This window comes from Pelmatolapia mariae, linkage group LG10_11, assembly GCF_036321145.2.
Source record: "Pelmatolapia mariae isolate MD_Pm_ZW linkage group LG10_11, Pm_UMD_F_2, whole genome shotgun sequence".
NCBI lineage: Eukaryota > Metazoa > Chordata > Actinopteri > Cichliformes > Cichlidae > Pelmatolapia > Pelmatolapia mariae.
This window is the reverse complement of record NC_086236.1, coordinates 43,029,753-43,169,815: the sequence shown is the minus strand read 5'-3', so window position 1 is coordinate 43,169,815 and position 140,063 is coordinate 43,029,753. Positions and strand designations below refer to the sequence as shown.

Sequence of the window (140,063 nt, the reverse complement as noted above, 5' to 3'; positions counted from 1 at the left end):
TACACTTATTTCAAATTCTATTTTCTTTCTTCTAGAGCAGCTTTGCCTGATTTAAAGTTGAAAATAATCCTTATTTATCTTATATTTGGCTTTGGTGCGGCCCCTCAGTTAAGCCGCCGTCTGACAATGGATTGACAAAGGATTGGCTCCCTACCCCTTACAAATGAAAGGTTGGGACAGCAGGTGGATTAGATTTCTATGCTTACAGCCAGATCAATGATCCTGAGATGATCATTTAAAGGATGTCCTCTGAAGAGTAGAAAAAAACTGCTTAGAGACTGACCTTCTAGCTCACAGTTCTTCATACATACACTGAACATTTCAAACTTTAGCTAAGTGTAATATAAGCAAAAGATGACAAAAAAAGCATAATAGTTTCCCTTTAATGGAATATTGCTTTGTCTGTGTATCTTTGTAATTCAGTCTGAACTGGAATTGGTGCAGAGCCATTGTATTCCCTCTGAAGATATCATCTACAGTGGTGTTTGCAAACAAGTTTCCCAGATTAAATATGCTGCTAAAAATGGCATTGACCTCCTGGTGTGTGATAATGAAGCAGAGCTGCGCAAGATTTCTCGCTGCCACCCCAATGCCAAGTAAGTTTTCGATAAGCATCAGTCCAAGTGCCAGTGAATATGTTAAGCAACTGACCTTGTTATCAGTCCATAGTGTAACCAACAGATAATTACTATCTACCGTCATTCTGATAAGAAATCAAGCTGCAAAACTGTTTGGTTCTTTGTAGTTTACTGCTCTGGTTTTACATTATAGATTCATCTGGATTGATGGTTTTCCCCAAAAAAGTAACCAAGTTATCTGTTTCCTCTGTGATAATTTAGGCTGCTGCTACAGGTGTCAACGGAAGCATCAAACCCGGACGATGACATGAGCATGACATTTGGCTGCTCGCTCAAGGACTGCAGGCATCTGCTGGAGAGTGCTAAGGAGCTGGGTGTGCAGGTAGTTGGGGTCAGGTAAGGACTACAGGAAGGAAATGAAGAGAAATGCAAATCTAGGTTTTGTACTTAGACCACTGCAAGGATGGCACAGTTCTCTTGAACAAATTATTTAGTCAGTTTGTCTGCAAAATGAAATTTAAACGTTAAGTTGCCAGTTTGATCACCGACTACCTCTTTTACTCCTCAGGTCTCACATTTCCAGCTCCTGTGACGATGACCAGGTGTATGTTCATGCCATCTCCGATGCCCGTTGTGTCTTTGATATGGGGGTATGTGGTGTTAAATTATGCATTTTATTTGCAGTCAGCTCTATGACTGTTATTTGCATTTCTGTTGAATCCAATTTTATGTTTTAGATGCTCCATAAACACAAGGTACTTTGTATAGACCCAAGTTATTAACAATTTTCTGTCTGCTTCAGGAGGAAATTGGCTTCAGCATGAAAATCTTGGACATTGGAGGCGGATTCAGCGGCTCTGAGGCCCAGCTGGAACTGGTCAGTGCATTTCTATCTGATACTGTTAAAGACAAGCTTTGTAGCCTTAGTCTTAAATGTTGAGAATATTCTAATATAGATTCATGTTTTACCTGCTCACTGTGAAGCTGGATTTAAACTACTTTTCAGAGGCATGTGGGGGAAAAAAGAAGGAATATCTTAATGTTAATTGTAACAGCTTCTGTCATCTCTTTTGCAGATTAATAGTGCAGTCATGTCTATGGTGGACCTATACTTCCCTCCATCTTCAGGGGTTTCCATCATTGCTGAGCCTGGTAACTTCTTCGTGTCCTCTGCTTTCACACTGGCTGTCAATGTCATCTCCAAGGAGATGGTGGCACGTGATCCCCAGGACCAGGATCATGGTTAGTGGCAAAATACTCACTTAGGAATGGTAATGGTTGTGAAGGACATACTCTGTAAAAACTGCATTCCAGCAGTAACTCAAGCAGTACACAATGCATTTTCATGCAGAAACCAGTGTTGTACAGCATGAAAAGTATTATTATACTGGGAATTAGCATTGCAGCTATGAGTCAAACAGTAAAATGAAATTCAGAAACTTTTCTACCCTCTTCTGAACAGATCTGTCTCCCAATGAAGAGCCAGCGTTCCAGTACACTATGAACGAAGGAGTGTATGGATCGTTTGCCAGCAAACTCTCTGAAAGACTGATATCTGCCCCATCTGTTCACAAGGTGAGTCTCAAAGATTCTCAATGGGTCAGTATACACTTACTGGACACTTTAATAGTTACACCTTGGCAGTACCAGGTTGGACTACTTTTATCTACAAAACTGTTGCATAGATTTAACAAGGTGCTTGAAATATCTGCAAGACTTTTTGGGCCATACTGACAAGATCGCAGCAAGCAGTTTCTGTAGATCTGTTGGCTACAAATTCATAATGCAAATCTGTTCCACCACAAAGGTCCTCTGTTGGATGGATGGAAAGCGAGGCGGACGCATCCATCCAGCCAGCCAACAAAGGACCTTTACCTAACAAAGGGCCCGTTTGAGTGTGTAACCACAACACAGAATACTTTCTCTATAATTCTCAATGTGTATATGCATTTTGTTATTATTAAATTAGGAACAACACCTTAATCAGCTACTGCCCACACATATACACACTGTAAAATGACTAAAATAATCACCTTTATTGCCTTATTAGCAGAACACTTCCCTGGATGTACCGGTGTTCAGCAGCAGCTTGTGGGGTCCCTCTGGAGATGATCTGGACCAGGTAGTGGAGCACTGTCTTTTACCTGAGCTCAACATTGGAGACTGGCTCATGTTCACACATGCTGGCTCCTACAGTCTGGGTCAACCACTGTGCTCCTCCACTGACTCACCACCACCCCCTGTGTACTACGTCATCTCCTCTAGAGACTGGTAAGTTTGGCAGTGATGGAGAAAATCTTTCCTGTTAAAGAATGTGGAGGTTATGGTCCTTGATTCCTGTTTATTTTCATTCACCAGGTTTGAGATGCAGGACACTGGTGTTACCAACGAGGCTACGCTTAAGAACTTCTCCCTGGTCCCGTACTTCCTCAATTCCTGCCAAACAGAGGCTGCACTGTCTGTCCCAGCTTAGGAAACATCTGACTGGGACCAGAAGTCTTTTCACTTTTCTCCTATGTTTCTGCTGCTAGCTTCCTTTGGTTCACATTCCACTGGGGTCAACTCTCCCAGTAGTGCTTGAAATTGCCTGGACCAGACCATATTCATCTCACAGACCCCAGTGCACAGCGCTTCTATGTGGTCAGCCCTGGAAACCCTAAGTAGGTGTTAATTAGTATGCAACAAAATGGATGAGTCCAGAAAAGACAGTTTGGGGACTCCTCTTGAACTACAGTTTACACCCCTACATTAGACATATAATACTTTTAAATGATTATATTTGACAGATATTATTATTCATATCTCCTTTGCTGTTGTCAGTCTTGTATATTATGTGTATCCCTGATTGAAGCAGTGTATTTAAAAAAAGAAACACTTCTGAGATTATATAGAAAGTTTTGCCAAAAGATTTGTATTTCTGATTTTAAGTTGTGTAGTTTTTTTGTGTGCGCGCAAAGGCTAGAATCCATTATTACATTTAAAAAGTGGCATCTTCATATTAGAGAGCTTGCAGCATATCTTTGCTGTACATACAAAATGTTTGGTGTCACCGTGGCGTCAGTTTCTGAAAATTATTTGAAAGCTAAAAGGTCAGTGTCCTTAAATAAGCTGGTGTTTGCGTGCTTTTCCAAAGTGCTGAGCGTCTTGCTCCCAAGACTGGCAGGTGAGTGCTCTGCTACCCGACAGCCAAGCAGGTTTTATTAGACAGCATGTGCTGCAGATGGGACACAGGAAGTGCTGGTGGATAATGAATCGGCTTACACTGAAAATTACATTGTTTCTTTACAAAAAATGATTTAAAAGACTACTGCAAGTTCTATTTCTATTCATATAGTTTGAAATATTCTTCCAACATCTGTGTTGAAAGAATATTGCAGTATTTCCTGACACCAAGTATACTTGCATTGTGTGTATCATATCTGTGAAACTGTCATAAATCTGTCTTAAGGCATGATAAATTATCAGGCAGTTGCCTGCTTTTAACATGTAGCTGTGCTTGTCTAAATGAAGAGTAATAAACACCCCACTGACTGGACTGTAAATCCCAGTGTGTATGTCTTATCAGAAATGCACAAATGTTGGAAATTGTAACTTCCTGCGGCTCTATGCATAGATAGAATTGGTACCCCTCTGTTAGTTTCACAGCCTGATAATTTTATACAGTTATCATGTGATGAGCTGAAGGGGAATACATTTTCAGGTATCAGAAGCATGTGGGAACCACAGAAAAGATTTTAAATTACAACTCTTTAAAAAAAAATAATCTAGACAAATATGTTTAGGTTTATTAAGGAATTCTGTGTTTTGTGCAAGAAAATGTGCAAAAATATTTTAAACTGATTGTCATGGCACAAAGGAACAACATTTAACATTTTTTGGTCAAATATCACTGACAAAAAAGTAAACTTAGTAACATTTAAATACATAACTACTCCGCTTATCCTAATGCAGTAGTTAAATGTAAACACTTTCATTACCTCGTTTATATTCAATTAGAATGATTACAGAACAGCAGTATAGCAAAGTTTAACAGTGTTGCACAATAGCCCTTTCATAAGGTGACGTAAAAAACATCTACAGTCTTCTGTGCACTGAGACTGAGTCAGTCTCAACAGCGTAGCGCATCTCATTTGGTTTCACAGTGGGGTTTGTTTTTTGTTTTGTTTTTTTATTGTTGCTGAAGAAGATACTGCATGCAGGGAGGTCAGCAGCGTCCCCTCATCGCTGCCAGGTGTCTTCGGGCATGCTTGGCAAGGTGGTCGCTACGCATGAAGCGGCTGAGGCACATTGGGCAGGCAAACTTTTTTTCTCCCGTGTGGGTTCGGCGATGCCGGGACAGCTCATCGGAGCGAGCGAAACGCCTCTCGCAGCCCTCCCACTTGCATTTATAGGGTTTCTCACCTGTTGGATAGTGGAGGCAAGAGTAAGGACTTTTCTAAACATACTCCAATGGGTAAAACATTTGCTATCATGACTAGAAGATCACACTTGTGCCATTTGCTTAAAAACTGCCATAGCATTAAAATACATATGCGTTATATTAACATTTAATTCATTTATCTCTTACCTGTGTGCGTCCTCATGTGGGCCTTGAGATGAGAGCTCTTGAAGTAAGTCTTGTTGCAGTTCTCACGGGGACAAACGTGATTGCGTGCACGGGCCACCTCTGGCTGCTGTGGGACACGCCTTTGCTCCAATAAGGTGCGATGAGGCGCCGGGGCAATGGCAGCGAACTTTGTTCCACCATTGGTCACCGGCGCTGGTTGAATGTAGACAGGAGGAACAGGCGGCTGAGGGACAAGGAGCATGACGGGACCCTTTGCCACCTGACCCCCTACAAGGAAGACCTGAGCAGAAGAAGCCATTTGTCCTTCTTGTTTGTGCTGCAGCTGCAGTGGCGTGTGCACCATGGTGATTGCTGGCAGTAGGTGTTGCTGCTGACTGTACGAGTTTGTGACAGCGTTCTGTACAACAGTGGCCGAAGAAGAGACAGGAACAATGTGGCAGTAGACAGGCACAGGCGAGACCAGAGCGTCTGCAGCTGGGACAGACTGAGGCGTATTTTTATTTTCATCTAAGCCTAAAAGGCTTCCTGGGTTCTCTCTGGACTGGACAACATTTGGGGACGTCTCAGTGTAAGCTTGTGTTGTAACAGTCTCCTCAGAGTCTCTGCTATTCAGCTCATCTTTACAGTTCACATCAGTTTTAGAGTCCAGCATGTGAACCCGAACAACCTCCTCCTCCTCCTTTGAGGCACGATTAAGGTTGGAGGAGCAGTGGAGGCCATCTGCAGTGTGACGGATCACACTGGTGCACTGGAAGCTCTGCTGAGCAGCGTGTTTGTGCAGAGATGTCGCTTCTGTAGGTTGGTGAGGCTTCAGAGCTGGACCTGGACAGGCCGTCACAAAGTGGGGCGGGCTGCATGGTGGTGTCATGCACTGAGAAGAAAAGTCACATTATCAAAGTCAGTAATAAAGTTTCTCTTCTGTCCTAATACATCTACATTTACTAGAATCACGCAGTTACATAGAAACCATTTCATCCTAAACAAGGATCCCTTACAAACAGAGAGTCCTGCAGCACAGCAGAACTGGTGGTGACCTGGTCGTCCTCTGAGGAGTCTGAGGAGGGAGACAGAGGTCTGTAGTGCCTCACCCTGAAGTTTCGTGACTTCCAGTGCTTAGTCATGGACATCAGAGCCCGCACAGCTTCCATGTCACCTGCACCCATGTCAGTTGGCTGGGATTCACCCTGGACGTCTGAGATGTCACAGTGGTGCTCCTCAGACTTCATAGTGCAACTCTGGCAAAGACCAAATTAACTGTCATTTAAATTGATAACATTTCACGCAACGTAATCCAACAATGATAGCCTTCACTAAAAATAAATGAATAAATCACATACGATCAAATTTACACTATGACCATTATCTCAGGGCCTTAAAGATTTTGCTATTTGTCGCCATTTACAGAATACGTGAAGCAGCATGAGAGATAAGCATGATCAGCTGCTGCTCATCAGCGCGGTTGCCCTTTCACCTACTTTGCTGGGGGACAAAAGCAGCATGTGTGGTGGTTACAAAACAGACACACAACACCTACTGTAAGAACTCCTCCCTGCCCAGGCCCGGATCACCACACACAAGCTGCACCCACCATCATACTCCTCAATAACTATTGATGAAGCCCACCAACCAGACTGACTGATTAGCTGCTGACAACCACTTTATCAACGTGTTTCTACACGAACATTAAACACGTAAGAAGAAAAGAAAATACCATGCTAAACCGTAAATATGACAAATATGACGAAGCTAACATTTACTTACATATATGTATGAGTGGGTCAAGTGTTCAGGAAACAGGTTTAATCCCTAGATGCGCGTCCACAAGTCTCGTGCGAACAACTTAAGACCAGGCAAGTATGTTTCCTAGTTTCCTCCACAGCCTCGTTTCCATTCATCGTTTCAAATGCGGTGGGGGGAACAGATGGGCGTGGCCCGAAGCCGCGCCCAATGGGACGCAAAGGTGTGTTTTAGGGTAGACCAATGGTGCGGGGGCACCGTGCGTGATCAGGGGCTGAAGGCACCGTGGAGACTGCGTGGTACACAACAGCAAGGGAGTGTGAGAAAAACCCCCACCCCCCAACCCACACACCCACCTTGCAAATAACTGGCGTTTTTAATGAGTAACTTTGCCCTGACGAGCAGACGCTCACCATCTGTCTTGACTAATCATCACTATGACACTTGGAGTGAAGACAGTGAGAAAAGATGCTCATTATCAGATAGCAACAGGTAGGTAATTAATATAGCACTTGTAACTATTTAACAATCTTCAGATAAATGTATCTAAATGAAGCTACTGTTTAATTAAAGTAGAGAGGCAGGGCCATGGATAAAGGGGGAACCTGTGGTGGAAATATCTCCTTATATTATATCTTCTTGATTCATCCATTAGTGGAAATTATGTGGACAAGTACTTCAGACCCTCCCCACCCCCTTTTTGTATAATATCCCCCCCATCCGCTTCACAGTAATTTGCCCCATTGCCTGCAATTAACTAATCCTCCTTTACTTTTCAAAAGTGAAATAACACCAAATAATTGTTTTCTTTCTACTATTATTCATTACCATTAATCTCATTCAGAGTTGCAACCAGACTACATTTTGTTAGTGCCAATGTTTTGTGTGTAAATCTCGTCCCCCACTTTGTTGCAAGGCAGCTGTGTTTGAATCATTTCACCTGACAGGAAGAAGGTTCAGATAATTTGGTGCTTAAAGCAACAACAATACATTTAACATATTTAAAGATACTAAATACTACCAGTGAATGATGTGAATAGGCTACATCTCTTGAGTCATTTTTTGTTTTTTATTTCTTCTCAAAATCTCCCCCAATATAGATATATATTAAAGTGACTGGTGTTTAAATTAGCAGACCCTTGTCTTTTGTGGGAGGAAAGAGGTCAGCCAACAGGAGATGGCCTCAGCCAGCCCTCTGGATTAGGTAAGTGTCAGCTGTCTAGACCTTCCTGCACAGCACAGAGAACCGGGACAAAAGGCTGGTTGTAGACACACAATGGGGAAATACACACACAGACACACAGCCCATTTGACTGTGTCTGGCATTGTTGGGATGTTCCTCAAAAGCATATTTGCTGGAACAGAATAAAAGTGTGACCATGCAATGCATAAAAATTTCATTTGTAACTTTATCAAGCTCCCTGAAACTCGCATTCAGTGTCTCAGAACTAATAAAAAATATCAATTAAGTATTTTCTGATCAGTAATCCAACTTATAGTGCATTGCAACTGGCCAATCCGCAGCTCATAAATCTACATGAATCATGTTTGCATGTTGAGTTTATTGCAAACAATTTAAAGATGAAAGATGGGGGGAAAAATAATGAAGACTCCTGTTGTACACAGGGATCTTCATTATATTAGAAATGTATGATAAATGTGGTACTCTCTAAGGTGGGTGTACTTTGTGACTGACAAGCAGCTGCTGCATGAGCATGCAGTTTAATTCCACCTCATCCTTGGTTTGCAAAACAGCTCAGTTTAAGTGAGAGGTTATGGCATAAAAGAGGATCCTGTGGCATGTTGCTGGTCTTTGACCAATCATAGAATAGCTCTTAAGAGCAGAGCCTCACAACATGTGTATACAGTTGTGCAATGTGTTACAACCAGTGCTTCATTCATGTTATGACCTGACCCCTAGATGGCAAGTAACAAATGGATAACTGGAGCTTGTTAGCAGGGGTGATTTCCACTTCGACTAGATTACCAAGGACTTGGGGTTCTCTTTAGCTGTTTCAGAAATGGATGTGTTGCTATGTCCAGAAAGAGACTACTCACTACATCTCTTTATTCACCAGCCATATACAATATATTGCCTTGTAAGCTGTGCAGAAATCTATGATTTGATGTAGGTTGTGCACACAGTTTGTGCAAAGTCCTTCACCGCTCAGCACCCTTCTTGAAATCTTTAATGGGCAGTTATTCTGAACCATTATAAAGTGAACTTGAATTTTAATGGTCGCTGGTCAAACCAGGTGAAAACCGCTTAAAATAGTTTGAAGACTGTGCCCCAAATAAAGCACCATCTTATCTCTGCTGGTGTGGGATTTTCCTCATAGATTACATTTCAGGACTGGCTGAATGCTCTTTCTCTCTTTTTATATAGTTTTTTTTGGTTTGTGCGGGCGAGTGCATGTTAAGAGGTAGAGCTACATTCTGTCCTTCCCTAGTCCTGCAGAGATATGCTTCTGCCAGCACTAAGAGAAGTTATTTTAAACTCATACTCTTCAGCTATTGATCATGTTACCCCAGTCAGTAAAACATGGGCTGAAGTGATTGTGGGCTGACTGACAGCAGCTTGTCTGGGTTCACTGATGAAAACAGTCTAGTTTTAAGGTGTAACAACTGGAAAACCTCTGATTATGCCGAGTAGGATATCTTGTCTCTGGTGTCTCTGTGTGCAATAAAACTTTATTCATTGAGTTAAATTTGCAGCCTAAAATGTGCACACTTTCTAAATCCTCAAACCTGCTAACCTTTCTCTGATGATAATGCAGTTTTCTGGCCCTGACTCTTTGTACCCATATTTAAGAACTCCAGGGGTCATTTAATAACCCAGCACCCTCCTACCTAAAAATAGCTCTGGTTTGTTTGTCTACACCCTTAAAAAAGGGTACAGGGTGTTTTTTTGGAGCAATGGCCTTGGTTTCAATAACCTCTGTGTTGAATTCAGTAAACACAGATAAAAGTTACGCTCTTCTCTCATCTGGTTGGTTGATGTGGTGCATACAAACTTGAAGAAGAGCGTATGATCGAATAATCTAGTGAAAATTTGCTCACTTACATATGCACTATTTCCCCTTATTTTAATAACATGGTTTAAATGTTTGCGAAATCAACAGTCATTCTTCACAGACGCTCGTCTAACACATAGGCCAGTGTAAGACTTGTGTGACTCGCGTCTTTTTATTTATGTTACAACTAACATTTTATGAAACATTTGCTCGGTCGAGCTGCAGGACTGCAGGCCAGGGCAGGACAACATCCATGTGGGTCATTTTGAGTCAGATGGTTGCATTTCTCTTTGCTGGAGCTGAGTGGAAACTTGTGCTGCACTTTGCAGATAAAAGAGGAACCTGACTTGGGGCAGAAGTGCAAACTCTTATTTTCAGTTCCAGCTTTGAAGGGCGACTCTCCATGGGTTATTATCAGAATGCATAAATATCCTGAAAAAACTCTGCAGCATTTGTGTGTTGGCAAATAATCAGAAGAGCAGCGCAGGAAGGACAGCTGTCATTACTACAACTGTCTCACATTATTATCAAAGGTAAACCATGCCACCTACTGGTGAGATAAACTGCAGCTTTTGGGGAATTGTACATGTATAACCAAAATATTAGTTGGAAATCATTGTTTTGCATAGGCTGTTTTCATTTATTTATTTGTCTTTTAACAATGCAATTTTTGGGGGAGGGGACAGGAAACACAAAATCTATATTTCAGGAAATTGGAAAATTCTAATCTTATCATTTGCACCATGCACTGAGCAGAGGTTCATTCACCCCTCCTCTCCCAAATGGCCATCTCTTGACTATAGCTCCTCTGCTCACATCCAGGACATGCATGGGTCAAGAATTAAGCTCTGCTTAAACTAGAGTTTCCTTTTGACAATGTTACAAAACGGTAACCTTGTGCTTAAATTAGAGTCTTCTACTTTTTCTATCTTTCAAACAACAGAAAATTATTTCCTTAACTCAACAGGGCTTAAATAGAATGGGAATACCGCACTAACACAGTTTTCCATGGGAGGGAGATCAGCTGTGCACAGACTCCCAGTGGTCTTCCATTTATAGAGCTCAGGTTTTAGGCGGTTCAGTTTGAAATATAAACCAGTGTAAGAATAGCAGCAATGATCTGAGGGTCATGATTTTTTTTCACTTTTTTTTTAACATCTGTTTCATCTCTGCTGCCACAAGGACAGATACGAGTATTGTGGTATGAGGAGAAGAAAAGTGGAGTTCCTGCTTTATACACTCAAAAATAAAATATGCCCAAAATGCTGACTTTAATTTGATATAATGTAAATCTTACAAGTAATTTTGTTACATAAGAGCAATGTACAAATGATAATAGTACAATGACATTTACTTGATTGGTGTACATTCAGTTTATACCAAGTGTATTTTTCTTAATTATTAGATATTTTTTTGAAAATAAACATTTGATTTTATATATTTCAGTTGCATTTTAATCAACATTATTGCTATTAATGAATGCATTTTTAATGTATATTTACTTTTACTTTATTATATAACAGACATTCCCCTGTAGTGAGATGGGTATTCTTATTAATTTTACTTAGATACTACTTAAATAAATACATACTAACTTATTTACTTACATTTGTCAGTTAATGAGCTCTTCATCTTTATTTTTAATTGAGTTCTTTCTTTTTTTAATTTAGGAGCTGTCTTGTTTTATGATCTTGCCCAGAATTAGGGATGAATAAAGTACATCTGATCTTTTATTACAAATAATGTTCATTATATGACAAAATAATGGATTAATAGTAAGTGTTGGTTGGTTTTTTGTTGGGGTTTTTTTTTTGGGATATTTAGGTGTTATATAGCAAAAAACTGAAAAACCAAACACAGGATTAAATATACCTATTTCCAAATGGATTGAGAGTATAATCTGATTTTGTTTTTATCCCTGAGCAGAATTTATGAAGATAGTTTTGCATCTCAATATAATAATTATTCTTATTTTTAATTTAGTCATAATTGTACTTTAGTCATAACAGATTTATACTTTGCTATTATAAATCAAAATGCGTAATCTTTTTAAGAGGCCCCAAATAACCCAACAAGAATCCCCATGGGGCCATATTGCAAGTACTTTTGAGTAATAATTAATTACTTATATAAAAAATTATAATTTTATTTTCAGATTTTGATGTTGCTCTTACTTTATCTGCAACAAAAAATATTTGGTTTACCAACTGACGCTAAATTAACTGGACAAATCACAATTTTAAACATTTTTCAGAAACATCAGCAGCCTGCAAAATTACTCTGACAACTGTATGGTGGTTGGATGTATTGGGAGTACAGAGCAGTAGTGGACGGTTTTGTGGAGTGGTCTGGGAGGAATCATCTGCTTCCGAGAGATGGTGATCGAGTTTAGAAGGAAGAGGACAGCCACACAACCCAATCCTGGGACAAGACGTTGATGTGGTGCCAGGGTGCAAGTATCTGGGGATCCACATAAACAACAGACTGAATTGGAAGACCAATAAAGAGGCCATATACAAAAGGGGATGATGAGGCTCTGTTTTCTTTCAGTGTCCACAGCAAATTGTTCGAGATATCAGTCTGTACTGGCAAGTGCAGTGTACTTTGGTGTGGTCGGCTGAAGGAGTAGCATCAGAGGTGGTGATGCTACCTCTGATGGTAGCATCACCACTGAATAAAATGCAGACTGAATAAAATGATTAGAGAGGCTGGCTCTTTTGAAACTGTGGTGGTGAGGAGATCACTGAACAAACTATTATCAGTCTTAGGTAATCCTTGACTGCAGCACTTAACTAGACAGGAAGCAGAGGGGCTTCAAGGAGCTGATTCAGATACACACCTATTACAGAAATGGGAAATCTTTCATACCTCATGCTATCACTCTATATAATACAGTTTATCTGTCTAGCAGAATGACATCTGATATTATTATTATTAGTATTATTATTATTTTGTTGTTTTTTCATCATCCTTTCATTTGATTTAACACAAGGATGGAATTTTGCAAGTAGGGGCAAAGTATAATTGTCATTAATTTCTTCATTAATATTTTATTATTCATAAATATTGTTTTGCAAAAGCAAATGCAAACAACATACAAGCAAAGAATGCAATGCAGTTACTAGTTACAGACACGCACAGACGTATACATAGGCCTGCATAACCACACGTGTTCACAGGGAGAAAATAGCCACATTACAGTGGACGGTAGCAAAGAATTCAAGTTGGGTAGCTTAAACGCTAAAGCTAATAGTGCTAGCTGTGAAACATTATTATAACAACAGCAGTCCAGTCCATCGTGTTAGCATTTTAGGCTGACATTAATACATTTCTTACCACTAATTAGTTACCGTGTTATGCATTGTACATACCTTTTTTAACTGAATGGCTTTAGAAAGAATATTTTATCTATTATTAAACATTTTGACTTGGAAGCAGACAATAAAGCTAGATTATAATGACGCAATTTTTAATAGAAAAAACTATACCGCTTGTAACTGCACAAAAGGCACAAATTTGTGCTGCTTCTTTTTCGTTGATACTCTATTTTAAAACCTATTGTCTCATCTTTTTCTATTCTATTGTTCCAGCTTTTAAAGAGGTAACCTCGCAAAATTTAACCCTTTCTTTGACCTTCATAGTGCTTTAGTGAACATATGAACACCTCGACTGCCTAACAGACAAAACAGACTAAGATGCAATAGGTGAACTGGATTAGAACAAAGCCTTCGGAGTGTGGGAGTGCAACGCTTGGCTTTTTGTTACAGATGTCTTTCTTCTCGAGGCCAGCCCCATCCAATTTTTTTATTTCCTGTTTGTGCTAGAGGTCCAACCAGCGGAGCGAGTGCATGTGCACTAATCAACACACACAGAAGAAGCTGGTTAGAGTTAAGATGGCGGCATGTGGGTGAGGAGGCTGGGATCTAACTCGAGCTTTTTCGCCCTTAAAAGATTCCTATGAATCCTCATATATACAGTAATCGAAAGAGTACCCATTTCCACACGTCTCGGTGTGATTTTGGATTGGCCCAATGACATCTATACACTTCGTGGTTCACCCGTTGCCCGGGACCGAGGATCAGCTCAATGACAGGTATTTTGTTGCGGCCCGTGGAAGAAGAAGACTTGAAATCAATATTTATGTGCGGGCAGCATTGCTTAGTATTCGAGGTAGTATTTGTGCTCGATGTTGACATTGTCATGTGAATATGTTCGGGTTTAAATTATTTAAATGACCCCCCCACCCGGGGGGTAAAACGAGGCCCGGCATTTTGAGGGATCCTTGTTAGCTTGCTGCTACCTAAACAGAGTCATTTGCTAACATGCTAACCTGTTAACTGGCTTTCAGTCGAATAGCTAACGCTAGCTGTCGGTTTCCTTGGTTCTCTGGATGGATTGGCTCTTAGTCAAAGTTGCGCGGTTGGGGGATGGGGTAAAGAGAGGGTATTAAAGGTCGTAAAACACAGTTTAGTAAAAAATTTAAATCTTTTTTGTGTACAGTTACCATATACGCTCTTTGACAAGTGTCATTGTTTGCTTTGCGAGCGTCTTGTTGATTTACCGTGATCTATGCAGCGGCTAACGTCAGCTTACCGATAGCTAGCTGCTAATGCTAGCAAGCTAGTTAATTCGCTACCACGCTCTTAAGAAAGCCAAATATTTGCATTTCAGGGCCTTTGTGGAAGGCTCTTCTTTTTCTTGACACTTCATTAAGCATTTAATTACTAACATAATTTGAAATTATGTCACCGCTCGTCTGCTTTTAGCATTGCGCACTGAGATAAATATCTAAAATATGCAGCGAAGTACTGTTAGCACCATCGCATTCAAATTAATCTTGTTAATGACTTTAATAAGGTGGCAAACCAAGGCTTTTAAAGTTTACGGTCTGTGCTGGATTCTAAATTGCCCTGAGTGCTCACACGCGACATTTTAAGTCTTCTCACTGTTGCCTTAATACAATGTGGCACTGCACAGTGTATTTGGCCACATACTACATTGTTGCTTGGAACAAAGTGCTGGTATGCATCACTCTGACTTTATGGATTTTTAGTTCTAGACTGAAGCGGTCGCTTATCGGTGGGTTTAGCGAGGGTGTCCAGGAGATTGTTTACGACCCTTTTTTTTGGCAGAACATGCGATTTATGATAAAACTATTTATAACACCCATTGAGACTTAACTGATTAATGAGCTGCTCTACTTAAAGACAAAGAGGTCAAGAAGTCAAAGTGTTTTTAGAATGACCTTGAGATTAAATACTGGTTATGGGCACGGGAGGATTTAAACACCCTCTGTTGGTTGATGTACGGTCCAAATCTGCGGGGATCAGCTTTGGTCTGATTGACAGGAAAGCGCAGTCTGCTCTTGATGGTCAGAAACACCGTTGAAACATCTTGATTGTATGGACTATTCCTTCCTTAAAAGAGGTCAGGCTTTTTCGATCCCCAGGCATGCATGTCATTGCATGCTGCTGTCACCATGTGGTGCTATGCCCCCCACCCCCACACACCCCCTTGCTCACTCACTCTCTCTCGTCTCCATGAACTTGCAGTTGTCAAAGCAGTTAAGTGCTTCTATCTGACATAAAAAGGCTTAGTCCAGCTTGCCTAGCATGAATATCTGGTCAGATTTCTTTGTTTGACCTGAGGTTTGCTTACACACATTCATTTAGGACAGTGAAATGGCAAATGGCATTCCCCTGTAGTGAGATGGATATTTTATGTGGTTTTTTTTTTTTCTGCTGCGGTGAAACAGTTTTAAATGGCTCATTGAAGGGAATAGACTTGTCTGTGCTAGGGTACTATCATTTGTTTGATGGGAAGGGTAGTGAATGGCTGACCTGGATGCTTTGTGAGTCATTTTCTCTTACTTTTTTGCAGTGTTAGGAGTGAAGCATGAGCTTTTAATATGTTCTGTGTGTGACGAGAATTCTGCCTGTTCTGTTGTTATGTCCCAGTGGTTTAGAGGCATTGGATGTAATTTAAAAATATTTCCTGTTTACATTCTAACTTGCATTTGATTGCTTTCTAAAGGGTGGAATTAGATTGCATATTTACTGGCATTTTCTGACATTCTGCATAGGCTGTGCATCTATTTTAGTATACAATTCTTTTTTTTGTATGTCTAAGTAGTGAGATTTGTATGATTTTGTATGTTTGGCCCTGACAGTAACATGTATATTGTGATGCTTTTTTTGTTTTTCTCACATCTTGGAGTTTGCATCTTGAGTTAGGTCACTCATCACATCACCAGTGATCTTTTGCACTTAAGAGTTCAGGAAACTGTGCAATCCAGACCTCGTGTGTGCTGAAGCATGATTGGATAACTGCATTTCCTTGAGTGTGTGAGGTGCAAATGGGTTTCATGACATGGGAAACTTCCTCATAAAAGAGACTGATAGTCTAAATTAAGTATGGAAGTTGATGTCTAATTTCTTTCTTTCTTTTTCTGTGCTGATTTTCAGTGGACTGCAGCAGCACAGAGTTAGGCCGCCTATTTCAGAAAGTTATAAAACAGAGTATTAAAAGTTTACAGCAATCCTTGAATGTTTTTTTTTTTTTAACCAATTAAAACGATTATTTTGGACTGGCAAGACAGACAACTGCTTTTCATTGTGTCAGTGGAAGATTTTTATTTTATTTTTTATTGTCAGGTGGTTCTGGGGAAAAAATCAGTATCTGTTTTCTATTTGGACCATTTCAGTTTCTCGTTGACACCATGTAGGGCTAAGCATGTGATATTTTCATACCATCCTCACATTGTTCTTACTAGAGTTGCAGATAGAAGATTCAGTTGCCTGCAGACAGCTGGATGGTGGTCATGACTCATCTTAAATGTCAATATAGGCAATCTTACAGCACATTTGTCAGGATTGTCAAGTGGAAAAGGGACCAAAATAGTTTGCTTTACACTTGGGGGCAACTCACAGCAAAGCTTGAAAGAGCTGTTATAATTTCTTTTATATTTTCTTTAAACTGCTTTGTGTCTATTTGATAAAAGGCATGAAGCAGTGAAAATCAATGAAGTGTAATTTTTTTTCCACATTGCCAGTAATGGTGGGTTGCGGATTCATAACCTTTGAACTATATAGTACATTAAAAACTGACTGAGGCTCAGTTTTCCAGGCGTGGATTAAGCTTAGTCCCAGACCATAAACTTATTTTTTAATGAAGGTTATTGAATTTTCTTTTAGCCTGGGACTAGACTTAAACCATGTCTGGGAACTTGCTGAAAGGTATTTCAAATGCATACTACAACTCTGGCTTGTGCCTCTGACTGATATCTTCCTATGGATCGTCCTTCTTAGAGGAAACTTTGAGCCTAACAAAGAGCCTTTTAGCTACAGTTAAACAAAAATCAACATAACTATAAGAGAGAGTTTTTACCAGTTTGTAACCATTCATTAATTTAAGTATAATATACATTTTATTCTCAAATAGTGAGAAATTTAAAAGGTAACACTGAGTCATTGCATTGACTCTACACACTCCAACAGGCTCATGATGCTTGCTGCGCAAACATCATCACATACAAGTTCCCACAGATGTTTCGTCAGTGCTGATCAAGAACATTTATTTTTTTGTGTGTGTTATTAGCAACCTATTGTATGTCATTGTTTTTAAAAGCAAAACATTATCAAGTGTTTAACATTGTCATCTTTTATCTTTGGCTTCTTTCTTGTCTTGCTATAAGGTAGAAAATAGGTTTTGTTTTCCTAGTTCCTAATTGAATTCAATTGAATTGAATTAACAAGTTGTCCTGAGATCATTATGATCATTCAGATAAACTGAAAAGATGCATATATGTTAAAGCCTTCTGAAATACACCTATATTCTTTGCGCTTTTAAAAATGTTTTACAGTAATTTGTATGCAAGTTAAAAGGGCTTGTATATAAACAGTAACTCATGTTACAGCATTTCTCTCAGTATGCTTTTTTGACTCCCACACAGGAACCTGTATTGAGGTCTTAAATTGGTCTGGGTGATATGTTAATGTAGTTTGTTTTTGTTTTGTTTTTTTCTCAGACTCCGTGAAGTCTCAGAGAAGCTCAACAAGTATAGCTATAATAGGTGAGTGTATATCTGCGTTGTATTTTAGGTGGTTTTATTCAGTGTGATCACTTATTGTAAACATTATTTTGCTTGCTGTCCTGTGTTGGGTCACTTTTTTCTTTTTCCTTTAATGCAGTCATCCACACCTTAGTCTGCTGGAGCAGGCCACCCTAAAACAGTGTGTTGTCGGTCCAAACCATGCCGGATTTCTCCTTGAGGTAATGCTATAAGTCATTAAATCAAACAGCTGCTGATCTGCTGCCAGGTCACAGTTATCAGATGCCCTCTGACTTTGCTGTACAACATGAGATAATATGCTTCAATAGATGTAGATATGGACTAGGTTTTTTTTTTAAAAAAATATGTTGTTAATATTCATCATAATTCTGCAGTTGGTGCAGCTCAGTTTGAACAGTGTAGTGAAGAGTCATTAGTTAGTTGACCTCAGTTTGTATATTGCAAGTGGGTGAAAGATGCTCAGCTGAAGTGTTGAGTGTGTTTATTCATGTCAAGCTGATGCCACATTATAATGATGTTGAACTATAGATTGCACTGTACATCACCATGGTGATAAATGAGTTGGTATGGTGTAGTTAACATGCTAATTAACTATCTTAGAAAAATAGTTTAAAGAAAAGACTGTATTTTACTCAGTTTTGTTTTTTTTTCCTAATGTAATAAATTAATGTAAATGTATTTGTTTTCCCTTTTTGATTAATGTAATACATTAAAGTCACTGTTGCGACTCTTTCAGGATGGACGTGTATGCAGAATCAGCTTTGCTGTCCAGCCGGATCGCCTGGAGCTCAGCAAGCCGGATGGCAGCGATGGGTGAGAGACTTGTTTATGATGGGATCTGTCCCAGGAAACCTTTTTAGCTTTTAGCTTTGGCACTGAATTGGAAAACAGATTGCTTGTGGAGACGTCTCATTCAAGATGCAGTGAATATGCTCAGGCTCATGGATCTTGGTTGCTGTAATTTGAATTCTAGTCAATACTTATGCCCTTTTTGGCGAGTATAACACATTTGGACATGGTTTCATTTCTAGCATATTACTGTGGTATTGTCTGTTTCAACAAAGATTAGCTCCAAAGTCTTAAATCTATAGCTGTAAACATGTATTTCTATACATTATCTTACCTAAACTGCTGTTTGAATATCAGATGCTCTTGTTTTAGTTTAATTCAAATCAAATCTTCTCAGTATAGCTCTGTCTTAGGAATTTTTTTTTGTACCTCGAATATAAAAAGAAAAAGCTTTTTTTTTCTTGACACCAATAGACTAAAAACATAGCAGCCCTAAAATTGTTTTGTAAGTTTCTGAAAGCCAGTTCCCTTTTTGGCTGAGCAAGTGTGTGCCATTTGCCACAACTCTTTTTTTGTTTGTATGTTTCTATAAAAATACCTTTTCACTAGCTGCTTTGTTTCTCGTTGGCTATGAACATGAATTTTGGTGAGTGTCTCATTGATAGTTGTTGATGTCCTGCCAGCAGAACAACATCCAACAGTGATTTCATATACTAGCTGTTCAATATGCATGCGAGTCGGGCTGTAAGAGACTTAGGAGCCCTCTGCTCCAGATTTTGCTGTAGAGCATATGTTTCGTTCCCTGCCACAGACTCGCAGAACAACAGGACATGGCTTAGCTATTCATTTGGCACTATTGTGGGTTGTTGGGAAGCCCGACGAAAAGAGCCTTGACAAGTTGTCTTTGGGAAGTTTGTCAGCATACTCAACAAACACATTTGTGTGGTTTTGAATTGTAATGGATTGTGTCAGTTTGTTGACTGGTGGATTGAATTTGTTGTTTGCTTTTATTATATCTGAATCATTTGACTTTCCTTTTCTGTATTCCATTTCCTTCTGTAACAGTGTAGTAATACCTGATTATGTTATTTTGTTAAAAGGGGTTTTTTTTCATTCAAAAGACAAATTATACAAATGTACAACATATCACTTAGGAATATTGCAGCAAACTACTTTTGTTTACTCATACAACATTACATTATTCAATTATTAGGAGAAAGCACTCGCAGCCCCAAAACCCAAGAACTTTTAAAAATGGAAAGTCTTGATGGAGGAATGAGTTGCAGCCAATTCTGATTCCCAAGGGTGTTGCCATGCTAGTCTCCAAAATACCCCCTCCTGTTTCATAGTTTAATGATAAAATGAATCCTGAACCAAGGGGTGTAAATTAACTAATACCTGGGGTAAATTTACTTTGTTAACCCAGGTTATAAAGGTTAAAAAAAAAAAAGAGAGAGAGAGAGGATTTTTTTTGGTTTGTTTGTTTTTTTAGTCCTTTTGGGACATCTGTAGGTTTGTAACTGATCTCCCATCTTTTGTTTCCAGTTCAAAGTTGAGCAGTGGTTCAGGGACAGGAAGGAGCTCCAGGCCAGGCAGGACCAGTGATCCACCCTGGTTCCTGTCTGGTTCTGACACACTGGGCAGACTGGCAGGCAACACCCTTGGGTAAGTTCTGGCAGGGCTGACAGAGTCGAATGGTCCTGTGAAAGCTCAGTGTATAGAGCTTTAACAGTGGCTCAGCAGTGAGTTAGTGGTGTTTTCCTTGCTTTTTTTTCACTGCCACACATTCTGGTGAGAACTTTTTAGGGTGTTGTAAAATGTAAATAAATGTATCCCCAGCGGACGCATCAAAAAGCATCAGCTTTTTTATCCCTGTGGTTTTCTTACTGCTTTTCATATTGGTGACCACTGGAGAACCACTTGCTACTACAAAATATTGTTGTTGTAAGACCTTAATACAATTCAATGCCTGGGAAAAATGGTTCGAACATCCCAAATAAACAAATGTATTACTTCCTCTTGGAGTAAATTAATCTGTGTATATGCTATTATTCTACAGTGAAACTTTTTTCTTTCACTTTGCCTGATTGCATGAGGAAAAGGGGCACCAGTTTAATCAGACTTTTTTTCTTCTTTTTTTTTAAGTCTTGCTGATTCCATCTCAGTGTGGACTAGCCCGTCTCTGCTGTCACAAAGACCAAATTCCTTTGTAATCAGATGTGTGCGTGTTTGTAGTCAAGTGGTGTGTTTTTGGCAGTTGTGTCTGATTGTGGCTTTAAACTGTATGTAACAGGAGTCGCTGGAGCTCTGGTGTAAATGGAGGCAGTGGTGGAGGTGGAAGTGGAGGAGGAGCAGGAGGAGGTGGAGCAGGAGGTGGAAGCAGTGGAGGAGGCGGCGGAGGAGGCGGAGGCACATCGGGTAGGTCGTCAACAGCAGCTCGCGACTCCCGTCGACAGACCAGGGTCATCCGTACAGGAAGAGACCGAGGCTCAGGACTTCTAAGTAGCCAGCCTCAGCCTGTCATACCTGCTTCTGTCATCCCCGAAGAACTCATTACTCAGGTACAGCACGCTCAGCCTTTATACAGACCCTTCCTCTTAAGAATGTTTTTGTAGCCTCTTTTAATCCTGTCTTTACAGTAATTAACAGTGATATTCATGAGAAATGTTTTTTACTTTTGTGTCCCTGTACATTCCCCAGGCCCAGGTAGTTCTTCAAGGGAAATCCAGGAGTGTGATCATTAGGGAGCTCCAGAGAACCAACCTAGATGTCAACCTCGCCGTAAATAACCTGCTGAGCCGGGATGATGAAGATGGAGATGATGGCGATGACACTGCCAGCGAGTCTTACCTCCCTGGAGGTTTGTCACACAAATAGCAAATGGCTCATATGTAATGATGTTGTTTTGTGAAATGACTACTCTTTAACACTGAAACAGTTTACTTTTAATTTGAGTGCAGCACATTAAGATATAAGTAGGCTTTTGGCAAAAAGTTTTCTGATCATTGTAAATTGAAATTGTTTTACCATAATCATAAAAAAAGATTTGAGGGGTTTTATGATTTTGTCTTAAAATTTGAAATTTTATGTGTGCTTCCCTTGTACAGAGGATCTGATGTCCCTGTTGGATGCAGATATCCATTCAGCCCATCCCAGCGTCATCATTGATGCTGATGCCATGTTCTCTGAGGACATTAGCTACTTTGGCTATCCCTCTTTTAGACGCTCGTCACTGTCTCGCCTGGGATCCTCCAGAGGTAACTCAACAACTCTCTTCTGACTAGTGATGGGAAGGCAGGGTATTCTAAAGGCTTTGGTGGCAGCACTGGTGATGGCTTTTGTTCATCTGGGGATGGCTTTATAAGGGAATACTACTGAAAAGCTGGAAATCAAGGCGACTGTGGGTGTAATGCCAATTACTACACTTACAGTTAACCACTGTTCAGGTGTTTCTGTAAAGCTTGTGAAAGCGAAATGGTTCTCGTGGTCTACTGTGTACGTTTCCCTTTAGTTTGTTTAGCTGAGTTTATATTATGAATGTTTGGTGTTTTATGCTGCATGGCTGTAGTACATACTGTGAGCTCTCTGAGAAAGGCCCGCTAGGCCCACCTGTCCTAACAAGGACCCTTCAAGGGTCTATTTAAAACCCTCCCTAGCCCACTTTTAGCCCATATGCATGCTTTCTTTCTGTCTATCCACTTCCTCTTCTGTCTCGCATTTTAATGAGCGTGCAATGTGACTCACCACAGTATAATTTAGATTCCCACTCAATCTCAAGTATTTAAATTGATTGATTTTTCATTATAGTGATTCTAAAGAATCTATCTTTCTCTCTCTATTCTTAAAACTATGTTGACGGGTCTTTCCCAGAGAGTGGCTTACTTCTATCCCACTGGTGTGACCTTATTGCATACCAGTTCTCCTTCTTCCCTTAGAGCGTGACTCAGAGCTGTTGCGTGAACGTGAGTCTGTATTGAGGTTACGTGAGCGTCGGTGGCTCGACGGGGCCTCTTTTGACACGGAGCGCGGTTCCACCAGCCGTGAGGGGGAACCAAGTCTTGACAAGAAGAGTATCCCTGTGCAGAGCCCCGTTTCCCTGGGAGAGGAGCTCCAGTGGTGGCCTGACAAGGTAAGAAAAGTACAGAAGATGGTTCAGAGATTGTTTTTTTTAAAACAAACAAACAAAAAGGAAGTCACGTCATTATTGCAAGGCAAGTGGAGATTTCACCTGTTTCCTTTGTTCGTCTGGTGTCTGTGCATCATGATTGGAGTTGAGTTGGATTGAAGTTTTCCTTGACCCTACATTTGCTGAGATCTTCAATTTCCTTTCTAGGATGGTGTGAAGTTTGTGAGCATTGGAGCGATGTTCTCAGAGCTGGTAGCTGTGAGCTCCAAAGGAGAGCTGTATCAGTGGAAGTGGAGTGAATCCGAACCCTACAGGAATCCACAGGTGATGAATTCAACCTGTGTTACTGGAAGAAAAACTAAAATCTAGTGAAATAAGATATATATGTATCTTTTATTGTAGCAACAGCTTATATCACTAACTTCCTGGCATTTGTCACATCAGAATCCTGCTATTCATCACCCACGTATATCCTTCCTGGGGCTGGCTAATGAGAAGATTACCTTACTGTCTGCCAATAGCATCAGGGCCACTGTAGCTACAGAGACCAACAAGGTAGGTTTTTAATTGCTCTTCTTTACATAAGAACAAGGTTGTTTGTGCAGCCTTGAGACGATTATTGCTGTGTTTTGGGGTTTTTTTTTGTTTGTTTGTTTTTTTTTAAATTGTTCACGAACTATTCTAACAATCGACATTTATTTAATCACCTGTTCATTAGCTGATGTTTGTATGGATGTCATGCAGGTGGCAACCTGGGTGGACGAAACACTGAGCACCGTAGCCTCAAAGCTGGAGCACAGTGCACAGGCTTTCCCTGAGCTGCAGGGGGAACGCATGGTGTCGCTGCATTGCTGTGCGCTCTACACATGTGCACAGCTGGAGAATAGCCTCTACTGGTGGTGAGAAGAAAATGTTGTTTTTCTGTGAAGTTACATTGATTTCTAGTTGTTTACGGGAAATGGCAACATTGGCTTGAAAGGGTCCCATAACATTGTCGTACCACTCAGTTTGTCTTACGAGCCAGGACTGTTCATTACGAGCAGAACAATAGGTTAAGTCAAGAATTGTCCGAGTTAGTTGTAGCACTTACTGTCTACGTGCCATAACATTACTAAGTGCTACCAGTGATGCATGTATTATTATTTTTTCCAGCTTTTGTGTCTGAATTGTAAAATTGTACACCTTGTGTTCCCTGTTCATATAGTTTGATTGAAATGAATTTTTCTGTGCTAACCCCCCCACCCCACAAAAAAAGAAAAAGCTAAAGAGATATTTTTAAATTGTCAAAAGATCCTGAAAATTTGTACTTCAACTGCAGTAACCTCTGTCTTATGGCAAAACACACAGTGGAGACAAACAGTTTGGTAATCTTTGCATTGTACCAAAGATTACCAAGTGATGTCACAGTCGGCATGAGAGCATTGTATATTGTATCATAGGAAAAGTGTAGATGTCAGTGAAGTGTTTTGCTTTTTGTTTTTGTTTTAAGTTTACTGCTTCTATCTCTCTGCAGGGGTGTTGTGCCTTTCAGTCAAAGGAAGAAGATGCTTGAAAAGGCCAGAGCCAAGAACAAAAAGCCAAAATCCAGTGCTGGCATCTCCTCAATACCCAACATCACTGTGGGAACACAGGTAGGAAGAAACTTGTTTTGGTTTTTTATTGTTTGTATGTTGTTGTTTTGGGTCAGCTTTTTTGTTTTGAGGAGATTTTATTTCTTCATTATTATTATTTTGTGGGAAAATGGGGACCAAGTTCATCCTCAGTTAATTTGCCATCTCAAAGTTTACTCTAGCTTTAGCTCTGGAATTACCTTGCTTTCTGACTTGTATGTAAGCCTTATAAATATTACAAATAAGAATATTTAAAAAATGCTAAAATGAGTAACGAAATATACTTGGGTAGCTTGTCGAATTAAAGTATGTAATAAACACTGGGCACCGATCAATTCACGAGTTTCTTTTTCCTTAGGTGTGTTTGAGAAACAATCCCCTTTACCATGCCGGTGCAGTGGCCTTTTCTGTCAGTGCTGGAATTCCCAAAGTGGGTGTCCTCTTGGAGTCTGTCTGGAACATGAACGACAGCTGCAGGTTCCAGCTGCGCTCACCAGAGAGCCTGAAGAACATGGAGAAGACCACTAAGACCCAGGAAATCAAGTCAGTTTCATTTTTATTTAGCAGAAAGCTTTTACATGTTTGGATGTGAATAGTGTTTCAGCAGATGGTTTGTTATGTATCTGTGAAGACGTCGTTGGTAACTGCCTGGAAAAGGACACATACTTAATTCAGTAAGCCATGATGGGTCTACCATATGCTAGTTTTGAAAGTTACCAAGCAGGTAGTCACGGTAGCTGTGCAGTAAGCTCATCATTAGACAATTCTTGGCATCTTTCTAAGCAAAATTTGCTATTTAAATTAAATGAAGTCAAATTGGGGGAGAAAGGACTTGGTAGGTGATTGGATCAATTATATCTTATATACTGTTGCACCTGAAAGTATGCTCTTGGTGCAGCTTTGTTAGCCAGTAGTTTGTCAGGATAGTAATAGACCTGAATTAACTGCCAGCCACAGGTGTGTAGCTTGAAGCCTGGCAAGATGGATTCTATCTTGATCATAAGATTTTCATTCTGTGTCAATAGAAATAAGTGAAATACACATGTCGTTGCAGAGGGTAGTATGCTCAGAAAAACAGCAGGAAAATGAATCCATTTGTCTTGGTCTCCTCTCATAGGACTGAAAGCAAGCCAGAGCTGGTGAAGACTGAAATGGGTCCTCCTCCCTCCCCAGCATCTACTTGCAGTGATACCTCTTCCATTGCTAGCAGTGCCTCTCTGCCCTACAGTATGTAATCTTGTCTCATACTATCTCTCTCTTTAACTATTTGCTGTATCAACAACATCCAAGGCTTGACTTTCCTATCTCCCAGGCACAGAACCAATTTCTTCCCCTCTCTGTGCTCTCATTAGTCCCTTTGACTTTGAAACAGATGGTGCACACGGTTTTATCAGCAACTTCTTTTCCCCCCGCCTGTTTTCCTGTGAAGGAAACGTGGCCAACTCACACTATATACTGTGGCATATCTGATTGCCTTCTTACAACCACTTATCACATGAACCATGTGGCAAACTGTCAGTTTTAATTACTTTTCATAAGTACACACTAAAGCTTTACCTTTTTTTTTTTTGTTTGTTTTTCTTTTCTTTTTTACTGTGCAGTCCTATTTTGAAGTATTTTTCTGAGCTGTTTATAGTTCCTTAATGTAAATGATATACAATGATAAAACGACTAAAATTAAATGTGCTGTCCTGCTTGTAGAGCGAAGACGCTCTACACCAGCTCCTAAAGAGGAAGAAAAGGTCAATGAGGAGCAGTGGCCTCTTAGAGAGGTAGTCTTTGTGGAAGATGTTAAAAATGTTCCTGTGGGAAAGGTAAGTGCATCTGAAGCAAATATTTGAATACAGAGAAGGTCAAACTTTGATATTTTTTTTTTTTACTCTTGCTTGTCATTAACTGCATCTCAGTTTAACAATTTATTACTTTTATTTATGCCATAGGTGCTTAAAGTTGATGGCGCGTATGTTGCTGTCAAGTTTCCTGGGACATCAAGCAGCATGAGCAACCAGAGCACTGCCGCTCCCACTGATTCAGACCCGTCATCACTGTTGCAGGACTGTAGGCTCCTCAGAATAGATGAGCTACAGGTATTAACTGATTCAACACAGCTTGTTTTCATTCCAGTAAATGAAACTTAATTTCAGTCATTGAGTTATGTATCTGACTGATAATCTACAGATATTTTGGTTCACTGACTTTGTCATCTCCGTCTGCTTGACAGGTGGTTAAAACTGGTGGCACTCCAAAAGTTCCAGACTGTTTTCAGCGAACACCTAAAAAGCTCTGTATCCCAGAAAAGGCTGAGATTCTGGCTGTAAATGTTGACTCCAAAGGTGAGTTTTTTCTGAAGGTCAGCCTTCTATAGAGTTCTTTATCTGCAATATCTCCTGACCTTAATCATCTCGTCATCTTCTAGGAGTCCACGCAGTGCTGAAAACTGGTAACTGGGTAAGGTACTGTATCTTTGACCTGGCCACAGGCAAAGCTGAGCAGGAGAATAACTTCCCTACTAGTAACCTGGCTTTCCTCGGGCAGAATGAGCGCAATGTGGCTATCTTTACTGCAGGACAGGTGAGACAGGCTATTGAGGACCAGCATGTTTTCTCAGGTTTTCACTACACATTGTACAAATATTTACCCAATGCTCCACTTAAAATGTTTAATATTTAATTTTTATCAAGGAGTCTCCCATCATCCTCCGAGATGGAAATGGCACAATCTACCCAATGGCCAAAGACTGCATGGGTGGAATTCGAGATCCTGATTGGTTGGACCTGCCACCTATAAACAGCCTGGGAATGGGGGTGCACTCTCTGGCCAATCTCCCTTCTAACTCCACCATTAAAAAGAAAGCTGCTATTATTATTATGGCTATCGAGGTAAACGCAACCTTTATTAATTCATTCATAGAAAACAAAAAAAATTAAAGCTTCAAGCAGCGATGAGACGCCCATCGGACCCCGGCGTACTTCAGAGCATGCTGCGGTCAAGCTTTGCTGAACGTTTCCAATTGTCACTCTGATGTATGTCATTCATTATGTGTGAATGAGAGGAAATCTAATTTTCATGACGAATGGTCGAATCACAGACACCACCTGCAACCAAAGCTCAAAAGCGCTGCAATTTAATATGGCCCAGTTCTGTAGTTTAGATGGACACAATATAAAGTTGATCTGATAAAATCCCTAGGAGGAGTTTGCAAAATTACAACGCCTGGAAATTGCAAAATTGCCATTTTAAATTCAAAATGGTGGACTTCCTGTTGGGTTTGGGTCATGGGGTCCCATTTACCTTTTTTTCTCCATTTTGGCATTTTACACGTGTTTACCAAATTTTGTTTTAAAATACTCAGATTTTCACCAAACCTGACTTGTGTGCAAAATGTCATGAGTTTTTGAGTATGTTAAATCCCTCAAAAAGCCTGAATAAACTTTAGTGCTCGGGCGCTAATAACATTAACATGTACTTGACCAAGTAGAACAAGTCAATGTGATCAGTGTTGCTCTGTGCCCATGCTCTCCTCCTTTATAGAAGACCAGAATGCTATGTAGATTATAACAAGTACTCACACAAGTTATTTCACTTTCAGAAGCAGACGCTAATGCAGCATGTGCTGCGCTGCGACTATGAGGCGTGTCGGCAGTACCTGGTCAACCTTGAGCAGGCCTTCCTGTTAGATCAGGGCAGCCAAGCCCTCGGAGCACTTTTGGGTCATCGATGTGATGGAAACCGCAACATCCTCCATGCTGCCGTCTCAGTCTGCTTCCCCGTTAGTAACAAGGAGACCAAAGAAGAGGAAGGTAAGCGGGTGTGTGTGGTTGTGGACTGTGTGGACAAAAAAGTCTTTTAGGATCGATCAGATTCTCCCCTGCCAATTTGGAACTGTTAGAAATACAATAGCAATGTGACTTTTCACTTGAACTCTCACATTAATATCAATAATAGGGACTTTAAGTAGTAAAAATAGAAATGGAGTTGGAAATGCCCGAAAAGTCATGGCAATACTTTACCTCAAAAGAATGAATGGCCACACCTGCCATTTGCAGTGATTTACTTTGGAGCCTTTTATGTTCTTTGGAAGTAGCCTGCAAATGTCCAGAAATATTCCTCTGCCATCTGCTGTGACCATCTTTCAACCTCAGTTAATGTAGTAGAATGGGAAAAGTGAGGCTGATAGGAAATTAAAAACTTGCCAGATGTAAAGACTTTAAACCCTGTGGTGACTGTTAAAACGATATGTAACATGTAATCCAACATGCAAGTGCATGCAGTTTCCATGCATAAAAAAACATGCTGTATGTTCATGAACGATCCTCAATCATGCAGTTTCTATATACAAATACACAGAGTAAGGAACAGTAATTTTTTAATGAAGCAAGTATTTTAATCCATCAACATATAGATGTTATGAATCTTAAAAGTGTCATCAAGACTGAACCAGTCATCTAGGAGGATACGTTAATGCTGCTAATGATGATGCAATCTGTGAAAATCAGATTTGTATTTGGCATTTGAACACTGCCGTAGTATTCCAGTAATGGCAAAATGTTGTTTCCTTGTCATAATTTGCAAGTTCTAGTTGAAGCTTTCCTCTAACTGAGTTGCCTTTGCCGATCACATGTGTATATATTTAAAAAAGGTGCGATTTTGATGGTAGTTTGTTTCCACACCGTTTTAGCTCAGCTTGGAATCGTCTCACTTTAATTGCTGCTTTCAGCTAATTCCTTTCCACGCTCAGTGACCATGTTATTTCATTTCAGAAGCTGAAAGGTCAGAGAGGAACACATTTGCAGAGCGTCTGTCTGCTGTGGAGGCGATTGCCAATGCCATCTCTGTGGTCTCAAGCAATAGCTCTGGAAATAGGACCGGCTCCTCCAGCAGCAGAGGGTAAATGAGCTCCACAGAATGTATAACAAAAAATGCCCTACAGCAAAGAAATGTTTTGGCTGTCCATTTTGGCAGTACTACTGAAACAGGATCTAAGTTATTGACTCGTTTGTCTTTGGGGGGATTGTCACTAGCCTTCGTCTTAGGGAGATGATGCGGAGGTCTTTAAGAGCAGCAGGTCTTGGTCGACATGAATCTGGCCCGTCATCCAGTGACCATCAGGATCCTGTGTCCCCACCCATTGCTCCACCAAGTTGGGTTCCTGACCCTCCACCCATGGACCCTGGTGAGTGCATCTGAAAAAAATGGTAGAGTTAGATTATTTTTATGTGGTGTTTAAAGTGAACAAAGAAAAAGAAATTAAATGCATCTTTATTTCTGACACAACCATTCTCCAGCAACACATCGAATTTGATATTTTTTTCTAATGTAATGTAAAACACACAGTGGTAGCCATTTGTAGAATATTGCAGAAGTTATTTTGCTGTTTAATTTACAGTCATCACCTTTGAGATTTCCAAATAAATAGATTTCTGACTCATTGTGTGGGCGTTTTTTATTATTTTAGCAAATATGGAGTTCTTGATTGTCTTTTCACTTGTACTTGTAGAAATCCACCCAGACCAGTGCAATGTCTTTTTTTGTTTTACTATAGTTGTTAATCAGTGAGGTAGTTTTGCACCACCTTACTGGAAAGTGGAGCCTTAAAATTTAAGTGCCCTCCCTTCCCTTTATAGAATTACAATAACAACTGTCTTTTGATTTGCATAATCCTGATTTTATTAAAAATACAAACTGTGTTTGTTTTTCATGAAAAGATGGAGACATCGACTTCATTTTAGCACCAGCTGTGGGTTCACTCACCACTGCTTCCACTGGTAGCAGCCAGGGACCAAGCACCTCCACAATACCAGGTGCATACCTTCTTTATCACGTGCCTCTTTTCCACTAAAGCAATTTGGTAAATTTAAAAAGAAAACCTTTTGACACTTGGAGAACCAAGTCTTTGCCAGAAATTCTGGTGTAGCAGTGGAGCCAACACTTTGGTAACTTAGAAACCTATAACGGGGATCAAGTGACATTGTGACCACCTAACAAAAAAGGACGGCACAAGAGTAGCATCCGCCTAATTCAAACCAGAAGAACGATTGTATCAATGAGAACTATAAATATAAATAAATCATATAAATGAATTGCCAGCTCTATGCTTAAATCTTGTAACGCCTACTGACTAACTGTATGTGTTTTCCATATGAGCAGGGCCGTCCACTGAGCCTTCTGTGGTGGAGTCTAAAGACAGGAAGGCCAATGCCCACCTTATCCTTAAGCTGATGTGTGACAGCGTTGTTCTGAGGCCACACTTACGGGAGCTGCTCTCTGCAAAGTAAGAGTCTTTATTACTGCATTAAAATTGACTGAAAATCTGCTTATTTCTCCCCTGCTATCGTTTGCTCAGGTGCTCTCCTGAAAGTGCTCATGCATATTGTTGCCTTTGTTTGACAGGGATGCCCGAGGAATGACCCCGTTCATGCTAGCTGTCAGTGGGAGAGCTTATCCAGCAGCTATCACCGTGCTTGAGGCTGCACAGAAAATGGCCAAGGGTGAGTTAACAAGCTGGCTGAGAACTGGTTCGCTGGAAACTTTTGTGTTAAAGTGTCTAAATTCAAGAACATGTATTGCATTAACATCTTCACACAAAGCGAACGGAGCAGGCATGGAGACATTTGCACTAATATTATGTTACCAACCAGCTGCCATCTCTGAACAGTTTCTGGGAAAGCAGCAGACTTTTTAGTACATCTGATATCATTTTAAGTGGTTAGGTAATAGCTGGAACATTGGAGGTTATCCATGAGTTATGTGAATCCTGACCTATTTTGGTGCCCTGCTTCCAGCAGCTAACTGAAGTGTTATAAGTGGCATTCCCGTGTTTCCATGGTTTTTCGTTGTTCCCCAAATGTCTTGAACACAGTTGGTGACTTGGGTATGACAGAGAAGGAGGATGCTGATTCGGTGTTCATGGAAATGATTTGCCCCTCGGGTACAAACCCAGATGATTCTCCCCTGTATGTTCTCTGCTGCAACGACACTTGCAGTTTTACATGGACTGGAGCTGAGCACATTAACCAGGTCAGCCTGTGACAATCCCATTACACTAAAATGTACTTGCTAGAAGAAGTGTTGTGTGTCTGGAAAGTAAGCGGTCTACTTTTAGAATGGCCAAACTCTTTTGCGAATATATTTCTATAGATGTTGACATTTTTCATGACACTTGCGTTGTATTTAGGATATCTTTGAGTGTCGAACATGTGGCTTGCTGGAGTCCCTCTGCTGTTGCACTGAATGTGCAAGGGTGTGTCACAAAGGACATGACTGCAAGTAAGTCCTAGTTTTCAGTGTGGCCTTTTTCACTCCTTGCTAATGCTCGTCTCTCTTACCATTGTTACCAGCTCTTGAAACTAAGTCACTAGACTTTGTATATCCCCTTTCCCAGGTTGAAAAGGACTTCACCTACAGCATACTGTGACTGTTGGGAGAAATGCAAGTGTAAAACGCTCATAGCTGGTCAGAAGGCAGCTCGCCTGGATCTGTTGTACAGGCTACTCACCACCACAAACCTGGTTACAACACCAAACAGCAGGTGAGGCTTCTGTGAACTCTGCCCCAGGCTTTAATTTGTCTAGTTCATATAGAAGTGCTTCTTGTTCTTTATAGGTAGCAAATGAATTTAGAATTTAACTTGCTACTCTGCTAAAGATCCATTGTGTTATGTAAGTGAGCAGAGGTGGTAGGTCTGTCTGACTTGTTTCTATCTGCAGGGGAGAGCATATATTACTGTTCCTGGTGCAGACTGTTGCCAGGCAGAGTGTTGAGCACTGTCAGTACAGACCACCGCGCATCAGAGAAGATAGGAACCGCAAGGCTGCTAATGCAGAAGGTTGGTTCAAGAACTTTGTCTCATTTACCCACCTTTTTAACTTTAGGTCCACGCTAATTAGAGATTTTACAAGAGTTCATTTGAAAGCAGAACACAGATCCTGAGAGAAAGCTGTTGTGTTTTTGTTTCAGACTCTGACATGCCAGACCATGATCTAGAACCTCCCCGCTTTGCTCAGCTGGCTCTGGAGAGAGTCCTGCAGGATTGGAATGCCCTAAAGTCAATGATCATGTTTGGTTCTCAGGAGAATAAAGACCCGTAAGTATCAGAAGCATTGGAGTTTGATAATGCATTTTTTTTCCTGAACAAGTCTGATCCACCAGTTTCTCCTGATCCACTGATTGACTTTTCAGACCCGATTTTAAATGGTGTGTTATAATCCAAATCAAATATTCAATCAACTATAACTGTGATGTAGTAATTTGTGTAGCTTGTATCTCAATCCTGTATTTCTTGTTTCCCAGACTTAGTGCCAGCAGCAGAATTGCTCACCTCCTACCTGAAGAGCAGGTCTACTTGAATCAGCAGAGTGGCACCATTCGCCTTGACTGTTTTACTCACTGCCTCATTGTCAAGTGTGCTCCTGACATCACTGTAAGTCCAGTTAGTCTTCCATTTCCAGTGCACACAGTGTAAAATTCAGATTCAGTGTAAATAAGTAACCCTGGTAACATATTTTATTTAGGATTGGTCACTCTGTAACTTACTGACTTGTATTCATGCATGACAATCCTCATCGGGTGTTTTATCTCCCCGCTGTATTAGTTCATAGATACGTTACTGGGTACTCTGGTAAAGGAGCTGCAGAACAAGTACACACCCGGTCGGAGAGAGGAGGCTATCAACGTCACCAGAAGGTTTTTGCGCTCTGTGGCCCGAGTTTTTGTCATCCTCAGTGTGGAGATGGCGTCATCAAAAAAGAAAAAGTAAGAACACAATTTGAAGAACACTTTTCTTTTTTTTCTTTTTAAAGAATTCTCTTGTCTACATTAATCTGTTTAATTTACAATTCTGCTTTGAATCCATGACCATCAAGCAGCTGTTACCAGCATTTATACCTGTGTGGGTTCGATTTTGCAGGTAGCAGCATGTTGGGTTACGCTTTAGGATTTCAGAAGGGTTTTCTGTCGTGGATTTAACACTGAAGTAATCTACTGTAAAAAGCTGGGGATGAAGTTGCAATTAAAAGTCCCTGCTTTCTTTTATGACAGTTTTAGTGTCATCATTGACCTAGTGGTCAAGAATTGGATAATCGACTTTAAGGTTTTTGAGAACAGCTCAGTTTTAGACTAATGTGAATGTCTGTGTTAAATTTATGTAGAGCCACCAATGGCCTATACAAGTAGCCAATGATATTGCCAGCATTTATAGTTGTGCTAATTGCTCTGCATTGTCATGGCCAACACATCTCTTGTAAGTGGACTTTCTCCCTTTGAGATGATTCATTCTCTTCCAGTTCCAGTCCAACGGTACCAATCACAGATGTTGCGGGTTGCGTCGATGCAACATCTAGTTACATTTCTAGAGAGGTGCACATCAGGTTTCAGCACAAATTATGGTGTAGGGTTTCTAAATGGTTTCCACGTGAGACTAAACTACAGCGAAGACTTAACACAGAAGCATAAATCCCACTTAAGGTTATACCAGAACAAATGAAAAGAACGGCCCAAGGCTAAAGCTTGTTTATAATTTGCTGACATACTTGATACCAGTTAGACAAGATTTTCTAATGTAATACAACCATTTCTCAATTCTTCTCTATTTCTCCTCACACAGCAATTTCATCCCTCAGCCCATTGGGAAATGTCGGCGTGTTTTCCAGGCTCTGCTGCCCTATGCTGTGGAGGAGCTGTGTAATGTAGCAGAGTCACTAATTGTCCCAGTGCGAATGGGTATTGCAAGACCGACCGCTCCTTTCACTTTGGCCAGCACCAGCATTGATGCTGTTCAGGGCAGCGAGGAGCTTTTCTCTGTTGAACCGCTGCCACCACGACCCTCACCTGACCAGTCCAGCAGGTTAGTTGGTTTTCTTGACTTTGTCTCATTGCAAGTGGAGTGATAAAGTAGTTTGTAAAACGTACTTAAATTATGGATAATTAGAATCCACTCTCCTTTTTTTTTCTTATTTATTTAATTTAATGAGCTTGTGTTTAACAATTCCAGCTCCAGCCAGACAGCTGCCTCTTATATCATCAGGAACCCTCAGCCCCGGCGCAGCAGCCAGTCTCAGCCTGTCAGAGGAAGAGATGAGGAGCAGGATGACATTGTATCAGCAGATGTGGAAGAGGTGGGGAGCCTCATTATTAAATCATTAGGGCCATAATGAATTCTGGATGTGCATGTGTGCACTGCATGTTGGTTACTGTTTCTGAGGCTAAAGCCCACAATCTTACCCTATTCATATTTGTATTTTTTTTTCTATCTTCCTGTTACTGTAGAATTTCAGGTCTGTCTTGCCACAAAGTTTTTTTTTATTGGACAATCTGTTGTGTGTCTAACAGGTTGAAGTTGTAGAGGGTGTAGCTGGGGAGGAAGACCATCACGACGACCAGGAAGAGCAGGGAGAGGAAAATGCTGAAGCAGAAGGCCAGCACGATGAGCACGATGAGGATGGTAAGATATAGTTGGAGTTTTTCATCTTTATGAATCAAAGTCAGATGAGTTTAGGATGGGGTCATGTCTGTTTTTTAGGAAGTGACATGGAGTTGGACCTGTTGGCAGCAGCTGAAACGGAGAGCGACAGCGAAAGCAACCACAGCAATCAGGACAACGCCAGCGGTCGCAGGAGTGTTGTTACAGCAGCTACTGCTGGTTCTGAAGCAGGTTAGTCAACTGCTTTTATGTAAACCATCACCCTTTACCTAATACCTTAATTGCATTCAAAAAAACTGAAAATCTCAATGTTTTATGACCCCCCCCCCCCTTTTTTTTTTTAAACTGTCACTCCCTTTGACTGAAATCGTAACCATTTTTGTGTTGAATCGGTCTAATTTGGTCTAATCGCTTGCAAAAATAAATTTTGTTTACATTGTAAATCAGTCAGAGTCACAATGCTCGACAGTCAGCGTTGTGGATTGTGGGGATTTTATATTTGGAGAGATAATGATACAGCAGAGAAGGAAAAGTGGTCCCTGGCTGAATACCAAATGTATTTCATTTGCAGGCAGTAGGGTGTCCTTGGCATTTCCTATTTTTGGTATGAGCTCCTCTTTACTTTAATGCATATACAGATATCAGGGCAAGAGTGAATTTGCAAAGTGCATACACAGTTTCCTGCTGAGAGTTCCTTCAGTTCGTCCCCTTCTCACATTTCTCTGTTTTTGTCTGCCATTTTTAACTAATGCCTCATCACAAGTGTAGCTTTGTTGGTCTTTTATCCAAATAACACACTAATCAACTTGTAGCTTTTCCAAATGGTGTGGGTTTTTTTCCTGCTTGGTCATCTAAAGAGTGTATTTGCTACTAACGATGATGTTAAACTTTCTTGTAGATTATTCTGTCAAGTGAGAGGTTGATGTTCTTTCTCTTTGAATATATATATTATTTTTTTTTAACTTGAAAATATTTAGAAAATGAAACCATATATTATTTAGCACAAGCTGAACACCAGAGTGTCCAGTTTTGTTCTCACTCGGTGTTTCAGTGTGTCCAGTTTCGTATTAGTGGTGTTTTGCCTTGTAGTGGTGTGATTCACTAACCCGCACTCCTGCTTGGATAAGTCTGATGTGAAAGCGAAAGACTGGTAGGTCAAATTGAATACTAGAACATTAAACTGGTCTTCTTTATTTTTTTTCTTCATCCCTACTTTACAGGTGCCAGCAGTGTCCCTGCCTTCTTTTCAGAGGATGACTCTCAGTCCAATGACTCCAGTGACTCAGACAGTAGCAGCAGCCAAAGTGACGATGTTGACCAGGAGACGTTTCTGCTGGATGAGCCTCTGGAAAGGACAACTAATGCGTCACATGCTAACAGTGCAGCTCAGGCTCCTCGCTCCATGCAGTGGGCTGTGAGAAACACCCCCAGCCAAAGGGCACCAGGAAGCGCTCCCTCCAGCACCTCAACACCAGCCGGTCAGCAAATGTCCACCTGCTTCTGCAGTTTTCATTGAAAATTTAAAATGTCTCAGAACTAACATTTCCCCCCCTCCACAGCAAGCTCCACAGGCCTGATATATATTGACCCCACTAACCTGCGGCGCTCAAGTGCAATCAGCTCTAGTGCCGCTGCAGCGGCGGCAGCTTTGGAGGCCAGCAACTCCAGCAGCTACCTGACGTCTGCCAGCAGTCTTGCCCGCGCCTACAGCATTGTCATCAGGCAGATCTCAGACCTCATGAGTCTGATTCCCAAATATAACCATCTTGTCTACTCCCAGTATCCTGCTGCTGTCAAGCTCACCTACCAGGATGCCGTAAACCTGCAGGTATAATGGCTTGGAGTCTTTTAAGATCTGCATTATGTGTTTTCAGCAGGAGTTCATGTTGATTAGTCTCTACTATTAACAGTGCAATGCTAAGAGCAATAGTTTACATCCTGTCGCATAACTATAGAATATTCAACCCTACCACAAATACTATTTAGTGCTTTTTAAAAGGAATGCGAAACAAAATTTGGAATCAAGCCGATTATGTGAGCAAAGAGTGAAATGTTTGTTGTGTGAACCAGAACTATGTAGAAGAAAAGTTAATTCCCACCTGGAACTGGATGGTGTCCATCATGGATTCCACTGAGGCTCAGCTGCGATACGGCTCAGCCCTGTCATCTGCTGGAGATCCCGGTCACCCCAGTCACCCGCTCCATGCCTCCCAGCACTCAGCTCGTAGGGAGCGCATGACTGCTCGAGAGGAGGCCAGCCTCCGCACTCTGGAAGGACGCAGGTAAACTTTTTCACTTAATGCGGTCAATCAATTAATTTAACTCTATTTTTGTTAACTTACTCTTACATGATGCAAACAAATGATTGCTTCCCACACTTAATTTAGTATTTGTTTTAGGAGGGCAGCCACACTGCTAACGGCTCGTCAAGGCATGATGTCTGCACGTGGTGACTTCCTGAACTACGCCCTGTCACTGATGCGCTCCCACAATGATGAGCACTCTGATGTGCTTCCGGTGCTGGACGTGTGCTCGCTGAAGCATGTGGCTTACGTTTTCCAGGCTCTTATCTACTGGATTAAAGCCATGAATCAGCAGACCACCCTGGACACGCCACAGATGGATAGAAAGAGGTAAATGGTGAAAAATAGAAGAAAATGCCAATTCAGGATTTACACAGAGGCTGCATACTTGTCAATTATGTTTATTAAATCATAAGACAGTAAATGTTTTAATATTTAACTAGAAAGTGCATTTTCTGAAGAAACTGCAGTGTGAATGCTTGAATCTGAATGTATGCACTGAAATGAATTAATTGCTGAATTTTAAGTTAAAAATATTGAATGAGATGAAAAATACAGAAATTATAACCTGAAAACAAAAGTGCTGAACTGCTAAAAGCTGACAATTACAGAGAAGTTGGAAAATAGCTGAAAAGTTTTTAAATAAAAATTAGAAAAACCTAAGAAATAAGAAAAGAAAATTTGGAGTCAAAAAACATCTGAATGAATATCAAAACTTCATATTCTTTGAATAACTGAATGAGTAAAATGTGATCCCTCCACTTGAATCCATACAATGTTAAAAGTTTGTGACTATCAGCTTTGAAACACACGGTGCTGAAAAGAGAACATCGAGGTCTTCGTTTTGAGGGTAAAATGATGGCTGTAGAGCAAACACTGTGGACACAGCAGCAGTTGAAAGTGTTTAAGATGAATCTTGGCACAGTGAGAGAGAGAGAGCTGGTTAAGCAGGCAGGTGTGAGCCTGGTTGCTATAGTGACTGCAGCCAATGGCTCCATACACACACACAGACATGCACCTCACTTTTGCTGCTTAAAATGAACAGAAAAGTCAGGCCGAAACAAATCGTTCCCAAATGAAAAGTACAAGTCGTATTGACAAAATTCTTTCACCGTGAGCGACAGCAATGTCTAGTCTACCTAATTCTCGGTTTTCATGCCTGTGGAGTTTATTATATGGACGTGGTGACAGTGTAAAGACACCATGCTCTTCTGATTTTCAAACGAACCTTCTGAGCCATTTTAACATTAGAGTCTATGGAAGAGTTGGAGGGAGTAGGCTGCGCATTGGTGACATTTATGAAAGAACCACAACACCTATTACAATAGTAAACACATTGGATGAAAGAGGACAGCGATGGCTACGTTTTGAGGGTAAAATGATGGCTGTAGAGCGAACGCTGCGGACACAGCAGCAGTTTTAAAAAATATTTTAAGATTAATTTTCGACCTGCTTCCACTCTGGCAGTTGAGCTGTCTCACTCTAGCAGCAACATTCCGTCCCATACACAACCATTATAAACTCTGAAACGGGTGAAAAAACATCATGAAACTTAAACTGGAACTGAAGAAAAAGTATAATAGATATTGAAAAGATAAATAAGAGTTGAATAGTTGAATGTCTTGTCTTCGTTTTAAGGTAAAATGATGGCTGTAGAGCAAACACTGTTGACACAGCAGCAGTTGAAAGAGAACAGTGAGAGACAGAGCTCGTTAGGCAGGCAGGTGTGAGCCTGGTTGCTATAGTGACTGCACCCAACGGCTCCATACACATGCACACAGACATGCACCTCACTTTTGCTGCTTAAAATGAACAGAAAAGTTAGGCCAAAATAAATCATTCCCAAATGAAAAGTACATGTCCTATTGACGAAATTCTTTCACCGTGAGCGGCAACAATGTCCAGTCTACCTAATTCTCAGTTTTCATGCCTGTGGAGTTCATTATATGGACGTGGTGACAGTGGAAAGACACCATGCTCTTCTGATTTTCAAACGAACCTTCTGAGCCATTTTAACATTAGAGTCTATGGAGGAGTTGGAGGGAGGAGGCTGTGCATTGGTGACATTTATGAAAGAACCATAACACCTAGTACAATAGTAAACACATTGGATGAAAGAGGACAGCGATGGCTACGTTTTGAGGGTAAAATCATACCTGTAGAGCAAACGCCGCGGACACAGCAGCAGTTTTAAAAATTATTTTAAGATTAATTTTTTCGCTCCTCTCACTGTGGCAGTTGAGCTGTCTCACTCTAGCCCCAACATTCCGTCCCATACACACCCATTATAAACTCTGAAACGGGCGAAAAAACATCATGAAACTTAAACTGGAACTGAAGAAAAAGTATAATAGATATTGAAAAGATAAATACAAGTTGAATAGTTGAATGTCTTGTCTTCGTTTCAAAGTTTGAATGGTGGCTCTATGTCAACGTATGTGGAAGTAGATACAGTTTGTAAATGAGTAAGTTGAATGAGGATTTGAAGGGTCTCCCCATTGAAATACATGGGAAATTTTTGTTGAAAAAAGTTGAATAATTTTAAAAATATAAATGTTATAAATGAGAAAAGTAGAAGCAGTCATGTCCAAAAGAAGAGGAATCTAACGGTGTTTGAATGGTTTTTCTAAGTTGAACGGTTTTGAAGGAGATAGATGCCAAAAAACGTACGGAATATGATATAATAATAATAATAAAGATTAGAAGAACAATACTGTGAATGCTTTTACAAGCATTCACACTAATTAAACAGTTCACAGGATCCACACTAAAAGAGACTAGCTTCAGTGTGACTTTCAGTAACTTGTAGCAAAATCAGCTGAAATAAACCTAAGTGATGCTAATTAGCTAGGTTATGGACACAGCATGTGCTGCGCTGACCACTAACTAGAGCGAAGGACCCAAATTTTGTGTTGCACTGGCTGCTCCGCTCTGCTTACACGTAATGTTTTGCAGCCACTCTACGTGTATTAGATGCACCTGCTCCCTGTCATTTCAAAACATGCACATCTCTGACTTTGTATCCCCTCTGAGAGTTTGTGTTGTATAATGTTCAATTGTTTAATAAAAAAAATGTATCGCACATTCATAAAGAAGAAAGCTTTTAATTATCCCGACTAGTGAAGATTGTGTTGTTTCCACAACATTGCGTTCCTCCTGTGGTCCACACAACCGTTGAATGGCTTAAGGGATCTGGAGGTCCCTGTATACGCATGTAAGCTTGTGTCAAAAGTTCACCGAACTTGGACACGCACAGAATGTTTTCCCTCATCGTGTGGTTGAACTTAGTGCAGCTGTAGGCTTTGTTTCTATTGGTCGCACGATTGCTCAGCGCAGCAGGAATCCATTGGACGCAAGCAATAGAAATCAAAGGGTTTCAGAGCACAGCGCGTGCGTGCCACGTCCTATGTGAAAGCTTATCTAAAGCAACTGCTGTTAGGAGCAAAAAATACAGTTCATTCAAACAACAGGGTGGTAATTACATTTGTTTTATGGGCCTTCAGAATAAATGTGAGTCTAACACGATGTTTATCTTCCGTAACTTTCACTTGTAGGAATCGAGAGATTTTGGAGCTTGGGTTGGACAATGAAGATTCTGAGCATGAGAATGATGAGGACACCAATCAGAGTAAGGAAAAAAAAATAAAACGACTAAATGACAACTAAACTATAGTCAGTGCATAATAAATATCAAAGAACTACATAGTTGTAAGATCTGCTGTGTTTCTTTTTCACTTCAGGTTCAACACTGCAGGACAAGGATGAGGACCCAGTTCCAGCTGAGACGGGTCAGAACCACCCTTTCTTCCGTCGCTCTGACTCGATGACTTTCCTGGGCTGCATCCCACCAAATCCCTTCGATGTTCCTCTGGCTGAGGCCATCCCTCTGGCAGACCAGCCCCACCTCCTGCAGGTTAGATTTGCTGCTGATGTTAAACATTCCCCAACCTCCTTACGTGTCATTCTAAGTATTCTTTATGAGTCATCTCAGCTTTGTGACATTATATTTTTATTCATCTTGTTTTCTGTGCAAACTCCTTCAAGTATCACTACATGCCAGAGATATTTGGCAGCAAAGAAAATGACAGCGCTATTTAGAGAATGTAAAACACTTGAACTGTTACATTTAGCTGTCTTTACATTATAGAATGGCAAGTCAGCCTTTGTGATTTTAACTACATTTTACTTCTTCTTCAACAGCCTAATGCCAGAAAGGAAGATCTGTTTGGTCGTCCCTCTCAGGGCCTGTACTCTTCCTCTTACATGGCAACCAAAGGCCTGGCTGAGGCAACCATGGACAGGAACTGCCTGGAGGTAAACATGGGCTCCTCTCTACCCTCCCCCTCTCAGGTATACCACTCCTCTTCACCATGCTATCACGCTGGTAGTTGTTCTAATATCCATGCATAACAAATCTCCCTGAAATAATAAAGTACTGCAGCATTTTCCAGTAAAAATAACTTGACTATTAAGGATTCATTATATCTTCGTGCTATTTGATTTATGAAAGGACGGGTACGTTGGGTCGTGTTCTTGTGTTCATACGAGTGTGGATATTGGAGCACAGTTTGTATTCGGTGTCCCATTTCCATTCTGTTGTGGCCACACTGCCATCATCTTTAGAAGTTCACTTGTTCACGTTACTAAACGACACTTCTGACTCCTGCTCAAACAGATCCTGCCCACTAAGATGTCTTACTCAGCTAACCTGAAGAATGTGATGAGCATGGAGACAGGCCAGCGGAGCACCGAGAACCAGTCGCTGGCAGAGCAGGAGCTGGAGGCTTCCAAACCTGGCCCATCACCCCACGACCTTGCTGCCCAGCTAAAGAGCAGCCTGCTTGCTGAGATTGGCCTCACTGAGAGTGATGGCCCTCCTCTCCCATCGTTCAGGTAACCAGTCATTGCATTTAGTGGGGCTGATTTTTGCAGAGAGAACTGACCTTGATCTCAGCAACTTGATATGAAATGGTGTCTCCTATAGATGTTTGTCGTCCCATTAATTAAGCCTCTGTACTTGCATTAATTAGAACCTTCATTATTAGCATATGTAACACCTTCCTGTTTCCCAGTGAGAATGGTTGCTGTGAAAACTGTCTGTTGCTCTCAAACACAGAAAATGTAATTATAGATAAAGAGTTTATGAAGATGAGGATAAAAGTTTAAAATAGTGTTTATTGTGTCCTCTGTCCAGACCTCACTGCAGTTTCATGGGGATGATGATCTCACACGACATGCTGCTGGGCCGCTGGCGTCTGTCACTGGAGCTTTTTGGTCGTGTCTTCATGGAGGATGTTGGAGCTGAGCCTGGATCGGTAAAAAATTATTTTTAACATGCCTTCAACATATACTTCAATACTTAAATGGAGCTCGTCCCTGTACGTTTTTGTACTTGATGGCTTCTTAAATGAAATGCTGCTCAGAGTACAATCAGCTTGTGTGAGGCGATGAGCCATGAGTAGATGGGACTAGTCGATGACTTTTAAACCAGAATGAATCATACAGACTTTGAAATTAAAACACTCCTCTGCTACTATAGCATATGAAACTTAATGTAGCTTTAACTGACCGTGTTGTTGTTCCCTCATTTTTTTGAACCAGATCCTCACAGAGCTTGGCGGCTTTGAGGTGAAGGAATCCAAGTTCCGTCGAGAGATGGAGAAGTTGAGGAACCTGCAGTCCCGTGACCTGGCGCTGGAAGTGGACCGTGATCGAGACCAGCTAATACAACAGACTATGCGCCAGCTAAACACACACTTTGGCAGGCGTTGTACAACCACACCCATGGCGGTACACCGGGTGAAAGTGACTTTCAAAGATGAGCCTGGAGAGGGCAGCGGCGTGGCCCGCAGCTTCTACACAGCCATCGCTCTGGCCCTCCTTTCCAATGAAAAGCTGCCCAACCTGGACTGTGTTCAGAGCGTCAGCAAGGGCATGCAGGCCAGCAGTACGTGTCATCACGATTACAATTCAAGTATGACAATACATAGAAACTACTGCATACTGCATATTATGACATTTGTGTTCATTATTACAATAAATGTTTGCTTTTTGTTTTTGTGATGATGGAAGAAATCATTAAAGTAGCAACAACATAAGATACTTGACAAAAAATATTTTCAACACAAATGAACTTGCCCTGGTCGATTTGTTTGTGCAGATCTAATGCAGCGTCTCAGGAACAGAGACCGGGAGAGGGAGAGGAGAAGTGGTGGGCTTCGAGCAGGATCTCGGAGAGACCGAGACAGGTAAACTCTATTTGGTAGCCTATATGACCTTTCTTTATATTTAGAGAAAATGTCTGCTAACCTGTTTGTATGTTAACAGAGACTCTAGGAGGCAGCTGTCCATAGACACCAGGCCTTTCAGGCCGTCATCAGAGGGAAACCCCAGTGATGAGCCTGACCCTCTGCCTGCACACAGACAAGCCCTGGGCGAAAGGCTCTATCCACGAGTCCATGCAATGCAGCCGGTAATAAACCATCAGCATATCTGTTTGTTTTCTTTCATTAAGACAGGGTAACATCTCTGATAACTAATGATCAGTTTTGAGGTTCTGTTTACAAGTTTACACACCAAGAGATGGAATCCCACACATTTTAGACAACCACACTTCCTCCATCACTTCAGTGTTTAGTGTTTAAATTCTTTTTAGGTACAATAGTTGCAATGTGTTGAACTTGAGTGATCCATAATGTTTTGCTTCCTTGTCTGCATTTATTATTTTTCCTTGATCATACTGAGGGGAGTTGTGTTTGTGTCTTTAGGCTTTCGCCAGTAAAATCACCGGCATGTTGCTGGAGCTGTCTCCTGCCCAGCTGTTGCTGCTGCTAGCTAGCGAGGATTCTTTGAGAGCCAGAGTAGAAGAGGCCATGGAGCTACTCATTGCACATGGAAGGTAAGACAAATCACCAACACCACGGGTGCCTCTGGCAATAAAGTGCTCATTTAGCTGACAAAAAAAGTACCTGTTAATGAATATACATCCATTAAGAACAGTATTTTTTCCATATTCATACTCGGTGCCATTTAGCAAACTAACTATATTCTGTTTATCTTTCCCAGGGAAAATGGAGCTGACAGTATTCTGGACCTCGGTCTCCCAGAGGCTCCAGAGAAATCACAAGTGAACAAAATATATAACCTGTTTCCATTATTTGTTAACTAGTTTCTTCTTTGCTAAAATACGGCTAAAACATTTTTAGAAAAGTGTGCTAAACCACGACACACACTACAATGACTTTGACACTTAACAGAAACACTTGCACAACACAGATCATCCTAATACTAAGTTGTTATAAACACTGCCCCCCTCCTCTGTTCAATCATTTTTAGCAGCAGGAGAACCGCAAACGTCACGGTTCAACACGCAGTGTGGTTGACATGGAGCTGGACGACCCAGATGACGGTGACGACAACGCTCCTCTCTTCTACCAGCCTGGCAAACGAGGCTTCTACTCCCCTAGACCCGGCAAAAATACAGAGGCCAGACTCAACTGCTTCCGTAATATTGGAAGGTAATAATAAAAAATCAAAGATTTACATGATGTTTAGTTGGATAAAAATGAAATTCAAGAAGGAAAATGTTTTGTGAAATCAGTTGTGTCCTTAGCAGGAGTATGAAACTATGTATTTCTCTGTGCAGAATACTGGGCTTATGTCTGCTGCAGAATGAACTCTGTCCAATCACACTGAACAGACATGTCATCAAGGTGCTGCTTGGTAGGAAAGTAAGTAGAAAATATGCCTCTTAAAAAAAATGCACCTGCTGCATAATGCTTGGTTCTTAAATAATTCAATTGCTAATTATTCTTTTACTGCAGGTGAACTGGCACGACTTTGCGTTCTTTGACCCGGTTATGTATGAGAGCCTGCGGCAGCTGATCCGCCATTCACAGGCTGGTGAAGCCGAAGCAGTGTTTGCTGCCATGGATTTGGCTTTCGCCATTGATCTCTGCAAAGAGGAAGGAGCTGGACAGGTAATGGACTTGGCTGTCTAAGTGTCAAACTTGAGCAGTATCAGATGTCACTTGTCCTGTTAAGATGGAAAAATAGCGCTGGCAAATGTGTATGTGATGCAAGGTGCAAAACGCGACAACACATCTGAAAATTCTCTTCAAGTTAAATTAACTAATGTACAGGTGGTGACTTAAGTGAAGCTTATATCTCATTCTGCCTTGTTCAGGTTGAGCTCCTGTCTGGAGGGGTCAACATGCCAGTAACTCCCCTCAATGTTTACGAATATGTGAGGAGGTACGCAGAGCACAGAATGCTGGTGGTTGCTGAGCAGCCGCTTCATGTAAGTATAAACGGCAATTTTACTGAACCTTAAATTGTGTGAATGCAGATCAATGCTTTGTCATTTATCAAAATGTGTATTCACACCGGCTGTCTTTCATAGGCAATGAGGAAGGGCTTGCTCGATGTACTGCCCAAGAACGCCTTAGAGGACTTGACAGCTGAAGACTTCAGGCTGCTGGTCAACGGCTGTGGAGAGGTCAATGTCCAGATGCTTATTAGCTTCACCTCCTTCAACGATGAGTCTGGTATGTTGATCTGTCTACATCGCTTTATGTCCATCTTAATCAGTAAAGGATTTACTATTGTACATTTGACTGTCATATACTGACTCAAGACTTATTCATTCAACAGGGGAAAATGCAGACAAACTTCTCCAGTTTAAACGGTGGTTTTGGTCCATAGTGGAGAAGATGAGCATGACTGAGAGACAAGATCTGGTAAGTCTGCTCCCGTCATAATTAGGAATTCTTTCTTTTTCCATACCTTGGCTGTGGGTATCTGCTGATACAGGGTACTGATCAGACACCAGTCTTAAATTAAAAAGCCTCGGTGTACAAGTACTTGGTTTCCTGTATATCAGACACGGGATTAAAAAAGTCGTTTGTGTACTCCTCAGGTGTACTTCTGGACCTCCAGCCCATCTTTGCCAGCCAGCGAGGAGGGCTTCCAGCCGATGCCTTCCATCACGATCCGGCCTCCAGACGACCAGCACCTCCCCACAGCCAACACCTGCATCTCCCGTCTCTACGTGCCACTCTACTCTTCAAAACAGATACTCAAACAGAAACTCCTGCTAGCCATTAAGACCAAGAATTTTGGTTTTGTGTAGAAGTTCAACAAAGAAGAGTTTAAAAAAGGAAAAGAAGAAAAACATGTTTACTGTTGTGTAATATTTACCTAGCTCCATTTTTGTAGATTTATTTTTTGTCTAAACGATTTTATGAAATTCGACATACTGTCGCCATCTCCCCGGGCGGTAATATGTTTGTGTTGTGAACACAAACAGCTTGTTATTTTTATTTCAATTTTTATTGTTTATTTTTCTTTTGTGTTAATGAAGAAGAGGTATACGGTCCAGAACATTCCTGCATTGGCACTGTAAAATGTAAAGCCCACAGCTCTGCTCTATTGGCTTAAACCTTTGCTTCCCAGGAATTTGGCTTGACAGAAAGCTGTCTGCCGAAAACCCAGCCAAAGATGACAGCAGTAGAAATATTTAAGACACACTGTGACTATAAGTTTTTTTGTTTTGTTTTGTTCTTTTCCTTCCCTAGAAACGTACTATCACTGACAGTTCACTGCTGCCTTTGTGGAAAGTCATTTTTTCTTGTACAGGGGGAGTAGGGAATTTCAAAATAAACTTGGATGCAAATACATTGTCATTGTTTGTGTGTGGTCTCTAGTTATGCTACTACTTATTTCAATAGATTACCAGGTAATACATTTTATTAGTAGTAGTTAATAAATTGATGAGCTTACAAACCAAGGGGTGTACACAATAAGTATAGGAATATAAAGAGTAAATAACACCAGCAAAAAATCTAATGTTCCAGTAATGATACTTCCATACTAATCCACATGCCAGAAAACCAAAAAAGAATGTAAAATGCAGTGTTGTAAAAACACAAGAAATTTTACCACATGCGTTATAATGTTGAATTATTGAACTTGGCATGCTCTTCTCAGGGCTTTGACCTGAGAAGAGCAAACACAAAGTGTCAAAGTTTAAAAAAAGTGTATATTCCAGAAGTGTCCAATTCCAGGTCTCAAGGGCCTGTGTCCTGTAGGTTTTAGACGTGTCCTGGATCCAACACAGCTGAATTACCGGCTAAATTACCTCCTCAACATGTCTTGAAGTTCTCCAGAGGCCTGGTAATGAACTAATCATTTGACTCAGGTGTGTTGACCCAGGGTGATATCTAAAACTTGCAGGACACCGGCCCTTGAGGACTGGAGTTGGACACCCCTGTTGAATTGCATTCAACAATGCATGCAGTGTAAAATTCAGCTCAAAAATGTCAGGAATTGGCTTCTAAGAGATCTGTCTCAGAATGGTAGAACTCTGAAAACCAAGGAATTTGCAAGCTTATTAGAATTTTTGATATCAGGAAATTCTTCAACTACGTGAGATGCCTGTAATTCCAAAACGGTTAGCAACTGACACACTAAGTATTGACCTATGTTATTTAAAGGGAGTTACCTCTACAGGCTAAGTCAATTACATTTTTGCTCTTTTCCAGCTTAATATTTAGATTGATTCTCCAACTCTATACAAACAGCTTTGCATCATTCACAGCTCAAAATAATCAAACATTTTCAAAACATGTGGCTCACAGGGATTACTTGCACATACATTGTAATCTTTATGTGACTTCATGTGATTAAGTTAATCTCACAAAAACGGTGTGGGCCCTCATGTCCTGAGATATCAGTCATCCTGAGAGAGACCGCTCCCATCCCAAACAACAAAGAATTATAAAGTCAAATTTTGGAAATGGAAATGCAATTTAAAGTCAAGATCAAGATGGATTAAAGCAGGGGTGGGGGAACTCCAGGCCTCAAAGGCTGCTGTCCTGCAGGTTTTAGACGTGTCCTTGATCCGACACAGCTGATTTAAATGGTTAAATTACCTCCTCATCATGTCTTGAAGTTCTCCAGAGGCCTGGTAATGAACTAATCATTTGATTCGGGTGTGTTGACCCAGGGTGATATCTAAAACCTGCAGGACACCTGCCCTTGAGGCCTGGAGTTTCCCACCCATGGATTAAAAAATATATACAGAAAAATCGTAGAAAATCCTTGTAGTGTTCTTCCTTTTTCTTAGAATACGCTCCTGTCCAGCTCAAAGACTGTGACAAGGTATGAATAGAATAGAATAGAATAAAATAGAATAGAATTCAAATGTATTTTCATTGCACATGTCACAAATACAAGGCAACAAAATGCAGTTTGCATCCATCCAAAAAGTGCTTGTAAGACAAGCTTGTAAGACAACAGGAGGGATAAAGGATTAATTTACTTACAAAAATGTCATTAAAGGAATGTGCAGTTATCTACAACATAATAACATAACATACTCCAGTTCAACCAGGCAGTGAGTCTGAATGTGAGCGACTTCAGGTTCAGGTGCAGCTAATCCAGCTACTTACCCTCCAGTCAGCTCCTGTGGGACAAAAACCAAAAACACTTCCTCAGTCACTGGTTTTACTTAGCCTCTTTACCATCAGGTGGATGAATCTGCTCCTGGCCTCTGTGAACTCATTTGTTGGAGCCAGCAGTGGAGCTCTCAATCTCAACCACTATGTATTTGTCCAGCTGCACAGAGCTACAGAATGGTGTGTTAATACCTGTAATACATACCAGTTTATACTAATTTAATATAATATAATATATAGCTATACTAATATAATAAATGGGAATTATTTTTTTCTATGAGTGTGTCATGAAATTCATCATCATTCCAGCAAGTTTTACATTCGATGCAATATGTTTATATAGGTTCTCAGTCATCCAGGTCATGGTAGACTAAGGGGCAGTACTTCTTTAATTTTTTTGAAGACATTTCACCTGTCATCCGAAAAGCTTCAGTTCTGAAACCAAATAGTGGAGTCACTTGGCTCATGTGAAAAAAATGTGCGGGTCATTAGCAGCAGCAGATGTTTCGGGTGAAACCACTGTGGGACCTTGCGTCGCCTTATCATGTGACCTATTGAGATCACCTGATGCAAGATGTGAGTGGGGGTTGAGGCACCTGGGAACGGACCTCAAAACTGCATTGTAGGTGGCAGGCAGTTGATGTGCTATCTACCCCCCTCTGTTCAAAGATAAAACCTTTAAACAAAGGTTAACTTATTTTTGTTTAACATTTTTTCCTCTATTACTTTGTTGTTGTTGTTGTTTTCATTAAAATTTTTGTCCTTTTGATAACCTTTGTGCAGGGGGGTGGGGCAGGTCTGTGTTAAAGGCGTACTGGAAACATTTTTGAATCAAGAATTTTGACCAATCAGCATGGAGAAAGTTGTAGCCCTGCCTATTTCAACGGACCTGCAATAACCCGTTTTTTTTTTAAATTTTATTTATTCCAATGATTTTATGTGCGGAAAAAAATAAAAATAAAAAACTCGTGAGCTGTTAATTTGACCAGAGACTTTTAGGTATCAACATCAGGATCTGTCATTTGTAGGACCAAGGCAACGAAAATATGATACAAAAGTGTATGGAAATAATACACCATCCACACAGTACGTGTGTGCAAATCTGTACTTGAAATAAAAAAAACTATCAAAACAATTCAAGTTCAAAATGTATTTTTTGATAAATAATCTAAGACAGCTATAACACGTAGCTGTAATTCACAACCCGGAAACTCAGGTTTACGACTGTCGTGAAGGCAGCGTGTCTCTCTTCCAGTCAGAACGGAGCCATATGAGGTGAACCTGCTTTACTCGCGCTCACACTGGACTCATTGTGGTGGTCAGCTAACGGTAGCAAATTATCTTATGATGATATCAGTTAGCTGAATTTGTTTAGCCACCGCAGCGCTTACAACATTTCGCTAGCTTGCTTGGCTGATCGGCTTGGCTGATGTTGCTGGCGGATGAATTCGTTTTTTTTCATAATGTCGAAATCGTTCCGTTATTTTTAGCTAGCACTGCATGCTAGCGCAGCTAATAGTGGTAAGCAAAGCGTGACTAATCGGTCTGTTAGAAACAGGAGGAATGGAGCAGTGGCAGGACGCGGCCTCTCGGCAGGTCAGCCTGCTTACAGATCGTGTGAATGAACTGTTGTCCAGAGGTCTGGAGCTACTGCGCTCCGAACTCGGCGTGGATTTGGGGCTGAAGCCGGAGCTCATTACGCCATGGATGATCCTTTTGCTGGCAGGTACTGGGCTGCTGCTGCTGGTCGCTCTGTGGGCCTCAGTCTGTCGGGGTCTTTTCAAGAAGCGCCCTGTTATGAGCCATGCGGACGACGGAATTGAACTAAAGCGAACTGTCGGTAAACCTGTCAAATCCGAGGAACCGAAGAAAAAGAAGAAGAAGGCGGAAAAGGCACGTAAAATGAAGTCTGTTTTATTTCCAGCTTTTCCCTATACCGCTAGCAGGGCTAGCTGTCAGGCTAACGCCACGGTGACAACTAAATCTCATGTCATGGCTAAAACAAGCTTCAGGCTAGTGTTCTGTCCGGCTATGCCGTTAATGGTTGGCGTTTTATGCATAAGTAACAACGGTATAACTTGTAGTGACACTCATAATTTTTGAATGACCTTTCCAGAAATCTCAGCCAAACGGGAGAGCTATCGCTGAGCCACAGGAAGAAGCCATAGCGTCGGAAGAGATAGTGCCACATCACCAACCGCCCCCACCAGAAGTCAAGCCGGAGAAGGTTGCTGAGGTAATTTAAAATCGTGCCAGAATCACACTCTGTTAGGACTCAAACCAATTAATTTTTCTATTTTAATCTATCTACGATAATGCTTGTCTTTTGTAGCATTTCCTATCATTCACGTTACTACTTTGACGTCTTCACTGAATGTAGTCAAGGAAGAAAAAAAAAGAACATTTTCGCCCTTTCACTCTTTAATGACGCAACCGGCCACGGGTGTTGGGTTACAGTCTTCAGCTGTCATATGCAGCACAAATGCGGAGATGTCGCTGTCTTATCACAGCACATAGTGTTATCTTCTAAAGACCACAATATAAGTATTGGTGTATTGGTGACCCGGGAGGTTCTGCAGTCAGACGTGGAATCACGCAGGAGAAAAAGTAGTGCTCACGAAAAGTACATGTAGAAGATTTAGGTACAGTGGATGTAGTTTCACTTATAAATAGACGAGGCTTGAGCCTGCTGTGCAGCATGGTTCATTCAGCATGTGGTGGCGTCCCCCCTCCTTGATGAATCATATGTTCTGCATACTATCTACATCTTTCTGATTCTGTAAACTGTCATATAGCTGTGTGTGTTTATGTCTTTGTCAAATATACTGGCTTTTGTTTGCAACTTTATGTCCGCTCTTTGTTTTCCAGGCGAAGAAGTCAAAGAAAAAGGCCAAACAGGCTGTGAAGGAGACCAAGACAGTGACTACAGATGGCAAAGAACCAGAAGAAGGTAAAATGTTCTGAGTCCTGTCATCATTTAGCTGTTTTCAAAGTGATAATCTGGTATTATCTGTGGTATTTGACTGTGGCTGTTTTTAGTTTGTTTAGCTGACCTCATAAGGAAGACATACCCAGTGACCTGACCAATGAACCACAAAGGGAATAATTAACAGCGTGGGTTTAGTTACATGCAATCAGTTCCTGACAGAGAACACGATCTGTTTGAGGTTATTAGTAAAATTCGCTTAGCCTCAAGTCTACATCCAGTCCTTTGCCCTGTTTAATCTGTACCATTTTTTCCCCCTCACTAATCCTGTAATGAACTCCTGCAGTATTTTGTGACAAATTCTACGCTGAACTTAGTGCTACTTTTCAGGCACATGGGAAACCAAGGTCAGCAACAAGGAGAAACGGGAGCAGCGCAAGAAGGATAAGAGTTCCAGCGATGGCTCAGCCAGCCCCGGTGGAGGGGGAACACCTGTGAGTGTTCCCACAGAGCAGCCCAAGGCCTCCACAGCCCCTGCACCTACCAACCAGAAGAAGAAAAAAGGTGGCTTTTTAAGTGTCCTTTCTGCATTTGAAGAGTTCTTTTTAAAGAACTTCACCCAAGATCCTGTAGACAATTGCACAAATGTTGTTTCTGTATACATTGTTGTTGCCTTTCGTTGGTCTCTCGTGGCCAAAACAGTCTATGAATACAGGCATTATGGGAATTGCTTTGAGTCTCGAGTGAGCTTTCTCTGAATTGTTTTTGCAGTGTTTTTTCTTGACCTTGCTCTTTGTTCTCAGGAGAATCCACAAAAGTGAAGCCTGAGAAGGTGGAGGCTGTTGTCTCTAAAGGTAATTATCAGTATGAAATTGAGAAAGACAACACACATTGATATTAGTACGTACTAGAAGTAAATTACAGCAAAGTCTGGGTTGATGTGCCGTTAGCCTGTCAAGTGGAATCAAATGTTTCTCTCTTGGTATTAGTTAACAGCAACAATGCGGTGGAGGTGTCCTCTGCTGTACCTGATGTGCCGGTAAAGATTCTTGCTCAAACTTTTGCTCCCAAGACTGCCTCCTGTACCACCAGCAGGGAACCACCACTGTGGAAGACGGGGATCGATGGTACTTCTAAACTCTTCATTGTTGATCTTGACTTCTGTTAAGCATAGTGCTTTAAAATAATTATTACAATTAACTGGCTCATTTAAAAAGTCACACATCTACAAAATATCCCTCATGGTGTATTCAGATCAAAAACAAAGCAAAGTTTTCACATGGTGCAGGTGCATACAAAGCAGATGCAAAGACAAGTGTGAAAACATTTCATCTTTAGCAAACGATCTATAAATCGTTGAGTTTGAGACAGAACAAAGAAAGTGTAGGGCTTAGAGAAAAGGCTGGGAATTTGTAGAACTTCTTGTAAGTTCTGAAGATGTTGTTTGAACCTGATTCCAGTCTTTCTCCTTTTGGCTCCTCCTATATTGGGTTTTCCAAAAAACAATTAATTCTTCATTATTGTCCTGAACACATCTTTAGATTTGTTGTGTTTGGGAGGAAAAAAAAACTATAAGTGTAATAGAGCTTCATATTAAAAATGGCTTACTGAATATTAACTCACCATCAGTACCAACGGTACCAACTAGTCTGTTAGGGCACATTAGTCCTCATTCATAAAGTGCTTTACAAATCAGAACATTACAGCTACCAGGTGGATTTTTCCCGTTTGAGTGTAGCTGGTCAAACAACGCAGAGCCACTTACTGCTAAAGAGACAGAGTGAAAGTGGACAATATATCCTTGGTTTTGTAACATAAAACTCATTGTTGCAGCCAGGGAAAGCACAAAAGTGAACCCAGTCCTTATTTTCCCCTGAGTTATCGATTTTGTCACTAGTTAGCCAACATAAGCTAATGTAAGTCTATTAGCAACAACCAACCAACAACATGACATCACGTTCTGTACTAACAGAAGATAGTGCTATACATGTTTTTAAAAATTTACGCACAGACAGCGTTACATCTGTTAGTTTTTGATAGGTTTTTGTCAAAAGTTTGACAGTAAAACTCTCTATTGAATTATTTTTTTAATTACTTTAAATATACAGCTGCTAAAAAAGGCCCCATTCAGACAATTTAGAATCCCCAAGGTCAATGTTTTGAACAGTGATGACACAACTTCTGTGAAATGTGTCTTTCAGAGGCGTGGACTGTGAGTAAAAGGGGAATGCCAACAACCCAGGTAAATCTGATGTCTTTACCGAGTCTGGGAATTGGTAGTGCCGGTAAGTATACACTGCAGCAAAACTGAGACCTGCCACTAGATGGCACTGTTTGTCTTGCGCAGATTTGGTTGTATTAACGTGGTAATTGTTGTCTCCGTAGAGCCCAAGCCTCTGAACGACCTGCCGTGGATCAGTCAGCCCAGACTAGATGATGAGTGGTCTGGACTCAGTAAGTGCCATTTACTGGTTTTCTTTCACCGCACTGTTTAATTTTGATGTTGCTTGATGTCATCTCTGTTGTGGTATTCCTTCGTGTTTATGTCTCGTGACGCCCTTTTTGTCTCTCAGACGGTGGTTCTGTGGACACCAGTTCTGACTGGAACGCCCCCTCTGAAGCATGGGGCAACTATGAAGAGCCCACCCTCGAGCCTCCTCCAGCACAGGAGCAGCCCCTCCCTGAGCCAGCCAAGGTTAATCTGTTGATCGGAGTGGCAGTAAGTGTGGCCAAGCTCTGGACAAAAATAAGCATTATAGAAGTTTTAAAAATAACAACCCATTAATTAATGAGTCATCAGGGCTTAGACTCAATGAGCTGTCCTCGTTCTTTCTTTTGACTGTGACCCTGCAGCTCAGTGGCTCAACACAGTAGACTGAATAGACAACATAGTTTATCATATTATGGCGGCTGTTTGAAACCAGTATGTGGATGTGTACAGATCATATAGACTTCAAAGGCTTTTCTCATAGCGGACATTTTTCTACAGTATGACAAACACAGGTGTAATAAATGTTGCGGTGAATAGCAGTTTACTTAAATGTTGATACGATGTCATGTGCTACTGTGCCTTGCTTCTGCCAACAGACAGTGGAAAAGTAAGGAATTACCAAAGCATTCCCATTTGCTCTAGAATTTCTAATATAGTGTCTGTTCCTGCGTTTTAAGTCATGTTTTATCCTCATGGGTTCACAGGAGGATGGTGACGATGAGAAGGATAAGGGAGAGACCACTGCTGATGGAGCGGCTAAAACTAAAAAGAAGAAAAAGAAAAAGAAGAAGGCTGCTGAGGAGGGAGGAACAGCTGGTCAGGTAACAGCTTGTGAGCAAATGCACCGCTGAGTGTAGTAACCTTAAAAGGTGTAAAACAAAGAGTGGTGAGATGTTCGTTCTCCTGGATATTTTTTGTCTAAATTCCACTTGTTTGTTTGTTGGCTCAGGAGCCGGAGAAGGAAACGGCACCTGCAGCCTCAGTGAAGAAGCAGCCACCTGTTCAGGAGAACGCTGGTGCCGTCCAGCCTGTCAAAGCAGCTGTCGAGGTCAGTGGGCTGACGGGCAAGAGGGAATCAAAGATAATCTTGAAAAACGCGGCTATTCTGTTCTCTGACCCGTAGCCTTGCAGCTGTTTCTTTTTCGCTCTTAATTTGCTGTTTTTCCTTTCCTAACAGGTGAGAGCAGAGCGTCCAGTGAAAGACAACATATCCCAGAAATCCCCTGTCACACAAGTGCCACTGAAGCCAAATGAAGGAGAACCAACTGCCAAGCAGAACAACCTTCCTGCTCCGACACAACAAAGTAAGCGCTAAACACTGTCAGATGTGACACCATAACCTTGTGCATGCTGGTACTGAGGCATTTGGTGCAGCTAAATATGACTTTCCCAGTTGTCTAGTTGTTAACTCTGATTTACTTGTATTGGAGTATCAGATGCACATAAGCTGCATGTTTTGAAGCATTTACAGTTTCAGGTTCTGAGCAGTTTGGCAGCATGCTATTAATGTAAAGCAAATTAATATAAAGCAAAATGAATCTCCTTCACTAGGAAATCTGTATCCAAATCCAGATGTGGGTCTTAAAGCTTTTCTCCTGTACTTTAGTCTAAACCTTTTTTTTTTTTTTTTTTTTTTTTTTTTAATGTTACTTTTTTTAAAAACAAAAATCAAGCAGATCAGTTGCTGAAGTTGGGAAAACTATTGGTGTCCAGTGTCTCCAGTAATTATAACATTGAAAAATGAGTACAATCACATTTTCTATTAACTTGTTACTCAAGTATCCGTTCATGTGACAATGCTGAAGTGTGTGTTTCAAAGTTAAGCTTGTTAATAATCTTAAGAAAATTAATCTGCAACAATTTTGATCATTTGCTCTTGATACTGTATGCATTGATCAAGCTCTTTAAATCTGTGCTCAGCTCATTTCTATTACCCACACCATCTTTTTCTGGGAATGATGGGTTAAAATTTTGTCAGTGGAAGTCAAACTCTTTTTCTCACCAGTGAATCAAACAGATGTGGGGTTATCCTCATTGAAATAGATGTTTAAAGGTGTTCCTACCTTTGTGTGTTTCCACAGAAAAACCTGAGGAGAGCCAAGTGCCCAAACCAGCAAAGAAGAAGAAGGCGAGGAGAGAGACATGAGACAGAGTCCACTCTGCAGGCCTCTGTATGCAAGAGACTTGATACTCTGTTTATGCAACACCTTTGGTGGCAGGAACTCTGAACAAAGATCTTCTCGATGGACTCTACCTTGAAAACGTGTGGAAACCGAAACAACTTTTATACACATCCACGTGTCAGCAGGCGCATCGTTGAAAACTGAAACTAGATGCAGTGCAATCTAATGTAATGCGGTGTTGATGATTTTTAAGTATGCATTTGATACTGATTGTGTCTTCTAATTCCACTGAATCCAATAACTGAAGGAGCTGTATTGTAGTAATTAGACGTGTAGAAAATACTGATCATGTTTAGAAGTGTGTTATCGTGGTGGCTATCGAACGCAGAATTACTGTGTAGAGAATGCAAACGGTTGCATCAGGTTACACGACACTAGGCCTTCGCTTTGCTGTCTTTTTTTTTTTTTTTTCTTTTCTTAAATTGCTCTGATGTTTGTAAGCTGTGTTGGTATGGCACCGGTGAAAAGAGCAGGAAGATCAAATGTTTGTGTCAGCGGTTTGGGCTCGACGGCACGTAAACATTTGTGACATGAAATGAGCTGTGAGCATTGTGAGACCATGGAAAAGGGACTCATGAGCTGCACTGTATTTTTATTTTACTTAATTTTTTTTTCCATGTGATTTTTGAACACTTCATGGACACACTCTCCATCTGGTCTGTCCCCTGTCTGTTGTTGTACTGCAGTGTGTCGAGACAACCGTTTCCTTGCCGTGTTTACTGTCTGTGACTGCTCTTAGGAGCGCAGCCGCGTGGGAGCCTCTGATCGTACACGTGTCATGGCAGTGTCATCAACCTCCTCATGACTTTCCACCAGTGAGTGATTCCGAAGTCTTCAGAACCTTTTGTAACACCTGTTTGTAACAAAAGAAAAGCTTAAGCCATATGTAAAAAGACTAAATAAAGGCCAGTTTTTCTACATTTGGGCTTCTTCATAGCACAGTGTGGATTGTCCTGTCACTCTGAGAAACCAGTGTTACTGCTGCTGAGCTGCCAGGTTGATGCCTCAGGCCTGCAAGCTCACCTTTAGAAGATTCACTTTATGTGGAAGTGGGAAAATAAAAGTGGACTTGCAAGGATCAAAAGTAGCCAAGTTTCTCCTTAATGCATAAGGTAATGGTGCTTTTTAAAGACGCGACCAGTAACTTCCAGATTAAAGTACTTATTTTAAGCTCCGGCTGTATAACTTTCTGGAAATGACGGGTTACATCATCGGATTTGATCCTATCTAATCTGTCACACGCTCCAGTGTTTATCATCCTCAGGACGAGTAAATGCGTCCTTCTGCAGCGGATCGGCAAAGCTGATCAGGCTGTAACCGGAAGCATCGGGATCTTTTTTTTTTTTTTCAAAATAGTAGCATGCTCAAGTTGTCATTCGGGTAGTGTGCAGAAAAGAGGAGGAAAAAGTTTTAAATGATTGATTTCACAAGCACACGTTAGCCTGCCATTTGATGACTTTGACAAATTGAATTTGGTCTGCTTGGTTTGATTACTCATCAAACTAATCTTACTAATCTGGAACTATTTATTTGCTCCTTATGTCATCGCTATCATTACAAAATGTACATCAAATCACATCCATGTTAAAATATGTGACACACATGTTGGGCGGGACAGAGTTTGTCTTCCTTTAAAATAATGTAAATGTCTCACACTGGCTTAACGCAATGAAGAACAATGAATTGAAATTACTGAATCAGTAGATTAAGGAAAATAAATGGTGATGCATTTGCTAAATACATCAGTATATGCTTTATTGCTGTAATAAAGCAATAAATATTCACCTTAAAGAGCACAGTGAGACCGCTGGTGTTTAATTTTGAAAAAACGGAAGGCGTGATTTTAACCGTGACGCGGGCTTGTCGCCTTCTGGTCCGCTAAGCTGCTCACCGTGATAAGTACCGGACGGGTCAGGGGCAGTCAGAGCCTGTTCGTCAACTCTTGCTCGGTGAAGACGTCGATAGGACAGCGGGGACTCTTCCTTCACACACACCGACACCGTTTGTAAATGCCTGCAGACACACAAAAGATGATGATGACGGCCTCTCCGTGGGACCGCTGGTACTCCACGCGCTGCTGCCTGTGTTGCCATGTCCGCACGGGAACCATCATCCTGGGGGTCTGGTACATGGTGAGCATCGCCTAACTCTGTCACTCACTGCATGCGTGTAGATTTCAAGAAACAGCAGAGCCAGAGACAACATGATATGAGCACAGGATTTAAGAATATATAATCTGCCATTTAAAATCATTTCACGTCAGACTTGATCTGTACTTGCCTTTTTGATATTTATATAGCTGGAATCAAAATATAAAGATGACATTGTTTTAAGTTACTTTATCCAAACTTTTTTTAACACTTAATTTAAGAAATTACTTATAGTATAGAGACTTTAATCAAGTATTTTAAAACTGATGAATGAAGCAATTCTGTCTTTTCTGTGTTGTGGCACTAAGCTCTTGTGGAGCATGTCTGTGAATTAATGCTGGTGTAGTTGAGTATATCAGACTGACTAAACCAAACACCACATGTGGAAAAAGCTTCTCTCTGCTCCCTATGAATAAATGAGCAGTGGGCCTCTTCAGGTAGCAGGTTTTTGTGTCAGGCTGCCAATTGACTGTGGAGAATTTTCCATTACACTCACCTGATCAATGGGGATGTATGAGTCACCTGAATAATGAGAGGTGCTGGCCAGAGCAAAACAAAGACTTCTACTGTAGGTACTTCATTTAACATAGCTGCACTGTCTCCACGCCAAGACCTAAGAATTTAGGATGGTTACTGGCTGCAGTCTGTGATGATAAAAAGTTAGGTAATGTAAAGAGCACTAACAGACACTGCTCTGCAGATTATTAATTATGTGTGGTATGTCAGGTGACAGATGAAGAGGTTTACATTTCTGGTGCACCATCTGTGCATACTGTTGCCTTCATCTGTCCATATGTTCTCTGTCCCTAAGCTCATCAATGCTGTGGTGTTACTCATCCTGCTCACTGCCCTCAGCGATCCTGAGCAGTACCACTTGACCAGTGCAGAGTTGGCTAATGACCTGGATGTCATGGATGATGCCAGTAAGTAGTGTTTTGCAGTAAATGTATCATAAGTTGTCTCTAAGAGTTATGAAGTAGATTATTGTTAGGAATTTTTACATTCATGTATCTTTTTGTATACGGGGGTTAAATCTTGCTGGAGATTTGCTAGAAAACCCAGTGGGCTCTGTGGTGTTTCTCTTCCACCCAAATCTAAATCTAGACTGTGATGGATGACTTAAACTCTTGCGTGTAGGTAGATTCGTCATGTAACTAATGGAATAATTTACTGTGTTATTATAAGGACCTCAGACATAGTCTAAAGTGACAGTCTTCAATCAATCAATCAATCAATCAATCAAGGCTTTATTCGTCACATGCAGGGGGGTCCTGCAGTGAAATGGGACCCCCCCCGACCTTACATAGACACACAGACATCACATGGGGATACAGTCGGAGATTGGTAGCATTGGAGAGAAAAACATTGAAATGTACATTACAATGGGAAAGTACAAGAGGGAAAAAAAGAGACCCCTTCTCATGCTGTGCTTCCATGGTAGGACAGCACGAGAACAGGAAACAAAAAAACTCCTCTGCACAAAAAAAGCACATAAATGTGACACAACATTGGGAAGACATAACAAGCCACACGGTAGGGTGATGGGGTAAGGAGCAATGTGAAGCAACCCAGCAGCCGCCTCGCACAGCGCTATCTTATCCAGCGTGGCACGTAGACCCGCCGTGTTCCCCCACAGGAAACAAGCATCGAAGGCGTTTGGAAAGGGAGGGGGATAAGTGTGTGGTTTTCGGTGTAAGTGTATGTGTGTGCGTGTCCATAGTTCAGCGGAGACAGTGTCCTTCGCCCTGCCAGGCTAAGTAAACAGTCTGCCAGCCAACCCAGGTGGCCTTAGAATGGGGAGGAACAATGTCAACACAGGCGTTATCTCGGATTGTTTTGATCGGCTCCAGTCTTGAGCCCGCAGCTGGCGCCGGAGGGGTAGCCGTATTAAGATGGCGATTTCTTTCCAACAGCTCATGAGAATTTCGAGCTGTATTGTTTTAGCACTCCGACACTGATCTCTCCATCTCCCGTTGGATAGCTGTCAGTTTCTCCATGATGTTGTTAACCTTCAATTCCGTGGTCTTGTCAATCTTCATTTCTGTATAAGTAAAAACACCCAAAGCCACAGCCTCGCAAAACCCAATGTCCATCTGTGCAGAGCATTTGAAAAGCCTTCTTAACACACCAGGTGCATGCTGGAACAGTCTGACCAGGGGTGACTCACAGCACATGGTGCTGGTAGTCTCTGATTGGGAACGACTATTGTCCCAGTTCCAGAGGATGAGCGTTGTCCTGTGACCCATTAGTACATGCTGGACCAGCCGGTGCCACTGCAGTTTTACAATCACATGCATAGAATGTTCAGATTTCTGAGGTTTATAAGTATCAGTTCATTCAGTAACATATCTATTTTTTGTTTTAATCTTTTCTTAGTAAAATAATTCTCCCCTGAGAAAAACAACATCATTATCCTTAGGGCTTTGACTTGAAAGTGTAACTGAAAGAGCTCCAAGTCTAATTCAATTCATGAGGTAAAGCAAGGGGGTGGGATTCATTGAGCAATGAACAGTGTTTTACAGTTCTAATTATAAAATAATTTAGCTAATTTTCAGTGATGAAGGAATAAATTGTTTAATTTCCCAACAATCTTTTGTGCCAAGCTAGATGAGAAGAAAGCTACTGGTTCCATTTGTTTTTTTTTTATACAACAAAATATCATTATATTCTGAAATTACTCTTAATAACAAATATAATAGCTTGTGTAAAATGTATAATAGCTTAAGGATTCACCACCAAATAGCAAGAAGGGAAGGTTAGCAACAAGCCTGTGAACATAATGGAGAATTTAGCTGTTGCCAGATATTTTACTCATTAGCTGGTAAAATAAAACAAAAAAGGGTGAACATCACCGGGCGGCCACAATTGTTTCTGCTGCCCCAGATGGCAGAAAATCATCTGGCACATTTAAAAGTTTTTTATACTGGTATTTTGCCATTTACCTGAATTAGATTCTGGGAATAAAGTGTCACACTTCTGAGTCGTCTTTTTTCTTTTTTTAAACCACAAATGTGATTCATCCTGCGACTCAGAGCTGTGAAACACTGATTGTCAGGTCATTATTAAAAGAATATGGAAAATAATGGGTCAGGCAGGAAAAAAAAGTGGCGTTTCATTGAAGTGACTATTATTTCCCCGTAGTGCCACTTTTATTTTAAGGTTGCTCGGCCCTGCGCTTATGTAACAGAATGATTAGTTCTGTTCTGTTGAGTTGATTTCAGGTCAGGCTGACACGATGTGTATCCCAGAGCAGAGGTTAAATCCTTTTCTAGTTGACAGATGCAGCATGCCATTGTTTTCTTCTGCTCTCCATTTGTGGTCCCTTGATGACACGATGTTCTAAACATTTTCATAAATGTAATTCAGGATTGATTGCGCCACAGCCAATGTGACTACAGCCTGAATTAAATAGAAAGCAAAGATCTGTATAGCTTTTTTGAATTTCTACCTTTTCTCCTGTTGCTTCAGACATGTGCATCGCCTCAGCGATCTCTCTGCTGATGATACTTATCTGTGGGATGGCAACATATGGTGCCTACAAGGTAAAAAAAACATTTATTTTACTCTCATAATTGTATTTCACGTGTTGCTGGTTCCCCACTTTGCCTGCTGTTTCCCCGTTGATTCTCTGCTCTTTGAGAAATAAGCCATTCTGTCCCAAATATCTAACGTTAAGGTCTTTATTTCAGTTACGTCCTGCCTGGATCATCCCTTTTATCTGCTACCAAATATTTGACTTTGCCCTTAACACCTTGGTGGCTGTTAGCATCGTAGTTTACCCAAACACCATTCAGGATTACCTGCAGCAACTGGTGAGAAACATCTGATATATGTATATATTTATTTTACTTATCATTTATAATTTGACATGAAATGAAAACATCACTGCTGTCTTTCTGATTCCTCCTCAGCCTGAGAACTTTCCCTACAAAGAGGAAGTTGCTGCTCTCAGTAACGTGTGCTTGGTCGTCATCGTGTTGCTCTTCATCGGCTGTATTCTCGGCTTTAAGGTAAAGTTTTCTGTGCCCAGTTTACATATTTGTCTCATATGCTTAGCAGCACTTAGAAATGTTTCCTGGTCTGCTGACAATATTATGCAACCTTGTTACACAGGCTGTTGCCTTTTTACGTAACCCTCTGTTCACATGTGGCTCTGTGATGTGACTGAAGTGAGGTGGAAATTGATTAGCTTTCACTGGTTCTAGGTAAAGTAGAGCCCAGGAATGAATCTTGAAAGCGTGCTGTGGATAAAACCTCGCTCCAAAAAAGCCGAGATGCTGTGTAAAAACTCAGAATGCGATGATTTGCAAACCTTCAAAACAACTTATCAAATGTTGACACTTTAGACATTTTATATTGTTTTGACTGTGCTCATTTTCAGTGTCTGGACACCTTTTTGTTTTACACCACTCTGTAAGTGTTTCCCACTCCTCCTTGTTGTGGGATTTGAGATGCTCAACAGTTTGGAGCCTCCTTTGTTGTATTTTGTGCCAAATGTTTTCAGTGAGTAATGTGTCTGGACCAGTGGCGGCTCCTGAAAAAAATCTCAGGGGGGGCAATTTTTATGATATCGACTAAAATGACCCATTTAATGAGTACATCAAACAACACAATTTTAATTTAAATTTAAAATGAACAACCATATTCTGGCCATTTGTATAGATTTGTAAAAATGAACATGAACAGATTTTTTTTTTTTTTTTGAATGAATGAAAAATAACTATTGAAAACAACAACTGTAAACTGATTGGGGGGGTGGGCTAAAGAGAGAAAGAGAGAGGGATGGAGAAAGAGAGTAAATATGGTTAAGGGTTCTTATTTGTACAAGAACTTTGCTGGTCTGTCTTTCTGAGTGGCAAATTTCTCGATGACCCTGGTGTTGAAATCAGGAAGTTCTTGTGTGAGTTTTTTCTCTATGGACAGCATAGCCAGAGCGTTGAGCCGATCCTGAGCCATATTGTTTCTCAGGAAAGTTTTTATCCTCTTTAAAGTAGAGAAACACCTCTCCGATTCTGATGTTGTCATTGGTGTGGTGATGAGGATGTTAAGAAGACTTACAGTTTCGGTGAATGTGTCTTGAAGGTTGTTTTCCATCAGAACCTGATAGAGCGCCAGCGCACCACTACAACTCTGAAACTCCTCGTTGTCGTAGATCAGGGACAGTTCTGTTTTAAGTCTGGCTTTGTCCAATGAGGGATAGGCTTCCACTGTGGTTTGTAGTGCTGCATCTGGAAAATTTTTGCTGTGTTGTTGGAACAAGTCTCCTTGCAACAGAGTGGCGCTGACAAGGTGCTTGGTGAAAGAAAACCTCTCCTTGGCATGGCTCATAATGGTGTCGCACACCTATCCAATAATATATAATTGGTAAGAGTTAGATTCAGTGGTAAGACTTTGGCACATGTCTCATGTTAATCATTATTCTGAAAAAAAAAATCTGTCCATAACAAAACAAAACAGTCATGACCACTATATCAAATGACATCTGACAGCATCGTCATTAGATTTTATCTGATGATCCGATTTAAATCAGACCAAGCAGCTAGTGCTTACCTCCAGTGCCAAATGGTGTTGCCTGTCTTCCCCCAATGTTCTCCGTCTCTTTGTGGGTGGGTCTTGAACAGGTCCCCTGTACTCCTCATCCACAACCAGATTAGGAAGTGCCTCCCTGATCCAATACATAAGTTTCATTAATGGCTTCTGAAAACTGAATAGGGATATATTAACCAAACACAAACCAAACAAAGGTTGTGTTCTAATTACCGGGAATTACCGGATTTAATTAATAACCGGACCTGGTTTAATGGCTGGGGGAAAACCAGTGCAAGTAAATAAAGGCCCTGGCCATAATTTCAGGAAATAGCCTATGGTATAGGCTACATCAAATCATTACTGGGAATATACTTCATCAAATATACTTAATCAAATATTTTTCATAAAATTACTTCAAAGGCTGATATAAATCAAAATTATCTGAATTCCATTAAACATTTAAGTCACAGAACACAGAATATATGCAGAGAATTTGATAGAATCTATGCATAGATAATTAACATTTATTCTAGGTTACATATTTATGCTTTTATGCCTACCTGATAGCCTGCATGCGGCTGATGAATGTCTGGGTGATCCCTGCGATGGTGACAGAATCGATGTTTCTCTTCTGTAGGTGGTTATACAGCATGTCTACATGTGGCATTATCTTGTGAAACAAGGCCAGGAAAAAACAGAAAGCTTCGTCTTCCAGCATTCTCACGAAACCACCGGCATCTCTCTTTGTAGGGGCATCAAATCCTTCACTGTTACGGATGGTCTGAAAACACCTCACCAGATCGTCTTTATGTTCATACACTGTATTCACAGCACGACTGTTGAAGTTCCAACGGGTTGCCGATGCACTTGGAAGTCGGTGCGCCACCACCTCGTCAAGCACTGCAGTCCTCTTGCTCGATTTAGTAAAAAAAGAAGCGAATCCTGCTATGTCGGAAAAAAAGTGACTGATTTGAGGGATGTGGGAGGTTGCTTGTTGCATTACCAGGTTTAACTGATGGGCATAACAATGTACGTAGTGAGCGTTAGCATAAATGTCCTGTATCTTACGCTGCACTCCTCCAGTGGTACCCCTCATTACAGCGGCCCCATCGTAGGCCTGGGCGATCAACTTTCTCTCTTGTCCCTGGGGGAGGATGAAGCGCAGCCTCTCCGATAAGGCACTGGCTATTGCATCTGCACAAGCATTGGGTAGCTTGATGAATTCAAAAAAACGCTCTTGAATACGGTTTCGTTGGTCAATGTATCTTAGCACCATGACTAACTGACAGTGTGTAGAAATGTCAGTGGTTTCATCAGCTTGAATGGCTAAAAACTTCGCTGCCTTTACTTCTTCCACGATCCTTTCTCTCAGAACTGCCAACATGCAATCCAGGATCTCGTTCTGGACTGTTTTCGAGGTGCCTTTAAATACAGTAGCATTTTCAAGGTGTTGCCTCAAGTCGTGATCAATTGATGCCATCAAGTCGACTAAACCTCTAAAAATCCCTGGATTGTCTGAGGAATCACTTTCATCATGTCCCCGCATTGCTAGCTCAAAAGCACCACAAAACTTAATACAATCGATGATTTTAGATAAAATATGACGGTTTTTATCTACCTCTTCGTTGTGCCTTCTTAAAGCAATCCGATGTCCATCATCTAGCTGCGCCGCTATGCTAGTTTTCCCTAGCACAGCTAGCTTTACACTGTTGTCCATATGAACTCGTGAGCTTTCATGTTTCTTGATTCGTTCGGAGAGGTGCTTTAAGTCGGTTTGTCCAGATTGTGTCCACGTCAAATCACACTTGTCACTTTTGAACAGTATGCACGGGAAACAAAAAAGTGCATTAGCTGTTCCACAGCCTGTCAGCCACGACTTGCGCTGGAACCAACTCCGACAAAAAGTCCTGTTGTATGCTTTTGACTTCTCCTTCGTTGCCTGGGTTAGTTGAATTTCGGGCTTGTCAGGTCCCAACTCTTTAACTTGCAGTTTTTCTGCCATTGTCCTTCTGGCAAAAGGGTAGGTTAGAAGCGATCTAACCGAATTTGGGGGAGGCTGTGCCTCAACCGTTAACAATACCGCTGCCATCGTCTCTCTCTGACCTTATAGCTCACTTAGGCTACTGACTGAGGTAAAATTCTAGAACAGCAAATCTTTGCGCGTTTTCTGCAGGGGCGCAATTTTAAGCGCCCCCAAACCATTTAATTCAGCGACGCTGATAGGTCAAATATTTATTATTTTCCCCTGGCAACCATTTAATGATAGGCTATTTCGCTGCATATCAAGGGCGCTTTGACGAGCGCCCCAGAAGAAGAAAAACACCGTTTGTTGGTTGAACTTTAATGAGTCAGCTGGTGAAAATGTTAAAATACGCCTGGCTGTATATGGGCACACACATAGTAAAACTATCATTGATGAATTTTTTAAAAATATATATTTTTACTCCTCCACATTTGGGGGGGCGGAGCCCGAGCGCCCCCTATGGGCCAGCCGCCACTGGTCTGGACTCTCAGCAGGCCAATATGGCACCCTAACTCTGGACTCTTATTGTTCCAAAATCTGTGTTTGTCATCCAGTATTAATGATGCCCTCACATAATATGTGCACCAATGGACCTCTATTCGATTGCATATGCTAGCTTTTGAACATTATTATAATAAGCTAGCTGTTCTCTTCATTCTGATGGAGGATTTAGACATTTCGAAAGCTCCAAAAAGAATTTTAGCTTCTGGTTCATCAGACCACAGTCTCAGTCCAGCCTGACTGAGATCAGGCCCAAAAATGGGATCCCGTTAGGACTCAGGCACTGATGGCAAAAAACTGGAATCAGGCAGATTTTCCAGATTCTCTTTTAAGGATATTATTTTGAATTTGCTCATGCAGTCCTGCCCCTGTCTCAAATGTTTAGAAAAATGTTGCTGGTTCATTTTATACATGATCCCAACAGCTGTTGGAAATGGGACTGTATTTTTCACAGCAGACATATTTGACTTATCACAGCAGGAAAAGCGGAGAGCACAATACCAGAACCCCAAAGCAGCTACACTGAATTCAGACACCATTTCTTTTATTATTTATATGTCAAAGTGAGAAGGAAGAAGTGTAGTACTATACTTGTAATATAAGGTTTACTCTGAGCTTTCCTTCTGAAAGATTTAAAGTCAGAGTCGGGTGTAGGAGTGTACATATGTGTAGTCTCAAAATTATATTACAATGTTTCTAGGAAATTTGTGATGATGATATTTATGACAACACAGGGAAGAAAGGCTGAATAATGTGGTGACTGCAGCGAAAAAAACATAAGGAGGCATGTTTAATTTTTCTTTTCCAATGAGCTATGGTTATTTATGCAATGTAAAGTATGAATTTATTCCCACAAGGTGCCAGCAGCTACAGTGGTGACACAGCATAACTCATATATACAGTGCTGTGAAAAAATATTTGTCCCCTTACTGATTTCTTAGTTTTTTGCATATTTGTCACATTCAAGCAAATTTGAATGTTAGATGAAGATAACCTGAGTAAACACAAAATGCAGTTTTTCATTCATGATTTCATTTATTAAGGGGAAAGACCTATCCAACTCTACCCGGTGCTGCGTGAAAAAGTAATTCTCCCCCTGTTAAATCAGTTTTTTGGAAAGGAGTTCACTTTCACTAGCTGCACCCAGGCCTGATTACTACCATAGCCGATAAATCAAGAAATTGGGCCGTTTTAAACCTCTAGCGGTAAAACAAGTTTGTTTTTTCAACCAGGAGCAGGAAGAGTTTTCTTGCATGTTTTGCAGAGTTTGGTGAAGGTTGTTGAAGTAGCTCACTTTTTACTAAATCATCATTGGCTGACATACGGCTCTCGCTCCAGAAGGTTCTGGGCTTGTCGTGTTGTTGTGCCCATTAGGGAACGTAAACTCTTTGCTTTGCACTCCCATTGACGCTGCAATATTTTTTTTATCATGTAAAAATGTATACCGATATAATCGATCAGCCCTAGGGTCGAGTTACTTCCTCTTTTTTTTTATTAATTTTTTTTCAGCCACACTATTAAAGTGGCTCTTTGAGGGTCAGTGTGTTCTGGTACTCAATTACTGAACACTGTTTAGTAAAATTAAGCAAACATTTATGGTTTCAAGGCAACCAATCACTTCCTTGCATCATCTAAGTTGGCCTGTGCCATGCACACTAAGGCTACGTTCACACTGCAGGCGAAAGCGCATCAAATCCGATTTTTTTGACCCTATGCGACCCATATCTGATCATGGTATGACAGTGTGAATGGCACAAATCCGATATTTTCAAATCCGACCTGGGTCACTTTCGTATGTGGCACTGAATCCGATACATATCCGATGTTTTAGAAAGCGACTGCTGTTTGAATGGTCATGTCGCATTAAATCCGTCTTTTACGTCACTGACACAAGACAGACGCCAATTATCAGCTCCGGAGAAGACAAACGAGAAGACATTGTGAACGCTTCCTGGCCATCCAGTGTAGATGTTAGTGAAACTGTTGGGAAGACAACGTTGGAGAAACGTCAACATTTTATTTGTACTGTATAATCTGCAGATTCTGACAGAAATCTGCAACTATCCTTTGAAGCACCGCTCCTCTAAAACAGCAATAAGGATAATTATTAGGTTATTTACATTATTATGTAAATAACAAAATAACTTAAAGCAAAAATTGGGAAACGTAAAGTCCAAAGTCTTTATATTAAGGGCAATCAGTCAAACAGTACTGTTTGCTCTGGGTCTAAACAGAGCGCGTTGTGTGTGACGTCTTCTTTTGCGCATGCGGGCCGCTTTGAGCGTTCACACTAGAGCGCGTTTGCTGTCACATTTTATTTGTAGTGTGAACAAGCAGATAAAAAAATCGGATTTGATCAAAAAATCGGAATTGAGCATTAAGACCTGCAGTGTGAACGTAGCCTTAGTGTGTTTGCAGTAGCAAACTCCTTATTTATCCAAGTGTGTCCCTGGGAGCTCTAGAATAAACCTCTTAATGGTCACTTGGGCAGTGTGGCAGTTGGAAATGTGCACAAAACAAGCAGGCACTTGGCCACTTGCAAAATGTGGGCGCACCCGTTAAATCCTGTGGAGTTGAGCTGTTAATGAACTTCAGACGGTGTCAGGAGAATCAGGTCAGGCCATTGTCCAAAGCTGACATTTCTCACTTTAAGCACATAGTAGGGGCAAGCTAGCTCACCTTAGGTGAGCGTGCTGCCTGGGTAGAGCTTGCACGAGGTGTCACACAAGATGCTCATATGCTCACTGTGAGTTCACTACACATTCACCAGCCTTATTCTTACATGGGTGCAGTTGGACATCGCACAGGCTTTGTACTCGAGAGCAGGTCAAAGATAGTTTAATTTGTGGTCCAGATGCAGTTGACATTTGTGCTCTGACATAAACCTGTGTAAGGCAAAGGTAAAGGGCGCTTTAGCGTCAGTGCATTATTTAGCCTCTTTTTAAAATAAGTTGCAAAGTACTTTAAAAAGCCATGAAGACATAAGAAAAATCCTAAAATGTAACTTGTTTGTATTATGTATCTAAAGCCAGTAATCCTGTCAGATAGTTGCTGTGATTCTGCTTAAAACCAAAACATTTGTAGTCTTTAACAACAAAAGGTTAACCCTCAGATAAACTGAGATAAAATAAACTGTAACAGTTAATAGAAGCTCATATGTTTCATACTATAGTAGATCAGGGCCTTTTTAGATTGCAAACCCCATGTAATTACCCCAAATCCATCTTTTTAATCAGCACCACTGTCTGAATAATTTCTGATTCAAATAATTGGATTTGCACAATCAGCATCATTATCACACTGTCAGCATGGTTTTGCAGTGGACCATGAAGTAAATTAAGCGATTGCTGCACCTTCCTGTGGAGGTTGTTTGAGTAACAGAGCTGTCAGAGCATTATGGCTGATACTTAATTGGTTCTTATGGTAAGAATGTTAGAGAGCTCAGCCTGGCTTTGGTTCCTGCTAGCGGATGGATGTAGCAGATGGTGTTGTGTTTGGCCGATGCATTTCAGTAGCAAGCCGCCTGCTGAGAGCCAGATGATTTCTGGATGACAGAGAACAACAGGAACTTGCTACTATAAAGAGACGTCTAACCCTCAGACAGATTCTGCAAACACAATCTGAATCTAAAGAAGAGCGAGAGTTTATTTAGAATAACAACAATTTTACTCCAGCCTTACATTCTGGTAGCGGTGATGCCATCTGTGTCAGTAGGTGTGCAGAAAACTTACTCTTACACCGCAGCTTCTCTGGGGACAAGATGACCCAGTTATATCTGGAATCCCTTGGAAAATTCATTTGCATAGTAACAAGGAGAAGCTGCTTGACTTAAAGCTTTAATACAACCATCCACTGAGCCGTGCTACCAACGTGGCTGATAATAATTTGTCTATGATTTGTTATTTACCATAACTGTGTTATGTAGTCCATGTGTCTAATATGTGTTTTTGTTTTCTTTCTTCCCATTCTCAGGCATACCTGATAGCATGCGTGTGGAACTGCTACAGATATGTGAGTGGACGGGGTTCTGAAATCCTGCTGTACGTTACGACAAATGACACCACCGTAAGTACTGAGAACAGCGCTGACTTCTTTGTTGAAATGATAAGACTGGTGATGTCATGATATCATGTAAGTTCAGGACTTTTCCATGCATATTGGTAGCATTTAGCATCAAGCCCACTTTTTCCGGTTGTACTTGTAACAGTTTGCTACAAATACAGTGGTCTGTTTGGCATTTGTTTGGGACTATTTTCAGCAGGAAATGAATATATATTTGGCACTCCAAACATTTTCACAGCAACAGCAGCACACTTTCTGTGGGACTGAGCCAGAGTAAATGATTGTGTGTGCTAATTAAGGTCACGAAACACAATGTTATGTGTTTTTCTCAATGGGTTTTAGCCAACACTGAACTTCTACAGCACAGAAGAATGAAATAAAAAAAGTATTTTTTTAGCAGCACTTTATTTTGCTGTCAGACCACCTGTGCGAATGTTACTCACATTCTCCAGTGAGCTGCTACAAACGCCTGTGTGCAGAGCTCGCTGGACGTGTGAGGGTTCTCGCTTCAACACTAATAATGCAATCATTCCTCACGTGCAGTGTACAGCTGTCCAAATACTTGTAATTTACAAGTCAGCAGTTATTAATGTATGACAAATAAGAATAAACATACAAATATAAGTATAATATATTATACTCAGAGTCCATTAAACCCTCTTTCATGTCTAAATCATCATCTAGGGAACTAACATTAAACAGTTTCTGATCTTTGCTGTTTTTCTGCAATTTCCAAAAAGTAGAAAAGCAGCTTCTGTGGAAAAACGGTTTCCTTATGCAATCCAGACTGCAGGTCACGTTTGGATCGTCTGCGTAGGTTTCCTCTGCTCAGGCCAGTCTGGCAGCCATAGAGTCACTACGTTGATGAGAGAAAGAACATTTAAAGCTGTGCTGTAGTAGCGCGTAGTTTTACAGAAGCTACAGTAGCATGGATGAATGGACAGACTTGGAAAGAGAGATGAGGATCCATGCTGGTGAAGTCATTAGATGGGTACAGTAAGCTCTTTCTGAGTGTTTTAGGGCCTCATGTTGGTGTCTTATTGACCGGACCTGGCTCTCAGTTCACTGTTACCCCACTGCCCACACAGCTAACTGCTTGACTCTGACAGAGGGGAGAAGACTAATGGAGCTATAGAAACACTAATGACTGTTTTGACTATTGCAAAACGTGGTTTTCGGTCTGAACACATAAGGAGCTGCCAGTAACTGGCCCCATCAGGACTGATATTTGACCTTGCAATATATTGGGTTTCACAAGTATTTTGACAAAACCTGTGCTCCCAGTCTGCAACTTAAGACCCCTCAGGGCGTAACACTCCACACAATTTAAAACAGCACCTGATGGTCTGTGCACTGTAGTTCCACTCGCTCCTGATGTGTAAAACACGTGAGCTGTAAAGAGAGACCCAGGAGGCAACTTTCCAGCTCACTGACATCATCAGTGAGGAGTGCCAGAATATCAGCAGCCACTTATTTCCTAACATCAGCCTCACGTCTGCAGGGATGCTTTTTCAGTTAGAGCTAGCCATATTTAATGGAAGCTCCCCCACATACCACAGCCGGGTTTGTGGCTTTTGGTTAGCAGCATGCATGGTGTTACATCAATTATATGATGGTTAGGTTAAAGGTCCACTAATGCATTGCATGTGAACTGTATTCTTGGGCATACAGAAAAGTAATTGACACCTACACACAGGTGCTTTATTGGAACAATAAATAAATGCATCATAGAAGAAATCATGCTTAATTTCTCTTCATGGAGATGGTGTGGGTGTTGACTCTTGCTTGGCCCCACTCCCCACAGATCACGGTGTCTTTCAGGCATGGCACACCTGCAGTTCGTGATGGTGGTTACTGGGATTACAGTAACAGACTGGGGATTTATTAGCTAGAAAGGAATAGCAACTGTTAGATTTGATCCACTGTGCATATATATATATATATATATATATATATATATATATATATATATATATATATATATATCTGTTGACATTCTGACTTACAAACTTCTGGACAACAGATGATGTCACATGTGTCACAGCAGGGCACAGACAGATGATTGAAGTTGTGTAGTAACCTTAAAGTTCATGATATGCATACCACATGCTAGATTATGCACTTTGAAAGGATTTCAGTATGTGCTGAAAGTAAGAAGAACAGTGTCATCTATCCAGTTGCTTTATAATGTAAAATCAAACTCTTTAAAATGATCTAATATATGCAAGTACAGGCCTAAAGGAAGTTATTGATTACTTAATATCCCACATATTTATTTCAACATCATTAAAGTTTATTGTCACAAAGGCAAGACTGTACCCTTGTTGACTCATTGTTAAATACTTAATAACACATGCAGGTCAAACATATTGTGTTGTTGAGGAAGCCCACATTTCTGTTGTCAGGAGGAAAACCAGAATGAGTGCTGGAATGCTGAAAGAGATCTTTCAGATCCAGGAAAACATTATACAGCCTTAAAATGCATCAGTTTGTTTTTTGGGTTTTTTAAGTTCCTTCATGGTGAGACCTCAATTCTGGCTCTGTCATATCACATAACGGGACACGGCATTGAGCAGAGACATCAGACCAGCTAAGACTGTGCCTTCTGTGATGCATATAGACAACCATTAGCCAAATTTAGTTTGGAACTCCCTACTTACCCTACTTTTACTTTTGGTGTAGGGGATGAATAATAAAAGATGAACAAGTAGATCTGTCCTCTCTAGTTATCTGTATACAGCTCTAAACTAAATCTGGCTGCTGACAGATGCTTTTGTTTTTCACGTGGCACAATTTTAGGACACTCGCTTCATGTACTACATTTCCTTCCTGATTTAATAGTAATAGTAGTAGTATTTCAGTAGTAGATTTTTTTTTAAATTTATATAAAATAACGGGAAAAAGTCCTCCAAATAAATTCAAAAATGAGCATGGGAAGCTTGATGGCTACTACATGTTAGCACTGCTGTTGTAAGCATGGTAGTATATAGGTCAAAGCCGCATTGTGCTGAAGTACAGCCTGCTGCTTGCATGCCTTTTTTTTCTAATGTATGACATTTATTTTAATATTTTGTCTAAGAAGGCTTCCAATCAACCCCTCCAACTGCTTATGTAATGTGCAGTGCAAATAAGGCTGGTCATCTTGCCATACTTGTATTTTACATGTTATATAATCATATTTAACTGCAGTCCTGCAGTTTAGCCTATTTTATTGGGGAATCAGACTGATTTTTGTGCAAGCTGTTCTCTCTGGGCTTACAAATATTTCAATTAATCCAAAATAAATTTTTAATATTCAAGTTACATCAAAAGTGATGTAATATTATGCAACTTTACCAAAAACATGTTCATATTGATCAGACTGATTTTCATGGTATTTATTCTGAGTCATGTTCTCATTTCTTTGTCTTCCAGGTGCTGTTACCTCCTTATGATGACAGTGTCAGTGTCCCTCCCAAGCAGGCTCCTCCACCTTACACCACTGTTACAGCATGAAAACATTCCCAGGATCCTGCTGACTGCTGTTCATAAAAGCACAGCAGAATTGATGCACCACACTGCCTCTCCACTGTACAGTATATTTCTGGATATATTGTAGCTACACACACATTACCGTTCTCTTAATGCATTCACACGCATATGTACAAAACACCTTGGACAGATATACAGACGCACACCACCGTGACCTCTCATCCCTTCCTGTTATTTACTTATTCTTATGTATTTCTCTCCTGTAGCTCTCTGTGTATCTCTGTGTCTTAGTATTCATCCAGAAACGATGTGCACTTTTATGCATTTGAAGCGAAACAAGACAAAAGCACTAGAAGGTTTGATAGATGATATATATTTTTATTAATTCTATTTATGCTCTCTGTGTCTGTAATCGTATTCTGTGGGTCCTACCTTTTCACAAACATATTTAACTTGTGCAGAAATGCAAAAAACCCCAAACAAAAACAAACGTATGGCTCGCATTAACGAGTGAGGAGCCGTTGCGTGTTTCCTGTTTGTCTCGTCTGAGCTCGTGATCAGGGTTGGATTGCCTTCATTCATAGCTTTCTCTCTCATGGGGTGCACTTCATGGAGCCACGTGTGAAGTGTCACCTTGACGGGAAGTTTCCCAAAGAAATGCACCTGCCTGTGTTCTGACATGATCAAGGAGCAACCTAGTGTATATCAAACATATCAGCGTATTCTACCACAGACATAATCACGGTCTCGTGTTCTAGAAATCAGGAGTGTTGATTTGCGTTGACTGATATTCATAACTTTCTAATGTAATTGTGTCTTTCTACTGATTGATGACAAATGTCTTGGATTGCTGTTTATCTAGAAGCACTGATCTGGAATCAGTTTGCTCTTTGAAGTCACTATAAGTTGGTTGCTGGACAGAGGACTCGGAGTCCAATAAATATAGACTCTGGTTGTGTTTTTTCAATTAAGCCTAATGGGAGCTTTCTTGTCTGTGTAAACATTACACAAGTCTGTTCCACCAGATGGAGTTACTGGCAAGCCACTCGTCCCTGGACACAAAATGTCCTGCAAGGACTCAAATGTCAAACCTTCTGTATGGAAAACAAAGATGTGACGTTTATTTATCTATTAAAATCCAATTTCACTGATAGATGTTGTGTGTTTTATTTTGTCAAGCTTGTATATGAACTTGAGCAGACATGTTTCAAGGGTCAAATGGAGCTCAGTGTGTGTGTGTGTGTGTTTGCAGGAATTATTTAAATTAATCTGGTTAGGGGTTTTTTTCTGCTATTAAGAGTTAAACTCTAGCTTAAATGGAAGATGTGATGCCGAAAAATATATTTGGTCACTGAAGTGAGCAGTGACTGTGTATAGTCTAAGGAGCTTGGAAAGAAAAGCGTCTGGACTTCTTTAAGTTTCCTTGAAGACGTTTCACCTTCCATCTGAGAAGCTTCTTCAGTTCTGAGAGCAGCTAGTGGAGAGTCCCAGATTTTAAGCCCTATGGGAGTGTCCCCAAGAGGGTCATGTGATTTTTTGAGGTCAAATGGACCTCAATATATCACATGATAGGGTGGGGCTAGGTTTCACAATGGGTTCACCTGAAACCTTGGCTGGTTGTGACCCACACCCATTTTCCCACCTTGGCTCGTGTGATTAGGTAGAGGATCAATAGGGGGTCCATGACCCTCTTAAGGGTGACACACCCATAGGACTTAAAACCTGGAACTCTCCACCATTTGATCTTAGAACTGAAGAAGCTTCTTGGATGAGAGGTGAAACGTCTTCAAGAAACTTAAAGAAGTCCAGACGCTTTTCTTTCCAAGCCCGTTAGACCACGATGACCTGGATGACTGAGAACCTTCACAGACATGTCTGTGTATAAATGTGTCTACTGTGTGGGAGGCAGGGACCCCCAGAGTGGAAGTGGAAGCGTGATGACTTTTACTTACCAGGTCTTTCCATAAACTGCTGCTGTGGCTTTGTACAGTTCTTCTTAGCATAATTTGTAAAAGTACAATCCGCCTCTTTCAGAGCAGTGATGACCCATTAGACTACACTAGACTTTAAATCTATCAGGCCTCTGACAGTCTGACTCCATTACAGATTACATTAGAATCTATCATTTGATGAGCTACTCGTGTCCCTTAGTTTGAAAACAGGAGCCAGGCTGACCAAGTACACGTCCCTAAAACTTTAATGTAAGAACAACATGAAACATTTACGTTGTCTCTACTTTCCTCCAAGTAATAAATGTTTAAAGTGTTTTCAACATGTAAAATTGGGAGTTTAGTTCCACTTATCTGGAATAAATGTGAGTAAGATGATCTGAATTGGAATAAAACACTCATAGTTATTGTTTTACCAGCAGACTGATCAGAACAAGAGGCGTCTCCAAAGTCAGAGTCAGAGTGGGAGTATACAGAGAAATAGTGAATGGAGTGAGGGACTAGGCAATGCAATAGCCTCCAGAGATAGAGACAGGACTGGGATATATGTACATTTGCAACGCGGAGCTAAGGCATTGACAGACTTTTCCTGCTGGAGCTCAACTGTTGGCTCAGTTTTTGGATTTTCAGAGAAGCTTCGCTGAATTAAAAATTCCAAAATAATTTGTAATATAATGGTGAGTAGATTTCAAATTGTTATCTTGAAAATGCTATACTGTGGGCTTTCCCTTTTCTAAAAGAACCGATCCTTTTTCTTTAGCGTTTTAATAGCAGGGCAGAAAGAGTAATCACCACCAGTCACCTGTGTGGTATTGACTTCTTATCTGCGTTAGGACACATCCTGTGCTCCTTTCACCTGCATCATGAAAACTCATCAGAGAAATTGAATGTGCAAAACAGACACAGTGTCATAAATGCTGTTCAGCACATGATGTTTTTGTGTTTCATAGTAAACACACAACTTTGGCTTCCACTCACGGGGGGAAATATGAAAGGAGCTGCTATTTTGTGGAATAACCAAAATGCTGTAATTACTAAACTTTCTTCATATCTTTGATTCATGTGTTTAGAGGAAATGGCAGTTAAAAAAAAACATTTTAGGACGCTGTGGAGTGTCATGAAATTCTACAGCACATAACAGGATTTTACCTTTGCTGCTGTGATTGCCATCTGAAGATGAAAACACTATCAGGATGGTGGCAGAGAGACGTAAAGCACATGTGAGTTCAGAGGGCAAGTGTTCCATGAGGGTTTGCATATGCATGTGTGACCTCTTCAGGTCTCAGGTCAACCATATAAACCTGGCTCTGCACAGAAGTGTTGATTTTTTTATTAACTGAACACACCGAAGCTGCTGAAGTTCTCATTTGGGAATCCAAAATAAAAGTTTTATGTTGCCTTCATGTAAGATTATTCTTCTATTGTTCTTTTCTCCTTTTTCAAATATGAATATATTTGTAATTTCTGCACTGATCACAGATATTTCTAAGACAGTAGTAAAGGCTGGAGTCTGAATATGACGGGTAACAAGTGGGTCTCTTGGGGAGCGGATAGGGAAGCAGTCTGGTGTTTTTCAGCCTCTCTTAAATCACTGTAAACCTCCTATGCAGCAAAGCATTCTCATTCACAGAAACTCACTGACTTTCTTTGAAGGCTTTAGGAAGCACAACACTGGTGTACTGTACAGCCCACGTCTTTAAACAGAGTTTATAGAACAGATGATGCTATTTTAAAGTGCTGAATATCTGAGAACAATCTCCATATTTCAAGGAAATTAGATAACAAGCATATGAAGAATATAAAGTGCAAAACACTATAAACAGAATATTGGTGGAATTGTTTTTTATTCTCTTGTTGACACTATTTCCACAAATGTATTGCAAATGTCACAAAATGTAACAAGTACATTTTCATTCTGTCATATCATAAGTTTATGCCAAAACTTATTTGATTTAAACTGCATTAAACTGAAATTACTCAGCGTGCAATGTATCAGTTGCAATCAGCCTCACCTTTCGTGTGCAGCTGGTCCCAGTACAAATCATTCCCAGATACTAGGTGCTTCACCTAATCACAACCAACCATGCTTAGCGAGTCATGTGTCAGATTTTGTGTTTATTATAACACAACGCTGTGGCTGTAGCTCAGGAGGCAGAGCGAGTCATCTACTAACTGGAAGGTTGGTGGTTTGATCCCTGCTGCCCCAGACTGCATGCCAAACTATCCTCGGGAAAGATATGGATCCCTGCATCCCATTCAGTGTTAATGAGAATGTCAGATAGAGAGGACTTAGACACAGAAAAAGTGCTTGTATAAATGTATGCGTGGATGACGTGTGTAATATAAAGTGCTTTAAGTGCTCGAGTAGAGTAGAAAAGCACTTTATAAGAACCAGTCCATTTATAATGCAGATTTCTTGCCATGTTTCTACATGTAGACAAACATATATAAAATAAATATAAATAGTACAAATAGTAGGTTCCTCTATTTGGCAGCTTCTCTCTCTCTTCTCCATCTTTGCTCCCTGGTGATCAGGTTTGTACCCTACTTGCGCTGCACTGTGGAAGTGTTTCTTCTGGATCAGCTCTTGTTTTTGTGCTTACGTCACTCTGCTGCAGTTGTCATCTTTCATCACAATGAGGTGTCTGGCTCTTGGCCTTTTCTGCCTGTTGTGCTGTAACGCAGCGCAGATGTACAGACGCCGCCCCAGACCCATCACAGCAAGAAGCAGCACAACTTTCCCAATCAAAGCAGTTGGTAGGTGATTAGTCGGTGACCACAGCATTTCTGTATCAGTTTTGCCATTTCATCCCAAACTCACCCCAAACTTCCTAATTGTCTTTGATTATAGAGAATCCATGTAAAGCCATCCCGCTGGATTTCGTCTTTGTGATTGACAGCTCCAGAAGCATCCGTCCTAATGACTATGAGAAAGTGAAGACCTTCATCATCAACCTGCTTCAGTTCCTCGAAATTGGCCATAATGCAACACGGGTCGGTCTGCTGCAGTATGGCAGCGTGGTCCAGCCTGAGTTCTCCCTCAGCACCTACACCACCAAGAGCGAGGTAGAGCAGGCAGTGAGGAATATGGAGCACCTCGCCACGGGGACCATGACGGGTCTGGCCATCCAGTACACCATGGAGACAGCCTTCACCGAGGAACATGGAGCCCGACCAATGAACCTACACATCCCACGAATTGCTATGATTGTGACTGATGGAAGACCTCAGGACACAGTAGAGGAGATTGCAGCTCAGGCAAGACAGGCTGGCATGCAGATTTTTGCTATTGGAGTAGGCAGGGTGGATATGAACACACTGAGGGCCATAGGGAGTGAGCCGCACTCGGAGCATGTGCATCTGGTGGCCAACTTTAGCCAGATAGAAACCCTGATCTCTGTGTTCCAGTCCAAACTGTGTGGAGGTGAATAATCCCGTCTATTTTAAGTGTCTCTCTGTATTTTTAAAATGCATGTGTGTCTACTCATGCTTGAGTGTTTGTGAATGTTCTTGCGTGCATTAGGTTCAGACATGTGTGAGGTGGTGGACCATCAGTGTCAGCATATCTGTGTGAGTAGCCCTGCCTCATACAGGTGCAAGTGCAGGGAAGGATACATCCTAAACCCTGATGGCAAGACGTGTACAGGTAACCCCCTCCCTTCTGTTATTTACATAGCTACAGTCTTTTAACACTGCTCAAAAAATGACAGCATCACTTAGAGAAGACATGAGATATCAATGAGAAAAAACCATGCTGGATATCTATACTGATATGGACCAGGTAATGTATTGCCTGCAGAGTTGATAGATGAATTCAAACTCAAAATGGTATTCAGTAGTTTGTATGGCCCCCACGTGCTTGGGATCTTCTCCCAAAGCTGGACCAGAGCATCACTGAGCTCCTGGACAGTCTGATGGGCAACCTTTTCTCTGAAAAGCAGAGACACTAGAGGTGAAGCTGCTGATTCTATGACAAATGCCAATCATAATCAATTGGTGCTTCGTGTTACGGACAGGGCCCACCAGAGGACATCGGGCCCTTAGGCCACCCTCATGAAGTCTATTTCTGAATTTTTGGTCAGAGGCATTCACACCATTGGCCTCTTGGAGGTCACTTTGTAGCTCTGGAGTCCTCATCCTGCTGCTCCTTGTACAAAGGACCAGATGATGGTCTGATGGCTTAAGGACCAAAAATGGATCACGTGACCTTTTGCATAACAGATTTTGCCCATCTGGCCACCTTATTTTCATTTTTGGTTTACTCTCACGGTTTGGCTGCAAAAACAATCACTGAAACCCTCGTGTTGCCTTTTTACACCAGACTGACACAACTCGCGACTCATGATTTTCACTCAGATCAAAGCAAAGTAAAATGGGAATGGGAGTGTCAGTTTAAAAAGTCTCAGTATCTCACTGACTGGCTTATATTTAGTTTCTGCTGTCCCTGACTGACTGGTTACTGCAGGTTTCCTTCTGCACACTGAACTGTAGGTGATTGTTCTCCACACTGTTGCAGCAGAGGACACGTGTGCAGTGGTCGATCACGGCTGTGAACACATCTGTGCAAACCTGCCTCGTGGTTATGAGTGTCGGTGCCGTCCAGGATATCAACTCACCATAGACCTGAAGACGTGCAACAGTAATATTACATTTCTTTACTCATAGGAAACTGTTTTATTCAAATTTCATGACTTATTGTTAGAGTCATAATGGAAACACAACTTGCTTCCTGCCACAATGTTGTGTTTGTGGATTAAAGTGTTGGCTTTAAATCACCATATAAAGCAAATACGAATAAAATACAATAATTTATCTGGTCTTGGATAAAGGAACTCAGTGTCATGAAGCCAACACTGCCCAAAGGCACAGTCACCGTGAGAAGTTTTTTCCTACCAGTAATGTCTGTTAACCCACTGATGGAAAATTTTCCCCTTTGCTCCTTCGGTGGATGTTAACAAAAAGCAAAGTGGGGGAGATTTCCTGAAGGAAGTGTGCTTTTGCAATCAGCTGCTGAAATGTAGAGGTGTATCTGGAGTGTCATAGCATATCCCAATCCAAACAAGAATGAGTTCAATCATCACAGTGGGTTCACACTCTGCACCTTTAGAGTGGATTTTTTTAATTTTAAAACGAAATAATTAGATTTAGCAGTCTTATTCTTGTGTATTGGGCATGTTTTTATTAATCTGAAAAGTCTTGTCATAAAAACAACAACAAAATAACCAGTGAAAAAGTGGAATATCTAATAAGAGATTCACCCTCTCCAGGAATAGACCACTGTGACCTGGGGAATCATGGCTGTGAGCACAACTGTGTCACTGTTCCAGAGTCCTATATCTGCACATGTAAAAGGGGCTACGTCCTCAATCTCGATGGCAAGACCTGCAGCAGTAAGTACTGTTTTTTTAATCATTCATAATGCGGCAAAATAAAGTGAAAACACAGCAAATATACAGCATCTTATGAAACATTCAAACAGTGCTGGCTACAGCAAGCACGACATAAATTTCATCCAATGCGTCCTTGCAGAAATCGATCACTGCGCCGATGGCACCCATGGATGTGAGCAGGAGTTTATGAACACAGAAGACAGCTGTGTGTGCAAATGCAGAAAAGACCACACACTCAGACCTGATGGGAAAACGTGCCAAAGTAAATTCAGTGCTTTTTCATATTTAATTTAAAAAAAAATAGCTCCACATTTTCTTTATATAGAGAGCATAGAAAGCCGCCTGTTTACATTGCACAACACATCTACAACAACTGTCTGATACCATTCCAGCCAACTTTAAGTGTACAGAAATTGACAGATTGGTCGATGATTCTAAGATGTAAAAGTGTCACATGAGATCTAGGATGATTATCTAGCTTTTTGGATCTTTGGATTGCTTCTGTTTGTTCAGAGCTGAGAAATAAAAGAATATACAGGAAAGCCTGAGGAGCTCTTTCTTTATAGCCGGCTCTTATGTGCTCAGTATTTTTCGAAAAACGGAAACTATTTTTACAATCTAATGTAAAATTTGCAAGTTAGTAAAAGTAATCACTACCTGTCTTTTTGTACTGATAAAATGACTTCCTCTAGAGATCGATCACTGCGCTGATGGCGCCCACGGATGTGAGCAGGAGTTTATGAACACAGAAGACAGCTGTGTGTGCAAATGCAGGAAAGGCTACACACTCGAATCTGATGGGAAAACCTGCAAAAGTAATTTTAAATGAGCTGTTTCCATGTTATTGGTGCTGTTTTTATCCATATTTTTTTTTAAAGTTATTCCACATATTCTTCATACATATAGAGCATAAAAACACCCAAGTATTGATTTATAGCTTGTCTAATGATGTGTACATTCGCATCTATTGTCTCATATAATTCTAACCATGTTTGAGCATATGGAAGGCATTCGACTGGCTGATGTAGAAATGTGTCACATTGATGTCTGGGAGGATTATTCAATTATGTGAACTTACCGCTGTTTCTGTGTGTTCACTAATAAAATTAAAAAAAAAACAAACACAAAAACTGCAAGATGTAAATGTTCTGCGTATTTTTCAAATAATAGAAACCAGTTTAACCAGTTTGATCCACAATTTTTCATGTAAAAATTCAACACTTAGTTAAAACCTTCTGTTTTTGCTTGTTACCTAATTTCTCCTTTGTCTTTGTGACCCGCCAAAATGATTTCTAACAGAGATCGATCACTGCGCTGATGGCGCCCACGGATGTGAGCAGGAGTTTATGAGCACAGAAGACAGCTGTGTGTGTAAATGCAGGAAAGGCTACACACTCAGACCTGATGGGAAAACCTGCAAAAGTAATTTTAAATGAACTGTTTCCATGTTATTGGCACTGTTTTTTCATCCATCTTTTTTAAAAGAAAGTTATTCCATTTATTCTTCATAGGTACAGAGCATAAAAACACCCAAGTAATGATTTACACCATATTTAATGCTGAGTACATTCACATCTATTGTCTCAATATAATTCTAACCAGCTTTGAGTATATGGAATACATCTGATTGGCTGATGTAGAAATGTGTCACATTAAGGTCTGAGAGGACTATTCAGTTATATGAACTTACCGCTAATTTTGTGTTCACTAATACAATTTAAAAACATACAGAAAAACTGCAAGATGTAAATGTTCTGTTTTGTTTTTCAAAACAGTTTAACATTTCCGATCCACAATTCTTGATGTAAAAATTCAACAGTTAGTTAAAACTTTCTGTTTTTGCTTGTTATCTAATTTCTTTTTTGTCTTTGTGACCCGCCAAAATGATTTCTAACAGATATCAATCACTGCGCTGATGGTGCCCACGGATGTGAGCAGGAGTTTATGAGCACAGAAGACAGCTGTGTGTGCAAATGCAGGAAAGGTTACACACTCAGACCTGATGGGAAAACCTGCAAAAGTAAGTGTAGCTGAACTGTGTTTCCGTGTTATTGCTGTGGTTTGTGACAAAAACACTTTTGCTCGTAACTGTAATGTGAGGCAACACTTGACTGATTCATATCATGTGTTATGCTGCAAACTGACATCCACATGCCTCTGTAAAAATGTTGTTAAAGCAGAATAAGCAATGTAATAATTAGGGTTACCCACTCTTGAATAAACTTATTTCACATTCTGATAACAGTAGAGGCTGTAGTCATGATGATGCAAAACATTTATCCTCCACCGTTCATCACTTATAGTAAGAGATTAATTACAGATTTATAGATTCACTGCATTGAACTCAGTCTTGAATTCAGCTTTATCTGAATTTGATTAAAAGAACTTGGCAATAATGGAAGCACTGCTCTCCTGCAGAGATCGATCACTGCGCTGATGGCACCCACGGATGTGAGCAGGAGTTTATGAGCACTGAAGACAGCTGTGTGTGCAAATGCAGGAAAGGCTACACACTCAGACCTGATGGGAAAACATGTCAGAGTGAGTCTGAGCTCATTTGGTGTCATAAAAAATAACAGTTTTTCCACCAGAGAATTGTTTAACACTTTCTAGTGACCCATGAATCACAATCGTAATGTGAAAACACTGATTGCCGAAATACTTTGGAATCATTGTTGGGGGTAAGTGTTAAGTGAATATCACATACATGATAGATGTTGAAATGCAGGCATTCGGTGGGTTAAGCATAGAACTACGTTTGAATCTTTTCAGTAAGCTGTGTTGCAGTGAGTCTTATTATTATTTTTCTCTGCTTTTACTAGTTTTCTCTAGAGGCATCTCATCTGCAGAACTATAACACTCTGCACAACACAAGACAGAAAAATCTTTATAGGAGACAAAAATAAACCAAATTCAGAATGTGACGTTTTTCATCTGCATGTTTTCAAATGTTTCTATGATTGTTTATGTCCCCTATTTGGGTATTTATGTGTTGCATAACTTTGAGTGTGTTTTTGAACCCAGTTATGAGGTCAGCGCTAATCCCATGGCTCACTAAAAGATATATCTTTTCCCTCCCCTGGATTAAGGGATATTCTGTTTACCACCACACAGCATTCATAATGTCAGAGAGTTATTAGACCATTTATTGTATTTGTAGCCTCACAATATATCATATAAATGCTAATTCTGCAATACACTTATACGTGCTACAGCAACATCATGGTAATCTTTGATTCTGTGTAATTAAACTGAAAGGTCTGGATCTGTGTCAGACAGTGCACCGTGGCTGTGAACATCAGTGTGTCAGCACCAATGATTCCTACATCTGTAGATGTTTTGAAGGATTCATACTGGCTGAGGATGGGAAGAGCTGCAAAAGTAGGATTACTCTTATATGGACTGTCTTCTTGAGAATAAAATGTAAAATAAATAAAGGTATATATTTTAAATGTCCTTCTTTTTCCAGCAGAACCTGAGTGCAGCGAAGGAGTCATGGATCTTGTGTTTGTGATTGATGGCTCCAAGAGTCTGGGCCCCAACAACTTTGAGTTGGTCAAGCAGTTTGTAAACAGCATTGTGGACTCGCTGGACATTTCCAAGACGGGCACTCATGTGGGTCTTCTTCAGTACTCCACAAAGGTGCGCACAGAGTTCACCTTGGGCCAGTACTCCACAGCACAACACATCAAGAGTGCCGTGAACAGGATGCAATACATGGGAAGGGGCTCCATGACTGGCTCAGCCCTGCGCCACATGTTTGAGTCTAGTTTTTCAACCAAAGAAGGTGCCAGGTTCAACATTCCCCGTGTCAGCATCGTGTTCACTGATGGAAGATCACAAGATGATGTTTCTGAATGGGCCACTAAAGCAAAGAATTCCGGTATTTCTAGTCATCCCGATGTACGACAACCTCAGAGTATCTTCTTCCTAATACGAGTTTCATGTTGTTATGATGTTTTCTGATACTTTTCAGGGATCACGATATACGCTTTGGGAGTTGGCAAAGCCATCGAACAGGAGCTGAGAGAAACTGCGTCAGAGCCAGATGAGAAGCACTTGTACTACGCTGAGGATTTTGAAAAAATGGCAGAAATTACAAAGAAACTCAAGTCCAGAATATGTGCAGGTACTCCAAACAAGGCAGAAGTACAGGAATCCCCGCAAGGGTCTCAAAAATATGTGATCTTTCTTAATAGATTAAACAAATGCTATGTTTGAGGCTATTCAGGTAAAGTGGAGCTATAATAAGGGCAGATTGGTGAAAAAAATGTAGCGTTACTGCCACCTATCTGCTGCTGCCATGGTAACCTGTGATTTTAGCAGAGCAGCCACTCTGTGCAATACCGTCTACTGTATTATATCAAGTAACTCATCAGTCTTTTATGCTCTGCAGTTATATGTCCTCCCTGCATGTCCCTCACATTCTCCACAGGCAGAGACAAGAAAGCAGAAAAGGATTAGGGGAGAAAGGACGAGATAAGAAAAAGAATCCAGGGACTGAAAGTCTTTCACAACCTATAAACTTTTCTTCTGCAGATAAACCATCTGATGAAAACATGTGCCAGTGTGAAAACATGATAATGTTTCAAAACCAAGTCACAGAGAAGCTGAAGAGCCTGGTTCAGAATAATATCCTTTTGTGCTCACTGCACAGTTACTGTTCAGGATTGCCACTGCCAAACTATTTCATGTGTCATTCATGTGTTTTGTTATGTGTTTTTTTTTTAAACCTTGAACACAGTTTGCAGCTAAATTGGATTATTCCATTCACGCTCACTTTTGCTTAAGGACAAGTTTTAAAATGTAGGTTAAGTGGGGATCAGACGCTGGTTAATCCCACGATGTCTCTTTTGTCCTGTGATCTCAGAAAACTCTCATTATGCGTCAAAAATTTCAATTATGACACATTTTTAAAGGGACCCTGGTTACTCATATTAAACTTGGGAGCTCTCTAATAGACTGACAACATTTCCAGGGTGTAGCCCTCCTTTCATCTTACGGCAGCTGGTAGAGGGATAGCCTTTTGGGAGAAGTCTGCATAGATCAAATTTATATACATATATAGCTTGTGATCAAATACTAAATTTATTGTTTCAGGTAATCAGCATAATAGTTGCTTCATAGGTTTTAAAACTTTGATTAGGAGCAGGCAGAGGCTGATAAATACCAGATCTGTCAGCTGATTACTCAGTTACCTCAATCACACTGATGACATGAAAGTATAAACAGCTTTGAGGGTGGCAAATGCATTTTCACTTACACTACATCAGGAAATCCAATCATTTCCCAGTAACAGATCTAAAACTTCACTGGCCAGAGAGGTATAAGTAACTCCTTAACATGCCTACTTGCAGCCATGTCAAAGAGGCTGGAGACTCTTGAGAATCAACTTGTGCATAAATGAAAGGTCGAGACTCATCAGTCTACTCTGCGGCATCTCCAGGATCCCTTTAATCCTGCTCAACAAGCTACGATGGAACATATGCAAATGCAGCTCTTCCTACTGAAGATATTTATAAGCTCTTCTAAAAATACAGTGTATTACTTCTGAAGTATTGTTAATGTTATGTAATGGAATATCGCATAATTAACTCTTTGTACAGAAGACTGACAAATAAACATTTTACACTTCATAATTTTGGCTTTTTAAAAATGATATTTTCACCATAAACGATTCTAAGCGGTCTTCAAGTCATCTATGGCACTTAAACTTTTGACTAAAAGTAAAAAAGAAAGCAATGGATTCATTCAGCATTTTTAAACTTTTGCTGGTTTTGCTGACTAAAAATAATTACAACGATAAAACTAAAAAAATATCTACTTATTAAGAATTTGCTATTATAAACATGACCACAAGGTGGTGGATTTCATCCAGAGGGGGCACTCCTATAGAGGGGAGGACACGCACACACATTTCATGCACATGTTGCCTCCTCCTCCTGTATGAATAGTGTGACTGTGAGCAGGAGGCAGTCAGGGAGCATTCAGCAGTATTGCCTGCATTGCCTAGCTGCATGGTCATAACACATCGTTGTCTGGGGCAAGAGGGCAGCAGGCCATGCATGAACACACAGACAGACAAGGGGATATAATGGTGCTCAGTTACTCTTAGGAACTGGAGAGAGTTCAGCGTTCCACGTTTTCACTGCCAAACAGTCTCTGAAAACAGAAAGCCCTGAGACTCGTGTTTGCTTGCTCCTATTCCAAGTTTTTGATTCATCTCAACCCATTTTTTCCCCCCAAACATGGGGTGCTCCTCATCCAGTGCACAGACCGTTGATCAAGAAAAAAGACCAGGCACAAAGCCTGAGGAGAGCAATGGAGACACAGTGGGTAAGTAGTGATCATGAGTATGTATGCATTTCATAAAATGTATACAGTGGTTGCTCCAAGGCTCTGTTACTTTACTCAGTCAGGTCTTGCTCAGGGGTGCTGCTGCTGGTTGCTCTAGTACATGGTGTGCTTTCTCACTTATACTCTGCTAGGCAGCATACTTTAGAACCTCATGGAAGAAACATTCACGCTTATCCACTTTATCAAACCCATAAGTGGTTGGTAATATTTCTTTTTTCATTTAATAATTTTTAACTCATCAGAATGATGGTTGAATGTATCAGGACAAAACAGTGAACATCACTATGTTTTATTGTTGAAATGTGACCTGAGAAATTTTGAGAAATTCTCAAAAAGCATTCCCTAAAGATAATTCAGTGTTTAGATTTGCTTGAACCCGTCGGGGGTTGAGTGCAGCTCTTAAAGCATATCGCTGTGTGAAAGCCAGCTGGGAGTGTTTAGGGGCCTATTTGCAGCCTAAGGCAAATCCAGACAGTTTTGTACTGTAGTGGGATCTTTAAATGATATTTCAAACAGTAGTTTAAAGAAATAAAATCAAACAGATATGATTGCTTGATGTTTTAAAATTTCCTTTATCAAAACATGCAACACTTCAGTTATAATTAAGGAGTGTCTGAAAGTTGCTCTTTTACAAGCCTGGACACTGATGTTCTGATATTCCTTTTTGTGGAACCGCACAGCAGAGCTCTTAAAAAGTTTTGCATCCAAAACATGCAGTCCTGCTCTCTGGGTAATTGCCATGGTTTGACAGGTTTTGCATACAGTATATGTGCTCCGTATTCAAGCCTGTGCAGAAACCCATCAAATGGCCTGACACAGCCCATGATTGTTCATTCACGGCTCCGTACAACTTTGTGACACATGTCTTGGTCATGCCAGGCACAGCTGCATGTACAGCATGTTATCACTGACATTCCCCACATACACACACGCAGCAGGACACACACGGGCCTTGTTAGAGAGTGTGACAGCAGTCGAAAGATGTAATCTCGCTTTTGAGGAAGTAACCTGAAATGTTCTAAACGTATTCCTGCCTGCCACAGTTTCTTTTTGTGAGGTGTTCCATTTCCCCAGTGCCACTGCACCACTCTTGTGTCACAGTATTGTCTCTCCTGCCAACCAGCTTGAGTCACCTGGAAAAGCATGGGTCTCTTTTCCAGGCTCTTACATCATTCTGCCAAGAAAACCAGTTATTGTACTCCTTGCCTGGGCGGGCTTTTTCTAAATGTGTCTGAATGGGTGGAGGTTTTAAATCGTACAGTATACGGTCTGTCTGACAAACCAGCTGTGTACCATCCAAGCCACCAATGGTCCCATCCCCAGTCTGGGCCCCTGGTCTGTGTGCCCCCCTCCCCCTCCTCCCTCTAATGGCACTGTTTTGACTGGGATCTCTGTCATCTTTGGCTGTGAAATCATGTTGACACACAAGTCATCCATGCCTGGAGTGGCTGTGTCTGTCTCAACCCAAACACACACATTCGCATATTTTTTAACACAAGTTCTCGGTTATTGTCCGGACAACAGCTTTCTAGTCTCTGTTGATAGTGGGTGCCATTGATTAAACAGTAGGACCTGGTGGAAAACCGATAAAAATATCTGAAAACACCTTTACTCTTATGCAGTTTTACACTATTCCCTCAGTCACCATGTTAATAACAACACTGAGCTCACATAAACACCTCTATGCATTGCGTGTTCTTCCACTGGCTCATTTTCATTCAAGTTGCCAGGCCGTCACATTCCCTTCCACCCATCACTCTCAGCCCTTTTTGTGCTTCTGACAGACAAATAAAATCAGGAAGCTGCAGCGTCCAAACTATCCACCCATTCAGCTAACTGAACCCTTCTGCTTGTGAACAATATCCTTTTCATGTTTTAGCTGTGAAATAAGACAGGGCGAAAGCTGTTAGGCTTCTGTGAGTCCTGTAACTGAGATGTGCATTGACGTTTTTGATATTTGAGTCCAAGTATTCAAGCCCAGTATTGTTGCATACTGCAGCCTGTTCACACCCACAGTGTGTGGAAGAGCAGAGACTGGGGAGGGAGACTAAAGGTAGAGACATCTCTTTAAATTCAGCAAGCCATCATCGCGTGTATTGTTCTTCCTCTGAGAGTGCGTGTCCTCAGGGCTCTAGACAAACACGAGCTCCAATAAGTCATATTCTCAACTACGGAAATGAAAGGAAGTTTTCCTCAGCACGCATTCTGTGTGCCCCTTATTGCTAATTTCCTTTCCCCTGCGTTTCATGTTAACTTGATTTAAAAGTTTTGCTCTATTGATAGGTTTAGGGTTTTTTACAGTTTTAGTGGTCCACATGCACATAAAGATGCAATACATTTACAATACATTTTTTGTGTGGGAATAAAACAACTGGGAAAGAACCATTAAACACGTAACTACCTGAAGAACCTTCTACAATCCTTCTTTTGTTATTTAGTATTGTCATGAATTCAGTGATTATCATTAGCTGAGCCTGCTGATCAATGCTGAACTTGTGTCAGTCATAAGTCTTAACTGAGTTCTTCATTTGTCATCTCTGCATTGACAGCAGTCAAAAACGGCATCATTGCAGAAGATCCTCAAACCATCGAGGACCAGATGCAGCTTCCTGTGCAGACTGCGTTACCCGATGATCTTCAGAGGGGTGCTGATGATGAAGCTGAGGCCGTGTTAGTGGCCCTGGAGGCCCAAGAAGACCTTGGCTCTGGGGAGGACCTTCTAGCTGCTTCTGAGGTAAAGGAAGAACCTACTGCTACTGAAGAGACAGCGCCAGAGGCTGCTGCTTCTGCTCCTGCTGAGCCTGAGACTGCTATAGCAATTGTTGAGGCACTACCCCCGGTTGAAGAAGCCGCCCCTGTAGAAACTGTAGAGGCAGAAGCCCCTCCTGAGGTTGAAGCTCCTGTTGAGACTGCAAAAGAGGCCCCTGCTGTTGAATCATCAGCTGAAACGGTGCAGGCAGAGGCCTCTGCCATCACTGAGGAGGTGGTCGCAGTGCCTGTCGCTGAACCGGTTATATCTGAGCCAACTGTGAACCCAGTTATTGCGGAAGAGGCTTCAGCTGAGGCTGTGGGGGCCCCTGCTGAAGTGGCTGCACCTGCGCAGGCTTCAGCTGACAATTCTGAACCAGAGGCTGCTTTACCTGCACCAAGCGAAGCTTTAACAGAAACACTGGCTGAGTCTTCAGCACCAGCTGAAATTTCAGAACCAACTGAAGCTGCACCACCTGCTGAACCCTCGGTGCCTATTGAAGCTGCAGAGCCGGTAATAGACACAGAGATTGCTACTGCAACTATCCCAGAGATGCCAGCGTTATCTTCTGTCACAGATGAGACCAAAGTTGAGCCACAGCCTGCTGCCGAGGAGCTGACAGACCCTACTCCAGCTCCTGCTCCAGCAGAGGCACCCAGCACCACAGAGGATGCCCATGCTCCAGCTTCAGGAGTTGAACCTGCTGCTACTGAGCCGGTCCAGGATGCAGAGGTTCCAGCTCCTGCTCCAGCTGCTTCAGAAACCCTTTCTGAGGTAGCCTCAGAAGCTCCACCAGCCTGTGTCACCCAAGAGACCACTGCAGACAGTGTAGCAGCAGTGGAGGCTCCTGTGGTTGAGCCCACCCCTACAGAAACTGAAGCCCCTTCAGCACCAGCCCCATCTACCGATCCAGCTCCTGAAGATTCACCAGGTGGTATGGACCATTAATGCCTCCAGATTACCTTTTCTTTTGACATTGTTTCTTGGCTTGTTTAAATAAAAAGCAACATTTAAGTAATATTTCCATATTAACAACAAAATGTTTGTTTTAAATGTACACAACAGAGTTTATTGTTAGATTTCACTCGTCAAAACAGATTTTTGGCACAGTTTTGGCATAGTTCATACTCTGCAATTTGCCATGGCCACATGCCCTGCAGAGTAAAACTAATAAGAGCTGAAGGATTACAACTGGGTTTTAGAGGATGATAGCTGCCACTGAGCCTCTTGAGGGAGTTTATAATGACAGGTTTTCTTGTTGATTTATTTACTTGACTAAACACAGAGTTGTTTCACTGATTAACCTGTCACACTAAATTTCATATCAACCCATCATCCTAATTTTGGAGACAGTTTTTGGGTGGAGGTCAGGCGCAGCAGCATTATTGCCGGTTGAAATAGCTGCAGAACTCTATGCAAACATGTGATAGACGCTGAGCATGTAGGAACAAGCTCAGAGAAGGATGAAAAAGCTGAGGAGAAACAAACCTGGTAATGAGTAACAAATGGACAAGAGTATGTTTGCATCTAAGTAAACAATTAACGGTCTGTCAGGTGGTCAAACACCAGATCTATGCAAGAAAGACTTCTGGTAACTAAACACACATATGGTTACTAACCCCAAACTCTCCATATACTAATCAACCCTCCACACACTCCTCTGTGTACTAATGTGATTGCTTGGAGCTGACAGGATCAGCGGGCTATTGTTGGGCTGTGAGGCCGAACAGATAACGCAGTGTGAGAAACAGAAAGCACACACTCAGAAAGAGAAATGAAGGCTCGTCTTGAGAGTGTCAATTATTGCACAACAGCTCCAGTCAGGCAACTCTCACTCATTGTACTCTGTTATGCACTGCCTACAGACTGATCATGCTCTGCTGCTTTCAATTATACGACTATTAAAACACACTGAAGTTCATCCTGCAAATTTGTGAAGAAAAATCATTTTAAGGGCTCATTTTGAAGGAAAAATCGAATCAACTTGATTTTGAATACACGGTGATTTGCTCGGCTCTAACATGCAGGATTTTATACCTATGCATTTCATCACAATGTGCAGTGACTGAGTTAAAACTTCAGAAAGTAAGCATACATCTCTACACTTTCTCTACACTTTACTGGGTAACCTTGCGTATTAAATCATAATGTGCACCTCCAGTTGTCACCAGTGCTTTGCAAGGCTTTGCACACACGATCTCTTTTTCGACCTTCACCCGACTCTTTATGTTCAGAGAACATGTTGTACTTTCAGGATAGAAACAAGCCTCCACGACTTCTGGCGTGGAAGATGTGCTGTACTGCATAGTTTTCATGAGAATTTTTTGCTCAAGGCTATGTACTAGTATCTGTGTGTTTAACATTTATATATCCTGGTAGGGACTTCAACCTAACTGCACATGTAAGAATGAGAGGGGCTGTAAGGACAATAAAAGCACAAAAAAGCTGTTTATTTGATGGTTAAGAATTAGTTTTAGGGTAAGACACTAAGGTATGCATTATTTCACTGAATACCCCCACAAGCATATAGAAACAAATGTGTGTGTACATTGTAGTAACTTGTAAACCAGTTCAGAGGGACTCATATTGTTTTGTATTGGTTATAAATTTGGTAGTTATAAATCCTCAGAGCCAGTCAGTTTTGACATTAACATAGTTAATGAAAATGCCATGCACGGACCTCCCCCTAATGTTTTTGTGTGTGCATATATATGCAGTGGAGTCTGCAAGCGAGGCGTCTCAGGATACAGAGGGTGAGAAAGCCAAAAAGGAGGACTGAGTTGGTAAGAGCACAGCCACAAACCAAACTATAATCCAGTGCAAACTCTGAAGGATTAGACTGACTTTTCTCTGCAATCAGTGCATACTTGTAAAAAATAGTCTCCTACAGGTGAACTGGATGCATTTTGGTAGAAAAAAACAGAAATAAGTTGAATTCTGTTTATACTCAGTTACAAAGGTAAACTTGAAGAGTGAAAGTGTGAGTCAGATGCTGAAGTGCTGACGTGTTTTTTTTTTTCTTTTCCTTTTAGAGAGAAAAGAATGCAACAAAACGCCCAAAGCTACCACTGTAAACCTACTGGAAGGAAGACAAGATGAAGTAAACAGAAGAATAAAACAACTGATTTTCAGTTTTGTCTCATCAGCACTCACCAAACTTTACACCACATTTCCTAATATTCACTGTGCCTTAAAAACTTTCCTTAGAATCTTTCCCATATTTGTATATAAACCTTTTCAGGAGAGGAACGCGAAGAGTATGTGTTTTTTAATGGGAAATCAAGTCTCTGGATCCACGTACTACACATGTGGCCTGTGACAAGAGGGTGCAATCCTCTGTAAAATCTGTCAACTCTTGCTAGCAACTCTTTCGAGTTTCGAATGGCAGTGCGCTGAAATACAGGAAGGATACTTGGTTATTTAAAGAAGCTGCTTCTGAGGAATACAGCTGTAAATAAAAAACTTAGACAAAGAACTCAAAACTGACAAGAATACAAACCTGGGATGACACACACTGGCTAGGTGTACACTGTACTTAGGCTGTAATAAACTGATTTGTAATTGGTTGAATTTCTAGTTTAATTCTGACATTAAACCATATTTTTTGTTAACTGTTTGCACATTAATTGCAGCCTTTCCAAAGGGGCTCATTTATTCAATAGGAATGACAGTAATAAGTGCTGAGTAACTCAGCACACATGGTTTCAATATTTCAACATTTTATTGGTTCACATTAAAGTGTTTTGATTTGCTTAAATGAAAAGTGGGCAAAGATCACGTATGCAGAGGGTTAGTACTTAAATATACTTTTATAATCAGTCGTTGGTGGGTTAAGGATACAGACGAGGCCATGTTGCTGTTCTGTGAAACCCTTCTGTAGTTGCTCCGTAGCTGGTGGGTGTTTGTGAACTTTTCTTTCTTAAAGTAATGAACCTTCCAACAAAAGGAACTTCGGGGTAACACTGATGTCATACGCTTGTCAGTTTTAGATTGAGTGCATTACACTGCATCGCCTAGTGGGCAGAATATTAAACTAATTAGTTCTACATGCTGAGTTTAAAAGTGTAAGGGCATTAGAAAATTACTGCAACCTCATAAGATGTGATGATGCTTTGGGAACAAATTTTTTTTGATCTTTTTCATTTCACTTCTCACTCCCTGTAATATATTCATTTTCTCCAACTTTGTCTATGATTCTGCTAACCTGTTAGTGTACAGAATAAAGTTTTACTCACTAATACTCTGTCTCTGTAACTGAATTGTGACTGGAGATTATATTGGCTTTTAGTATATGGTGACCACAGTCTCTCCGAGACCCCAGTGCATACTGTAGTGTGTTTAGAGAAGCATACGTACTTAAAACCACTCAAGCATAAGACATCTGAATAGTCACAATACTCTGTTGCTGTATTAGAATGTGGCGCTGGGGATAAAAGGCGCCCTGGTCCGACTACATCCTTTAAATGAATTCAGGCTTTGCATACGAGCTGCTCGCTGCTCTTCTTTTCCCCCCCCTATACCGATATTTGACTCACCTGCTGACACACTGCACCATGCATGTAATGAAGCATGTGAACACGGAGTACCAGAATGAGAAGCTAAGTCTCTCTGAAAATAAAATGATTATTTTGGAATATTTAATACTTAGTATGCACATGAAGACTTGAACTGCTGTTTTAAAAATCAGTTTGCGTTGTGCAGTTCCAACAGGCTGAAGGTTTTTATTTAGCCCCAAAGTGTACCAAGTGATTCAGACACATTAATCCAACAGGAGGAGTTAATCACTGAAATCAAATCATATAGTTCTTTATGGGTTTGCAAGCCTGCAAATAAACAACCCATTCTGGCATGAGTTAACCCTGTTAAACAAACTCTGTTCATAGTTATTGCAGAATTGCTGAGGACCTTTTAGTGTACATGAGACAATGTGAGATTACAGTGATCATCTACAGGCGGTTTTCTTGACATTAAGAAGCAATTAAGGAAAATTAAAACCTTTTATTATTCAGTTATGCTCGATCATCTATCACCTGGTACAAAGAGAGAGGATACACTATCATGATGACAACACAGGACGGTAGTGTAATCCAATCCAACAAACAAGCTTAGGTACTTCTCAGCTATTGTAAGTGAAATGTGAGCAGAGTGGATTTAAAATGCAGTGCTGTCTTCAAATACATCTCATCATTGTCAGTGAGGGAGGAGAAAGTGCTCCACACCTGACTGCCGTTAGTCTGCTAGGTGACCTGTGGCATGTTAAAACAGCGCTAAATCGCTGATTGTACTAGACCTATAATCACATCAGTTTCACACTTTTCAGTGGTTTTAGCTCTTTCTAGTTTTTGCTTGTTTAATGTACTTGTTAGGAAGTGCCGGTCAGAGGGCCCAAAACAGCAATTGCTTCAATTTCAACCAGTCCACCCTGGAGAAAGAGACAGCATCAGTACAGTGAGAATTGTGGTTTTCTGTTGGGTTCAAAGCACAAAAGAATAACTGGATAAAAAGTCTTTGTCAAGTACTCACTCGAGGGAGAGCAGCGACCTGATAGGCAGCCCTGGCTGGGAAGTTGGTGCTAAAGACTAAGGAAAGCAGCTGAGTTAGGCCACCAACACATTTACACATACAGACTTTCAATGACTCAGACACAGATACAGAATCTACAGAAGCTTACAGGACTGCAGCCAATTAACTACTGGTACCTGGCATTTGTAGTGTTGCCCTTGTCTGACATGCCTTTATATCAACTGATAAAACAAGCAAGCTCTTTATAGTGACTGTCAGAGTAGGAGAAACACAGGTGTGCGAGTACACAAATCAGGGCTCTACTTCATCATCAGTCAGCTTGAACAAGCAGTTATTAATCTTATTAGTTACACTTTGGATTTACATAGACCTGCAAATAGCACTGAATCAACAGAACATTTATCTTTGTGACAATTTTAATCTGCACAACAATTTAACTATGTTCACACATATTAGACACAATATACATCAAATATATAAAATTCAGTGTATAATTATCATATAGATTCACACAATTTCATCAGTACAAAAAACAAAACAACACATTATTAGATGGGAAATGTATTACAATGAAAAGCCTCAGCAATAATTAACACACATTAATGAGTTACTACAGAGTGTACCTGATTGTGCTGGGCACTGCACTACAAAGTTATCTCTGGTTGTCTCTCTGTTATCTGGATTCACTGAACCTAACACTCGTGATCACAAAGCTGGTTATCCACTCACTGAGTTAACCAAGGGTTTCCTGATCGAGGTATGAGCGCGTTCACACAAAAGTAAGAAATTAACAATAAAAAGTAAAAAATAAAGAATAAATACAAACTCCATCTGTACAATTTATATATTAATGCTTAAAGAACAAAATTGTAACATGTTTGTAGCCAAAAGGTTAAATTTAAAAAAATATTTGTATTTATTACTGATGCTATTAAAAAACTAGACACTCCTATTCTCGGTGCACAGAGGTCTGAGGGATCTTCAAGTAATGGTGACGCTATTTTCTGGAGACTTGACTGGTCAGTAGGTGGTGATTTCATACCTGTTGACCTCTAATATGGAAGCACAAGTTACCATGGCGATGTACCCTGGTAAGAAGTGAACCACATTTGTAGTACAGAAAACCTGGGGTTAACCCCAAAGCTACCTGGACAAGATGAGTTCCTGTTTTGTAGTACAGGCCTCTGCTCAGGCAGCAGAATTTATGCCATTGTTGTTCTTGTTGGTTTATGTAACCGCAGCATAGCTGCACCCAACTTCAACCATAGCAAAAGCCTAATCAGCCAGAATAAAGTGAAAACACCTGTGACTCGGTGCAGGGCCTTTAAAGACAGAGGTGGACTGAAAGAATAATCTGATTTTGACTGTACTGATGTAATCACTGATAATGGACTCAACACAGAGTGCATCAACCTGGGTGCTTGGATCAGTTGACTGTAGGAGCAATACCTGAATTAACTGGCATTAGAAAAATGCCCAGTTATCTTTTCTAGCATACTACTTAAACAATGAAATGGATATGGGGGATTTGTGAATAGACTTAAAGTTTTTTTTATTTAATCTATGGAATGTCAGATGTGGCAGTTTGTCGTCTGACATTTAGATTAAGATTAAGATCCGTTGGTGGGAGAAGCTCAGGTTTCACTCTGCTAAGTGACTTAGCAAATGTCAGCGTTCCCTGCGAGTGTTTGGACTCTGCCCCTGTGTTTCTGAATATTTATTTTAAAATTCAACTTGCTCTGGAGTTTCCACAGCATATTTAGAATATGAAGAGGCAAATTCAAGCCCTAGTTGATTTATTGTAAAGGCCTTCTGGGTGAATACATTACTGGAAAAATAAAGAGTCTATAAAATCTGCTTGTTATGCAGCAGCGCTGTATGTCGTCTGGACTGTGCTGACACCTGGTGGCTAACGTTGTATTGCAAAATGAAAGCCAACAGCAGCAGATAACTCTAAACACATACTGATACACGTTAATAACTGAATCAATGATACTCACATTGCTTGTAGACATCATTGACACTGGTGAAGTCGTTCATATCGGCTAAGAGCACTGTGGTTTTGACAACTTCAGGAAGTAACAAGAAAAGAAAGAAAATAGTGCATGATTGGGTCTGTGGTTGAAAAGTTGAAAGAATTCTCCTGTGCACATGCAAAGAAAGGCAAGGCTCTCTCACCGTTGGTGTAACCACACCCAGCAGCCTTGAGTATTTCACCCATATTCACCAGAGCCTAAAGAAACAGAAGTCATGTACACGACTGTGCAAAAGTAATTCTCACTTTGTGATGACTTTCAGATCCTCATTCAGCCTGCAGGAAGGATGCGTTAGACCAGTCTTAAATTTATTCTGCAGCATTACAAAGAATTAAGGAATTAACCTGGAATTTGGCCCCCGCAGGAAAACTGGTGGGTTTTTTCAAAAGGCACTATTTTTAAAAGCATTGTCACTAGATTTTCTTTTAAATAATGGACTGCATTTATTCACATTGTAGCAGCCTCTTAATGGCTTGGTTGTGAGCTCAACTCCATTGCAATTATCTCAGCAGTTAGGAATTAGGAACATCTACTGATATCTGGATCGCTTTCAAGTGTCGCTGTACTCCATGTTCATGAATGAATGAAGGAATGAATCAGTGATGATGGGGATTCCAGTGTCACCTGTCTGGTTTGAGCTTGAACACCACCTTCCACCAGCTGTCCACTGGCAGGGTCCATTCCCAGCTGTCCTGAAATATACATGGTTCGATCCACCACCACTGCTTGGCTGGAAAACACACACAAACACGCACGGACAAAGGCTTAGCTACTCTGGGTTTATTTCATTCACAGTGTTAAATCTTATTGTCCTTTCTGGTGATCTTTGCTAAATAAAGATTTACTAATAATGAAGGAAGTGAGGTTAAAAAAGTTGTATGTTTGCTTGACTATTCCGTCACTTATCTCTCCATGTGTAGGTTTTTAACTGAGGCTTGTTTTTTGATGTTTATTTCCTTTTGAATAATAGATTCATAAAATTGCATTTATGCATCTTCCTTGTTTTAATAATATATACACAGCTTCTTTTCTCGATAAAGAGAACACTCTCTTTATACCTGTGAGGAGTCTTGAAGTCATTTTTCTGTGCCCCTATTAAACATATATTTCGGACTGCTTACCTGCATTTGTACAGTAACTCTAAAATTAGAAACATCTTGTCTCAGAGTGATGCTGAAAATAATTCATGCATTTATTTCTTCTAGGTGGGACTATTGTAACTCATTATTATATGGATGTCCTAAAAACTACCTAAAAAGCCTTCAGTTGATCATTGTATCAAAGTGTCATATCACCCCAATAGAGCACTTTGCTCTCAGACTACTGGCATATCCTACGATATTTCAAAGCAGAATGGGAAGCAGAGGTTTCAGCTTCCAGGCCCTTCTTCTGTGCAACCAGCTCTCTGTGCAGATGTGAGCGACAGAAACCCTCTCTGCTTTTAGGATTAGGCTTAAACTTAAGTTAGAGCTGGATCGGGAGGGTCGTTTGATTGTTGGGGTCTTCTCTGTATTATTTTAGGCTCTTTACCAAACAATATAAAAAACTCGAGGCGACTGGTGTCGTGATTTGACGTCATATAAATAAAAATTGAACTGAATTAAAATAATTGCAGACTAAAGTATTAAAAAACCTCGGGCACAGTTTGCTGTTTATCTTCATTGTTCAACATTTTAGTGGTGTGTAGAGTTTAAAGTGCAACATGCAAAAATCTGAACTTTGCTCCCAAAAGCTCTGAGAGCATATGCTATCCCACCTCTCCCAGCAGTAATCTTATGGACGAAACAGTGAACTCAGTATAGCTGTATTACCCGATTAAGCAAAAAAAAAAAAGTCGTGGTGTGTCATCACTGAATTGGCAGTCAGTGCTATTAACAGTCCAATTTAATGTAGGTTGGTGCTGCTGCAGGTGTGTGCCAGCTGTAACTTTAACCTTAGGGCAATGATCAAAGCTCTTCTCACCTGTACGGACCGATAGCAGCAGGAGCTTTAGCTGTGTTGATAATCCTCCTGATTAGTGCAGCCATTTCACTGGAAATCTATCGGCCCAAGTGAAAGAAGTAAGTTGTACAACAGAAGGTTGCAAGCAGAAAAAGCGCTGATGTCAGAAGGACGTCAGCGCTACTTTACCGTAAAACACATATTACATGCGCAAACGCATTTCCCTTTACAGATTTTAGTTCCAAAACTGGTCACCTCAGACATTTTACAACTCAAGTAAGAGACAATAGTGACAACATATCACATAATCTTACGAAAAGGTACCTTAGTTTTTATTGGATTTTTTTGTTGACGCGCTAGTACTCTACAAAGCTCCCTGGACACGTCATATCCGGAAGCAAACAAGACCAGCACCAGCATGAGGAAACCTCACATGGTTGCTAAACGTAAAACTAGAGGGTCCCTGCAGCTGGAACAGCGTTTCTGACACACATCACACTGGGGAACCTTGAGGTAACCTTATGAAGTGTAATTCCTCTGTACGTTTGGTATAGAAATGTTTTTGCTTTGGTTTTGTTAGTTAAAACAACTCTCCAACTTTACGCCAGGTAACGTTGCTAGCAAGCCTGCGTTTTAGCTCAGCATTCAACTGTTTGGGTTAGAAGCTGCTCGCATAGCGAGGTCTCAAGCGTCTTATTGTGTCTTACAGAAAATGTCTGCGGCTAAAGTCAAAATGCGGGAGAAGAAGATGAGAAATCAGCCTGCCAGTGTGCAGTATCCATCTTCTTCATCTAACGTGGAGAGCAGCACACAGAATGGAGCAGACGCCCCTGGCACCGGTACTCTGCCTTCCCTGGTTATTTCACGTAGCCTATTACATATTAAACTGGAAGAACGGCCAGCGAGTCCCCAACAGTAAAACAGAACAAAGGACACATATGTTTTTCTTCCAGTCTTCCACGTATGAAATGGATTCTTGTATAAAAATTTACTGCCAAAATAGTTAAACCGGCAGATAATATGAACCACATAAGCAGAATAAAGCCAAGGTGAACTGAACAGTTTTGCTCTCCTTGGACTGTATCATACATATTTGAAAGATAAGGTCATACATGACTATCTGATATAGCTATACATTAAATATCAAACACAACAGAAGATTCTTCCTATCTAAGTAAATGCATATATGTCATATCTGATATTTCTGCTACTTGCCATGCAGTGCGTCCAGAAAGTATTCACAGTGTGTCACTTGTTCCACGTGTTGTCATGGAAGACTCATGAAAAACATCTTAGTTGTGCCTTATTCCAAAATGGACTAAATTGTACATGACATATCTGATAATGACAAAGTGAAAAAGCTCGCTTGAAATTCTTGCAAATTTACTAAAAACAAAGGTAGAACTTGTAGATGCCTTTGCCATGACACACAGATTCAAGTTCAAGTGCATCCTGTTTCAACTGATCGACTGTTTTCATAGCTGATTGGAACCCACCTGTGGTAAATTCACCACTCATCACCTGGCCAGTACCATCCCGACAGTGGAGCATGGTGGTGGCAGCATCATGCTGGGGGATGTTTGTACATGTGCAGCAGTGTACAGAGACATCCTTTATGCTGACCTGCTCCAGAGCGCTCTGGGCCTCAGACTGGGGTGAAGGTTCATCTTCCAACAGGACGACAACCCTAAGCAGACATCCAAGATAACAAACATAACTGAGCCCCATCCAGCCTGATGGAGCTTGGGGGTCTGCAAAAAAGAATAAGAGAAACTGCCCAAAAATTGGTGTGCAGAGCTTATACTCAAAAAGACTTGAGGCTGTAATTGCAGCCAAAGGTGTTTCAACAAAGTCCTGAGCAAAGGCTTTGAATACTTATGTACATGTATGTGTTTATAGGACTGTATCTGTCTGTGAAGGTTCTCAGTCATCCAGGTCATCATAGTCTAAGGAGCCTGGAAAGAAAAGTGTCTGGACTTCTTTAAGTTTCTTGAAGACGTTTCATCTGAGAAGCTTTTTCAGTTCTAGGGTCAAATGGTGGAGAGTCCCAGATTTTAAGCCCTATGGGAGTGTCCCCCCAAGAGGGTCATGGACCCCCTTTTAATCCTTTACGAGCCAAGGTGTGAAAACAGGTGTGGGTCACAATCAGCCAAGGTTTCGGGTGAACCCACTGTGAAAACTAGCCCCACCCTGTCATGTGACTTACTGAGGTCAGATGGCCAAGGTTGTGAGTGGGCATTAGGGCGTCTGGGAAGGGATCTCAAAACTGGATTATAGATGGCAGACAATTGGTGTCGTAAGGCACCATTTCTGTTCAAAGGACATCTAGAGGACCTCCTTGTCCATGGTCACACTTAATTTGGGGCAAATCAGAGCATTTATAGTGAAATAACCTGAGTTCAGGTCTAGCACCTCCTGTTTAACAGCTTTTTCCAGTTGACATTAATAATTTTATGCAAGAATTTATTTCATGTGTAAGAGACCTTAGAGAAAACGATAACTGTTGCTTTGTTTTGTTGCACCTCTGGTAGGGGTATCTCAAAATTTTGTGAGTCTTTCCTATGGACTGTCTGTCACTTGGTTCTTATGATTTTTTTTTTTTTTTTTAACTTTTTTAAGTGCCCTCCAAATTTTTTTCTTTCTAGTTCCTCATCTTCCTCTGTCATGTGTTGTTCATACAGTGAATATAGGGAACATATTTTTTCCAAGGGAGGAATCCCTTCTTATTAAGGTTGTTTCTATGATGAGATTCATGTGAAAACAGAATAAACAAGAGGACAAAGATGTTATATGCCTTATTAAGTTGGGCGAGTTTACACACGTTTGTAGAGGCAGACCACACATGACTCCCTCTCACTTTTGTTTGACCCCGACAGGAAAAAATGCTGATCCTCTCAAAGGTGGTCTTTCGGAGGTGCACCCCTCTACAGAAAGGCAGAAGAAAACTCCCCACCAGAGCGGATGGGTCCGTGGACATCATAAAGATGGTGGTGGCTACACTAAGGAAATGCCCAAATACATCACTGGTAAAATCTCAACATTTTTAATATATTAAGTTTAATTCAGAGCATAGACAGTCATGAAAGAAATGAATTGTAAAGGTATTCATGAACAGTTACAGTCCAGTGAATGACTTCCATCTTTACCTTCCTCACTCAGCTGGAGCTTTTGCAAGGGCCAGGGCTGCAGAGGTGAGCGCCATGTTGAAAGCTGTCAGAAAGACCACAAGCAGCAGCCGTGTGTTTGAAGCTCTGCCCAAACACATGAGGAGACGAGCCATGAGCCACAACACCAAGCGACTTCCTCACAGACTGAGAGAGGTGGCCAATAGAATGGTAAATTTCTGGACATATTTTATTTTCAGCACTTTAATATCTCACAAACACCTCCGTACCCTTGTTTTATATACAAAGTCCCCCACTCTGAGTACCTGGGACATGTCCACTCACTTGTCCTTCCTCTGTCAGCGGGAGAAGAGCCTCCAGGCTGGCTCCAAAAAGAAGAAGGAGCCGGCAAAGAGCAAGAGCCGCAAGGCCCGGCGGCGCCACGGAAACCTGCTGCTGGAGTTCAACCGCCGTCAGCGGAAGAACATTTGGCTGGAAACGCACATTTGGCACGCCAAGCGCTTCCACATGGTTAAAAAGTGGGGTTACTGCCTCGGGGACAGGCCCACATACAAATGCTACAGGGCTTGCTACAGAGCAATGAGCAGCCACTGCCTCCTACAGGTAACAACCTGCTGTTCACACTGACTCTGTGAATAATTTGTTTTTACGTACTGTAATGTTGCTGTCTGGAACATCAGCTTACATTTTGCATTATCTCTGCTCAGGATCTCTCTTATTACTGCTGCATAGAGCTGCAGGGGGACGAAGACAAGCTTCTAGCTGCTCTTTCACAGCTGACCAGCAAGGAAGCAGGTAAGAAATAATTGAGTTTTTAGCAGCAACTCCTGCTAACTTACACATTTAGTTTAAGTAGTGTAGTTATAAGCCTTTGATTTTCTTTTCTAGGCCCTACGTTTGCTGCAGCACTGTGTCTGTCAGGAAGGAGACAGGGCAGTGTCATGGTGTACAGAGCAGGACGGTACCCCTCACAGCCCCTGGGCCCCGTCACCTTCCTCTGGAGACCCCGCACACAGGGCTCAGTGCACAGGCAGCTGTGGATCTGGGCTCATCCCACTCTTAAGCAGGTGTGACTGGTTTTAGAGGTCTGCTGGTTGTAAATTATTTTTATGGTTGGCCTTTTGAATTTTTACTTGATATTATTACATTTACAAATGACTTCAGCAGGACTGTTAATTCCATATACGGTATCCTCCTTCCAGGATCTTCTGCCTGAATTACAAACTGTGTGTCAGTGTTGTGAGGCTGTATTACCTCCGGCTGCACCAGTAGAGGTTAATCCCACCTTGGAGGCCGAGTCAGAGCCTGAAAACACACCTGAGGCCAAGCCGGTACCTGGAATCAAGAGAAAGCGTAGCCGTAAAGATGCCACTGGACCCCCTGCAAAGAAGATCCTGGGTGATGGAACAAGATTACCCTCCACCCCAGTGAGCTGGAGGTCCAGCTCAAATGGACTAGTTATAAAGTTTGTGTCATTTCAGGAACAAACCGAAGCGTTTGATTAAACGTTTATTTAGGAGATTGGTTTTTACTGTAGATGTTGATGATTGTTTCATTCACTTTATTCTTTGTGTGTGTGCGTGCAGCGATCTCACAATGGAGATTGTGCGCTATCGGCTGATTGGACCACAGTCCCATTCGGTGTTGGTAGACACTTTAGAAGCTGCTACAGGCTGTGATGTAAGAACTGTACTATGTTATTGACTTGAGTTGTTCCCGAAAGGCGTTTTCATTTTCACTTCATGCTTGAATTTGTTTTTTGTAAACAAGGAAGTGCAGAAATCCCAGACTTGCTCCCTCTGGTGGCCTCAGCACTGCTCAGATGAGGCCAAGATGACTCTGCATCAACAACAAGCTGATATCTTTAACATCCTGAAAGGTTTGTTTTTCCTCTACTTTTTAAAATCCCTGATTACTTATTTTGCTAGTTGATTGTGTGTCCGGGCTTTTCTGTCTCACCGTGACTGTCGTTCACCCAGGCATCTATTCGACCTCCGAGCTCCCCTCAGGCACGGTGCTGGGTCTGACTGTGGATGACCCGAGGCTCACTTTACCAAGAAAGAGAGTTAAAGCTTTGCCTTGCGTAAAGCAGGCACAAGGTAAAATCAGATGTACCAGATATGACGGTGGAGGAGGGGAAAGGGGTTTTAAAGTCGAGTACTTGTACATCTCACAGTATATCGACACTGTTGCTTCTCTCCTGCCTACCATGAAAGACCGCAAAATCTGACGTAGCAGAGAGTCAGTCTGTTGTTTCTGGTCCTGAGGTTGTTTCAGTGAGTACACATCTGGTTCTGTGCTCCGGGGAGCCTCTGCTTCGCCATGCAGATGTTCCAGGTTCGAATCCTGGCAGAACCCTGTACTCCAAACACACCCTTAGTGACTGGCAACAGCTGACTTATGAGAAGATTCTTGAAAGATGAGGTCTGTTTTTAAAAGTGCCCTTTACTGATTTAAATCGGATGTACTATATTCATGATCCATTCTCATTGCATAAATGGATAAATAGAATAAAAGTCTCTTTTGTTATCTTAACATAATTATTATACTTGATATTCAATGTCTTATATCAAGCTGTTAGTTTCTAGTTTTTCTTTTATCAAATTTCAGTATGAAGTTGATCATCAGGCATATTTCAGAGTCTGAGGGAAAAAGCAAAAACAAATATGTGAACATATGAATAAACAGGAAAATTCTACAATTAAAAATAGAACTGCTTGGCTAATAAATTTATGCCTTCATATTTTCCCTCAGCCTTAATGGCTTCGCAGCATCATGAGGCTGTAATAAGTGTAAATTGGGAACCTTTTATTGTTCATGTGGGTGGAGCTCTGACAAACAGGTTTGCTGTGATATCTGGGTAATATTGCTCAGTACTATTTTTCTTTGCCTCATCCTGCTTGACAGTAGGAGTACTGAGTAATTATAGAAAATGCATATTTGATGTCTAGCATCTGGACTAAATCAGGTTTAAATCTTCATATTGGACTATACAGATGACTAGACACCCATCTAGTACAGATTTACTTGTACTAGATGGGTGTTTTGCTCCTCTTTGGTAAATCGGTGGTAAAATGGGACCCACAGGGGCATAACATGATGATTGATCACTCTGTGGCCATCCCTAATCAGCTGCAACATTAAAACAACCTGCCCTGCTGTTGCCATGGTGGTGTGTGCTAGTCTGCACCAATGCTTATGTGGGTGGTATATGTTAAAGTAACATCCACATAAATTCCAGGACCCAAGGTTTCCCAGCAGAGCGCTGCATTGCAGCGTGATATGTTATTACTTTAACGCTCTGTTTTGAATTTTTTTTGTCAAATCAAGTTTTATTAAGGCCAAATGCAGTGTGAGAGATGCAAACGTGACTTTAGCTGCATAAATGAAAACTCTGCAGATGTAACAATGTTTCCTTTTTTATTATTATTTTTTTAATCATTTTTAATCATTGATTAAACTACTTATCAACATTTTAGATCATAAAGCAGAGGTCGAGGACTCTGTCTCACCTCACACTAGTGATGCTGGTTATATAGGGGTATGCCATGTATGTGTGTTTCTTCCAGAGGTGGACGAGGAGAAGAGGCGTAAGCTGATGTTGGAGGGAGTACCAGAGCCTTGCTGTCAGAGTTTCATTTGGGAACAGTCTGTGCGAGACAATGTCACCGATAACAAGATATCTGAGCAGGTAGCTTATTCTCTCGCCACTAGCATTGTCGTTCATTTGCCCCTGGTTACCGTATTGTGCGTTAGCCTCTCGATTCCTGAAAGTCCACATGTGGCTCTTACTTGTCACACTTTCTGTTACCGCCTGCAGGAGCTGAACCGTATGAGGAGTGAGGTGCTGGTGCCAAGCTCCAGGCTGAGCCCAACTCCCCTGCAGGGTCGTGTCCCCATTCTCCTTGTTCATCAGCCGGGCAAGCAGGTTGGGCATGAGATGAGCTCGTGGGGTGCTGGATGGGACCTGTTGCTTCCCAAAGGCTGGGGGATGGCCTTCTGGATCCCACTGGTAATAAGTTTTGGAGTATTTTTACTTTTCCTTGGAGTGGTTTGGGTGCTTTCACACTGCTTGGTTTGGTTAAATCGAATGCTGCCACGTTTACTTGTTTACTGTGTTGTTGGGTTGATGTACTGTGAACTCATATAGTGAGTTTTAGTTTGCTTCAGAGTGCACTGTAGTTTGGTTTATTTCATGTTACAGTGGGGGAAAAGCAGATACAGTGGGGGGAATGATTATTTCATCCCATATTGAATTTGTAGGCTTGCTCTGTTCGCTGTTCCTCCACAGCTGAAAAGCACTAATGGGATTTTGTCATCACCCTGCGGGGTGGCCAGTGTGGATGCGATAAATTGATACCATTAAAATCTTGGACAAGTTCGAATATGGCTCATCTTGACCTCAAGTTCAGAGGTCAAGTTTTCTAACAATCTTGTGAATGTGGTAACTTGACAACAAGGCCACATAGGATCTAAAATTGATACCATAGTTGTGTCTACTAGGTACCAGCAGTTTTTATGGAAGTTTAATTTAAATGGAGAGAGATCAACCAAAAATCAAGAATAAATGCATTACATATGTTATAAATTGATTTATATGTCATTGAGTGAAATGGTATTTGATCCCCTACAAACCCGGCCAGAATTCTGGCATAAAAATCATGGATGGAAACTGCTAATGGATGGGTCTTCCAGCATGACCATTACCCAAACGTGACTAAAAAAGAAGCTCATTACACAGCTAACCAGTTCTCAATCCTCAATATGAAGTCTGTGGAGGGAGCGTATGCTTTGAGTTACCAAGAATCAGCCAAGAAATGTAAAGCATTTAGAGCTGCTGTAAAGATGAGTGCAAACCTGGTAAGCAAGTTATGTTTTACTTCACATTTATTTCACTCGTAAATCAGTAAAACAGTGTATAACTTTTGTAATTTATTTCCTCTGGATTTTGGTTCATATTCCGACTCTCTCCATGAAAATAAAGGCTGTTAATTTCTTTGTAATTAAACAAACTTACAGATTCTGCAGGAGATCAAATGACCATTTCCCCCTTTCTGTATGATAAAATTAAAAAACTATAGAATAGAAAAATAAATCTACTGGTTGTCAGTTGTTCAAGAAGTGATCTTATAATTAGCCTGTTTTTAAAAAATAAAATAAAAATACAATAAACGGTCACTTGGTATATTTCCACTTTACTTGTTTGCCATCAAGTTGTTGCGGACTGTAAGCTCTGAGAGTTAATAATCAGTTATGTGTTTTTCCTTGAATCCTGACTCCACAGAACATAAATGTGCACATTAGAAGCAGATACATTTAATAATGGTCACTTCTGTTTTTGTTTGTTTGTTGGTTTGCAGATGAAAAATGTAACAATGTATCTTTTTCTTGGTTTAAACCCCCCCCCCCCCCCCCCCTTCTCCCAAATAACCTAAACTGCATGAAAGGAAGCACACTTGACATGTAGATAACACCACCTTCATCTGATAACCTACTACCCAACTGCTTAAGGCAGGATCACCTAGACTGGTTGCAAATAAGCCAGATGGTGATATCAGAGATTCTCAGGCTTTCACTTTATATTTGCGTCCTTTTTATTGTAAAATGTAGAGTGATGTTGGTAAGATATGCTATAATACTGTAGGGTCTTTACCTTACAATATGAAGCGTCTTGAGGTGACTGTTGTGCTATATAAATAAAGTTGAATTGACTGAAGCCCTCAGATTTGCTTTACCTCTGAAGTCGGCTAAAAATTCATCTCTTCTCTGCGTCGTTTCTCCCTCCTGCAGGTGTACAGAGGAGTTCGCATAGGTGGACTCAATATGAGTCTGAAACACTCTCAAAACAAAGCAGCGCCTCACTTTCCCCGTGATTATCCAGACTGCCCTGCAGGCATGCGTTTTCAGGAGGAGCAGGAGGCCGAACTGCTGGACAAGTTTAAAAGGTCAGCTGGATACTGAGCAGGGAAGGAAGAAAAATATTAATGCAGTGTGTGATTAATTTTTATCAAACATGGTGAGGTCTTTTTTTCAGTGGGGACGTTTTGTCCTGCCAAAGCTTTTGTGTATCTTGTAATATTATTCTGGCGTCTAACTACTATGTCAGCCTGCAGACAGAAAACAGAATCTTAAGAACTTGCCCAGAATCTCAAAGTCTTTTATACATGTTGGATATGTTTCTCCAATTTGTTTTAATTAACTGCTGGCAACGTTAAAAGCAATCTTTCAAATGTGATGGTAAAATATTTTCAGTTACATAAACATTAGCTGAGGTGATAATGAGACTTTATTGGAACTAAAAACTCTTCGCCGTGGTCTGTTTTTAGTGTAAAGTCATAAACGGGGGTAATAATATTCATAATCTACAGCCTGAGTGGTGAGATCAGCAGTAGATTAGAGGTTTTGATAAGAGGAAGCACTCCAAAGTTGTGACCCAGTTAATTTTCATAATGCGGATCTCTGTCGCCATGCAGATGAGATGCTAATAAAGTCGCTTGTACCCTTCTATCCACTGCTCGACACTTGTGATGTCTTGCATAAATTGGCAGAGGTTGCCCAACAGTTTGACAAGGGTTTGCCCTTTTGACCTCTCCGTAGGCATCCACCCGCCAAGAGGACCAATTACATTAAGCATGGCTGTGTGGCTCCTTTCCGTTGCCCTTGGCAACAACTGGCAGAGGAGTGGGAGATCATCGTGCGGGAAGGAGGCAGCCAGACACGAACCACAGCGCAGGCTGACGCTGTGACCGAGGAGAGGACATCACAACGGGCGATCAGCATAACAAAACCTCCGAGCCGCTTCACTGTACTGAGGTACATGTTTTAAACGTTTGTGGTGTTCTTTTCTTACAGTGAAGATAAACTTTTATCAGTACTGACGTGTACACTAACATACACACACTGCAGAGGTGCTCCCAAAGTGCCTTTATCACACACGTCTAAATCACACTTTTAACAATATTAATGCAGCAGACTTTTTAGAGTCCCTTGAGATTAATGCGCTGTGTTTTTGGGAGGCCGTGGACTCCAATCATCTCTTTCCTCCTTTTTGTATTTTTTATTAAGAGACACAATCGCTGCTTTTGACAGCTTTGATGCATGCTGCTTCTCCAGTCTTACCCCCCTTTCATCATAATGTCCCCGATGAGAATACCCAAAGTACATCCAGCCTTAAATTGCTGCAATACATCACTGTGATTAGTGGAGGGGAATAGTAGCATCTATCCTCATAAAACCATCACATAAGCTTTGAGTAATGACTGACTTTATGGGAAAAAAATTGGATTGATTTTCACCGTCCATTGGCTGCCTTTTGTTTTCAACATTAGGCATTAAAAATGTTCTCCAACAAAATTTTGTCTCTGAGGATGGCTAATGGGGCCAATGAAAATGCTACTTTTCCTTTTAGTATTAATCACCTGATTTAAATGGGGCTTTTTTAAAAAAATTTTTTGCTTCCTAGGAACAGAAAGGCTTTGAGGCTGCTTTCTGCCTGGTGCAGACCCACAACATCCAAAGGTCAGAGGCCATGCCGTGTTGGCGAGCTACCGCCTATCAGCTGTGAAGCTGTGACGTCGTTCCTGTCAGCACATGCGATGAGTCTGGTGTGGGTGCATGTGTCGCTGCTGTCAAAGGGCAAACCGGAGCACCATGCCATGTTATGCGTGCCAACTCCAGAGGACCTAAAGGCGCTAGGAAATCGACAAGGAACTGGCGGTCCTCAGGAGCCACCACACAGAGACCACTTTAAAAGCAGAATTAAACGCAGAAAGAAGGACCCTAAGAAGGACCCTAAGAAGGCTGCAACATCCTCTGTAACTCCTGATAAGCCTGATGGCAAGAAGGCAGACCTCATCTTTGCTTCTGACTTAGACACCAACGCATCCAAAGACCCTAAATCCTTCTCGGAGTCTTCCTCAGACCTCGTCCTAGGGCTGTGGCCGGATCCTCTGCCCAGTGTTGCCTCTCACTGCTCCCGGGTGACCGTGGGCTGGGTCATTCAGGGTGACTTCTCCATGTCTGCAGGCTGCGGGGAGGCTCTTGGATTTGTGAGCGTTGCTGGGCTCCTTAATACCCTCCTCAATCAGACAAGCGAACACAAAGGAAAGCTGCTGCTTCGGAACCCCACCTCCTTGCACTACCGCTTTGCTAAGATCAACATAGAGGTCTGAGGTCTGTTTTAGTTTTTAGCAAGTTAATGCCAAGAGTTCAGTAAATTGTTTGATGTTTCATTTGTTCAGTGATTTGATGGAATCTGTATGCCTTGACTGAAGATTTATTGACTTGCATGGCATCACAACAAGCAACCTAGTGACTTTTTAGTTGAGTATAGTATACTCTGAGATACATCTTTATTGATTTAACTAAGTAAAACAAAAGGTAATCTGTAAAAGAATTCGTGGAATACTGTAAATGAATGAGAGCCTTGGTTTGTCTCAGAAAGATTAAAACTTTAAGTTTGGGTTTCCTGAAGGAATGGATTTGATGATTTATGTTACAGACTTTGTGTTTAAGAGTGTTTGCAGCTTCCATTGCATTGAAGAGGTTTTGAGTATATGCTATGAAATAGGTGTACTATACTGAACAGAACTGTTGTTGTGGGAAACCACAGCCATTAACCTACAATCAACATAAGTGCTCAGAACAACTGATGCTTTAACATTCATTCTTTTTATAGTCACACTGGCAGGAAAAGCAGTTTCCTGCACATCCCATAATATGTAGGTGGAAGATAAGAGTTTGGTTGCTCGGCAACATTAAAGTTTAGTATGTAATGTAGTCTGAGGTGAAGATGGGTGATGCATTATTGCTTTTATTGGCAACAGATTTTCGGAGCGATGCCTCAGTGTGAGCCACTTTATTGTGACAGAAGATTTTAAAAACATGGCTCCTGAAGCACTTTTTTTCTCTCCCCATTTTAAAATTAGGCCATGTCAGATCAACATGGCACAAACTGGGCTGGCTGGTCTTCTTAGAGTCCCTCCCCCACCATTAGAGGGCAGTAGTGCACTTATTTTTCTGTAACAAATGAAACCCTCAGACCACAGGAACACTTTTTTTGTCCTTTATTTATTTACACACAACACACAGAGCGGTTTATTCAGCTCATTGACATATAACCTTATGTTATATTGATAGGCTCGGTCAGAGTGCCCTCCTGGACCTTTTTGTTCAACTATTACTCTCCTCACAATTAAAAATTGTTGCTTGTGAACAATCTAATATTGACCTTTCATCCTGAGGTGTTTCCTTATGTTGGAGTGACTCCTCTTGAGGTATTTCTGATACCTGTGTGGGAAATGATGCTAAGACACAAATGGATATTTTACCTAATGAGAGGTACTCAATAGTTTGAACATAAAATGTAAAATCAATATGGCCACCAGTTCTGATGCTCGGCTGGCACTGGTTTTAACTGATGGCCATCATTTCTCTCTATAAACACATTTTAAATGAACCAAGAAGAGAGACGCACACACAAACGCATCAAAATGACAGTCTCAACAGATGGAGCTGGGCCTATGAATCGTCTGTTTGGCCCGATCTGTTGCACATAAGCTTGGCTGCCAGTGATCCGTATGTTGTAGTCTTTGCCTCAGGCTGAACTTTGTCTGTGTGCCTTCTCCCTGCGAATATGGACAGTGCAGCTCATTAGATGGAGTCTGCTGCCAGGGTGGCAGACAATAGCAGCTGGGTGATTCCAGGATCACTGCCACTAGATATAATTCAAAAGCTATCTGCTAATAAGTGAACCATAAAAACCAAAAAACAGGTTCTAAGGCAACAAAATAAAAAACGTTATATAGATCATACCAGGAATTTTATTCATTGCAATAAAATTGCGATCTTGCTGCTTTATCTTTGGCCTGTTTCGGGCTATCAGGAAAACTCCAACAAAGGACAGAAGACAACTGGGGAAAAAAACAGTTTGAGAAGTTTGTTGACATTTTGCAATAAGCATAATTTGATAAGCTGCAGTGGCTGGTAGCTTATTGAACACTTACCCAAACAGGAACATACCGATGTTCAGCAAAGCCAAGCCTTCAAATTCCTGATAGAATACAATCCCTGCAAAATGAAAAAGTCCATTTAATGTGACAGAGTAACAAAACATGCACATCTCCTCTGCTGCTTTCTTTGTGAAACATGGCCCTAAAACCCTAAGCATACATTACACTGGGATAATGAGTGAGGAGAATTATTAAGTGAAAGGGTGCCGTTTTGAGAGATGAATAGTAAACACTGCTCAGCATATTGACAGAATGCAAAAACAAACAATGTCCTCTGTACAGAGACTGTAGGAGAGCCACTGTTGGCTCAGAGAGCAAGTTCATTTTTCCAGTGCTCACTTCACTGTCTTAAGCTGTGACCGTCACCGGGTTAGGACCAAAACAATATTTTCCTCAATGTGGAGCTAAACTAATCTTAAAGTAAAAGTCCACCCACGGATGTTCTTACACCGCCAGATATAAAACATCAGCAATTTGTTGTTCAATGCAGTCAATTGTGGGTTATTCGTGTAGGCGGACAGAGCAATAGTAATACTGAGAGCAATATCGGAGAAAGTAAAGAGTAATTCAAACTACAGCTCATCTCGTGCCTCTGCCTCCTCTATCATGGGCGTCTCTCTGTATTGGGCGGCGTTGTGAAAGACGCTGCTGTTCATTTGCAGTATGAGAGCGACACCGGAGCTGATCTTGTTTGAGCCTGATGTTTTGTACTGCTGGAACATTTTCTTCTTTTACACTCGACTGAAGCCATGCTGGAAATGGGTTGAAATGACATCACTCGGGCAATTTATCCAGAAGTAAAGCAAACAAGAAAATGGATTTTGTAACACAAGGTGTTCTGCCAAAAAGGGTTTTACATTGTGATGAAGTGTTTTACTCTGGATTTTCTCTTCAAGCCCAAAATACTTGGGGGAAACTTTTGTCTGTTTTTCTTGTTTATTGATTAGATATTAAAAACCTGATCTGGCAGAACACACACACTATCAATACCTTGCAGCGTTTGCTGAGCAAGGACTCCTAAGTGGTTCACAGTAGTGAGTCACTGTCTTGATCGTGCTCTGTGTGTGTAATGTATGTGTACCCGATTTCAGCTATTGTAGTGCTGGAGCACATCTTTGTCTGTTATTGCCAGTAAATCTTATGAAACATCTAAAACCCTTTGATTCCTACTAAAGAAGCAAATCATTCTCCAAAACTGCTTTCATGAGGTGTTCCCGCTTTGCAGTGATCAGTATCTATCCAGTGCAGACAATGTTGCTAGCATGGCAGTAAAACTGATGTGACAAACAAAGCCTGCAGGCCACGAGTATTTCTACATGTTGACATGTAGGGGGATTAATGGGCTATTGTTTAGTTCCCAGATGTTCTACATGTGAAAGCTTTGTGCATAGATTTACTGTGACGCACTCTTACCATCTCAGGCTCTTCAACATCCACACTGTATGATACATTAAATGCAAACATTTTGAGAATGTACTTCTTTTATACTAAAAAAAAAAACACGGAAGTTGTTGGTTTATTAAACTAGGTCATTACTCTGTACTTATACTGGTCCAGTTCAGAACACTTCTGTCTAACAGGCTTCCGTAGCTTTAAGAAATAATGAATTAATTATGCAGTTGCAATTCCTAGCAACCGATGAATATATATTTGGTTTGGTGGTGAGTGTTCGTGACACCACAACAATGTCCACAGTACAAAAAGCTGGCACTGATAAGAGCCATAAAGGAATATGTCTCTTTGTGGCTCGAGTGTGGCTAAATGTTGCACTTTTAAATCATTTTTGAATGCAATTCAATTTTATTTATATAGCGCAGAATCACAACAACAGTCACCTTAAGGCGCTTTATATTTTAAGGTAGACCCTACAATAATCATACAGAGAAATACCCAACAATCATATGACCCCCTATGAGCAAGCACTTTGGCGACAGTGGGAAGGAAAAACTCCCTTTTAACAGGAAGAAACCTCCGGCAGAGCCAGGCTCAGGGAGGGGCGAGGCCATCTGCCGTGACCGGTTAGGGAGAGAGAAGAAAGACAGGATAGAAGACATGCTGTTGAAGGCAGCCAGAGATTATTGACAAGTGTGATTCAATGCAGAGAGGTCTGTTAACACATAGTGAGTGAGAAAGGTAACTGAAACACTCAATGCATCATGGGAATCCCCCAGTAGCCTACACCTACTGCAGCATAAGTAAGGGAGGATTCAGGGTCACCTGATCCAGCCCTAACTATATGCTTTAGTAAAAAGGAAAGTTTGAAGCCTGATCTTGAAAGTAGAGATAGTGTCTGTCTCCTGAATCCAAACTGGAAGCTGGTTCCATAGAAGAGGGGCCTGAAAACTGAAGGCTCTCCCTCCCATTCTACTTTTAAATACTCTAGGAACAACAAGTAAGCCTGCAGTGCGAGAGCGAAGTGCTCTAATAGGCTGATATGGTACTATAAGGTCATTAAGATTTTTGGACCACAGAGGAAACCTAAGGCCCAGAGAAGCAACTGTTCTGCTCATTTACCCACATAGCTGTTCAACAGCTTTCTGTTTAACAGACCTGCAAGGATGGCACTTGCAGTGAAAAACACAAAGTTGATAGGAACCACCTCTGTGGCATCAAACATTTTCATCGCCTGATTGAGAAATCTGTAGAGAGAGAGAGAGAACAAAGCAACATTTGAGATGCTTGGTGAATGAAATGCAGTAGGTACAGGGTCATCATGTAAAATATGTGATTTCCTTCACTCTTCACTGAACAGCCATTGAGCCAGTGACAAACGTGAGATTTAAGCGATGACAAAAAGCTTAAAGATGAGAACTAGAGACAGAAAACTTTGACTAACTTGATCTGGAAGGCGCAAGAAGCAACCATGACAACAAACATGACGTAGAAGATGGGATAGATGAGCTGCAGCTGGCCTTTTATCGACTCTGTGATCATCCCTGACACGGCTTTGACTGAGATCACTGTCAGAGAGGCTGCAACAACACACAAGCAAGACCGCTTTAACATTTAGCTGCAGCACCTCACAAGTTCATGCTAAATCGTGGAGGCGGTTAATTCGAGTGAACACGCTGAATTATTTCCTTCTATTCTTCTCAACTTGGTTCTCTTCAAAAATGATAACAGAGTACAGACTATACGGTAGCCAAGCAACAAAAGCAACCTCCAGCTTAATCTACAGCATCTGCCCTCAGTTGGGCAACTTCCACTCTTTCGTACCGAGCAGGGCCACCAGCAGCATCACAATGACAATATGCTTCATGTTCCTCCTCTTGTACAGATAAAGCAGAAGGCAAAAGATGACGATCTCTATAAACTGTTGAGAGAGAGAGAGACGTACAAATCATTAATGCAGATTCCATTTCCTCGAAGCTGCACAGAAATTGAAAATCTGAATTGCACTTGAATTGTACTTTTACTGACTGTCTTATTAGTGGAAGAGAGTGCAGCATGTAGCCAGAGAGCAGGACACTTTAATTGAAACAAATGACTATGGCGGAAAAATGAAATGAATTGCTGGATTTTAAATGAAAAGGGCTCGGGGTTGTCCATGTGAGTCAAATAGCATTCAGCTGTTCCAGGATCCTCTAATGCAGCTCGAGTAGATAAAGAACAACAACAGAGTGTAAACCAGAATAAAGTGGGAAAAAAAGGGCGAGCTGACCTTTAAAATGCCTCCAGCTATCATCCATGTATCTCTATGTATTTTAAATAAAAGGATTAATTATGATTTGAAAATGGATTAACAAAGACCTCAGGCATTTGTGGCAGATACCCCAATCCATGTTCAGATTGACATTACAGCAGTCCTTCCAGATGAAGCCATCTGATAACAGAATGACCTTTGGTAATAAGAAGAAGCCAGTGATGGGTATTTCATTCCCTCTGATTAATCACCCACTAAAGTTAATCCCATACTTTTTGGAGGCTGTTCCTCTGCAGGCTGATGAGTATTCACAAACAGCATAGCCTTTTACCGCCATCAATCATCTCAGCCAGAGGCGGCAAGATTGTCTCAATTTAAAAACATCTGCATTTCTCGCTATCCATTTGTATTTGCCCAATATCTTCTTATGCACTTTTCATGGATTTTTTTTGTACCGGTTTACTAAATACAAAAAGATTCGTGAGTGAAATGCTGTGCCCTGAATAATGATGGCACTGCCACCCGGGGCATGTTCTCCATCTCCACCATTGGCTAGCACTCTTAAAGAGCTGCTGCCGGTTATCGTTTTACATTTATTTCTACTTAGCTTGACAGATCATGTGCAGTTGTTCAAAAAAGTTGTTCAAAAAAGTAAATTAAATGTTTAGGATTTGGAAAGATAGCGTCAGTAGAAACGTTTTTTTGTATCTGTGGTATATTCTGTAATATAGGAAACAAATGAAAAAAAATCAATGTATTTCGATAGCCTATAGGTCTTATGTGGTGCTCAGGACTTACTAGTTACTAACTAAGACATCACAGCTAAAAGGCACAAAACGCAGTGTTTGGTACAGGAGACATTTAACCTGAAACATGAAATACAAGGTGCATGAGAGTCAGAGAATGACTCAAACACAGCTGAATGGATATGAATGACCCCAGTCTACAGAAATGCTCCTTTAAAAGCGTCTAAGGAGTGCTTTCAATCAAGACTAGTTCTGAGCCAACATTTACGTTTGTGATGAGTGGGTTTTGACAAAAAAACAAAAAAAAAAAAATGTTGTTTTAGCTCTGTACTTGTCTTCTGATTGGTCACTATAGCAATAGCTATGTTTATGCCACTGCTGCTTGAGGCGAAACTGGACTAGGAGGGTACACGGGTAAGTGTTAATGCACTCACAGCCTGTTTGGTGGAGGGAGTATTTCGTGACTACCGAGTATGAAAACGCTATCTAAGCTTAAAAGGACTTTCTCCCACTTGACCACTTTCACAACAGAGAAACACAACAGAGAACAGAGCTGCGGGAACAACCCCTAAGAGTAGTGGTAGAAAAGACCTCGCCTTGTTTGGAAAAAGTTACCAAGCAGCAGCTGGTTGTAAAGAGTGACCATGTCTTTGACCAACAGTGGTGTGCTACATTAGGATTTTCAGTGACATGACCACGGTGTTGTGCAATAAAGCTCACAATGATGCATTCTGTGATTACATGTTATTTCTCTGTTACTGATAAATAAAAAATATTGTTAAACGAATACACATTAATGTGTATTACTTGACTTATAAGGGAGCATTTTAAAGGACACACCAGGTAAAGCAGGAAGTGCCAGCTGATGGCGTAGTACTGGACCAGATGGGCTGTGATGTGTGTGGAGGTGTGGGGGGCAAAGGTCACCAGGACGTACGTTCCTGTTATTGCCAAGGTACCACCTAAGAAAGAAAGACAGCAGAGTGGTGAGTTTATTGGAGGTGGTTTTTATATTGATTTGACAGCTCAGTTGACCTCATCTTACAAGTAGTTCTACTACTACTACTGGGAGTAGCTAAAATCCATAACACCTACAGTCATGTGAGAAAGAAAATATACCCTCATCAGGTTTTATGCCCCCCCCCCCCAATCACATTTTACAGTGTAATTTTTTAAAATGTAGCCATAATGCAGAAGCAGTGTTTGAACAACTATGTAAACATTTAAACCTAGTCTTCTTTTCTAATTTATTGAGGTTGTGGTCATTTATTCATGCACAGCTGATCGAACAGCATTTCAGCCAGCTTGAGGTCTGGACGTTGACAGCAACACTGATTCTTCCCTTTTTAAGTTTTCAGTTTCAGATTTGCTGCTGTGTTTGGGATCATGTCCTGCTGTATCAGCCAATTTTTGCCAAGCTTAAGCTGCTGGACACATGCCCTCACACCTGACTCTAGCTGTTCATGGTCAACTCACTGACTGCAAGGTGCCCATGTCTTGTGGCTATAAACCAAGTCCAAATCCTCGCCCTTCCATCACTGTTCTTGACAGTTGGTATGAGGTGTTTGTGCTGATATACTGTTTGGGTTATGCCAAACGCGGCGCTGTGCATCTCAACTTTAGTCTCGTCTTTCCAAAAGACATTATTCCAGAAGTCATGTGGATTGTTCAGATGCCACGCTGCCAGCAACCCTTCCAAACAAGTGATAGTTGTTCAGTCTTTTTGTAACTGTAATGTCATGATCTTTAAAAATGCAACCAGCTAAGAGCTGTAGAGTCTCAGTTGTAGCCCTTGGATTTATTGCAGTTTCTCTGAGCACTGCACGATCTGACCTTAGGGTGAATTTGCGTGGACGCTCACTACTGGGAATATTTCAATTGTCTTGAATGTTTTACACTTGTGTACAGTTCTTCTGACTGTACATGATGGACTTTTAATTGTTTGGAAATGGCTTTATAACTCATACTAATGGGCAGTGATGGGCAATGTCTTTTTCAGATCTTTACTGATCTCTCTTCTTCTTAAAACACGTGTGAATGGTTGAGACTAGAAAACGGCAAAGCTTTTCTTTTAGCAGCGCTCACACTTGCTGATGATCAGTTAATTAACTAATTTGATTATCAGCACCTGGCTGCCACTTCCCCTCTTAATCCCCATGGAAACAGTAAGATCGTACTTACAGTAATTCTTCACACACTGCTTCTGCACTTTGGCTTCATTTTTGTTAAATAAGTACTGACACAGTGTCGCATGTAACACCTCACCACACGGTTTTTTCTTATGTCCTAAGACGTAAAACCTTACAACAGAAAGAGGGCCTCCTTTCTTTTGCACATGACTGTATATGGCTTAGTTATTTAAAGAAGTGTTTTCATTTTGATGTCATTTTAAAAAAAAGTGAAGTGAATATAGAGATTCCCTGTATTTTTTATAGAGCTGTCCAATATGCAAAATGAGAAGTGCAGTGTTTGATAGAAAAAGAAAAGAATTGGCCCAGTTCTTGTTTATTATACACTCCGTTCCTTAAATTGGTACAGCCCTGCAGCACACACTGACATTTATTTGATTGTTTGCGATAGGCATCCTGCTAAAAAGATAAACGGGACATTTATTGAAATGGTATGAATGCTCTTTTTTTTCCTACAAATGATCCAGTGACTATATATATCTTACCAATGGGCTTCACTTTAAAACACATTTTGTGTCATATTTGTGTTTGTGTTTCTAACTTCTGACACAAGAATGAACTCAACTTGAAAAATGAACTTGAAATGAAGACTAAAATGTTACTGTGTTCATTCTTGCAGTGGTTTTTAATATTCATCTTTATTTTTGTTATTTAAATGATCATTTTCTAGGTTTTACCTCTGCCGCTGGCTGCACACGGGCAGAAAAACAGAGCTTGTTCCCACTAATATGCCCCTTTATGAATAAAACATTCATGCATTTAACTGTTTCCAATATGTGGTTGATAATGGCATTCGGCAATTGTAAAACAAAATGGCAAAAACATTGCAGCCAATTTATCCAAGAAAGCAACAATAAACAGAGCTGTGTGATGCTGATATGAATTTCCAATCCAGGAGTAGGAATGGTCATCACAATTATGCCATTTAGCAGCAGAATCACCAAATTGTTATGACAAACAAAAGCTTTTCATAAAACAAAAAATATGTCTGTGCTGAGTGTGCCTTCGCTTTCCCGAAGCTACAAAGATAAAAAAGCAAGAGGACATTTTTACTAGTACATAACTGGAATTCAGGATATTTTTTCTGTTGTGACTGAATTATCATCTGTAAACTCAGTTTGGCATATACAAACTACATTCAGAATTGCTCTGAACTCAAACTACCATTGTCAGAGGACACTTATACTGTAAGTGCCATCATTGCTACTGAATGCTTACTTACCAACGATGTCAGAGGCACACAGCGTCTCCTTGAGAAAAACCACAGATATGATAGCACTGGCTGTAAAATCAAAATAAATGTCTCTTAGTTTAACTGCAATTCAAAACATTCAGTCCACTACAATGAAAGTAAATACCAACATAGTTATATTTCCATAAGAATCACATCAGTAATGTTGACGGTAGTCTACATTGTTGACTGCAGACACACATACACACGTCAACCACACTATTAAAGCAACTAAATAACCTTGATTATCTTGTTACGATGGGATCAAAGCATCTGTGAAGCAATGAGGTCTTAAAATAATGAAGCAGAATTATTTGTATAGAGTTGTTTTTGGTGGTTGTTACTGGAATGCTCAATATGAAGTCAAAGGAGATGTTGATGCAAGTAATCATAATGCATAAAGTAATCAATCAATAGAGATATCAAAGATTTTGGGAGTAGCCAAATCAATAATATTTTACAAAGAAGGAATGCACTGGCCAGTAGAGGGATAGATTCTGAAGCGTACAGGGCTACGCTTTCTGCTTCAGCCAAATGTTTCTGATCTGATCAGACAGCGCTGCACAGAGCAAATGGATTATGACACAAAGCGTGCTGCAAGAGCAAAGAAAGAATTTCTCAAGGCAAAAAAATATGATATTTTTCAACAGCTAAGTCAGTCATCTGATTTCAACCCTACAGAGCATGCTTTTTAGTTATTAAATACAAATTTGAAGAGACTGACAAACAAGCTGCATCTAAGGGTGACTGCAGAACATCTCAAGGGAGTAAACAAAGCATGTGATGATGTCCACGGATTGGAGACTTCAGGCAGTTTCATCCAAGTATTAAAAATAATCCCCATGTTTAAAATGATGTTAGTTTGTCCAATTACTCTTGATGCTCTGAAACTATTTATAAAAATGACTGTAATTCCCAAACAGTTAATGGAAAATTTTCCTAAACCGCTTGAATTACATCTCAAAGTCTACACTTCAGTCACAAATTGAATGTTTGATTTAAAATCCACTGTTGCAGTGTACAGAGGCACATACTAAAAAAAAATTGTGCTTTGCTTTACATCACGTTGGGTGCACTGTTTACCTGGGAAACAGAAGGCTGCAGGACGCACTATGGAAGGAAGGTGATCACTGGACATTGTTCTGAGGGAAAACCTTGGGTCCTGGTATTCGTGTGGATATTTCACTGACATGTACCTCCTTCCTAAACATTGCCAACCACCACTTACACACCCTTCATGGCAGCCGCATTCAAATAGGCTACTAACATCAGAACAAGCCATCTTTAGGTTTTTTAAGGTGTTATGTCTACACAAGATAAATGCAGTTAGTGATACAAGTATTTAGTTATGCCCATATTCACACAGTGACACTATATTATTATATGTAAATGTGTATTCACATAAATACATGTACACAATGCTTGACATGTTTAGATTGCTCGGCACGACAAAAATCGGTCCGTATGCTTGGATAAATGGAACTCATTAGGACTTCATAGCACCAGCATGAAATTATGATATTCCACGCCACGTTTTTTGCAAACCCATCCATCAATATCATTGTCAAAAACTGCGACACTGAAAAGCAATCAGTTTCACATGAGCTAAGCCTCAGATTAGTCTTCTTAATGTTTCCCCGGGATCTGCACCGAACCAAGGGAGAAACACGGCATTCGGCTGTCACGGAGACAAATAGCGAGGCGGGCAGAAATGCGTGCAGACTGCACAGACATGCCGATAAACAGGCAGATACACAGATGGATGGCCACACAGGCACGCTAACTGGCTGAGACAGAAAAACAAACTGCGAGACAAACGGCCAGTGGACAGAGAGGCAAACTGACATGCAAGTGACAGCGGCCTGTCACAGTGACCAGGTCAGTTTACATAACACGCTGACGCTGCCGTGCTGGAGGTCTCCTCACTAAACAACACAAGTGGAAAGCTCATTTTTATATAATCAGTTGGAATGATGATGTTGCATTTTTCACCAATATCACAGCAGAGCATACTATGGGCGCTATGTTTTGCCGACACGACTGCCAGACAGCAATCTGGGTGAGCAGGTGATGGCACACAGACACAGGGACTAATTGAATGGAAGAAATTGCTGGAAATTACTGGAAGAGAAACAGACAGAGCATTTGAGTCTGTGTACGGGCTCTGCCTCCGCCATAAGGAGATTAGATACAGAGTGTAAACAGTTCAATGTGTCAGAGACACAGTGTGGCACGCATTGGATCACAGGCAGTGACAGGTTCTTAACATGGATATTAAAGATATATAGTTGCAAGTTTATCTGAAACAAATCAAATATAAGCAAAAATGCCATTTTAAAACCATGATTTAAAGCCACACTTTCTTTCAAATAGGCTATGTATCTCCAAACACACATTTTCCGAAAGAACAGGCCATGGATGTGCACAATGCCGCAAGGACCCTACGCTCTAATTGGAAGTTTATAAAGATTCTCCTTAATATTCTGATGAAACAGTTAGTTGTTAAATATTTCATACTGAGAGCATGTTCGCACTCACATTTTGGACTACTCTTTTGCCTCTGGGACCAGCTGGATCTAACAAGTAACCATAGCAACTCCATACAAAGTGAGCTTCGCACGGCTTGATATAATGAGAAATGTGGCAACGGGAACCTCTGGGGTACGCAGTTCTGTCACTGCTGTTGTGTGCTTGTGTGCGCATCCCATCAGCAGCACCTCTATACATGCTCTTTGTGATGTGTAGTAATGGGTACCTACCAGTGAGGACGAAACATACAGTGTCAAACATTCTTGTGCAACACAAATCTGTCATGAGCAAGATGAAAGCAACAAAAGTCTGGCTGCCATCACCCGGAGAAGCTCAAATATAAGAGCTGTGCACGTGCAATTTGTAAAAGAAAAAAAAAGTTGTATTCACAATTTCCCAAACAGGAACTTTTGATAACTTGAATCAAAACTGTCCTTCAGAAGCTATTCAAGAAAACATTACACAAACGTTGTAAAGGAGTTCTGAAATCTGAAATGAGATCTTGTCCTGACCCTGAATAAATGCAGTCACACTGTAAAGTCATTCTTTAAAATTATTGTGTTATTTATACATCTACATTAAATCCTGACTTTTTCACACTGTGCTAACACCGCATCCTAATGGATAATACAGTGCTGCAGGTCTGACATCTGTGAGTGATGCAGTCAGGTTTCTGTTCATTTCCACACTGCCAGCTTCCCCTCCTCTTTTGCATGCGATGACATCGGTATCTGAACGAGAGAGCTGATTCTCTGCTCCACACAACAGCTTTTGGGCTGATGCTGTCATTCCTAATAGAGAGGACTGGGCTCTGTGAACGCGGACAGTAGTAATTGCTCTCCCCGGAACGTCACGAGTGCCAGCGTGACATGCACGGACAGGCGGATGACAGCGGCATCGTCAGCTCTCTCGATCCCGGCCCTTTACTCCTCTGCTTCTGCCTGTTGTGTCTTATTCATTCACATACTTATCCTCTCCTTTCCTTGAAATTTTCTTCCTCTCACCTCAGCCTTTCTCCAAGCCAGCCACTCACTTCCCTCTTGTTTACCCAGTGAAGGCATCCTGCTGTCTGTACCCCCTTCTGTGCCTTCACACAGCTCTCGGAAAACAGGCACAACAGCACAGCAGGAAGGGTGTGTGTTGTGTGTGCATATGTCAGAGGAGCATCCCAAGTCGACACAATCCTCTAGACCTTTTACACACCGCTACAGTTATGCATGAATTTTATGTGTGTGCATGTATGTGCTTTACACATTTGCATATAGTGTGAGTCAGTGTGAGGTGAGGGGTACAGTCAGTCAAAGAAAGGAGCCAACCTGCAGATTCTGCCCTGTAGCTGAGGAGGACAGACTGTGTCATGACTGCAGACATCTTCCTCTTCTTTCTCTTCCTTTCACCTCGTAATCTCAGATGCATTAATTATTTAAGAAGCTCCTTGAAAACGCACTTCAGCTGCATAATATTCATGCATACTCCAGTGCAACACTAGCAATCGGCTGGTTTCATGAGGATCTGATAGTAAAATGGAAATGAGTACGGTAATTGTTAATAGTTGTGGTTTTAAAGAGATTCATCACAAGGTTAGATTTACACACACTGACAACGCATTTGGAGGTTGCTGGTCTTAACAGAACACAGCACTGAGGCTTAATTTTTCTGCTAAAAGCATTTTTTTCTTTGGTAAGTGCTCACTGAAGCAAATACAGTGGCAAGCAAAACTACAATGAACAAGAGGTGCAGCCTTCTTAGCAAGATTTGTGGTTTCGCTTAGTGCTTTATTCAAACCATTCATCCACTGGCAAGACGTGACTATAGGAAGCGTGGAGGTAATAGCTGTCATTAATATCCATGAGTCACCACCACCTCCAGCGCCGTGAGTGATGCGTGGTGGAAGGTAAGAAGTGAACCTGTTCAATATTTAACCTGCGTTTAGAGTGTTTGCACTGAGCAGCTGCCAGCTGTAGCAACGGGCCAGGCTTTGTTTTGACTGGCTAATGAATCCGGCTTAGTCTGTGACATCTTTAGCTCAACTGTGGGCCGTAAAAATGATTGTTTCTCAAGTGTGGTGTTAGATTTATAATGTCAGGAATAATTGGACTTCCTATGTAATTTAATCTCTGGAGCTAAAATGTAGAGATTTATCTTCTGGGTTCAGTGCTGGATATAAGGTAGGAATTGAAACGATGACACGTGAACTCCCCCCGCCGCCACCACTCTTCCACACACACACACACACACACACACACACACACACACACACACACACACACACACACACACACACACACACACACAATGACCCACTGTTTCTGCTCTTTTAAAATTTGTTAAATTTACTTTTGAATTAACACCTTAAGTAACAAAGAGTGGTTTGTAAGTTTGAAGATTCCAGTGAATAAAGTGAAGACTGTTAGTCTCATCAGTTATAAGCAGTTGTGTAGCTTGGAAACACAGGAGAGAAATAAAACTGTTATTGCAGATAGAGAACTTCACTGATACATACAGATCATTTTTATGCCCTGCACTTGAACAAACTGCTGTTGAGCTAATGAGCTGATGAAGTGATATATATCACCATATATGAAGGTCTATTTAACACGCAAGGGTAGAGCAGAAACTAGTATTGTGCAGTGCAGCACAAAATAATAGGATAATAGACACATTTAAGTACCAGTGTATTGTGACATTTAATATAAATGCCCTTACAATATGTAATGGTTATTAGGCAATAAGGGACTTAAATATAATCATTATTAAGAAACATTACTAGGTGATAAGAATAGATTTTACGTGATTCTATAAAAAAATGTCTTATAGAAACAGGTTAATGTACTTTTTCAGTACTTACTTGAAATGCTTTTAAATTTAAAATATTAATAAAAGGAGTACAGTTAGTGAACCTAATTAACTTAGCTCTGTTGTCACTTTTAAAACTTTACTAACTAATGTCTATGTGTTGGATTTCACATGTTTCAATTAAGGTTCTCATATAAATAATACTGGCCAATATTATGCCTCCAATCTAAAAAATACATCATGTTCTGCATCCCTATTATAAGGCCCTAATATTATATATTATTATATATCCCTCTAAAACTGAAAACCAATGAATGTGGGGAAGAATTTGTATAATCGATAAGTTGCATTACTGCCGTGAAGTCTTCTTGTGTATGTTTAAATGCAAGCTATTTTAAGATGATTATTATTTCCTATTTTGAATCAAATGCTTCTTTTGCAAACAATATCCATTAAATCCTAGAGAGTCTTTGCAGTTCTCAGATGCTCCACAAACAACAGCAAACGTCAACTTTGGAATAAAAATGAATGTGAAACACACAAGTCTTTACCCAGGAATGGCACCGTACATTTTACAACGTTTCCTGGGAGATTTCTTCTGCATGTAATAAAGACAGAGCAAAAAGATTTAATTCCCAATACCAAAAAGAAGAAAGTTGTTTGTTTTTGTTTTTTTTGTTTTTTTTTTACCAGCAGTAAGTCTCACAATGATTCATATTCCCATTAATACAGTGATAGAGGTAATGTTAGCTAAGTTATCAATGCTTACCTAGCTAAGTGGGAAAAATGAACCCAGTCAGCCTACTGTGGTGTTACAGTGAAATATAACAGTAATGGTTCTAGGGAAATCAACCAACCAGTATCTGGAAGCCACTCGGATGCTAATCCAAATACCTGAGCTGGTGTCACTGTCAAACACAGCGTTTCTATGAGCTCAACACACAAACTGTTTGTGTGCAGTTTGTCGCACACTGTGTTGCTAGCTAAAGATACAGCTGCTGTATTTCACTATTTAAAGGTTGCATGAAAATCCTCAGCAGGTTAGTGCAGCATGAACAGGTTAGTTTGCATGTACTGTGATGGATTCAAAGAAAGGAACAGTGTGTGACTGGTGCACAGTGGTCGTCTAGAATAAAGTTAATATAAACGGTGTACTGTCAGTGTAGAGGATGGAAATTAGCCAGGACAACTCATGAAACATCTGCTGACATCTGGTTGAATTCAGCTGTGTACAGTGTTGGTCAAGTTACTTGAAAAAAGTAATTAGTAACTAATTACTGATTACTTCTCCAAAAAAGTAATCCCTTTACTTTACTGATTGCTTATTTTCAAAAGTAATTCGATACTTAGTTACTTTTTTAACCCTCTGGTTGTGTGCACCCCCACCCCCTTACTTTAGTGTTCCGGTCACAATTGACCAGTTAGTTTTTAAAACATGATACACAACCTGAATACGTAATAAAGCATTAAACCTTTCAGCCCAATTCTATTTTTTCTGCATAATCCATCATATAAAATTGAATCAAATGAAAAAAATCTCTTTTTAAAACTTGTTTTATTACTTTTAATCTTTTAACTTCATGCGCATTGCATCAAGCAAAAATTAAATTATATGCAACAGTCTCTCACAGAAAGAAATTTGTTTAACATTTAAACCTATTTTCTGCATATTCCAGCATATAAAATAAAATAATGTTTTGTGTTTACACTCTCTTTCAAATAGACGCAAGTAAAACACAGCAAAAAATAAATAAAATCAAAGACTCAGTGGCACTAAGTCCTGTTGCTCTTTTTCACCTGTTTAGCAGGAGTGGGGCAGGTGGAGGTCTGCCTGGTCATGTCAGTGGGGGGATCCGGGGGTTTCTCTGTGAATTTCACATTCCCGTGGCAGCGTGCTAGGTACTTGCTCAGATTTGAAGTTTAATTTTTCACGGTAGAAAGAAGTTTTCTTCCCACGCAGAGTGTACAGCGGACATTAATGTTTTTGTCACTTTTTACAGAATCAAACTCAAAGTAATGTCAGTACTTCCAAGCTTTAAACCCTGCATGGTCGTACTCTCTCCTGCACTCCATATTATCCATTGTTGATCTGCACATGTCTGTTACCACGAACGTTGCATGCGTTTACGTCATTGTCATGAGACCCTTTCACAAACAAAATCACGGTTTAGTAACGCAATAATGCAGTGTGCTTATGGGAAAGTAACAGTAATCTAATTACTTTTTTGCAATAGTAATCCCTTACTTTACTCGTTACTTGAAAAAAGTAATCGGATTACAGTAACGTGTTACTTGTAACACGTTGTGTACATCCACAAAGAGCAGCAGGTCTGCTACTCACAGCCTGTACACTAAGACAATCTACTGGAGCTCTCAATAGAAATTACTGAGCTGTGATTCTTTTCCCCACACTGAGCCATTACAACTAATTTTAGGGTTCCCCCATCTGCTGAATCCACAGCACAGAGAAAGGCACTCCAGAGGGTCATCAATATGGCCCAAAAAATCATTGGACATCCTCTTCCCTCCCTGAAGGACCTGTACAGCACTCGCTGTCTCAAGAGGGCACGCAGCATCCTACGGGACTGTACACACCCAGGACACCGGGTGTTTAAGCTGCTGCCGTCTGGCAGGAGGTTCAGGCTGCTGAGGTCCCGAACAAATAGACTCAAGGACAGCTTTTACAACAGGGCAATAGCCCTAGTCAATGCAAACAGCTGACCTGACTGGCTACCTACCTTGACTTACCGTTAACAACGGTAAAAACAGTAATAATAATAATAATATTTATATTTATAACAAGGTGCAATAATAATTAATGTGCAATAATAACAGTAATACAAATACACTTATTCTTCTTTTTTATTACTAAGTTATTATACTGTGTTGTGTTGTTTGTGTTGCGTTGTGATGTGTCGTATAGTGTTGTGTTGTGTTGTGTTACATGTAGTGCCGACGTAGGACAGTTTTCCAATTTCATTGTACTATTGTACAATGTATGACTGTGCAATGACAATAAAGAGTTATCTTTAATCTCTTCCCTACTCATTTTCTGCTTAGAGGCAAAGTCACCCTCTACAATGTAATTAACAGAAAATAGAGCTCTTCTAATATTATTGTTACATTAATAAAGCACAAGGTTCAGTTAGCTTTGCATAAAAACAGCTGGTAGAAATGTCCTCCAAAGAGCTACTTTTTACTTTCTTACTTAGAGTACATTTCAGAGCCTGCACTTTTTTTTAAAACTTTTACTTGAGTAAAGACGTTGAATCAGTACTTCAACTTTTACTGGAGTATTTTTCAACACTAGTATCAGTACTTAGGTACAGAATGTCTGTTCTTTTGCCACCTCTGGTTAAGAGACTACTATTCGCACATATAATTTTATTAATGCATAAAATATACAAATAAGCATCATAAAGTGCTACAGATTAAATAAAGTCTATAAGAAGAATGTTTTTAATAAAAAATGACTGGATAAAACATCATTAGTTTTTGGTTGGCATGACACTGTCAACAGGATCAGAAGGAAAGAAGACAGGCCTTGCATGGAAACACCTTGCACTGTTAGTTTTGCTTTCACACTTGGATAATGCATGACTTAAAAAAAAAGAAGATTATATTTACCTATAACAGACACACAGCCCAGTGGGGCTATGAGAGATGCTGGAGCAAAGCCATAGGCAGCAAAGTTTCCCAGTTCCCCAACACCCATGAGAACCACTCCGCACCACCACATGGCGGATGTGTAGTAGGGTTTGGATCCACGCTGTGCCTGACGTACATGGGCATATTTCTGTCAGGAAGAGAGGGAACAGGAGCCAGAGGAGCCAGGGGAACAGTCAGATAAAGTGGGTCCAACAGAGCTGTACAAACTACAGCAACACAACACAGACGATAACTCCACCGCACTGTGCAAATCCTAAAAAAGTAGGTGCAATTTAACAGATAATATAGCATTACACCGACTGTCACACAACTCTAAACGCAGCATCACACTCTCTGCTGATTACCATTTCATCTCAGAAGAGACATGACACCAATTAAGAAAATCAATGAGGTGGGAAGGTGTATGAACCCAACACAAGTCTACAGTATACCTCATAATCATTAACAATTCTATTTCTGGAAGCTTATACTGGCTTCTAAGTAAGGGTTATCAACCTCTTTCAGCACTTTTTCACATCTACTTGAAGCTGTCACGGCAAGTTTGCTTTGCATGCTCTGCATGCTGCTGCCATGCAGACTTTATTTCATATTATCAGTTCCCCAGAAAAAAGATCACTTTAGACAAATAATGTTTTTCGATGAATCTTCTCAGACTGGTAAATGTTAGCGCTTGTAGGCTTACATTACATTTAATCAATGAAGTCCTTATTTTTTAACACTGTGATGCTCAGAAAATGGTAAAACTTCACCTGAATTAGAGCTATCAACCTAAGGGCAGCTTATTAATATCCTACTCGGGTCCAGACTGTGCAAAAAATGTGTTGTTTGAATACTTAATTGCAGTATATTAAAACTGAATTGCAATGTTTTAACACCCACTTCTATTCGTTTTAATTCAAACAGGCTTTTCTGTCATGAAATGCAGTCATTTCTAATGCACACTGCCTGCTGTGAAGATCACACAGCCACAGTGCCCAAGGGTACACGCACTAAAATCCTGATGAGCACACAGAGTTTGCTAAAGAGAGCAAACCATGAGGAGAAAGGCAGTCTAGAAATACTTTACAGGCGCTAAACGCCTACTGTGCTGAGTGTCTGTCATACAGCTGGATTCCAGTGTTTCCTACCTGTATGTTGAGCGAGATGCTGATGAGGACATTCCCACATATGGAGATGATGATTCCCAGGAGATAAGTCTGTGGAAACAAACAGTAAACAGACAGAGGATTAGGTGACGCTCTAGTTGTCACACGACTCCAAACACCCCATAATACTTCTTGCAAGTCTTCCCTCCAGCTGTCGCATCTGTCATTTCCATGACAACCACAGAGAGCGTTGCTCCATTGGTGTTGTGTTCAAAGGCACAACTGCGTGTGTAGATATTGTTTGTACTCCTGTGGAACAGAGGCTTCTAAGGCTTCGTAACACTGAAATCTGTATTCTCACACGTAGTAAAAAAATAAAACAAAAACAGCAAACAGACATTTGACACAGATATGCAAAAAAATGAAAACAATCCAAATTCTCACACAATATCTGACACCTCACTAAGATCTGGATGCAGGCTGGTGCACAGCTTCAGATAAATAAACACACAAAGTTCTGGGAATACCACACTCAAGCTTACAAAGGCAAAAATGCAGATTCTCAACTATAACTATCATGTTTACCATCTTTAGTGTTTGCATACCAACATACTCACAGTAACACTTTCCCAGGATTCATTTCATATTGTAAATACTGTAATTAGGACTTTCTGACTTGCAAATAGCATCCACATCAAGAAACTAGCATTTTAGCAAAAGCTACAATTTATCCTGAACAATAAGGAAAAGTGGATGTCTCACTGTACACCATAAATACAATAATTTCAAACTATGCAGTGATTTTTGGGTAAAGAAATACAAAGATTTTGAGACATCCAAAGTAAAACTGCTATATAAAACAGCCAAATTCAATTTTAGTGCAACCTTAATTAAAACAAAAAAAAGTATCATCAGATGTTTGTAGCAAATTTTCGTGAGAGTAGGTGTATAAGTGATGGAGGGAGAAACGGGATACATTCACTTAAAGTGCTGGAACAGTATACTTGGCTGTTTTGTCCCTGATATATCCCAGGAAAATGTTTGCCAAAAGAAAATTGAATTCTGTGTTATTAACATACTGTTGGCTGTGGGTGGACAAAGTTTATAAAGGAACGATAGCACAGAGTGGGGGTGGAATGTGAAGGATAAAACCTAAAGAAGAGAACTCAATCACTCTTGAAGAAGTAAAAGAAAGCGCAGCCAAGCATTTATCCCTTGAAATTGCTTTATGGAAGAGAGGTGGAGGACGGACAAGGAGAAGGTGGTGATGGGAGTTAAAACAACGGGATGAGAAACAACAGTGAGGTGGAGAATAAGAGGGAAATCTAATCACATGCAGCAACAATAGATTTAAAAAAAAGGAAATAAGTATTAATGTTCAGGTTTAGTGGCCCATTCTGTCTGATAAGACAGACAGTGGGTTATTGTCAGTATTATGCATCTGATGTTGTTGACAATAAGATAACACCGCCGTGGTCAAAGGACACGGGAGTGAATGGAGTGTAAATTAATTCATCTGGTCTCCAAACACAGCTCCAAAAACAGCTGCTCACTACCGCACGATCCAGAGGTCGCCTATTGTCCATCAGTGCGCATCATTAGAAATCCTCAGTGACAATATGAAGCATCTCTTTTCCAGACTGAGAGGGAATAGCTGTGATGATTATTTACATTAAAGCATTAGCCGCGATTCATCGTGCAAACAATGGAAATATCAGCAATCCTCTACTCTTTCTGCCAGGCTCAGAGAATACACGGAACCGTACACAGGAGCACCACATGAAAACATGAGAGTAAACATCCACGAAATACAGGTTAAAATGTTGTTTTCCTTACCTGCCTTAGTGTGCTACCTATCCAGTTCAAAACCAAAAAATAAAAAGTCCTATAAAAACATAAAGTGGTGCGTTAAGGTCGACGGGATATCATACATAATATGACTCCAGCACAATTATGAGTCATACACTTTCATGTTTGTTTAGCAATAAAGGCCGAGGTTATAAGAAACACTGTATTCTAGCAAAGACAATAAAATGCTGCTTGTTTGCAGTTTTAATGTGAAGCATGAATTTATACAGCATCTTTTAGGCCAAAGTGCTCCTTTGCTCTGTTGTCAGAAAAGCTGCTCACTGTGGTTTAGTTTATCTGTGTGCACAACAAATAACCTAAACTACCGTCGGTATGTCTGTGAAGGTTCTCAGTCATCCAGGTCATCGTAGTCAAAGGAGTTTGCAAAGAAAAGCGTCTGGACTTCTTTAAGTTGCTTGAAGACGTTTCACCTCTCATCCGAGAAGCTTCTTCAGTTCTAAGGTCAAATGGCCGAGAGTCCCAGATTTAAACCCAGTGGGAGTATCCCCCCAAAGAGGGACAACTACCGTCACTTCTTCTAAGATTTAACTTGAGACTGCTGCAGACCTGAAATAGGTTCATTAAGTTTAATATTTGAACAAGATAATGGAGCTCAGATCCTTTTATTAATCTCTAACTTTCAAATATTTAGTGACGGTGTAATGACATCCTCGAATCATGCTTCATACCAAAATCAGATAAACATAACTAACTGAGACTGAATGCACTCACACAACAACAGCGGCTGCTCTGAGGACAGTATCCTTTTTAGTGTAATTTATATATTTAAAGACTAATGGAGACTGACTGTGATTTTACTTATGATTAAATGAATTAGGTACAAAAATAAATTTTAAAAAACAGTTTCTCGCTCCATGGAATTCACTGGCGGACCTCATTTCTCTGTTAATGGTGTCCGACTTACCAGAAAACTGTCAGGAATGTCTGACTAAATTGCTTCATGCACATCACTTATCAGTAATCATTCACATATACTGACTATTTGTATAACAGTGTGGACGTGTAAACAACACTGCAGAGCACATTACAGATAATAATGACACCAGGAACAGTGGAGCAACACAGATATTTCCATGATCATCCTGACAACCCCTCTGCCCTTCTAATGAACCATTAGCCACTCCTACTCCCAGTGAACTGCATCATGATGCGCATCTTGGATACACATGTGGCGACAAGCTCACACACCTGATTTTGTTGCGGTTCAGCTGTCCTTGCCCTTGACACAGCAGTCAGGTTCAGGACAACTCACAGCTGCAAACCCTAGTTAAATATACCAGTCAGAGCAAGTAAGAAAGCAACGCAAAGTCCCACTGAGAGGTTTTGGAGGGCAAATTAAAAATTTTAATCGGTAAAGGCGCCTGAAGAAAACCCAGAGGATTGATATTGCAATGTTACCCTAAAGCGACACTGATGCCTGAATAAAATGTCAAGTGAATCCATATAAAGTCTATAATAAATCCATATTGATGAGACTGGTCAATTACAACATGGGTCCCTTTGAAAACTCTGATCAGCTGGTAGTCTACAAGGAAAAGACAAAAGTGTGTTCCTTACTTTTAAGCACCAGAGTAGATATGAAGCTATAAGAAAAGACCCTGAAAACCTACAGCCAACTTTCAATTAGTTTTGACTTATCTGCTCATGGCACTCCTAATTCCATCCAGCAGCTCACTATAAAGTAAAACTACTACTTTTTATTGCATAACTCAGCATATCAGCTCCTCGCCAGCTTGATAAGAAATTGAAGTCTAGGGGACTTATGGGTAATTTTTCATTCAAAACCACCACATTACAGTCCAGTTTTTCTCTCGCGTCTCTCTTTCAAGCCCATCTTCTCTTCACCCTCTCTCTCCCTTTTCACTTTGGCACCAAGCTGGATGAGATCACTCACCTGGAACCTACAGCGAGGACGCTAGTGCTAAACCGGATTTAGTTCAGCATGTGTGTTTTTCTACACTTGCACGATGACTGCAGAGTAGGAGAGGTAAACAGGATTTGGGAGTAGGAGGGGAGGAGATGGGCGACTTGCTGATGAGTTTCCTAGGGGACTGACAGGTAAAAAGCCTGAACTTGTGTGTGTGGGTATGAAGTGATAGACGGCGTCCTCTAATGTTATAGCATACAGACTGACGGGGAGAGTGGACTGTGACTCCCGACTGTACGGGAGAAGACTATGACCCTGGTCATTTATGATCAGACACCTATCAGGCCAGCTGTGGTCTGTACACTAAACCAAGATCAATAACCTTGTCGAGCTCTGCAGGAGAGAGTGTGAGTGGCTCACTGCCGCTGCTGTTACTGAGCCCATGAGGAAGCTGCAGGTTAATGCTGAGAGAAGCCGGGGGCAGAACAGGGTGTTTAACTTTGCGTGGGTGCGTGTGTGTGCGTGCGTGAGAAACAGTGTGTTAAGAATACGTGGTGGTGGATGTACAGCCTGAGGACAGTTCATTCCACAGACTTCACACAGGAGATAGCAATTTGAAATGTGAGGAAGGATTCATCTTAACTTCTATTGGATTCATTCACTTCATATTACGCTGACCAGCAAGTGTTTTCAGCCTTATTATAATAAAAAATTCCTCTCTTTATTTGTTTGTTGGTGTAAAGTTGGAGGGTGTGCATTTGCGGTACAGGTGGTCACTGCGGGAATCAAGGACAAGACTCAAGGCTGCAGGAGCCTAATGCTCTACCCATTGAGGGAGACAAATTCATGCAAGAGTGTGAGAGAAGAGAAGCAGGAGAGCAAGTGAGAAAGGGAGGGAGGGTTAAAAGGGAGAGACTTTTCCTGTCAGAGGAAGAGCAAACAAAGCTGCTGGATCAGGCGAGGCTGGTATACTGGGAGCGTCTTTTGTTAGCTGACTTGCTTAGCAAACATTACACACTTTAAGGAAAGCGACACACTTCACACCACAGCACCGTTTAAACTGCTGCACATTCTTCATTTTACTTTATTTTAAGATAAGGACAGTTAACGTATGAAGAAGTAGAAATAATCACTTACATTTACTGAACTACATTATTTAAAATATCTGAATTTAGTTGAGCCTGTCCATTTTGTGCTATACTTATACTGTATTACATTTATATCCAAGTGCATAGAGATATTTGCACATAAATATTCAGAATTTGTAGGCAAGGAACAGTTTTCGATACTGGAGGCTTTTGGTTTCTGTTTTTGTCCAGGCAGTACTGATTGATCACGTTTGAGCAGTTTAAACATTTAATGTAGAGGGAAAAAAAAAAGAGGAAAAACACCTGAAAAACAGCCATATAGGAAGTGCTGGCTATCATCTGGTTTCAGCCATTTAACTTTTTAAAACATATCCTAACAGTGGGCGCATAAAATGTGAATTCTTGGCCCAAATCTCTTCTGGAAGAGCTGAAATCTTGGCTGATGGGTTCCCATGTTGGTAATGATGTTTATCAGCAGGGTAATAGTAATATACTATATCAAAGAATCAGTGGATCAGCTGCTTAATTATACTGGCCAGAGTTTTATTAACAGTGCCTCTGAGCAGAGTGTACATCAGCAGTAGTGGACTATGTCCACATATTTTGGTACTCTCCATATATTCAGTGGGCTACTCTCAAGGAATTCTAGGATATGGTGGTGAGGTTTTCATCGCTGAATGATCATAATAGCAGTAAGACTGTCAGACTTTCAGGATCTAGAAACCTGTGTTATTCTTTGTGATTTTATCAGTATAAAAGGGCAATTAAATATTTTGGTATTTTTATTTTCACATAAGTAAAGGATCTATATACGCCTCCTTCCACTGCATCTATGTTTGGACAATAGCAGGTATCCAGAAGTTCTTGTCTTTCCCGTCCTCTGTAATTACAGGTTGTTTGAGGCCATCCAAAATAGAAATCTGCTTTTACTGCGGTCTTATTTTAGCTTCCTCAAAATGTAATTTATTTGTTACAGTCAAGGAATTCGATTGTAGATAATTTCAGAGCAAATGATTCTGAAGAGCTGACAACTTAACTGGCAAGCAACACAATAATGCAGCCCCTGAGCAGCATGTTTCGTTTTTAATGTTGCTGCCAGATTTAACAAGAAGTGCTACGATTATTGTGAGGACTGGATTCAATAAGCTGATACTGATACTGGCTGTGAGAAAGGCAAAGCATCAAATAAAGATTCTTGTGCTTTTAAAAGTCACAATGACACAAACTCAAGAAGGATTCCCACTGCAGCAGTCCAGCAAGTCTGAATATCGCTATCAGCAAAAGGAAAAGTGGGCTCTAACTCTGTGTGTGAGAACATTCATCATCGAGACACAATGAGGGAATTTACCACCAATTGTGGGCCGTGTGTTGTATAAACTCCATTACTTAAATGTCAGAGATAAGACAGCCTGAGCTTCTTTTGCTAAGGAATGCTTCATAAGCACAGAGCAAACTCCAATTAGTGGATTAGACCAGAACCCGGAAACTACATGTGACTGTTCTGAGTAAAAGAATTTAAATCTGAATGGATCTGAAGGCTGATGAAGGGCCTGATAGCACTGATCCTCCTCCTCCTCCTCACTAGGACACTGACCAACAATGAGAAAGACAGACAGACGTACAGACAGCACGGTCCTTTGTGTCCACTGACAATAGGGATCTGTGCCTCACTGGGATGGGCTGATCTCTGGATGCAGCCCTTCAATTTGTGCTCTGGGTGAGTGGTGGGTACAGAAGAAACATAAATACCAGTAGTAGAAAGAGAACAGACATTTTAATACCAGTAGTCTTTATGTTCAGATCACACCTTTATCCAAATGTATTTGTGGATTGCGTCACATTTAACCTTAAACCGTATGTTTACTGAGTAAAGGCTCTGATCAGGATCTAGGGCCAGGATAAATAACACAGCTGGCTATAGATCTCTGCAGTTAAAGTGCTAAGAAGAGGTCCAGGAATTAGATGTTTAAAATTTATTATTTTTTATTATTTGAGGGAGAAAATGTGTAAGTCCTATCTGTTAAAATGTAATCTCTTGTATACTGGACATTAATTTTGGGTTTGCTGTTGCACTGTGCTATCTGCTGTCAGCAGATTCTGTACAGATACAGGTCTCCCATCACCCACCTCTTTTACCTCCAATAGAAATTGGCAGTATTTAGTTCAGCAGCGCATGCATTATGCAATTTTCAAAGATAAAATACAGTTGCCGAGTTTGAATAAGCTTAAAGTGAACAGCTTTGTCCATAGACTGAATCAGCCTGGAAGCTCCGCTGCCCGCTACTCCCCACACTAACCCATCCTCTGTTACCTAACATAATGGATCACATCACTGGAAGTAGCTATCTTCCAAAGATACTGGGACTAAGTCTCATTTGTGAAGTATAACCAAGACGACAAACTCCTAAAACCCCAGCATCATTTTTTACAGCAGCATTTTTTCACTTCTAAAACGCTGTCAAAGTGTGACACAGACAGATATTGTCCCCATCCTGAGATGCTCTGTGGGATGGTGGGTAGCCATGGACAGAGGGGGAGCTGGGACCATTAGCCAGCTGTTCAGGACTCTTACAGTAGATCTATTCTCTCACAACCCACCAATGGGCCATTACTCATTACTCACGCCTCTCAGTCCTCCTCTGCTACCCTTTCTCTCTCTGGCCCCCAGTGGTAATGTCACACTTTGGAAACACGGTGAAACACAGCGACAGGGGAAAACGAGGGTGAGAAGAATGTGTGGTTACATAAGAGTGGGAGGAAAGAGGACTGGCATAACATAACAGGACGTTTGCACACACACAATCAAGGAAATTGCTTTTTATTATCACACACAAACAGAAGTGCACGCAGTCTGCACACTCTGTTTAATGGACAGATTAATCGAGCCCACTTGACAAAGTTAAAAAGTTCAAAAGAAAGAGAGAGCCTTTCAACGCAATGATTTAGTCATGATTGCTTTAAAAAATAGTTGTGACAGGTGCCAGCACCAATAGATCTCTGCCCTGTCTAGATTCCTCATCCACACTGAGTGCTCATTACCTAAAGAGCTTTAGAGGCTGAGGTTATACTTTGACTTTCAAGATTATTTTTTTATACACTAACTAAATCTTCTCTCGGATATTGGAGTGCAAATTTCTGCTCTAAATGGAGTTTAAAAAGTGAAGTTTCTGAAAATTAAAAAAGTTTTCCTCTCATCTCCGCAGCTGCAGCTGGAACAGGCTCAATATCATTTATATTACAAGCGGGCACAAATATAACTACGGTGCACAGAATATGGCTCATACTGTAGAACAGAGATTGAAAAAAATAAATGGTTTTCTTTTAAATTTACGACGCATTCTGTGTTTTGGGGTTTTTGTTAAATTAGTACAAGTTACCTGTAAGCTTGTGACTTATACATCTTATGAAAGTTTTTTTCTAAATATTATTTTTTAATCTCACCTTGCCAAAACGTTTCAAAGTTAAACAAACTCACCTGAAGCGGATTTTCCAGGACCTCTGCGCGGTGAGCCAGAGCCGGGGTCAAGGAAGGAAACACATGAGAAGAACTTGAATTCGCCATTTTTTCCATATCACGTAAAAAGGAAACACTGTTTTGTCGCGATTCCTTCCTTCTTCACATGTTTGGCGTTACATCTGACTTTCACCTCATCCCGTCCCAAGCATCCCACACGTCCTTGTCGCTTCAGTGGAAACTCGGAGGGTAAAAGTTCTTCATTGTTGAGGACAGGAATCAGGAGTTGGTGATGGCTTCAGGTACGATCGGGAAAATAGACTTTTAAATTAACAAAGTCATAGAAAAAAGCAAACAAACATGTGCATTATTTTTATGTTTTACTTGTGCTCATCACTTCTGTGATGATGGGATAGGAAGCAGCAAGACAAACAGCAGATTGTTTGTTTCGAGCCCCGCTGCGTTCATGTTCATTGGCGATTAGACACTCTGATGTACGACATAACTGTGGACTTGAAGTAGGCATCAGGAAAGAGCCGCAGTTCTCGTCGCGCACACAAAGCTGCGCACTGACCGCAGATACTGGGACACATTCACTTTGATGCGTGACTGATGCGTCATTATCGATCAGATGGCTTAGAATGGAAGTAAACAGAATCCAGCTGATTGTAAAGTTGGAGATTTCGCTTGTTTTTTGTTTCAGGCTCGACTGAAATGGCCCCATGACCTGAAGATTTATAGTGTTTGGGTTTAAATGAAAAGTGAATTTAACTTTCTGATAATCAGTAGTATTGAACCCACTGGATCTGGACT

The 140,063-nt window shown here is 40.8% G+C and overlaps 11 protein-coding genes and 1 long non-coding RNA gene across 23 annotated transcripts in view; 8 read left to right on the top strand and 4 right to left on the bottom strand.

Moving 5' to 3' along the window:
* LOC134636753 (antizyme inhibitor 1) overlaps positions 1-4,120 on the top strand; it is an 8,073-nt gene extending 3,953 nt beyond the window's left edge. For 2 of the 3 annotated variants that reach the window (XM_063486882.1, XM_063486881.1), the window contains exons 5-12: positions 424-596; positions 840-974; positions 1,147-1,228; positions 1,381-1,455; positions 1,655-1,820; positions 2,041-2,153; positions 2,629-2,849; positions 2,937-4,120. In XM_063486882.1, the coding sequence (XP_063342952.1) occupies positions 424-596; positions 840-974; positions 1,147-1,228; positions 1,381-1,455; positions 1,655-1,820; positions 2,041-2,153; positions 2,629-2,849; positions 2,937-3,051 (1,080 nt within the window). In that variant the 3' untranslated portion in view covers positions 3,052-4,120. The remainder of the gene's footprint in view (positions 1-423; positions 597-839; positions 975-1,146; positions 1,229-1,380; positions 1,456-1,654; positions 1,821-2,040; positions 2,154-2,628; positions 2,850-2,936) is intronic. The other variant, XM_063486883.1, reaches the window with a different exon arrangement.
* A 316-nt stretch (positions 4,121-4,436) lies between these two features.
* On the bottom strand, positions 4,437-7,017 carry LOC134637029 (Krueppel-like factor 10). The gene is made up of 4 exons (XM_063487349.1): positions 6,907-7,017; positions 6,141-6,380; positions 5,146-6,016; positions 4,437-4,979 (listed from the first exon to the last, which is right to left on the bottom strand). The coding sequence occupies exons 2-4, from the start codon at positions 6,369-6,371 to the stop codon at positions 4,783-4,785; spliced, it is 1,299 nt and encodes a 432-aa protein (XP_063343419.1). The 5' UTR covers positions 6,372-6,380; positions 6,907-7,017; the 3' UTR covers positions 4,437-4,782.
* A 263-nt stretch (positions 7,018-7,280) lies between these two features.
* On the top strand, positions 7,281-12,415 carry LOC134637992 (uncharacterized). The gene is made up of 3 exons (XR_010095211.1): positions 7,281-7,374; positions 7,983-8,086; positions 12,151-12,415. It is a non-coding gene; the product is annotated as an uncharacterized LOC134637992 (long non-coding RNA).
* Positions 12,416-13,629: 1,214 nt separating this feature from the next.
* Positions 13,630-46,889, top strand: ubr5 (ubiquitin protein ligase E3 component n-recognin 5). Of its 9 annotated transcripts, none has more exons than XM_063488429.1 (59): positions 13,630-13,989; positions 17,923-17,967; positions 18,086-18,167; positions 18,704-18,780; positions 20,302-20,421; positions 21,050-21,317; positions 21,457-21,616; positions 21,864-22,013; positions 22,674-22,885; positions 23,090-23,206; positions 23,327-23,437; positions 23,627-23,781; positions 24,396-24,513; positions 24,851-25,035; positions 25,610-25,719; positions 26,194-26,306; positions 26,433-26,579; positions 26,714-26,825; positions 26,909-27,063; positions 27,174-27,371; positions 28,082-28,292; positions 29,253-29,379; positions 29,514-29,665; positions 30,198-30,293; positions 30,640-30,763; positions 30,883-30,980; positions 31,352-31,509; positions 31,667-31,758; positions 31,874-32,020; positions 32,199-32,317; positions 32,449-32,575; positions 32,782-32,911; positions 33,083-33,243; positions 34,094-34,333; positions 34,481-34,604; positions 34,819-34,930; positions 35,009-35,140; positions 35,481-35,513; positions 36,130-36,387; positions 36,469-36,737; positions 36,980-37,191; positions 37,297-37,542; positions 40,767-40,840; positions 40,953-41,125; positions 41,413-41,562; positions 41,888-42,105; positions 42,407-42,527; positions 42,814-43,159; positions 43,373-43,460; positions 43,540-43,684; positions 43,980-44,110; positions 44,278-44,338; positions 44,548-44,729; positions 44,858-44,942; positions 45,036-45,191; positions 45,398-45,511; positions 45,614-45,758; positions 45,865-45,950; positions 46,130-46,889. In XM_063488429.1, exons 1-59 carry the CDS (start codon positions 13,928-13,930, stop codon positions 46,340-46,342), a joined length of 8,553 nt encoding a protein of 2,850 aa, XP_063344499.1. In that variant the 5' UTR covers positions 13,630-13,927; the 3' UTR covers positions 46,343-46,889. The 9 variants fall into 9 exon arrangements, with proteins under 9 accessions (XP_063344499.1, XP_063344497.1, XP_063344496.1 ...); XM_063488427.1 differs by having other exon boundaries at positions 42,814-43,186; positions 44,551-44,729; XM_063488426.1 differs by having other exon boundaries at positions 42,814-43,186.
* Positions 46,890-49,930: 3,041 nt separating this feature from the next.
* LOC134637134 (protein LYRIC-like) lies at positions 49,931-57,188 on the top strand. The gene is made up of 13 exons (XM_063487483.1): positions 49,931-50,561; positions 50,785-50,904; positions 51,537-51,618; positions 51,985-52,158; positions 52,398-52,448; positions 52,584-52,721; positions 53,796-53,879; positions 53,980-54,048; positions 54,168-54,313; positions 54,790-54,906; positions 55,035-55,133; positions 55,263-55,389; positions 56,167-57,188. Exons 1-13 carry the CDS (start codon positions 50,232-50,234, stop codon positions 56,229-56,231), a joined length of 1,602 nt encoding a protein of 533 aa, XP_063343553.1. The 5' UTR covers positions 49,931-50,231; the 3' UTR covers positions 56,232-57,188.
* Positions 57,189-58,151: 963 nt separating this feature from the next.
* LOC134635792 (lysosomal-associated transmembrane protein 4B) lies at positions 58,152-75,157 on the top strand. Its single transcript, XM_063485356.1, has 7 exons — positions 58,152-58,400; positions 59,230-59,341; positions 61,887-61,960; positions 62,108-62,230; positions 62,330-62,428; positions 70,444-70,536; positions 73,948-75,157. The coding sequence occupies exons 1-7, from the start codon at positions 58,278-58,280 to the stop codon at positions 74,026-74,028; spliced, it is 705 nt and encodes a 234-aa protein (XP_063341426.1). The 5' UTR covers positions 58,152-58,277; the 3' UTR covers positions 74,029-75,157.
* On the bottom strand, positions 62,442-67,939 carry LOC134635791 (zinc finger MYM-type protein 1-like). The gene is made up of 3 exons (XM_063485355.1): positions 64,508-67,939; positions 63,969-64,083; positions 62,442-63,761 (listed from the first exon to the last, which is right to left on the bottom strand). The coding sequence occupies exons 1-3, from the start codon at positions 66,034-66,036 to the stop codon at positions 63,234-63,236; spliced, it is 2,172 nt and encodes a 723-aa protein (XP_063341425.1). The 5' UTR covers positions 66,037-67,939; the 3' UTR covers positions 62,442-63,233.
* A 3,461-nt stretch (positions 75,158-78,618) lies between the features above and the next one.
* LOC134636485 (matrilin-2) lies at positions 78,619-86,904 on the top strand. The gene is made up of 7 exons (XM_063486485.1): positions 78,619-78,710; positions 78,805-79,371; positions 79,477-79,599; positions 84,813-85,226; positions 85,320-85,472; positions 85,883-85,975; positions 86,695-86,904. The coding sequence occupies exons 1-7, from the start codon at positions 78,644-78,646 to the stop codon at positions 86,748-86,750; spliced, it is 1,473 nt and encodes a 490-aa protein (XP_063342555.1). The 5' UTR covers positions 78,619-78,643; the 3' UTR covers positions 86,751-86,904.
* A 400-nt stretch (positions 86,905-87,304) lies between these two features.
* Positions 87,305-94,687, top strand: LOC134635950 (fibrous sheath CABYR-binding protein-like). Of its 2 annotated transcripts, none has more exons than XM_063485649.1 (4): positions 87,305-87,679; positions 90,250-91,380; positions 93,167-93,232; positions 93,482-94,687. In XM_063485649.1, the coding sequence occupies exons 1-3, from the start codon at positions 87,592-87,594 to the stop codon at positions 93,226-93,228; spliced, it is 1,281 nt and encodes a 426-aa protein (XP_063341719.1). In that variant the 5' UTR covers positions 87,305-87,591; the 3' UTR covers positions 93,229-93,232; positions 93,482-94,687. The 2 variants fall into 2 exon arrangements, with proteins under 2 accessions (XP_063341719.1, XP_063341718.1); XM_063485648.1 differs by having other exon boundaries at positions 90,250-91,383.
* A 745-nt stretch (positions 94,688-95,432) lies between these two features.
* Positions 95,433-100,092, bottom strand: LOC134635951 (2-iminobutanoate/2-iminopropanoate deaminase). Its single transcript, XM_063485650.1, has 6 exons — positions 99,971-100,092; positions 98,633-98,738; positions 98,151-98,205; positions 97,973-98,041; positions 95,973-96,028; positions 95,433-95,871 (listed from the first exon to the last, which is right to left on the bottom strand). The coding sequence occupies exons 1-6, from the start codon at positions 100,033-100,035 to the stop codon at positions 95,812-95,814; spliced, it is 411 nt and encodes a 136-aa protein (XP_063341720.1). The 5' UTR covers positions 100,036-100,092; the 3' UTR covers positions 95,433-95,811.
* A 263-nt stretch (positions 100,093-100,355) lies between these two features.
* pop1 (POP1 homolog, ribonuclease P/MRP subunit) lies at positions 100,356-111,499 on the top strand. The gene is made up of 16 exons (XM_063485135.1): positions 100,356-100,462; positions 100,659-100,788; positions 102,826-102,975; positions 103,109-103,284; positions 103,417-103,677; positions 103,782-103,869; positions 103,963-104,141; positions 104,277-104,539; positions 104,661-104,754; positions 104,845-104,953; positions 105,054-105,173; positions 106,644-106,765; positions 106,895-107,086; positions 108,865-109,019; positions 109,672-109,887; positions 110,537-111,499. The coding sequence occupies exons 2-16, from the start codon at positions 100,662-100,664 to the stop codon at positions 111,243-111,245; spliced, it is 2,961 nt and encodes a 986-aa protein (XP_063341205.1). The 5' UTR covers positions 100,356-100,462; positions 100,659-100,661; the 3' UTR covers positions 111,246-111,499.
* A 628-nt stretch (positions 111,500-112,127) lies between these two features.
* Positions 112,128-139,818, bottom strand: LOC134635680 (NIPA-like protein 2). Its single transcript, XM_063485137.1, has 11 exons — positions 139,272-139,818; positions 131,015-131,083; positions 129,846-130,014; positions 120,885-120,944; positions 118,314-118,435; positions 116,301-116,397; positions 115,921-116,056; positions 115,635-115,723; positions 113,079-113,142; positions 112,888-112,985; positions 112,128-112,700 (listed from the first exon to the last, which is right to left on the bottom strand). Exons 1-11 carry the CDS (start codon positions 139,365-139,367, stop codon positions 112,594-112,596), a joined length of 1,107 nt encoding a protein of 368 aa, XP_063341207.1. The 5' UTR covers positions 139,368-139,818; the 3' UTR covers positions 112,128-112,593.
* Between the last annotated feature and the right edge of the window lie 245 nt (positions 139,819-140,063).

Excerpts from the sequence above, each read along its gene's own strand:
- LOC134637029 (XM_063487349.1), bottom strand. The coding sequence starts at position 6,371 with ATGAAGTCTGAGGAGCACCACTGTGACATCTCAGACGTCCAGGGTGAA. Across the intron at positions 6,017-6,140 it reads TGCTGCAGGACTCTCTGTTT|TGCATGACACCACCATGCAG; the intron begins GTAAGGGATCCT and ends TTTTCTTCTCAG. Across the intron at positions 4,980-5,145 it reads CCACATGAGGACGCACACAG|GTGAGAAACCCTATAAATGC; the intron begins GTAAGAGATAAA and ends ACTATCCAACAG.
- ubr5 (XM_063488426.1), top strand. The coding sequence starts at position 13,928 with ATGACATCTATACACTTCGTGGTTCACCCGTTGCCCGGGACCGAGGAT. Across the intron at positions 18,168-18,703 it reads ATGCCGGATTTCTCCTTGAG|GATGGACGTGTATGCAGAAT; the intron begins GTAATGCTATAA and ends CGACTCTTTCAG. Across the intron at positions 23,207-23,326 it reads AACCCTACAGGAATCCACAG|AATCCTGCTATTCATCACCC; the intron begins GTGATGAATTCA and ends TTGTCACATCAG.
- LOC134637134 (XM_063487483.1), top strand. The coding sequence starts at position 50,232 with ATGGAGCAGTGGCAGGACGCGGCCTCTCGGCAGGTCAGCCTGCTTACA. Across the intron at positions 54,314-54,789 it reads ATCTGTTGATCGGAGTGGCA|GAGGATGGTGACGATGAGAA; the intron begins GTAAGTGTGGCC and ends ATGGGTTCACAG. Across the intron at positions 54,907-55,034 it reads AGGGAGGAACAGCTGGTCAG|GAGCCGGAGAAGGAAACGGC; the intron begins GTAACAGCTTGT and ends TTGTTGGCTCAG.
- LOC134635792 (XM_063485356.1), top strand. The coding sequence starts at position 58,278 with ATGCCTGCAGACACACAAAAGATGATGATGACGGCCTCTCCGTGGGAC. Across the intron at positions 59,342-61,886 it reads GGATGTCATGGATGATGCCA|ACATGTGCATCGCCTCAGCG; the intron begins GTAAGTAGTGTT and ends CTGTTGCTTCAG. Across the intron at positions 62,429-70,443 it reads GCTGTATTCTCGGCTTTAAG|GCATACCTGATAGCATGCGT; the intron begins GTAAAGTTTTCT and ends TCCCATTCTCAG.
- LOC134635791 (XM_063485355.1), bottom strand. The coding sequence starts at position 66,036 with ATGGCAGCGGTATTGTTAACGGTTGAGGCACAGCCTCCCCCAAATTCG. Across the intron at positions 64,084-64,507 it reads AGCCGCATGCAGGCTATCAG|GGAGGCACTTCCTAATCTGG; the intron begins GTAGGCATAAAA and ends GTATTGGATCAG. Across the intron at positions 63,762-63,968 it reads AACACCATTTGGCACTGGAG|GTGTGCGACACCATTATGAG; the intron begins GTAAGCACTAGC and ends ATTATTGGATAG.
- LOC134636485 (XM_063486485.1), top strand. The coding sequence starts at position 78,644 with ATGTACAGACGCCGCCCCAGACCCATCACAGCAAGAAGCAGCACAACT. Across the intron at positions 78,711-78,804 it reads TTTCCCAATCAAAGCAGTTG|AGAATCCATGTAAAGCCATC; the intron begins GTAGGTGATTAG and ends CTTTGATTATAG. Across the intron at positions 85,227-85,319 it reads CACTAAAGCAAAGAATTCCG|GGATCACGATATACGCTTTG; the intron begins GTATTTCTAGTC and ends GATACTTTTCAG.
- LOC134635950 (XM_063485648.1), top strand. The coding sequence starts at position 87,592 with ATGGGGTGCTCCTCATCCAGTGCACAGACCGTTGATCAAGAAAAAAGA. Across the intron at positions 87,680-90,249 it reads GAGCAATGGAGACACAGTGG|CAGTCAAAAACGGCATCATT; the intron begins GTAAGTAGTGAT and ends CTGCATTGACAG. Across the intron at positions 91,384-93,166 it reads TCCTGAAGATTCACCAGGTG|TGGAGTCTGCAAGCGAGGCG; the intron begins GTATGGACCATT and ends ATATATATGCAG.
- LOC134635951 (XM_063485650.1), bottom strand. The coding sequence starts at position 100,035 with ATGGCTGCACTAATCAGGAGGATTATCAACACAGCTAAAGCTCCTGCT. Across the intron at positions 98,739-99,970 it reads GCTGCTATCGGTCCGTACAG|CCAAGCAGTGGTGGTGGATC; the intron begins GTGAGAAGAGCT and ends TGTGTTTTCCAG. Across the intron at positions 98,206-98,632 it reads TTCAAGCTCAAACCAGACAG|GCTCTGGTGAATATGGGTGA; the intron begins GTGACACTGGAA and ends CTGTTTCTTTAG.
- pop1 (XM_063485135.1), top strand. The coding sequence starts at position 100,662 with ATGTCTGCGGCTAAAGTCAAAATGCGGGAGAAGAAGATGAGAAATCAG. Across the intron at positions 100,789-102,825 it reads AGCAGACGCCCCTGGCACCG|GAAAAAATGCTGATCCTCTC; the intron begins GTACTCTGCCTT and ends TGACCCCGACAG. Across the intron at positions 106,766-106,894 it reads ATAACAAGATATCTGAGCAG|GAGCTGAACCGTATGAGGAG; the intron begins GTAGCTTATTCT and ends TACCGCCTGCAG.
- LOC134635680 (XM_063485137.1), bottom strand. The coding sequence starts at position 139,367 with ATGGAAAAAATGGCGAATTCAAGTTCTTCTCATGTGTTTCCTTCCTTG. Across the intron at positions 118,436-120,884 it reads GTGTGCCTCTGACATCGTTG|GTGGTACCTTGGCAATAACA; the intron begins GTAAGTAAGCAT and ends TTTCTTTCTTAG. Across the intron at positions 116,057-116,300 it reads GCTGCTGGTGGCCCTGCTCG|CCTCTCTGACAGTGATCTCA; the intron begins GTACGAAAGAGT and ends GTGTTGTTGCAG.